This window comes from Balaenoptera musculus, chromosome 10 (assembly GCF_009873245.2).
Source record: "Balaenoptera musculus isolate JJ_BM4_2016_0621 chromosome 10, mBalMus1.pri.v3, whole genome shotgun sequence".
Taxonomy (NCBI): domain Eukaryota; kingdom Metazoa; phylum Chordata; class Mammalia; order Artiodactyla; family Balaenopteridae; genus Balaenoptera; species Balaenoptera musculus.
The window spans coordinates 27,961,631-28,105,809 of NC_045794.1; positions in this window are offsets into that span (position 1 = coordinate 27,961,631).

Consider the following 144,179-nt stretch of genomic DNA (forward strand, 5'->3'; position numbering starts at 1 on the left):
GCACAAGTAGAGAAAATATATAACACAATTAATTGTCAACTATTTGTAGCAGAAAACAATTAGATTGGTTGTGTAATTTGTTCTGGAGAATGGAATGTAAACAAGGGATTTATGTCACTTATGGGACAAAGTGGTTTGTTATTTGGATTCTGTCCTATACTCTCTCTCCCCTGTCCACGTGGTTGGGAAAGAAAGACTCTAAGATAATGAAACCCGGTGATTGAAGGAACCCTGATTTCTAGTCCGTAGTGGAGGAGAGCCATTAGTCTACACTCCAGAGACCCACTAGACCACATAGGACTTTGTGTGAATGAGAACCAAACTTTTGTTGTAAGCCTCTGAGATTTGGAGGTTATTTTTATAGCAGCTAAACAACTGACCAAAACAGAAATTGGTAGTAAGCAAGGGGGCCTCATAAGTATGCAGTATTGACTGCATATTCAGGTATTGGTTGCTCTACACTTGCACTAACACTTGATGTGGTCAGTCTTAAATTTTAGCCCTTTTAATAATGTTTTAGGAGTATTTCATTGTACTTTCATGCATTTCCCCAATAATTAATGACCCTAAGCATTATTGTATATGCTTATTTGACATCTTTATTTTTTTTTGGAGAAGATTCTGCTCAGATCTTTTGCCCATTTCTATCTTAACTGAGTTTTTTTCCCTTGGTATGAGAGTTCTTTATATATTTGGGGTACAAGCCTTTCCTTTATGAAATATATGATTTACAACATTTTCTCTCAGTCTGTAGCTTGTCTTTCCAATTTTTTAGAAGTATGTTTGAAGCTCTTAATTTTGATGAACTTCAATTTATTGTATTTATTATGGTGGTACTGTAATGGGTGTAATTTTCATGGGGTTGGGAGGGGTTGGTAAAATAGTTAAAGGGGGTCAAAAGTTAAAGTTTTCCAGTTATAAAATAAATAAGTCCTGGGAATATTATGTACATTATGGTGACTATAGTTAATAATGCTGTATTGCATATTTGAAAGTTGTGAAGAGAGTATATCTTAAAAGTTCTCATAACAACAAAAAAATGTTGTAACTATGTATGGTGATAGATGTTAACTAGACTTATTGTGATCATTTCACAATATATACAAATATTGAATCATGTTGTACACCTGAAACAAACATAATATTTTATGTCAATCATACCTCAGTTTTTCAAAAAGGGAGAGAAAAGAGAGTCTGGTAATTCAGGGCCTTCAAGGATTGAGAGCTAATTGTTTCTAGAACCCCCTAGTATGAGAAACAAAGACCTTGTAAACTTTTCTGTTGAATTAAGTGACTCAGTGCAAAGAGGAGTCAGAGGATGTGATAGATAGTCTCAAGTAGTCACAGTGAGATTGTTAGGAGAGATATGGAAGGAACCTGGGGGAGAAGAATAGACTAAATTAGGCTGAGAATTATATCCAAGATAAACTTTGCGTATGGCTACTGGCATATGGAACTACTAATTACAATCAGAGCTATGAAGCCTACTAGTTTTTTGGAGGAGTTATATTGTCAAAGAAACTCAGAACATGGAATAAAGAGGCTTTTTCTGTTCACAACTTAAAATTTCTTGTGTCCCCAACCTTCTATAAAGAGAAGGTAGCTTTGACAACTGTACTCCTCACAAGAAGACCATCAGAATAAGGGGACCTCCCAGAGGGTAGAGCCCTAGGATCATGGAGAAACACAGACACAGTAGTTCTTTGCAGAAGACAACAATACCAGAGTTTGCAAGATTCTTTTCTGCCATGGCAGAGAGACTTCACAGTGTCTTCCCCTCAGAATTCAGAATTACTATAGATGAGTGACTACTTTCAGTTTTCCATTCTTCTCTTTTCTGAAGGAGCATCCATTGCCAATGTCCTATCTCTGTACCACCATTTTATACTGAGTGTGTGCCAAGGGATATAACCTGAATTTTTGTTCATAGAAAACATCTGGAAGTATCACATCTGTATCTAATGGATAAGACTTGGAGACTGGATTCTCATAAAACCTCTTTAAGGTATGAACAAAGATTTTTCCAATTTTGCAGAGCAGAGAGTGGGTAAGTAACATGCCCAAAGCTAGTGGAAGAACACTGGAACTAAGCTCACTGGGTCTTTGAATTGGCTAACTGGGGAGGAGTGTTTTCTGTTAAGTAGGAAGGAGGGTTCAAATGGATATTTTGTTACTAAAGGGTAGATTGTGACAGAGGCTATTGACAATGCTGAGTAATGTCTATGTGTTGCACCTCCATTTTCTAGCCTCCTTTGGAATTAAGTTGGCCATCTGACTAGTTCTGGACAATGCAATATGATCCGAAGTGACATATTCCACTTCTGGGCTAAAGGGTCAAGTATCTGGCTCACCATCCCCAAGTATTCTCTCTCACTTTCATTTGTGTGTCTGGAAGAAAAGGGCTCTAGAATGGCTTGATCACATGGTAGAAGGAACACAGATCCTTGAATTTCAGCTGGAAGAGTGCTGCCCAGCCTTTGTCTGACTTCAAGTGGGTAAAAAAGAAATCTGTATTGTGTTAAGCCACTGAGATTTTGGGCCATTTATTGCCGTAACTAGAATTAACCACTTTGACCAATGCCATATTAGAAACCATTGTTGGATAAAGATGCTTCCCACATTCTCTGCACCTAGTCACTTTGAAGATAATGGTTGTGAAGCTATCAAGTCTTCACATTTCCCAAAGATATATGACTCAGTAATTTTGTGGTTTTAAAGGGAAGAAGATGACAAACAGCATTGATTTAAGATAATTTTTCTTTTGAAAACACAAAAGACTAGAATATCGTTATCTCTAGGTTAGCAAGTATGACATGGTAAGTCAGAGAAGAGCTATCTATAATTTGCAGCTTGGAGTTTCTTGATCAGATTTCTAAACAAAGGGCAAATAACTGAAGAGAAAGTCTGTGTCATTAAAAAACACAGGCTCTGAAGTCAGAGCCTCTGTTCATTCATTAGCTGTGTGGACCTTGGGCAAGTTACTTAACAACCCTCTGCCTTGTAAAATTGTGGAAGATAATTGTTCATACCTCAAAGGGTTGTTATGAGAATTAAATGAGTTAATATTGTATTATAAATAATTTAGCTGGCCTTTGATCCTGGTTCCTTGGAGTTTCCCTAGTGATAAGAATGTCTTTGTTATTCATGGTGGGACCTTTGGACCACACCTGAATTTATACTAACTATACTAACAAGGTAACTCATCCTGGATAGTTTCAGGATGGTGGTTGGTCATGCTGAAGACCAACTGTATGATTAGAGTGTTGGGGCTTTGAGCCATGTGATACTAGTACAACCTCCTAACCTCTAGGGAAGGAAGCTAGGAATTGAGCTCAATTATATGGTCAATGATTGAATCAATCATACTTATGTAATGAAACCCAATAAAAACACTGGACACCTGAAGTATGGGTGAACTTCCCTGGTTGGTATCATGTATTAATGTGGCAGGAGCATGATGTTTCCTGAGGACTCAGAAGCTTTATTTTTAAGACCCTCCTAGACTATGCCTTATGCATCTCTTCTTTTGGCTGGCCCTGATTTGTTTCCTTTATAATTAAAACTGCAATTGTAAGTAAGTATAGTGCTTTACTGAGTTCTGTGTGTTGTTTTAGAGAGTTATCAAACCTTAGGGGTTGTGGGAACCCTGAATTTATATCTAGTTGGTCAGAAGTGCAGGGTAGCTTGGAAACCTTCAAGCTTGTTGGAATGTGAAGTAAGAGCAGTATTATGGGGTACTGTGCCCTTCATCTGTGAAGTTTGTGTCAGAATTGTATTGTTAATATATATAAGGTTTTTAGAATAGTGCCTGGTCCAGAGCAACATATTCAGGGAAAGTTACACTATTAAGCTATAAAATATTATCTATACAGGAGCACTGACTATTTAAATGACCAATCTCTGGTAAACATAGGATTACTATATTTTAATACTGGAAGGAAACTTGCAAATTATAGTCTGAAGTGATTTTGACTTAGTTCAAAAATCTTGTTAGTGACAGAGCTAAGGCCAAAACCTGTCTTTTAAGACAAGACTGCTTTAGTTTTCACATCTTAAAATGGGGTTAATTCAACAGAACCTGTGTCCTAGTAGTAAAAACATTTGGGGTGATCTTTCTAGCACTTATCCCTTTTCTTTGATAACCTGGTGCCCCCAGGATGGGACCACCATAGCCACATTTGAATTACATGACTCTGAATCCTTGGTTATAGTCAACAGACTAGGATGGAAAACTATCAGGTTCTCAATTCTCAGAATTTGGAAGTTGATTTGAAAAGCACTAATTGGCCTTATGAACTGGAAATGAGGCAGCTGAGGTCCATGTGCAGGTTGACTCTGTGAAGTCAGGTATGAGAAGAGGGAGAGATAAAAGGAGTAGATGCACAGATGAAGGCCAAAAAAAAAGAGTGGTGACCAGGGTTACTGGTTTCCTTGCCCACTCCCTATCTTTTATGGAGCCAGGCCTCATCTCCTGCCCCTTGGTTTTGTGAGACACTAAATTTCCAATAAATTCCTCCTATTTGTTTATGCTTGTTGGAAGTGGATTCTGTTACTTGCAACTAATTGTCTTAAGTAACTCCTTGAGAAGGCTCTTAAAAGGATGAAATGAAACAAAAGGTTAAAACTACTGTTAACATGATTGTTACCATGAATATGGGGAAAGGGAGCGGGGTGGAGGGAGATAAAAAACTGCAGACTAAGGGGGGCCAAGGCCTTAGATTTAATAGGAATATTGAAACATGGCTCTCTTAAAAAGGATTTCTCAATATTCAATTGAAATATTTACATTAGGCTCCTTTGAATGTGGATGAAAGAATGGTAGAGATGTGGAAGAATAAGGTTAAGCAAGCAATTGACAATTCTGTCTTGTTCTAAACTGGGTTAAGCAATAACTGGTGTGCCAAGGTCATTATAAAATATAATGAAACTGTTGGTGACAAATAGAAAACACGACAGGACCATATCTTGGGTGATTGTACTGAATCAAAAATAGCATTTTTATAAACAATTTTGTTATCTTGAAGGAAAAAGTACAAAGCTCATGTTCCACTGCTTGTTTGAAAGAAAAAGATTTATCTCCTCAAGTGGCGGACTATCAGACTAAAATAACCACTGTAAACAATGGATCCAAGAATCAAATCTGAGAAGGTAGGTATTTACCAGGCTCCCTCTCTTCACTGCTGGAAAAGGGTCAGATCTTATTTTGTTTGGTGAAAAAGAGGTTCTAACAAAACACAAATCAAGTAACATTCATGAACAAAAGAACTGTTTTTCTAAGTACTTGGAATAGTAAAAGAAGGCAAGAACTCCTATCTTTTTCTTCATAGGATGAAAGGATCACCTTGGAAAAGGGTAGCTGAACAAGGTAGTTACACAATTGGAGGTTACCTTCCTTTCCCTTTCCTTCTTTATTCTTTTCTCTATTTTTCTTTCATTTTCCCCTTCCTCCACATTTTTTCTATTATGTAAGTGAAAAATATGTGGCCCCATCAATATGAAGATATCTTAAATAATGGCAAACTTTAAGGAGGGTATTTCTTTTTCATATGGAAATCAAATAAGGGACTAGAAATTTTGGGGATCTTAAGCTATGTAAATCATATAACTAGGCAGATCTTTTAAAGAATATTTTGTTCATTCTGCCTCATACAATCAGCTCTTAGAATGAAATAAATAGGACATATGGTTCCTATTTTCTTAAGGAATTCTTAAGGGATTCTATGGAAATTTTCTTAAAGGATTTAAGAATCCTCTTTCTTTAAGGAAAAAGGAAAGCTCAGCTTAGAGGGTCAGGAATTTTGCTTATCTAGTTCTCAGACATAGAATTTTCCCTTGCTTCATCCTCTGAGTGGTATACACAAAGCAGACGTTTCTCCCTGCATTTGTAGTTACATATCTTTCTTGGTTGGGAAGAAAGTTAATGCTTTAGTTTAAAATCTTCTTGTTCAGCTCTTGGGAAATTGGAAGGAAAAAATGAATAAAAAGAATCTTAATAGATGTACCCACAGCAGTCAGCAATTTAGAGTTGAAATATAATGGAAAAGAGCTACATATTATCTTTATATTGTTTGCTTTTTAGGCCATATAATGCCAAATTTTCTTGCCTTTCCTCATTGTTCCTAAACATGAAAGACTCAAACTGAACATGGTTTTTGAATGAGGATCGTGTCAGTATTAAGAATAAATGTACTTACCTTATAACTATAATGTATATAATCCTGCTAAATAAAAAAGCATCTTAAGACTTTTAGGATCTAGATTTTTGATATTTAAGCTGAAGAAGTCTTTCAAACATTATTTGTCTATATTTAACTTAACATTAAGTTAAACATATATTAAATATTTTAGAAGTTTTGGGCTGTTGTTCTTTTTTTCCACGATACCATTTATATTGTGAAGAACATGATTCTCACGGATTATGATTATTGAAGAGCTGGAAGAAATGACTTGGAGTGGATAGAAGTATATTTCATACTGTACTGAGTCTTATCTTCTTGCAAGTAAGTTATCCAGTTGCAAATATTATTTACAATAAATATTCTAGTAAATATTATTATATTTCTAGTAAATGTTACTGTAGTAAATAGTATTATGGTTTTTAGTAAGTATTACTATAGGTCTTTCACAGACAAAAAAAAAAGAGACTCAGAAGTGGAGGAGCTGCCTTTGTATATAACTAATAAGGATTGGGATTAGGATTCAAGCCCAGGTCTGTTTAATTGCAAAGTCAATGTTCTTTATACTGTGCTTCATGACCTTATGATTTAATTTGCAATGTCCTTTTACAATATTTTGGGTTGGTTTCCAGTCAGGAGAAAATTGCTGTCATGATACAATGAGCTGTGAACAGATTCCCAGAGACAGGTTCTAATCATCAGCAACACAAGTGAATGGGTACATGGATTCTTAATGTTTCTGTTAGGAAATTAGATTCTTGATAGTGACGTGGTGTGCTCACTCTGATTCTTTCTCTCTCTCCCTCTTTTTTGTTTTTTTTAATCTGGGTGGAGTGATAACTCTTGCCCCAAGTTTTTTCAGTTGGGTTCTTCTTTGGAAAGGAATTGTGATTATTGTTTCAGTTTCCTCCCTTTGCGTGTAGTCTATTCAGAGAATTGGAAAGGAGCATGACCAGTATTGAAGTGGGTAACTGACTTTTAGAAATTAGTAGAAGCTGACAGAATTAGTTTCCTAAACTTTTTATCTAGGGTTTTCTTTTTTCTTTTTTAAAGGGCTGCAAATCTCATTTCTTAAAATCATTTATTTCATTGTCTCTTATAGTCTGCTGTCTCATGTCTCCCTCTATCTACATTCAGTAAAGAATGGCATAGAAGGCAACAAATGACAAAACCATTGTTTTACACAAAGAAATATGGCATTAAGACCCACAATAACAAATGACTTCAATACAGTTGGCATTCCAAAGAAGTTAAAATCTTTCAATGAATTTTATTCAAATTAAAAAGAAAAGAGCCTTTTCTTATAATTATTGTCTGTAAAACTCCTTAATAAATATTCACTTAAAGTTTCCCTTAGTGTAAAATATAACATTTTATCCAACCAGACATGTATATGAAAATATTATATGTATATTTGAGTTTGAAAAATTTGTTACCTCAAGTATATGAATATTCTTTTGAGAAATAAAGATGGGATTTTGGGAGGAGGGTCTAGGAAAAATATCATAGTACTTTGAATATTATGGTAAGCTCAGAAATTGGTTCTAAACATCTTGCAATTGCAAATATGAAGGCAGGAATCTCATTTTGGAACTGAGGTCGATAGCTGATGCAAATATAGTCTATAGTAGTTGTTTTTTATTTTCAGGAATCTTAAGGAAATTCTCCAATAATCAAATGTCTTTTGAAGCACCAGCATTTATTTACTTTGGCAGTTTAATGGAAATCTCTTAAAAATGTAATTCTCAGATTTCTGTTTCTTTAATACATGTGGAAGCCTTAGCTCGATTTTTTGACAACTCAAGTTTGTCATTATAAAAGTCAGTTATTGTATCACATAGGTATACAGTAATATAATCAGGTACTCCTAAGGTCCATTGCCAGATTTCTATGCTTTGAGCATATTTATTATTTTGAGCATTTTAAGATTTTTCCATAACCTTTGTCACCCAGTCTTGGATCTTCAAACTTACTTCTTGCTGCTATCAGCGTAGCTGTTTGTAGTAATTCAATGGAAGCCCTTTTTGTTCAATATGATTGAGACAGTTGATCTTTAATTGAAAAGTTGGTAAAAGTAGGACCTATACAAATAATATACACATACAATAAATATTTTATTGAATAAAACATGTAAACATTCCTGGTGGCCAATATTTTCACATAGAAACAAAGCTTATTCCTTGTGTATGGGTTCTGTGATTGGAATTTTCTTACCATATTTCTCACATAAACCAGATGCATAATGTATCATCTGGCAATACCAGTTTGGTGATGCAGAATTTACATTGGCCAGGTATGGAACTGATTAAACTTGTTGTAATTGTGTTTAAAGTAAGGATTAGCATATCATAGGTAAAGCAGCATTATCATTAGGCATTATTGGTTAATATTGGAGTTCAAAGATCTAGATTCATTTTCTATTGCTATTATAACAATTTGCTGCAAACTTTGTAGCTGAAAACAACACAAATTTATTATACAGCTCTGTAGGTTAAAAGGCCAACATGCATCTTGTTGGACCAAAATCAAGGTTTCAGCAGGGTAGTATTGCTTTCTGGATGCTCTAGGGGATGTTTCCTTGCTTTTTCCAACCTCTAGAGTTTGTTCATGTTCCTTGGCTCATGACTCCTTTTCTCCATTGCATTTCTCTGACCATTTATCCATAGTGACATATGGGAGAGGTTTTCTGGTCTTATAGACACATGTGATTACATTGAACTGCTTTCTCCCTTAGTAATCCAGAATAATCTCTCAATCTCAAGCACAGGCTACAAAAGCAAAAATAAACAAGTGGGGTTATATCAAACTAAAAGGTTTCCACACAGCAAAGGAAATCATCAAGAAAATGAAAAGGCAACCTATAAAATGGAAGAAAATATTTGCAAACCACATGTCTGATAAGGGGTTAATATTCAAAATATACAAGTAGCTCATACAACTCTATAGCAAAAAAAAAAAAAAAAAAGGCAAAAAATGGGCCAAGGACCTGAAGGGCCATTTTTCAGAAGAAAACATACAAATAACCAATAGATATGTGGAGAGCTGCTCAACATCATTAATTATCACAGAAATGCAAATCAAAACCACACTTAGGTATCATCTCATATCTGTGAGGATAGTTATTTTTAAAAAAAACAAGAGATATTAAATGTTGGTTAGGGTATGGAGAAAAGGGAACCCTTGTACATTGTAGTTGAGAGTGTAAACTGATACAGCCATTATAGAAAATATTAGGAAGATTCCTCAGAAAAATAAAAATAGAACTACCTATGACTTAGCAATTCCAATTCTGCATATATATCTAAAGAAAATAAAATGAGTATCCCAAAGAGATATCTACACTCCCTTGTTCATTGCAACATTATTCACAATAGTCAAGATATAGAAATAGCTTAAGGGTCCATCAATGGATAAATGGATAAAGAAAATGTGGTATATATATTCAATGGAATATCATTAAGCCATAAAACAGAAGGAAATAAAGTTGACCCTTTCTTTTTTTTAAACTTGAATTACATTATTTAATCCCCACAACAATCCTTTGTGGATTTTTGTTTTTTATTTCAAAAATTTCTTTTAATATCTTTATTGAAGTATTATTGATTTACAATGGTGTCAGTTTCTGCTGTATAAAAAAGTGAATCAGCTATACATAAACATATATGTCCATATCTCCTCCCTCTTGTGTCTCCCTCTCACCCTCCCTATCCCACCCCTCTAGGTGATCACAAAGCACCGAGATGATCTCCCTGTGCTATGTGGCTGCTTCCCACTAGCTATTTTACATTTGGTAGTGTATATATGTCCATGCCACTCTCTCACTTTGTCCCAGCTTACACTTCCCCCTCCCCGTATCCTCAGGTCCATTCTCTAGTAGGTCTGCGTCTTTATTCCCATCTTGCCCCTAGGTTCTTCATGACCATTTTTTTGTTTTTTGTTTTTCTTTTCTTTTCTTTCTTTCTTTATTTATTTAAACATCTTTATTGGAGTATAATTGCTTTACAATGGTGTGTTAGTTTCTGCTTTATAACAAAGTGAATCAGTTATACATATACATATGTTCCCATATCTCTTCTCTCTTACGTCTCCATAGTGGCTGTATCAATTTACATTCCCACCAACAGTGCAAGAGTGTTCCCTTTTCTCCACACTTTCTCCAGCATTTATTGTTTGTAGATTTTTTGATGATGGCCATTCTGACTGGTGTGAGGTGATACCTCACTATAGTTTGATTTTCATTTCTCTAATGATTAGTGATGTTGAGCATCCTTTCATGTGTTTGTTGGTAACCTGTATATCTTCTTTGGAGAAATGTCTATTTAGGTCTTCTATCCATTTTTGGATTGGGTTGTTTGGTTTTCTGATATTGAGCTGCATGAGCTGCTTATAAATTTTGGAGATTAATCCTTTGTCAGTTGCTTCATTTGTAAATATTTTCTCCCATTCAGAGGGTCGTCCTTTCGACTGTTTTTGGTTTCCATTGCTGTGCAAGAGCTTTTAAGTTTCATTAGGTCTCATTTGTATATTTTTGTTTTTATTTCTATTTCTCTAACAGTGGGTCAAAAAGGATCTTGCTGTGATTTATGTCATAGAGTGTTCTGCCTATGTTTTCCTCTAAGAGTTTGATAGTGTCTGGCCTTACATTTAGGTATTTAATCCATTTTGAGTTTATTTTTGTGTATGGTGTTAGGGAGTGTTCTAAATTCAGTCTTTTACATGTAGCTGTCCAGTATTCCCAGCACCACTTATTGAAGAGTCTGTCTTTTCTCCATTGTATATTCTTGCCTCCTTTATCAAAGATAAGGTGACCATATGTGTGTGGGTTTATCTCTGGGCTTTCTATCCTGTTCCATTGATCTATATTTCTGTTTTTGTGCCAGTACCATACTGTCTTGATTACTGTAGCTTTGTAGTATAGTCTCAAGTCTGGGAGCCTGACTCCTCCAGCTCCGTTTTTCATTCTCAATGTTGCGTTGGCTATTCAGGGTCTTTTTTGTTTCCATACAAACTGTGAAATTTTTTGTTCTATTTCTGTGAAAAATGCCATTGGTAGTTTGATAGGGATTGCATTGAATCTGTAGATTGCTTTGGGTAGTAGAGTCATTTTCACAATGTGGATTCTTCCAATCCAAGAACATGGTATATCTCTCCATCTGTTTGTATCATCTTTAATTTCTTTCATCACTCTCTTATAATTTTCTGCATACAGGTATTTTTTCTCCTTAGGTAGGTTTATTCCTAGATATTTTATTCTTTTTGTTGCAATGGTAAGTGGGAGTGTTTCCTTAATTCCTCTTTCAGATTTTTCATGATTAGTGTAAGGGAATGCAAGAGATTTCTGTGCATTAATTTTGTATCCTGCTACTTTACCAAATTCATTGATTAGCTCTAGTAGGTTTTTGGTAACATCTTTAGGATTCTCTATGTATAGTATCATGTCATCTGCAAACAGTGACAGCTTTACTTCTTTTCTGATTTGGATTCCTTTTATTTCTTTTTCCTCTCTGATTGCTGTGGCTAAAACTTCCAAAACTATGTTGAATAATAGTGATGAGAGTGGACAACCTTACCTTGTTCCTGATCTTAGAGGAAATCGTTTCAGTTTTTCACCACTGAGAACGTTGTTGGCTGTGGGTTTGTCATATATGGCCTTCATTATGTCGAGGTAAGTTCCCTCTAGGCCTACTTTCTGGAGGGTTTTTATCATCAATGGGTGTTGAATTTTGTCAAAAGCTTTTTCTGCATCTATTGAGATGATCATATGGTTTTTCTCATTCAGTTTGTTAATGTTGTGTATCACATTGATTGATTTGTGTATATTGAAGAATCCTTGCATTCCTGAATAAACCTCTCTTGATCATGGTGTATGATCCTTTTAATGTGCTCTTGGATTCTATTTGCTAGTATTTGGTTGAGGGTTTTTGCACCTATGTTCATCTATGATACTGGCCTGTAGTTTTTTTCTTTGTGACATCTTTGTCTGGTTTTGCTATCAGGTTGATGGTGGCCTCATAGAATGAGTCTGAGACTGTTTCTCCCTCTGCTATATTTTGGAAGAGTTTGAGAAGGATAGGTGTTAGCTCTTTTCTAAATGTTTGATAGAATTCACCTGTGAAGCCATCTGGTCCTTGGCTTTTGTTTGTTGGAAGATTTTTAATCACAGTTTCAATTTCAGTGCTTGTGATTTTTCTGTTTATATTTTCTCTTTCTTCCTGGTTCAGTCTAGGAAGCTTGTTCTTCTCTAAGAATTTGTCTGTTTCTTCCAGGTTGTCCATTTTATTGGCATATAGTTGCTTGTAGTAATCTCTCATGATCTTTTGTATTTCTGCAGTGTCAGTTGTTACTTCTTTTTCGTTTCTAATTCTATTGATTTGAGTCTTCTCCCTCTTTTTCTTGATGAGTCTGGCTAATGGTTTATCAATTTTGTTTATCTTCTCAAAGAACCAGCTTTTAGTTTTATTGATCTTTGCTATTGTTTCTTCATTTCTTTTCCATTTATTTCTGATCTTATCTTTTGTTTTCTTTCCTTATGCTAACTTTGAGGTTTTTTTGTTCTTCTTTCTCTAATTGCTTTAGGTGTAAGGTTAGGTTGTTTATTTGAGATGTTTTTTGTTTCTTGAGGTAGGATTGTATTGCTATAAACTTCCCTCTTAGAACTGCTTTTGCTGCATTCCATAGGTTTTGGGTCGTTGTGTTTTCACTGTCATTTGTTTCTAGGTACTTTTTGATTTCCTATTTGAGTTCTTCAGTGATCTCTTGGTTATTTAGTAGTGTATTGTTTAGCCTCCATGTGTTTGTATTTTTTACAGTTTTTTCCTGTAATGGATATCTAGTCTCATAGCATTTTGGTCAGAAAAGATCCTTGATATGATTTCATTTTTCTTAAATTTACCAAGTCTTGATTTGTGTCCCAAGATATGATCTCTCCTGGAGAATGTTCCATGAGCACTTGAGAAGAACGTGTATTTTGTTGTTTTTGGATGGAATGTCCTATAAATATCAATTAAGTCCATCTTGTTTAGTGTATCATTTAAAGCTTGTGTTTCCTTATTTATTTTCACTTTGGATGATCTGTGCATTGGTGAAAGTGGGGTGTTAAAGTCCCCTACTATTACTATGTTACAGTCAATTTCCCCTTTTATGGTTGTTAGCATTTGCCTTATGTATTGAGGTGTTCCTATGTTGTGTGCATAAATATTTACAATTGTTATATCTTCTTCTTGGATTGATCCCTTGATCATTATGTAGTGTCCTTTGTCTCTTGTAATAGTCTTTATTTTAAAATCTATTTTGTGTGATATGAGAATTGGTACTCCAGCTTTCCATTGACTTCCATTTGCATGGAATATCTTTTTCCATCCCCTCACTTTCAGTCTGTATGTGTCCCTGGGTCTGGAGTGGATCTCTTGTAGACAGCATATATATGGGTCTTATTTTTGTATGTATTCAGTGAGTCTATTTTTTTTGGTTGGAGCATTTAATCCATTTACTTTTAAGGTAGTTATTGATATGTATGTTCCTATTACCATTTTCTTAATTGTTTTGGGTTTGTTATTGTAGGTCTTTTACTTCTCTTGTGTTTCCTGTCTAGTGAAATTCCTGTAGCATTTGTTGTACAGCTGGTTCATTGGTGCTGAATTCTCTTAGATTTTTGTTGTCCTTAAAGGTTTTAATTTCTCCGTCAAATCTGAATGAGATCCTAGCTGGGTAGAGTAATCTTGGTTGTAGGTTTTTCCCTTTCATCATTTTAAATATGTCCTGCCACTCCCTTCTGGCTTGCAGAGTTTCTGCTGAAAGATCAGCTGTTAACCTTTTGGGGATTCCCTTGTATGCTATTTGTTGTTTTTCCCTTGCTGCTTTTAATATTTTTTCTTTGTATTTAATTTTTGATGGTTTGATTAATATTTCTTGACATGTTTCTCCTTGGATTTATCGTGTATGGTACTCTCTGCACTTTCTGCACTTGATTGACCAATTCCTTTCCCATATTAGGGAAGTTTTCAACTATAATCTCTTCAAATACTTTCTCAGTTCCTTTCTTTTTCTCTTCTTCTTCTGGGACCCCTATAATTCGAATGTTTGTGCATTTAATGTTGTCCCAAAGGTCTCTGAGACTGTCCTCGATTCTTTTCATTCTTTTTTCTTTATTCTTCTCTGCAGTAGTTATTTCCACTACTTTTTCTTTCATGTCACTTATCCGTTCTTCTGCCTCAGCTATTCTGATATTGATTTATCCTAGAGAATTTTTAATTTCATATATTGTGTTGTTCATGATTGTTTGTTTGTTCTTTAGCTCTTCTAAGTCCTTGTTCAACGTTTCTTGTATTTTCTCTATTCTGTCTCCAAGATTTTGGATCATCTTTACTATCATTACTCTGAATTCTTTTTCGGGTAAACTGCTTATTTCCTCTTCATTTGTTTGGTCTGGTGGGTTTTTACCTTGATCCTTCATCTGCTGTGTGTTTCTCTGTCTTCTCATTTTGCTTAACTTACTGTGTTCGGGGCCTCCTTTACACACGCTGTAGGTTTGTAGTTCCCGTTGTTTTTGGTGTCTGCCCCCAGTGCCTAAGGTTGGTTAGGTGGGTTGTGTAAGCTTCCTGGTGGAGGGGACTGGTGCCTGTGTTCTGGTGCATGAGGCTGGATCTTGTCTTTCTTGTGGGCAGGACCACGTCTGGTGGTGTATTTTGGGGTGTCTGTGACCTTACTATGATTTTAGGCAGCCTCTCTGTTAATGGGTGGGGTTGTGTTCCTGTCTTCCTAGTTGTTTGGCATAGGGTGTTTAGCACTGTAGCTTGCTGGTCGTTGAGTGGAGCTGGGTATTAGCTTTGAGATGGAGATCTCTGGGAGAGCTTTCACTTTTTGATATTACTTGGAGCCAGTAGGTCTCTGGTGGACCAATGTCCTGAGCTCGGCTCTCCCACCTCAGAGGCACAGGCCTGACACCTGGCTGGAGCACCAAACCCCTGTCAGCCACACGGCTCCCAAGTCTACAGTTGCTCCCAAAGTCCACCCCTTAATTTTGGGATGATTCGTTGTCTATTCAGGTATTCCAGAGATGCAGCATACATCAAGTTGATTTTGGAGAATTAATCTGCTGCTCCTGAGACTGCTGGGAGAAATTTCCCTTTCTCTTCTTTGTTCTCACAGCTCCTGGGGTTCAACTTTGGATTTGGCCCTGTTTATGTGTGTAGGTCACCTGAGCGCGTCTGTTCTTCGCTCAGACAATATGGGGTTAAAGTAGCAGCTGATTCGGGGGCTCTGGCTCACTCAGGCCATGGGTAAGGAGGGGTATGGAACGCGGGGTGAGCCTGTGGTGGCAGAGACCAGCGTGATGTTGTAACACCCTGCGGCGCACCGTGTGTTCTCCTGGGGAAGTTGTCTCTGGATCAGAGGACCGTGGCAGTGGTGGGCTGCACAGGCTCCCAGGAGGGTAGGTGTGGATAGTGACTTGTGCTTGCACACAGGCTTCTTGGTGGCTGCAACAGCAGCCTTCGCATTTCATGCCCGTCTCTGGTGTCCACGCTGATAGCCGTGGCTTGCGCCCATCTCTGGAGCTTGTTTAGGTGGTGCTCTGAATCCCCTCTCCTCGTGCACCCTGAAACAATTGTCTCTTGTCTCTTAGGCAGGTCCCAACTTTTTCCCGTACTCCTTCCCTGCTATCTGTGACGCACTAGCCCCCTTTAGGCTGTGTTCATGCAGCCAACCCCTGTCCTCTCCCTGGGATCTGACCTCTGAAGCCCAAGCCTCAGCTTCTATCCCCCACTTGTTCCAGCTGGCAGGTGAGCAGACAAGCTTCTCGGGCTGGTGAGTCCTAGTCGGCACAGATCCTCTCTTTGGGAATCTGTCTGCTTTGCTCTCTGCACCCCTGTTGCTGCGCTGTCCTCTGTGGCTCCAAAGCTTCCCCCCCGCCACCCCCCATCTCTGCCAGTGAAGGGGCTTCCTAGAGTGTGGAAACTTTTCCTCCTTCACAGCTCCCACTCAGTGGTGCAGGTCCCATTCCTATTCTTTTGTCTCTGTTTTTTCTTTTGACCTACCCAGGTACGTGGGGAATTTCTTGTCTTTTGGGAAGTCTGAGGTCTTCTGCCAGCATTCAGTAGGTGTTCTGTAGGAGTTGTTCCACATGTAGATGTAGTTCTGATGTATTTGTGTGTAGGAAGGTGATCTCCATGTCTTACTCCTCTGCCATCTTGAAGGTCTGTCCCCTCAGTTGACCCTTGAGTAGTGAGGGACTTAGGGGTGAAGTCAAAAATCCATGTGTAACATTACAGTGGGCCCTCTGTATCCTCAGTTCAGCATGTGCAGATTCAGCCAAGTGTGGATCATGTAGTACTATAGTATGTATTCACTGAAAAAAAATCTGTTTATAAGTGGGCCTGTGCAGTTCAAACCCGTGTTTTTCAAGGGTCAACTATTATGCCATTTGTGACAACATGGATAAACTTGGAGAACATTATGCTAAATGAGGTAAGCCAAAGAAAGACAGACAAATACTGTATGATCTCATTTGTATGTGGAATCTAAAACGTCAAACTCATAGAAGCAGAGAATAGAATGGTGGATACAGGGGCTGTGGGGTAGGAGAAATGAGGAGATGTTGGTCAAAAGGTACAAAGTTTCAGTTATAAGATGAATAAGTTCTGAGGATCTAGTGAGTACAGTTAATAATACTGCATTGTATAACTGAAATTTGCTAAGAGAGTAAATCTTAAGTGTTCTTAACTATGTGATGTGATGGATGTGTTTATTAGCTTGATTGTGATAATTTTTTCCCAATGTACGGTTGACACTTGAGCAACTCCGGGGTTGAGAGTGCCAAACCACATGATTTTCGACTGAAAATCCATGTATAAATTTATAGCTGGCCTTCTTTATGTGTGGTTCCACATTTGCAGATTCAACCAATTGCAGATCATGTAATTCAGTACTGCACATTTATTGAAATAAATCTGCATATAAGTAGACATGCATAATTCAAACCTGTGTTTTTCAAGGGTCAGCTAGATACATATATCAAAATCATCACATTGTATGTCTTAAATATATAAAATTTTTATTTGCTAATTTTACCTCAGTGAAACTGGGGGGAAATGGCCTTTAACTTAATCACATCTGCAAAATCTCTTTTGCCATGTAACATATTCACAGGTTCAAAGGATTAGGACATGAGCATCTTTGGAGGGACCATTACTTTGCCTACCACATCCTGCCATATAACCCGCCAAATTTATGTCCATCTCACAAAATACATTTAACCCATCACAAGTTTCTCCTGAAATCTCAATTATAGTATAAACTCAAACTCTAAAATACCATCAGCTCAAAAGTCCAAATCTCATTATACAAATTTTCTAAATCCAGTATGAGTGAGGCTATTGGTATAGTCCATCCTGGGACATAATTCCTAACCATCTGTGTACCTGGGAAACTTAAGAAACAAGTTATCTGCTCCAAAATATGATGGTGAGATAGGCACAGGAGAACAGTTATAAACATTCCAGTTCAAAAGAGAACAGCAGCTTATCCTTTTATTCTTCCATTTGCTCCTCAAAGTTTTCCAGTATTCCAAGGCATTTACACATTTTCAGGTATTTGTTAGAGCAACACCTCACCAACTCTTATCCAATCCCTCCCTTTTCCTTACCCCATCCTACACAACCTATAGTTTTTATAATCATTTATTAGTTTTGCCATTTTAGAACATTATGTAAATGAAGTCATACTGTATCTACTCTTTGGCTTTTTTGGGGGGTCAGCATAACGTTTTGAATTTTCCTTGTTTTCGGTGTCAGTAGTTAATTTCTTTTTATACTAAGTAGTATTCTGCTGTATAAATGTGCTATATATGTTTATCTATTCTCCTGTTTATGGATATTTGGGATGTTTTCAGTTTTTGATTGGAATAAGTTGCTATGAACATTCTTTTAATAAGTCAACCTGTGGACATGTATTTTTGGTAAATACATAATATTGCAATTGTTGTGTCATAGTGTAGATGTATGTTTAACTTTTAAGAAATTGCTTGTATCATTTTACACTTGTGAAATAGTATAGTATAAACACCTTGGTTGCTCTATACATTCACCAACACTTGGGATGGTCAGTCTGCTTGGTTTTACATTTTCTAGTAGGTGTACCTCATTGTGGTTTAAATTTACTCTACACTGATGACTAATGATGTTGAGCATCTTTTATTTCCCTTCTCCTCCCAAACTACTTTTAAGACTTTCTTATTATCATAGGTTTTTATAAATTTGATTATATTTTACCTTGATGTAGTCGGGGTTTTTTTTTTGGTGTGTGTGCTTATGTTGCTTGGAGTACATTATGTTTTCTGGTTCTGTGGCTTAATAATATTTTAATATTATTAAAAAACAATCTCCTTTTCTTTTGGGGATTCCACTTACACATACGTTAGACCATTTGATATTGTCCTACAAATCTTGAGACTCTTTTTTTTTCTTTTCTCCTCTTTTCAGTTGTATTTTTTCTATTGCTTTATCTCCAAGTTCATTGATCTTTTCTTCTTCAGTACTTAATGTACCATTAATTCCATCTAATAATTTTTTTTGGAGTCAGATATATTGAAATATAATTTATATACAGTAAAATTAATTTCTTTTGGTGCTTTTCTATTTCAGTGAATTTTTTATTTCAGATACTGCATCTTCCATCTCAAGAAGTTCTAATTGGTCTTCTTTTTCTATTTTTTTCTCATTGTGTTTATGTTTTTCTTTACATTTTAAACATATTTTAATAGCCATTTTAAAAATCCTTTTCTGTTTGTCTATCATCTCAGTTTCAGTTGTCTGGTTGTTGAGTGTTTAGATTTTGTATCCATCCTTTAAAAGATCTTTGTTATGCAGTAATTTCTTTAAAAAACTGCTAGATTCTTCTGGGTTTTTTTTTTTTTTTTTTGAGATTTATTAGAATGTATCCAGAATTATCTTCACACTAGGGCTAGGTTAGCCTTACCCCTAAAGTGTGGCCTTTCTAGAGCCCCTCCTGAATGCCTCAGATGCTCAGTGAGCTTTCTCCCTCTGGCTGAATAAAATTTGGATATCTCTCAGCCTTGTATAAGCTCTGATGCTTGTTTTTTCCCAGTAGTTGCTCTTTACTTAGCCTCATATGTTTTACTCCTAACTTATGTGCAGCTTTGTAACCAGTCAAAGATTCAAGAGTATCTTATGCAGATTTTTGGAGTTCTCTTTTGCATGTTTTTTTCCTCTCAGGTACTCTGTTTTCTAAATTCTGGCTAACATTAGTCTTTGTTTCTCAGAACTTTTCTGTCTGTCTCTTCAATCCAGTGACACATCCATAGTCTGTTTGTGTTCTCCCTTTATATGCAGCAGTCCAGAATGTGTCTCCAGGCAAAAAGTCCAGGCAATTGTATGGCTAACTTTATTTGTTTCCTTTCTCTCAGAATTATGATCCCATGCTGTCTGTTGTCCAATATATAGAATATATATGAAATATGAAAACAATTGTTTCATATATTTACTCTACTATTCTTGTTTTTTACAATGAGAGGTCTAATCAAGTACCAGTTATTCTATTAGGGCAAGAGACCATGATTAATTTTTGAATGCATACATCAAGCTATCAGTAAATCAATCAAAAGCCATAGCATCCATTATGAACTTTTGTTTATTTGCTTTGAGAGTTAGATTTAGAGTCTAATTTTCCTCATAAATCTCTCCTAAAAGAAAGATATTAAAATTAAAATCACCATTAAATTAATTGCTGCATTATTTATAGAGGATGCATGATAAACTTTATATTCATTATCTTGATGACATCTGGGTTTCTCATCTAAATGAAGATATAAAATATTTGGTAGGATTCAAAGACAAGCCACTCAAATGCATGAGATTAAAGGACCTACTTGGCATATATGAAGATAGGTCAGGAGAACTGAGTTTATTTAACACTTGGACAAGCAACTTAGGAAAGAAAATAGTAGTCAACAAAATCAGAAATGATTATACTATAGAGGTTATAACCACGTGTTCTTGCACTCCATTAAGGATATAAATATATTTAAAGACTAGAGGGAAGGTCTACATAACATACAAAGTTCAATATACTCCAAAAGTTTCCTAAATAGTTTTAAATTGTTTGGGATGTTGTGAAATTTTTTTCTGCTTGAGACGTGGACAAACAGCAGGGCATCTTCTTTGCAAGATGATTTAGATGTGAGATTAGCAGTAAGTTAAATAAACTACCCAGGTTCTTTTTAGGCCTCTGATTCTAATAGTACTAAGGAGACTTTTCTTCTGCTTCCTGATTGCCGCTTTCCTAGATTTTATGGAATTGCTCCTCATTAATTTTTTTCAGTAGGAAGATGCTTTTCTGATATTCTCTTTTCAGTTGCCTGGGGTCTTTGTTAAGATAGAAAAACAAGAGTTCTTGGTTTCACTGTCTCTTTTTTTTAACAGGAAGTATTTTTTTTTTTTAAGATTTATTATTTATTTATTTTATTATTTATTTATTTTTGGCTGCATCGTGTCTTAGTTGAGGCATGTGGGATCTTTTGTTGTGGTGTGCCAGTTCCTCTCTAGTTGTGGCATGCTGGTTTTCTCTTCTCTAGTTGAGGCACATGAGCTCAGTAGTTGTGGCATGTGGGCTTAATTGCCCCATGGTATGTGGGATCTTAGTTCCCTGACCAGGGATTGAACCCATGGCCTCTGCATTGGAAGGCGTTTCTTTATCACTGGATCACCAGGGAAGTCCATACAGGAAGTATTGTTTACAAAATTAAATATCAGTACCTATATTTGCACTCAAAATCATTTTTTAATGTTTTTTTTTTTTTTTTTTTTTCTGCTTTGCCCTGTGGCATGCAGGATCTTAGTTCCCTGACCCAGGGATCAAACCCATTCCCCCTGCATTGGGAGTGTGGAGTCTTAACCACTGGAACACCAGGGAAGTCCCCAAAATCATTACTTATGGGGCTCATTGCAGCAGAATCCAGGACAAACGGCCTCTATATTTTAATTTAATTCTCAGGCAAAATTTTTGCTTAAAAGAAAGATGATGAATTGATGTGAATTTTTAAAAAATATTGAAACAAGGAAAAATTCCCAACTGCTGCAGAGTAGTAATTTCTTTAACTTTTTTTACAAGACATCTGCCTGTGGAAATCAATCACATTAGAAGAGAAACTGTCTTTTAGAGCCCCTTTTGAAAATTATTTATCCCTTTAGATTTTCTTTCTAAGATGTAACTTGAAAATTACATTGGTACATAATGTATTTTTTTCCACAGGAATAGAACTCAATAGTTGTTTTTTAGCCGAGGGAATGGTAATGTTCTTGACAATTGTTCTAAGGGAAAGGTCAAGTTCAAGTCCTTAGAAGATATATAATGTGGTATAATTTGGATTTACCAAGAAAAGGCTTTTAGCCAGGACAAAAAGACAGACAGAGCCCTTGACTTATTACTATCTTTTCTCTGGTTAGTATTTGTTCCATATTGTTATATGTTTTATGTACATGCTTATTGGGTGCTCTCTTATGTAATATAATATGAATAGATAGTGAAACTCCATGTCCCCTCAAGTATCTCCCTAATTAATTATTATTGCAACATAACCCCCTTATTTAATTCAAATAGTCCAATGATTTAAAAAAAAATTGGAAGTGGGTTAGATAACAGGCGGAATGGATTAGTTAATTGTTACTTAGCAAGTCATCTGTAAAAACTGAGCCTGAGAGGCTAATGTATATTTTTAAGGCAGGCTTATGTTGGGAGAAGTCCTGACATAAAAAGTACCCCCTATTGTGCTTCTTTTGTGCCCTCAGATGTTAGGAAGAATGATGATAGAACCTGGACAGGACTAGTAGAAGGAGGTGAGAGGACCATAAAATGACGTGGATTGTCTGGACTAATTTGACGAACCTGACATCTGTCTGACCGTGGTAACACCTCACAATTTTACCACTCTGTGCCTACCTCTCTTGCATGTCCAATCTATCTTTGTGTTTATTTATCTTGTATTGCATAGACTTACTTATAAAGAAAAACATTCCCAGACAGAAGGCAGAATGTTAATCATTATTATTATTATTTTGGGAACACAGAGCATACCTAGCAGAGTCTCTTCTGCTAGTACTGCTGAAAAAAATCCCGAATGACCATGGGCCGTGGCATGTGAGAGGAGGGTATGAAGTATATGTCAGCATTTGGTGTGTTGTTGCACATGAATCTCTACAGGACTAGGGTACTGAAAGCAAACTCAACTAGTTTTGGTTGAAGCAGTCTTTCCATATTATGCTTAGCTGACAATCATAAGTGAAGTCCTCAGGATCAGGATGTAGACAAGATATATTTAGGATAACTACTCTGATAGCAGCTCAAATATAACATTTTATTTGAATGTCTGTTGTAGAATTTATGGCATGCTGTCCTGTATTAGAGTTATTTAAGAGCTAGACTGTGAGCTGCTGGAAGGCAGGAATGGTGCGTTATTAATTACTGCATTCATGTAATGCTTATTCCAGTGCTTTATTACTAGAGGGAGCTCAAACAAGTTTTCTGAATTGAATTGAATACATTATAATGTCTTCTGACTCTTAGCTCCAAATAACTTATGTAAAATAAATAATAATGGTGTTTGGTGCATCCTATTACAATAGAATCCAAATCTAACAACAAAGGGTTACCCATGGGATGTATAGAATAAAGAGACTAGTTGAGTCTTTCCTAAAGATATAACAAGTGAGACTGAGAGAAGCTTCTCTTCAAAAGGCAAAACAAAACAAATCAAGAACTCTCTACTTTCTCCCTTGTGAATGTAAAAATGTGTGTAATATTCTGGTGAATAGAGAAAAAATTTGGTGTTGTTATTCCCCACTATTCCTTTTAATATAAAGTAAGTCAATGAATAAACTTTATATATTATATTCTGAAACTTAAAAAAAGATTTTTAAAAACTTTAATTTTTTAAAAAAGTCTCTCTCCTCCCAGCGTCCTCCCCAATTTATCTCATTAACTTTTCAAAAAGAAGACAGAGTCAGCCAGTCAGTCACCTCAAAACCAAAACATATTCTGTCTTTATAACAATTTTTTTGGAGAGTAAAGAAAGGAAATGAAATAATTAAAATAATTGGGAATGCTATTTACATTTTGAGTGAAAATAACAGTTATATATTTTATGAACAACACAGTATATCCTACACAATCATGTTTCAAGACTTCAAGCAATTCTTTAATATACAGAGATGAAAGCATATATTACAGGTATAACTATGTTCAAATGTAAATTTGACAAAATAGTCTTTATTTCCTTTTATATTGAATAGCTGGAAATATATACCAGAAAATTTGTTCACTTCTGATAGAGGAGAATTAAGTATTACTTGTTTGTTTCAATCTATTTATCTGTGCATTCTTTGTTTAGGGACTTCAGTAATAACTATTCCATATTTTTAGGTTTTCCTCAATTGAGAGAGAGCTCATATTATTTTTTTCCCTCATTCTCCTGATCAAATTAGATCACACCATAAGGTATACAGAAGTAGAAATGTAATGTTGTATATATGAACTTATATAATGTTATAAATCATTTTTTATGCTATCTCAATAAAAATAAATGAAAACAAAACAAAAATAAATAAATAAATTTGTTTATAAATAATGCACAAATAAACTGCAAAGAGGTCTGCACTTATTAGCTCTGTGGTCTTGGGCAAGTTATTTGACTTCTTTGAGCTTCAGTTTCATCAACTGTAACATGAAGGTAATATTTACTTTGCAGTATGGTTATATGGATTAAATAATATAACATTAGAAATACTTATCTTAGAGACTAGGAACATAATGATGCTTAATAAATGTTATAGCCCTTCAAATTTTACATCTTACTTATTTCAACATTTTTGTTATTTTTCTAACATAATTTGGCTTAACCAGCTGAAAAACACAATAGCAAATTGGGTGTGGTCTACTTTCTCTCTTAGAAGCATATCTTCAGAATCGAGAGGAATGATTTGGAGCAGCCATTCAATGACACTTCAAGGCACAGCACATTCTGTCAAGAGATACAAAGCTCAGGTAAGAATCCATCTGAGCAGAACAGAGAAAATGGAAGTCACTGTGTAAAATTTGCTTTTGGCTACCTCTCACTTATTACTGTTCCCCAGCTTTCTTTTCCCCATATCTCTTTTTTCTTTTCTTGAATTCTTACATTAAGAAAAAGCATGTGTCTTCAATATGGGGGGTTTTCATGAAAATGAACAGAAAGGAATTGAAGTTATAACATAAGGAGAAAGATGGAACTTATTTTTCTGAGATTGGTGGATAAGTTAAACATCAAACCAACTCTTCAATATTAGGCTAATATTAGAAAAGAGGTGGCATGGATAAAGAAATCCTCAAATATTCTATATTTTTAGTTAAGCATTTTCATCACATTCTTTACCAAAGATGTCCCCCAGAATTTGTGGCAAAGTCTCTCCTTTTTTTAAACATCTTAGTGGAATGGCTGTGGTGGCATTTAGAAGGAATGGGTGGTCTGACTATTACTTCACCCTCTTTTGTTATCTATGACATATTATTATATGACAAAGAAATAATAATAATAGCAAATATATATATATAGTACTTACAATGTACAAGATACCATTCAAAGTGCTTGATTTATATTATTTAATCACCAAAACAGTCTTATACTGTAGGTACAATTATTATCATGTCCATTTTACAGATGAACAAACTATGTCACAGCAGAGTTAAGTTACCCACCCAAGCTCAGCGTGCAAATGACAAAGCCTAGATTTTGGTGGAGGCCTTTTGGCTCCAGAATCTTGCCTCTTGCCTCTTAACTACTACCTTATTTTGCCTCAAGTTGGTTAGCAGATTAGAGCAAAGGAGAAAAGCATATGCAATATACATCAACTATGGGAAGCACATTGGCCTCTTTTAGGCTTCGGGTATTGTGTCTCTAAGGTAGACTAAATGGCAATCCAAACATTGGAACAGTGAAAGATATTTTCCCTGTTAGGGTAGAAGAGTCTTGGATAAGATGCACGTTTTGTAATCATGTGATCTTGAACAAATCACTTAATCTTCTTCTGTCTTATTCTTTTATTTTTCTGAATTAAATGCTTAATGGGCATTTTTTAATATCAAATATGAAAATACTCTAAAAGGTAGAACCTACATGCAAGTTGGGAAATTGATTTAATATAAAAAAGTTCAACAATAATGGTCTTACTTTTGTAACTCAAGTCCAGTTTATTTGTTTCCTTGTTTGTAAAAAGCAGAAAATAAAGATATCTAACTCATAGAATCAATAAGAGTATATATATATATAACTAGGCACTTTATGCTTTACTTTTTCATCATTAAAACTTATTTTATTTTATTTTTTATTAATATAATTTATATCAGGTGTACACTTTGAAAAAATAGTCTCTACTTTCTCTTCATTAAATCATACCTTAAAAAATTAGTGTCTGTGTTCATTTTCCAGTAGATACTATTGCTGTTCTCATCGAGGTCACCAATGTGCTCCTAATTGTCAGATTTTACAGGCATATTTCAGAAACGATTCTCTTTACCCACTGGCAGCAGAGTTAAAACTCTCTCTCACTGCTGTAGTACTTGGTATATCTCTGATATGGGTTTCCCTCTTTGTTGGGTCATTGTTTATTTATACATCTCATTCCTCTCACTAAATTATGAGCTCCTTGAGCGTAAGAGTTTTTACTTTTTACCTATCTTTGTAATCCTAACTTAATTCCTGGAATATAGTGAGCACTTGCTAAATAGGGACAGATGGTAGGTAGGAGGTAAGTTATGTGTCTGCTTCTTATTCGTAATCCATTTGCTAGGCATGACTAAATGACCTCTGGAAAGCATAGATGGCCTGCTATAAGCAGGATTTTTTTAGGATGAAGCTTGAAGTATATAGAACTGAAGCCAAGGAAAAATAGAGACAGTTCAGTCCATAATCAGTTTGAATCAATTGAATCTTGTGTCACATTAAAATTATGCTCGACCACATCTTCTTTATCCACTCCTCTGTTGATGGACATTTAGGTTGTTTCCATGTCCTGGCTATGGTAAATAGTGCTGCAATGAACATTGGGGTGATGTACCTTTTTGAATTATGGCTTTCTCCAGGTATATGCCCAGGAGTGGGATTGCTGGATCATATGATAGCTCTATTTTTAGTTTTTTAAGGAACTTCCATACTGTTCTCCATAGTGGCTGTATCAATTTACATTCCCACCAACAGTGTAAGAGGGTTACCTTTTCTCCATACCCTCTCCAGCATTTATTGTTTGTAGATTTTTTGATGATGGCCATTCTGACCGGTGTGAGGTGATACTTCACTGTAGTTTTGATTTGTATTTCTCTAATAATTAGTGATGTTGAACATCTTTTCATGTGCATGTTGGCTATCTGTATGTCTTCTTTAGAGGAATGTCTATTTAGGTCTTCCACCCATTTATTGATTGGGTTGTATATTTTTTTGTTATTGAGCTGCATGAGCTGTGTGTTACTCAGCCATAAAAAAGAATGAAATAATGCCATTTGCAGCAACGTGGATGGACCTAGAGATTTTCATACTTAGTGAAGTAAGTCAGACAGAGAAGGACAAATATTGTATGATATCACTTATATGTAGACTCTTAAAAAATGGTACAAATGAACTTATTTACAAAACAGAAATAGAGTTACAGATGTAGAAAACAATCCTATGGTTACCAGTGGGGAAAGAGGGGGAGGGATAAATCGGGAGATTGGGATTGACATATACACACTACTATATATAAAATAGATAACTAATAAAGACCTACTGTATAGCACAGGGAAGTCTACTCAATACTCTGTAATGACCTATATGGGCAAAGAACCTAAAAAAGAGTAGATATATGTATATGTATAACGGATTCATTTTGCTGTACAGCAGAAAGTAACACAACATTTTAAATTAACTATACTCCAATAAAATTTTTTAAAAAAATTATGCTTAACCAAGAAATCACAAATGCCTCCCCACATGTCTTTCACTCCCTCTCTTTGTATTGATTTATGAGTGTAGCTTACAGAGATCTGTTGCTAGGGGACAGATTTTCTCAGGTTTCCATTGAAGATATATTCACAAAGAAGCCATGCAGTTCGCAAGAACAGCCAACAAAAAATATCACATGGGCCTTGTTCCATTATGAAAAACAAAGAATATCATCAAAAATAGGAAGATTTGGTTTAATCATGCATTCAGTGGATGAGTGAGCTAAAACTGCCCTGAATTTAGGGCACAGGACAATGTGAGGAGCATCCTTGAAATTTCTGTGATTGTTTCAAGATTACCCATTCATTCATATAAACAAATAGTTATGGGAGCCCATTTTGAACAGGGAGGAAGCAGATAGTGATTAATTAGGAAGACCCACCCTAATGGAGTTTAGTGCCTGGTGACAGAGAAGACACCATTTTTGTAGGTCAACATCAAGCAAATAATGGCAATTTCGTTAGGTTCAATCTAATGCTACTAATACAGTGTGGTCTGCATAATGATAGAGATATCTGAGGGTATTGAGTAGAAAATAACTTGGAAGAGGTGAGTGATTAAGGAAGATAACCTGGAGATGTCTGAGCTGAGGCTTGGACAATGTATATAAATAAGATTAAAAAAAAAGTTGAGGAGGGAAACACCAGTATTCCAGACAGAGGAGGAAGAATGAGCAGAGACACTGAAGTGAGAGACAACGAAATATATGCAGGACACAGCACACTGTTTAATATTGTCGAGGCAGGGAGTGTGAGGCAGGGACTGACAAAAAGAAGAATCTGGAAAGATTAAGCAGTAGTCAGGCCATAGAAGAGCTTGTATTCCATGGTAAATGTTGTCACCACTACTGGACCCCCAAATTGGCATCATTCTGATCTTCTTGCACTTCAACCCACATTTCTCTTTTTTTTCCTCTTTAACATCCTAAACACATTTCCTTATATTTAAAACAACGGTTAGATGAAAATACACTGAAATAAGAGCAGAGGAGTCTTGTATTTTGTCCCTAGGCTGTTAATTATTTTAAATACAAGAATCTCAATTTTTCTACTTGTGAGACTAAAATTTTTAATGATATTTTGAAGATATGTGTGCCATGTGAATAAGATAAGTAATAGTACTTTCATTGATTTCCTAAACAAAAAATCCAAATTAGGAATTACCTATGCATATAGCTTTCAAAATTATCAATATCCTTAATCTCAGTTATTATTATTTTTTTTAAAGAATGTAGTCTTTTTTTTTTTTTTAAAGTATTTATTTATTTATTTATGGCTGTGCTGGGTCTTCGTCTCTGTGTGAGGGCTCAGTTATTTTTATAATATCATATATTCAAGTGTTCCTCCAGAGAAAAACCTAAATAAGATGAAATTGTTGAGTACTTCTATTAATAAATTAAACATAATACATCTGTATATGGTATATATACATATATGAACTTATTTTAGAAATGTACATATTCATGTGTACATGTACACATACAATAATGAAAATACAAGATTCAACACTTAAGGATTTCATCAAATACTTGAGAATTTTATAATGTCTTAAAAAATCTGGAAGTAGTCCCATAAATATAATACAAATTAAATAAAGAGTCACTATTCTGCAGTAAAACCCTATGATTCTAATCTTGTCATTTACTGAGTAATCTTTGTACCTTCAGCACCCATTACAGTGCTTCTCTTATGTGAGGAGCTAAAAAATATTTGTGGTATCAGTGGATAAGAGCTATTCTAATTTTCTCTCATTTCTCCTTCTTCTTGGTAGTGTTAGTCTTGTTTTAAAGTATCTCTTCCCTTTTCTGACTGCACATTTTGCATTTTTACTCTCATATTCTTTAGATGATAGCATGTCTTATTAAGTAACTGAGCTAATGTGGAAATATCTTAAGAGAGATTTATTCTCATGAATTCACTCTAAGGCTAATATTTTTGTAACTGGAGAAGCTTTGAAAATCTTTTGAAATAATAAGGATAAGCCTCACAGATACATCATGTGAAATCAATCTAACAGCCTACAAATTTTCCAGTCTTAAGACTTTTCTATCTTTACCAAAGTTTGTCTCACAATTGTGATGGCCAGTACCACCTACCACATTGTGATGTTTATTTATTTAGGGAGGTGACATGCTGGATGTACAAACAGTGTGATACCTGCTGTTGAGATTTTCAGAATAGGTTGCAGCTCCTAAAAAGGATGTTTGATATAAAAATACTCAGAATACATCATAGAAACCTAGACTTTCCTTCCACATATAGCGAATTATGCAATTTCTATCTTTCATCTAAATAATTAGACAGGAATTACTCTTCTTGTAAATAAAGTTAACTCTGAAGCTGTGGGTTATGTCTTGTTCACTGCTGTATCTCCCCAAGCCTAGAGAAGTGCTCAATAAATATTTGGTGAATGAGTCAACAAGTGAGAAAAAAATACACATTATAGAATCCTCTAGGTCCAGTGAAAAGGCAGAGAAAAAGCTGATCATTGTGCAAAAGGAGAGAAACTGTTTCTTGGTGATAAATATCTAAAGGTAGACATTCTGTAGATTTTGCTAAAGTCAAAGGAAGGATGTCCCATCCCCGATCTGCTTAAATTCTTTGCAGTTTCAAACATTGATAGCTAGAGATGTAGAAACACAGTCTGAAATCTTCCTCTTTTTAAAAATTGAAGTATAGTTGATTTACAACATTAGTTTCAGGTGTACAGCATAGTGAATTAATATTTTTATAGATTATACTACATTTAAAGTTATTACAAAATAGGGGTTATATTTCCTTGTGCTGTACAATATATCCTTGTTGCTTATTTATTTTATATATAGTAGTTTGTATGTCTTAATCCCCTTAAAAGCCTGAACTTTGGGTAGCTGTAGTTAGAAATATGATGAATTGTCTGCAATGAGTATTAAAAATCCTCAGACAATCAAGTGCCTATTCCAGTCTGGCATGGGACCTAAATGGGATGGAACATAAGAGATTATCCAACAATACAGAATCCATGTGAAGAAAGGAGAGAAATAGGGTAAGACCAGGCACAGTTTCCTTCTTTATATTTGATGAAGGGTGTCTGATTCCTTAGTGAGGAAGATTTAAAAACTAATAGCAGAATCCTATTATGTACAACTAAGGATTATTGTATGCATATTTATGCATAAATTCTCAATTTATTAAACTGTGTATAGTTAATAATATAGTTTCCCATATTGCTAATTATACTTTCATTGTCTTTATAATATATAGAAATATAAGAAATTGAATTTAGCCATTATTTTAGAAAGTCTCCATATAATTGTTTCAATCTTGTGTCCAAAATAGAGAGATGGAATATGTGGTGCCTCTTGCTGTGTGGTGCCTTAACAATGCTTTTTTCTGTCTGGGTGTGAGTTGTTCCATACAGAGAGCTCATGGGCTTGCACAGGACCTGTTAATATTTGTTTTGCTTAGTCTGTATATCAAAATTTTCTAGATGACAGGTTAGGTATGGGGGTTTGGATAGTGATAATGTTACTATTTAAAGTTACCATTTGTATTAACCCCTATGCTGAGCCCTTTACATGTATTATATAAGCTATCGCATTTTATTATTTTAAAAACCTTTCAATACTATTATTAATAATAGAAATATATCAAAGTGTGTGTTATATGTCAAAACATTTCAAAAATAGGTATAGGTTTACCTATTTTTATACATGCTACATCATTCATTTCTTAGAGTAAACTCATTATTTTCCCATTTTATAGATGGGAAAACTGAAGCAGAAATGTTAACTACTCATGGAAGGATACATAGATAGTAAATGGCACAACAAGGATTTGAATCTAAGCCATCCGGTTTTAGAGTCCAAATTGTGAATGTGCCTGTCATATTCTGTAAGGTGACTACCTTAAGAACTGCCTTGTTTTGTCGTCTCTTAAATCTTCTCCAGCTGATATTCTCAGATATCAAGATGAGCCTATCTATTTAAATTTAAGGTACAACAGGAAGTCAATTTTCTTACAAGTTTGCCTCAAGGAGCTGGGCAAATGAATGTAAAATTTTTAGTTGAAATATAAAATGTGAGCTGTTTTAAAGTTATGAATATAACTCTATGTTCATTGAAATCATGCACACATTCTGTCTTGAGATGGAGTATTGTTTAAAGTTTAAACTCTTGATTTCTGAAGAATAAGGGAATGGATTGATCTGTACGACTTAGTGTTAATACATCCACTTTCAAAACAATGCAATCCAAGCTGGCTAACTTTCCTTCCTGTATCAGTTTCATCAAAAGTTCAAAATAGAAAAGTAGTTATAAACCTTTGAAATAAAATTTTAATGCTATTAGATCTCTAAAAATTTAATTCTCCTGGCAAAATCGGATTTCACCCATGCATATTTGTTATCTTTTCTCCTTCAACCTCATCTTGCTTTTTGAATGTATTGCTTAAAAAGAAAATAAATATCCATGCAATATAGTGACACACAGTGACCCCCATGAAAAGACAGATTTCAGTGAAAATCATCCTCAGATTTTTACTTTTGTGGATCAAACATATGTGTTGTTAGTACGAGGACATCTTCTCTCATTGATGAATATTTATTTATTTAGTGTGCTTTGTTTTGAGCTTCCAGTTTTATTGAGACATAATTGACATACTGTACTGTGTAAGTTTGTATACAGCATAATGATTTGACTTATTATACATCATGAAGTGATTACCACAATAAGTTTACTGAACATCCATCATCTCATATAGATACAAAATTAAAGAAAAAGAAAAAACTTTTTCCTTGTGATGAGAGCTCTTAGAATTTACTCTCTTAACCGACTTTCATATATAACATACAGCAGTGTTAATTATATTAATCATGTTGTACATTATATCCCTAGTACTTATTTATCTTATAACTGAAAGTTACTTTTGACCTCCTTCATCCAATTACCCACCACCCCACGCCTGCATCTGGTAACCACAAATCTGATCTCTTTTTCTATGAGTTTGTTTGTTTGAAGTGTAATTGACCAACAACACTATGTTCATTTCTGTTACACAACATAGTGTTTCAAAATTTCTACACATTTCAAAATGATCAGCACAATAAGTCTAGTTACCAGATGTAGCCATACAAAGATATTACATAATTATTGACTATATTCCCCACACTCTACATTTTATACCCATGACATTTATTATGCAACTGGAAGTTTGTACCTCTTAATTTCCCTCACTTATTTCACTCATCCACCTACCCCGCTCCCCTCTGGCAAACACCTATTCGTTCTTGGTATCTATGACTCCATTTCTGTTGTTATGTTTGTTCATTTGTTTTGTTTTTAAGATTTCACGTGTAAGTGAATTCATATGGTATTTGTCTTTCTCTGACTTATTTCACTTAGAACAGTACCCTCTAAGTTCATCCATGTTGTCGTAAATGGCAAGATTTCTATATTTTTATGGCTGAATAATGTTCCATTGTGTATATATACACCAGATTTTCTTTATCCATTCATCTATTGATGGGCTTCCATATCCTGGTTATTATGAATAATGTTGCCATGAACATAAGGATGCATATATCTTTTTGAATTCATGTTTTTGTTTTCTTAATCCAATTTATTTCCCATATTCAATCCATACCAAAACTAAAAAGGAAAAAACTCAATAAAAATTCCGGTACATATGCAACTGGGGTCTTTTTGTGGAAAAACTACCTGGATATAGAAATTATCCAAGAAATTATATTTGAAAAAATCAATACCTGTATATAGTTTTTGGAGAAATGTCTATTTAGGTCTTCTGCCCATTTTTGGATTCGGTTGTTTGTTTCTTTAATATTGAGCTGAATGAGCTGTTTATATATTTTGGAGATTAATCCTTTGTCCGTTGATTAGTTTGCAAATATTTTCTCCCAGTCTGAGGGTTTTCTTCTGGTCTTGTTTATGGTTTCCTTTGCTGTGCAAAAGCTTTTAAGTTTCATTAGGTCCCATTTATTTATTTTTGCCTTTATTTCCATTACTCTAGGAAGTGGATCAAAAAAGATCTTGCTGTGATTGATGTCAAAGAGTGTTCTTCCTATGTTTTCCACTAAGAGTTTTATAGTGTCTAGTCTTACATTTAGGTCTCGAATCCATTTTGAGTTTATTTTTGTGTATGGTGTTAGGGAGTGTTCTAATTTCATTCTTTTACGTGTAGCTGTCCAGTTTTCCCAGCACCACTTCTTGAAGAGAATGTCCTTTCTCCATTGTATATCTTTGCTTCCTTTGTTATAGATTAGTTGACCATAGGTGCGTGGGTTTATCTCTGGGCTTTCTATCCTGTTCCACTGATCTATGTTTCTGTTTTTGTGCCAGTACCATATTGTCTTGATTACTGTAGCTTTGTAGTATAGTCTGAAGTCAGGGAGTCTGATTCCTCCAGCTCCGTTTTTTTCCCTCAAGACTGCTTTGGCTATTTGGGGTCTTTTGTGTCTCCATACAAATTTTAAGATGATTTGTTCTAGTTCCGTAAAAAAAGCCATTGGTAATTTGATAGGGATTGCATTGAATCTGTAGATTGCTTTGGGTAGTATACTCATTTTCACAATGTTGATTCTTTCAATCCAAGAACATGGTATATCTCTCCATCTGTTTGTATCATCTTTAATTTCTTTCATCAGTGTCTTATAGTTTTCTGCATACAGGTCTTTTGTCTCCCTAGGTAGGTTTATTCCTAGATATTTTATTCTTTTTGTTGCAATGGTAAATGGGAGTGTTTCCATAATTTCTCTTTCAGATTTTTCATCATTGGTGTATAAGAATGCAAGATATTTCTGTGCATTAATTTTGTATCCTGCAACTTTACCAAATTCATTGATTAGCTCTAGTAGTTTTCTGGTGGCATTTTTAGGATTCTCTATGTATAGTATCATGTCATCTGTAAACAGTGACAGTTTTACTTCTTCTTTTCTAATTTGTGTTCCTTTTATTTCTTTTTCTTCTCGATTGCCATGGCTAGGAGTTCCAAAACTATGTTGAATAATAGTGGTGAGAGTGGACATCCTTGTCTCATTCCTGATCTTAGAGGAAATGCTTCCAGTTTTTCACCATTGAGAATGATGTTTCCTGTGGGTTTGTCGTATATGGCCTTTATTATGTTGAGGAAAGTTCCCTCTATGCCCACTTTCTGGAGAGTTTTTATCATAAATGGGTGTTGAATTTTTTCAAAACCTTTTTCTGCGTCTATTGAGATGATCATATGGTTTTTATTCTTCAATTTGTTAATATGGTGTATCACATTGATTGATTTGCGTATATTGAAGTATCCTTGCATCCCTGGGATAAATCCCACTTGATCGTGGTGTATGATCCTTTTAGTGTGTTGTTGGATTCTGTTTGCCAGTATTTTGTTGAGAATTTTTGCATCTATATTCATCAGTGATATTGGTCTGTAATTTTCTTTTTTTTGTAGTATCTTTGTCTGATTTTGGTATCAGGGTGATGGTGGCCTCATAGAATGAGTTTGGGAGTGTTCCTTTCTCTGCAATTTTTTGGAAGAGTTTGAGAAGGATGGGTGTTAGCTGTTCTCTAAATGTTTGATAGAATTCACCTGTGAAGCCATCGGGTCCTGGACTTTGGTTTGTTGGAAGATTTTTAATCACAGTTTCAATTTCATTACTTGTGATTGGTCTGTTCATATTTTCTGTTTCTTCCTGGTTCAGTCTTGGAAGGTTATACCTTTCTAAGAATTTGTCCATTTCTTCCAGGTTGTCCATTTTATTGGCATAGAGTTGCTTGTATTAGTCTCTTAGGATGCTTTGTATTACTGTGGTGCCTGTTGTAACTTCTCCTTTTTCATTTCTAATTTTATTGATTTGAGTCCTCTCCTGCTTTTTCTTGATGAGTCTGGCTAATGGCTTATCAATTTTGTTTATCTTCTCAAAGAACCAGCTTTTAGTTGTATTGATCTTTGCTATTGTTTTCTTTGTTTCTATTTCATTTATTTCTGCTCTCATCCTTATGATTTCTTTCTTTCTGCTAACTTTGGGTTTTGTTTGTTCTTCTTTCTCTAGTTCCTTTAGGTGTAAGGTTAGATTGTTTACTTGAGATTTTTCTTGCTTCTTTAGGTAGGCTTGTATAGCTATAAACTTCCCTCTTAGAACTGCTTTTGCTGCATCCCGTAGGTTTTGGATCATCGTGTTTTCATTGTCATTTGTCTCTAGGTATTGTTTGATTTCCTCTTTGATTTCTTCAGTGATCTCTTGGTTATTTAGTAACGTATTGTTTAGCCTCCATGTGTTTGTGTTTTTTACGTTTTTTTCCCTGTACTTGATTTCTAATCTCATAGCGTTGTGGTCAGAAAAGATGCTTGATATGATTTCAATTTTCTTAAATTTACTGAGGCTTGATTTGTGACCCAAGATATGATCTATCCTGGAGAATGTTCCATGCACACTTGAGAAACAAGTGTAATCTGCTGTTTTTGGATGGAATGTCCTATAGATATCAATTAAATCTATCTGGTCTATTGTGTCATTTAAAGCTTCTGTTTCCTTATTTATTTTCATTTTGGATGATCTGTCCATTGGTGTAAGTGAGGTGTTAAAGTTCCCCACTATTATTGTGTTACTGTCGATTTCCTCTTTTATAGCTGTTAGCAGTTGCCTTATGTATTGAGGTGCTCCTATGTTGGGTGCATATATATTTATAATTGTTATATCTTCTTCTTGGATTAATCCCTTGATCATTATGTAGTGTTCTTCCTTGTCTCTTGTAACATTCTTTATTTTAAAGTCTATTTTATCTGATATGAGTATAGCTACTCCAGCTTTCTTTTGATTTCCATTTGCATGGAATATCTTTATCCATCCCCTCACTTTAAGTCTGTATGTGTCCCTAGGTCTGAAGTGGGTCTCTTGTAAACAGCATATATATGGGTCTTGTCTTTGTATCCATTCAGCAAGCCTGTGTCTTTTGGTTGGAGCATTTAATCCATTCACGTTTAAGGTAATTATCGATATGTGTGTTCCTATGACCATTTTCTTAAGTGTTTTGGGTTTGTTTTTGTAGGTCCTTTTCTTCTTTTGTGTTTCCTACTTAGAGAAGTTCCTTTAGCATTTGTTGTGGAGCTGGTTTGGTGGTGCTGAATTCTCTTAGCTTTTGCTTGTCTGTAAAGCTTTTGATTTTTCCATCAAATCTGAATGAGATCCTTGCTGGGTAGAGTAATCTTGGTTGTAGGTTCTTCCCTTTCATCACTTTAAGTATATCATGCCACTCCCTTCTGGCTTGTAGAGTTTCTGCTGAGAAATTAGCTGTTAACCTTATGGGAGTTCCCTTGTATGTTATTTGTCATTTTTCCCTTGCTGCTTTCAATAATTTTTCTTTGTCTTTAATTTTTGCCACTTTGATTACTATGTGTCTTGGCGTGTTTCTCCTTGGGTTTATCCTGTATGGGACTCTCTGCACTTCCTTGACTTGGGTGGCTATTTCCTTTCCCATGTTAGGGAAGTTTTCGACTATAATCTCTTCAAATATTTTCTCTGGTCCTTTCTCTCTCTCTTCTCCTTCTGGGACCCCTATAATGCGAATGTTGTTGCATTTAATGTTGTCCCAGAGGTCTCTTAGGCTGTCTTCATTTCTTTTCATTCTTTTTTCTTTAGTCTGTTCCACACCAGTGAATTCCACCATTCTGTCTTCCAGGTCATTTATCCGTTCTTTTTTTTTTTTTTTTTTTTTTTACTTATCCGTTCTTCTGCCTAGTTATTCTTCTATTGATTCCTTGTAGTGTAGTTTTCATTTCAGTTATTGTATTGTTTATCTCTGTTTGTTTGTTCTTTAATTCTTCTAGGTCTTTGTTAAACATTTCTTGCATCTTCTCAATCTTGTCCTCCATTCTTATTCCGAGGTCCTGGATCATCTTCACTATCATTATTCTGAATTCTTTTTCTGGAAGGTTGCCTATCTCCACTTCATTTAGTTGTTTTTCTGGGGTTTTATCTTGTTCCTTCATCTGGTATGTAGCCCTCTGCCTTTTCATCTTGTCTATCTTTCTGTGAATGTAGTTTTTGTTCCACAGGCTGCAGGATTATAGTTTTTCTTGCTTCTGCTGTCTGCCCTCTGGTGGTTGAGGGTATCTCTTCCACCCATTTTTTGATTGGGTTGTTTGTTTTTCTGATATTGAGCTGCATGAGCTGCTTGTATATTTTGGAGGTTAATTCTTTGTCAGTTTCTTTGTTTGCAAATATTTTCTCCCATTCTGAAGGTTGTCTTTTCATCTTGTTTATAGTTTCCTTTGTTTTTATAAAACCTTATGAATGAAAATAAACTAATATGAGAAATGTAAAATTCATAAATATAGTATTTTCAAAAATTTTGGGGTGGAGTTATGCTCCAAATTTACATTACTCTAATCTTATAGTCTTATCGCTAACCAGGATCCATATACACAATATAAATATTAGATTAAGGTTACAAAGAAGTAAGAACTTTAAGAAATCATAGAAATATAAATCTTTCCAAGCAAAGAGCTAGCACAAACTAAGGATTTTCATTACATGTGACCATTTCTTCAGACTTTGTAGATTATACTATCAATAAAAATTATATGTAAAGCCATGAAAAACGGTTCTTTGGAGATATGTCCTTTGCCAGAAATCAGTTTTGCCCAGCAGAATGTCTCTGACTGATGTGATAAAAGATAAAATCTTAGGTAGGAAGAGAATTTAGGAGTTCATCTATTTTACTAATCTGTCTCCTGATAGGACCACACCTAGTCCTGTTTTGAAATTTGATATTGTTTGCTTTTTTAAGACTCCCAGGAAAATAGGTAATAAAACATTTTCAGGTGCCCAATTAAGGTCAAGTTTTCTGCTAGGTAGGAAAACCTTTCCTTCTAGTTTCAATTGCCTCTTAGCAGAAATTCGGTGTCTTGCTTTCCTCCTCTTTCTCTCAATCTTACCCATTAGATGCCCTTTATATCTTTGAAGTAGATTCTTAAATTAATCCCTAACCTTTAATTTCCATCTTAAATAATCCTAATTTTTCTAATATTTTTCTAATATTTCCTCATAGATATTATTTTTCTGCTTTTTAAATATCTTTAATTAAAAATAAATTATTTCCAAGTCTCACACATCATTCATTAGCCATGATGCCCAGAAAAAGTATACTCTGGGGTTATATGTAAAGAGTTGGAGGATTTGGGACCTTTGCAGAGGAAGATAAAAAGGAAAACATATAGTTTTGCTGCCTTTCACTACAGTTTTATGCATTGAAGTCATATTAAAAAGAATGACAAAGGACAGTCATGGTAGGCAAAAACAAGGTGAAATGTTACAAATAAACATCACTTTCATGCAGAAGAGTGTGCAAGGAATTGGGTTGGGAAAAGGAGCACTAGGATTTTTCACATACCTTGTCTTGTCTGAGCATGATCATCAGGTACTAAATATGCTTCACTGAATTGGGTGGGTTTAGTAGAGAAAATGAAGAAAACTCCTCCTTCACGAAGCCTGCCTGCCACCTATCAGCATGATTATAAACTAATTAATTCTGTGTAATAAGAAACATATATCAAGGTCCCTACACTCCACTTCATGTTATGTGTTATGGTGTGCTTGTTTACAAGCCTTGTTATCTTTCTGTTTAAGGGTCATTCTATCATTTAAAGTCATGCTTGCAGGTCACCTAGCCTTCTCCACACAAGGTTTGTGTTTGTGGTTTTTCCTGTATGTATGTGCCACCATAACTCACATTGGTGAGGATAATAGTTAAATTGCACTGAACTTTTTCACACTGATGAATTCAGACATAACAAATAAATATGGGCACAGAGTAAATAACTTCTGAATGAATGAGTGAGTCAGAATGGGATAATGTTGAGGAGTTATTGCTGACAGAGTAGGGACAAGTTGATGGGGAAATGTTGGAAATAACCATAGAGCAAGTAACATTTGATTAATGAGAGAAAAGGAAAGACAAATGAACTAAATATAGAATAAAGAATTCCAAAGTAATGAGTAAAAGAAGAAGTATTATCCCAGTGAGTTTTGACAGGACAGTATTTGAAAAAATATTTACAGATTTTCATTCTCCACTTACCCTTATTTTGTTTGTCTTCTTTGGGCTTCCTGAGTTTAAAGGTGTTCTTCACTCTGTTGAAGGAAAATTAGTGAAGTAAACTTGGGATAGTGAAGTGCAGTGGTTCTGCACCTGGAAACAGCATCAGAACATAGAAACTTGTCCAGATGCTTCATCCTCAATCCAGACCTAATAAATCAGACTCTAGGGTTGTACCTAGCAATCTGTGTTTTAATAATCACCTCCAAGTGATTCTGATGCAGATAAAGTTTGAGACCTCATACAGTGGATGAAGCAGATCTCCCACTTTTGTACTGAGATCCTTATTACCTCAGCTGCTAGGACTATAACTTACCTGTGGCTCCAGGAGTTGCCATGACTAAAAAGAGCAGCCTCATCCATGGTTACATCCCTCTCTGGGACAGTATTTGTCCAGAGATTTGTTGGTGAGGGGGCATGAAGTTCAGCCTTTACTTCAAGTTGGGTCATCTTTGAAGAGTTGTACCTGCTTCTCCAAGCTCTCTGTCAGATCTATGTGGCCTCTGTCGCACCTGCATCCTGTTGAACTTCCCCATTTATTCAAACCTGCTTCCCTCTGTCCCTTATAGGCATTGTTTTCAAGAGCATTGTCTACATCTCCATCTTAGCATCTGTTGCCTGAGGAACCTGAAGCCTCCTGGTTTTCATGTACTTGGAAGGGGTCATTGAGAGGACGTGCCCACCAGCTGACCTATGAGTGGATCAATCAGAGGCTTCTTATACCCTCTCCTGTACATGGAATTTACATTCTGCCTACTATTCCCATACTAACAGCCACTTCAAGGATGCGGCCTTGAGAGAGTAAGGGGTTGTTGAAACTATCTGGACTATATATGTGACTGAGCCACATTAAGGCCTATATATAAACTTTTAAGATTCTGGCAGGTAGGTGTGGAGATCTATTCCTCTTGTGGCCACCCAAGGGAAGCCTCATATGTAAGTTCCTTGTCACCTATCAATCTGAAGTGGTCTGCCTCTTTCTTTGGTCTCTCATTTCCCTTCATGTATGGGGGCCAGTTTCAAATGTCACCTGGGGAACTCCTGAGGTTGCAAGCCAACATATGTTTCAAAAGGTCACACACCTGTGTGGGAGTGAGAAGGAGTTTGACAATTAAAAAAAAACAGCCCAAAGATTTGTGAAGAGCAACTTAGGATAGAGGAGCTTCTGTTAAGCTGGCAGAAAGAGGAGTGACCAAGAAGTGATAAGTGTATGGATATTGGTAGACCTGACTGAAAGGGACCCCACACTCATCTTGCTGGGAAGAGCCCTGGGGGTAGAGGTAGCAGAGTCATATCTGGGGAAATTGTTAGCCTTTCATAGATTCTAGGTCCTCAAGTATGTCACTGATGAAATAGAGAGAGCCAAATTCCTGAAGGGACCAAATAGATAGAATCAAGAGATGTGGCAGGGCAATATAAATAGATTGAATATCAAGGATGAGATGGGATGACATAAGTCTGTGTAGATATTCTTGGGGTCATGTGACATTTAAAATCAGATACAGACCTCTTTTCCCACCAAAGTCAGGCATCAAATTGATGAGGCCTATAAACACCCTCTTCTCACTGGACATTATATCTGTCACTTGACAGAAGGAGAAAAATTCTAATTTATGAAGACTATGTTTCTCTTCCAATGTCAGGATGTGACACAAAATGTTAAATAAATTGTAAAAAATAACTAAAGTTATAATTTTTTATACCTGATCATGAATTAAGATTTCTATCTCACAGCACGAAATGGAGGGTTTTTTGGTTGTTACATAAAGTATATTAAAAAAAAAAAAAAAAAACCAACCAAACAGAAAAAAATTCCATTTCCAAAGACTCAGAGAAAAGGGATTTGTAATGGGCAGCAACAGAGGAATCCATTTCATTTGATCATTGCTGAGACTCGTACAGAGGTTAAAAGGTTCAGAAATAGAATGACAGTTGAAGAAGACTGTTCTTTACAGAACTTTGAGCAATTGTGAAAACAGACTACTTTCAGAGTACTTAGACAATGGCATTTTTTTTAAAGAGACCAGTCTGAGGTGGACTGAAGTGGATTACAAGAATAAAGGTTGTGAAAATGGTAAATGCCCCTGATATGATCTAGAAAAGATATTGTCTTTTTATGGGCATAACAAATATTTTAGTGATGTGAGATAAGTTATTATCATAAGAGCATGTTCTCTTGATGAGGGTATATGATTATACTGAGAATAGTAACAACTACATTTATTGAGTACCTGTCATGTGCTGGGCACTGGTCCCAAGTTTAAAGAATGTACCAATCCTTTTTTTATTACCTCAATAAATTCAGTGAACATCCATCATCTCATATAGATACAAAATTAAAGAAATAGAAAAAAAGTTTCCTTATGATGAGAACTCTTAGGATTTTCTCTCTTAACAACTTTCACATACAACAGTGTTAAGTATAATTATCATGTTATATGCTACATCCCTAGTACTTATTTATATTATAACTGGAAGTTTGTACCTTTAAAAAATATATTTATTTATTTATTAATTATTTTTTCTTCCAGTCTTACTGAGACATAATTGACATACATCACTGTATAAGTTTAAGATGTACAGCATAATGATTTGACTTACACACATTATGAAATGTGGTAATCACCACAATAACTTTGGTGAACATCCATCAACTCATATAGATACAAAATTAAAGAAATAGAAAAAATTTTTTTTCCTTGCGAAGAGAAATCTTAGGACTTACTTCCTTAACAACTCTCATATGTAATATATAGCAGTGTTAATTATATTTATCAGCTTGTACAATACATCCTAGTACTTATTTATTGTATAACTGGAATTTTGTACATTTTGAATGTCTTCATCCAATTCCCTCTCCCCCAACCTCTCACCTCTGGTAACCACAAATCTGATCTCTTATTCTATGAGATTGTTTGTTTGTTTTCAAATTATTATTGAATTATAACACTATGTTAGCTCCTGGTACACAACATAGTCACTTGATATTTCTATACATTTCAAAATGATCACTATATAAGTCTAGCTACCATCTCTCAACCTACAAATATATTAATTATTGAATATATTTCCCAAACTGTACATTTCATATTCATTTATTTTGCAACTGGAAGTTTGTACCTCTTAATCTCCCTCATCTATTTCTCTCATGTTTTCACTTCGGCCCCTCTGGCAACCACCTGTTTGTTCTCTGTATCAATGATTCTGTTTCTGTTTTGTTTTTTAGATTCCACATTATAAGTGAAATTAAATGGTATCTGTCTTTCTCTGTTGGGCTAATTTCACTTCTTGATGAGTCTGAATAAAAGCTTATCAATTTTGTTTATATTTTCAAAAACCAAGCTCTTAGTTGCATTGAGTTTTCATTTTTTTAAGTCTTTATTTCATATATTTCTCCTTTGATCTTTATGACTTCTTTCCTTGTACTAAATTTGGGTTTAGTTTGTTCTTCCTTTTCTAGTTCCTTTAGGTGTAAGGATAGATTATCTAAACTAAGTTTGTATATTATAGATTTTTCTTGTTTCTTTTGGTAGGCTTGTACTACTATAAACTTTCCAATTAGAATGGAATTTTTTGTGTCCCCTAGTTTTTGGATTGCTGTGTTTTCAAATTCATTTCTTTTAGGTATGTTTTGATTTCCTCTTTTTTCTTCAGTGACCCATTTTTTTTTTCTTTAACATCTTTATTGGAGTATAACTGCTTTACAATGGTGCGTTAGTTTCTGCTTTATAACAAAGTGAATCAGCTAAACATATACATATATCCCCATATCTCCTCCCTCTTGCGTCTCCCTCTCATATTCCCTATCCCAGCACTCTAGGTGGTCACAAAGCACAAAGCGGATCTCCTTGTGCTATGCCGCTGCTTCCCACTAGCTCTCTGTTTTACATTTGGTAGTGTATATATGTCAGTGTTACTCTCTCACTTCATCCCAGCTTACCCTTCCCCCTCCCCGTGTCCTCAAGTCCATTCTCTACATCTGTGTCTTTTTTCCTGTCCTGCCACTAGGTTCATCAGAACCATTTTTTTTTTAGATTCCATACATATGTGTTAGCATATGGTATTTGCTTTTCTTTTTCTGACTTACTTCACTCTGTATGACAGACTCTAACTCCATCCACCTCACTACAGATAACTCCATTTCGTTTCTTTTAATGGCTGAGTAATATTCCATTGTATATATGTGCCACATCTTCTTTATCCATTCATCTCTTGATGGACACTTAGGTTGCTTCCACATTCTGGCTATTGTAAATAGAGCTGCAATGAACATTGTGGTACATGACTCTTTTTGAGTTATTGGTTTTCTCAGGGTATATGCCCAGTAGTGGGATTGCTGTGTCATATGGTAGTTCTATTTTCAGTTTTTTAAGGAAACTCCATACTATTCTCCGTAGTGGCTGTATAAATTTACATTCCGACCAACAGAGCAAGAGGGTTCCCTTTTCTCCACACTCTCTCCAGCATTTATTATTTGTAGATTTTTTGATGATGGCCATTTTGACCGGTGTGAGGTGATACCTCATTGTAGTTTTGATTTTCATTTCTCTAATGATTAGTGATGTTGAGCATCCTTTCATGTGTTTATTGGCAATCTGTATATCTTCTTTGGATAAATGTCTACTTAGGTCTTCTCTTCATTTTTAGATTGAGTTGTTTCTTTTTTTGATACTGAGGTGCATGAGCTGCTTGTATATTTTGGAGATTAATCCTTTGTCTGAGGCTTCATTTGCAAATATTTTCTCCCACTCTGAGAGTTGTCTTTTCGTCTTGTTTATGGTTTCCTTTGCTGTGCAAAACCTTTTAAGTTTCATTAGGTCCCATTTGTTTATTTGTGTTTTTAATTCCATTTCTCTAGGAGGTGGGTCAAAAAGGATCTTGCTGTGATTTATGTCACAGAGTGTTCTGCCTATGTTTTCCTCTAAGAGGTTTACAATGTCTGGCCTTACATTTAGGTCTTTAATATATTTTGAGTTTATTTTTGTGTATGGTGTTAGGAAGTGTTCTAAATCCAGTCTTTTACATGTAGCTGTCCAGTTTTCCCAGCACCATTTATTGAAGAGGCTGTCCTTCCTCAATTGTATACTCTTGCCTCCTTTATCAAAGATAAGGTGACCATATGTGCGTGGGTTTATCTCTCGGATTTCTATCCTGTTCCACTGATCTATATTTCTGTTTTTATGCCAGTACCATACTGTCTTGATTACTATAGCTTTGTAGTATAGTCTGAAGTCCAGGAGCCTGATTCCTCCAGCTCCGTTTTTCTTTCTCAAGATTGCTTTGGTTATTCAGGGTCTTTTGTGTGTCCATACAAATTGTGACATTTTTTGTTCTAGTACTGTGAAAAATGCCATTGGTAGTTTGATAGGGATTGCACTGAATCTGTAGATTGCTTTGGGTAGTATAGTCATTTTCACAATGTTGATTCTTCCAATCCAAGAACATGGTATATCTCTCCATCTGTTTGTATCATCTTTAATTTCTTTCATCAGTGTAATATAGTTTTCTGTATACAGGTCTCTTGTCTCCGTAGGTAGGTCTATTCCTAGGTATTTTATTCTTTTTGTTGCAATGGTAAATAGGAGAGTTTCCTTAATTTCTCTTTCAGATTTTTCATCATTAGTGTAAAGGAATGCAAAAGATTTCTGTACATTAATTTTGTATCCTGCTAATTTACCAAATTCATTGATTAGCTCTAGTAGTTTTTTGGTAGCATGTTTAGGATTCTCTATGTATAGTATCATGTCATCTGCAAACAGTGACAGCTTTAGTTCTTCTTTTCCAATTTGGATTCCTTTTGTGTCTTTTTCTTCTCTGATTGCTGTGGCTAAAACTTCCAAAACTATGTTGAATAATAGTGGTGAGAGTGAAAAACCCTGTCTTCTTCCTGATCTTAGAGGAAATGGTTTCTGTTTTTCACCATTGAGAACGATATTCGCTGTGTGTTTGTCATATATGGCCTTTATTATGTTGAGGAAAGTTCCCTCTATGCCTACTTTCTGCAGGGCTTTTATCATAAATGGGTGTTGAATTTTGTCAAAAGCTTTTTCTGCATCTATTGAGAGGATCATATGGTTTTTCTCATTCAGTTTATTAATATGGCATATCACATTGTTCGATTTGTGTATATTGAAGAACCCTTGCATTCCTGGGATAAACCCCACTTAATCATGGTGTATGATCCTTTTAATGTGCTGTTGGATTCTGTTTGCTAGTATTTCGTTGAGGATTTTTGCATCTATGCTCATCAGTGATATTGGCCTGTAGGTTTCTTTCTTTCTGACATCTTTGTCTGGTTTTGGTATCAAGGTGATGGTGGCCTCATAGAATGAGTTGGGGATTGTTCCTCCCTCTGCAATATTTTGGAAGAGTTTGAGAAGGATAGGTGTTAACTCTTCTTTAAATGTTTGATAGAATTCACCTGTGAAGCCATCTGGTCTTAGGTTTTTGTTTGTTGGAAGATTTTTAATCACAGTCTCAATTTCAGTGCTGTGATTGATATGTTTATATATTTTTTCTTCCTGGTTCAGTCTTGGAAGGTTGTGCTTCTGTAAGAATTTGTCCATTTCTCCCAGACTGTGCATTTTATTGGCATATAGTTGCTTGTAGTAGTCTCTCATGATCCTTTGTATTTCCTCAGGGTCAATTGTTACTTCTCCTTTTTCATTTGTATTTCTATTTCTATTGATTTGAGTCTTCCCCCTTTTTTACTTGATGAGACTGTCTAATGGTTTATCAATTTTGTTTACCTTCTCAAAGAACCAGCTTTTAGTTTTATTGATACTTGCTATTGTTTCCTTCATTTCTTTTTCATTTATTTCTGATCTTATCTTTATGATTTCTTTACTTATGCTAACGTTGGGGATTTATCTTCTTCTTTCTCTAATTGTTTTAGGTGTAAGATTAAGTTTTTTATTTGAGATGTTTCTTGTTTCTTGAGGTAAGATTGTAGTGCTATAAACTTCCCTCTTAGAACTGCTTTTGCTGGATCCCATAGGTTTTGGGTCATCGTGTTTTCATTGTCATTTGTTTCTAGGTATTTTTTGATTTCCTCTTTGATTTCTTCATTGATCTCTTGGTTATTTAATACTGTATTGTTTAGCTTCCATGTGTTTGTATTTTTTACAGATTTTTTCCTGTAATTGATATCTAGTCTTATAGCGTTGTGGTCGGAAAAGATACTTGATACAATTTCAATTTTCTTAAATTTACCAAGTCTTGATTTGTGTCCCAAGATATAATCTATCCTGGAGAATGTTCTATGAGCACTTGAGAAGGAAGTGTATTGTGTTGTTTTTGGATGGAATATCCTATAAATATCAATTAAGTCCATCTTTTTTTTTTTTTTGACTCTTTATCCCTTTTATTCCAAGAATACATTCTCACTTTTATTATTATTGCCTATTATTCTTAACATATTCAGCTCTAGATTTTCTGTTATGAATCTCACAGTGTGTATTTTAAAATTCAAATAACTGAGACTTTGATCATATCTACAACTTGTACATCAGAGCATTAAGGATGTTGGCTGATGTCTCTTCTCTTGGAGACCTCATATATATAATTTTTTTTTAACATCTTTATTGGAGTATAATTGCTTTACAATGGTGTGTTAGTTTCTGCTTTATAACAAAGTGAATCAGTTATACATATATACATGTTCCCATATCTCTTCCCTCTTGCATCTCCCTCCCTCCCACCCTCCCTATCCCACCCCTCTAGGTGGTTACAAAGCACCAAGCTGATTTCCCTGTGCTATGCGGCTGCTTCCCACCAGCTATCCAGTTTACATTTGGTAGTGTATATATGTCTATGCCACTCTCTCACCCTGTCACATCTTACCCCTCCCCCTCCCCATATCCTCAAGTCCATTCTCTAGTAGGTCTGTGTCTTTATTCCCGTCTTGCCACTAGGTTCTTCATGACATTTTTTTTTCCCCCTTAGATTCCATATATATGTGTTAGCATACTGTATTTGTTTTTCTCTTTCTGACTTACTTCACTCTGTATGATAGACTCTAACTCCATCCACCTCACTACAAATACCTCCATTTCATTTCTTTTTATGGTGGAGTAATATTCCATTGTATATATGTGACACATCTTCTTTATCCATTCATCCGATGATGGACACTTAGGTTGCTTCCATGTCCTGGTTATTGTAAATAGAGCTGCAATGAACATTTTGGTACATGACTCTTTTTGAATTATGGTTTTCTCAGGGTATATGCCCAGTAGTGGGATTGCTGGGTCGTATGGTAGTTCTATTTTTAGTTTCTTAAGCAACCTCCATACTGTTCTCCATAGTGGCTGTATCAATTTACATTCCCACCAACAGTGCAAGAGTGTTCCCTTTTCTCCACACCCTCTCCAGAATTTATTGTTTCTAGATTTTTTGATGATGGCCATTCTGACTGGTGTGAGATGATATCTCATTGTAGTTTTGATTTGCATTTCTCTAATGATTAAGGATGTTGAGCATTCTTTCATGTGTCTGTTGGCAATCTGTATATCTTCTTTGGAGAAATGTTTATTTAGGTCTTCTGCCCATTTTTGGATTGGGTTGTTTGTTTTTTTGTTATTGAGCTGCATGAGCTTCTTGTAAATCTTGGAGATTAATCCTTTGTCAGTTGCTTCAATTGCAAATATTTTCTCCCATTCTGAGTGTTGTCTTTTGGACTTGTTTATGGTTTCCTTTGCTGTGCAAAAGCTTTTAAGGTTCATTAGGTCCCATTTGTTTATTTTTGTTTTTATTTCCATTTCTCTAGGAGCTGGGTCAAAAAGGATCTTGCTGTGATTTATGTCATAGAGTGTTCTGCCTATGTTTTCCTCTAAGAGTTTGACAGTGTCTGGCTTTACACTTAGGTCTTTAATCCATTTTGAGTTTATTTTTGTGTATGGTGTCAAGGAGTGTTCTAATTTCATACTTTTACATGTACCTGTCCAACTTTCCCAGCACCACTTATTGGAGAGGCTGTCTTTTCTCCACTGTATATGCTTGCCTCCTTTATCAAAGATAAGGTGACCATATGTGCGTGGGTTTATCTCTGGGCTTTCTAGCCTGTTCCATTGATCTATATTTCTGTTTCTGTGCCAGTACCATACTGTCTTGATTACTGTAGCTTTGTAGTATAGTCTGAAGTCAGGGAGCCTGATTCCTCCAGCTCCGTTTTTCTTTCTCAAGATTGCTTTGGCTATTCGGGGTCTTTTGCGTTTCCATACAAATTGTGAAATTTTTTGTTCTAGTTCTGTGAAAAATGCCAGTGGTAGTTTGATAGGGATTGCATTGAATCTGTAGATTGCTTTGGGTAGTAGAGTCATTTTCACAATGTGGATTCTTCCAATCCAAGAACGTGGTATATCTCTCCATCTATTTGTATCATTTTTAATTTCTTTCATCAGTGTCTTATAATTTTCTGCATACAGGTCTTTTGTCTCCTTAGGTACGTTTATTCCTAGATATTTTATTCTTTTTGTTGCAATGGTAAACGGGAGTGTTTTCTTAATTTCACTTTCAGATTTTTCATCATTAGTATAAAGGAATGCAAGAGATTTCTGTGCATTAATTTTGTATCCTTCTACTTTACCAAATTCATTGATTAGCTCTAGTAGTTTTCTGGTAGCATCTTTAGGATTCTCTATGTATAGTATCATGTCATCTGCAAACATTGACAGGTTTACTTCTTCTTTTCCAATTTGGATTCCTTTTATTTCTTTTTCTTCTCTGATTACTGTGGCTAACACTTCCAAAACTATGTTGAATAATAGTGGTGAGAGTGGGCAACCTTGTCTTGTTCCTGATCTTAGTGGAAATGGTTTCAGTTTTTTACCATTGAGGACTCTGTGGGCTGTGGGTTTGTCATATATGGCCTTTATTATGTTGAGGAAAGTTCCCTCTATGCCTACTTTCTGCAGGGCTTTTATCATAAATGGGTGTTGAATTTTTTCAAAAGGTTTCTCTGCATCTATTGAGATCATCATATGGTTTTTCTCCTTCAATTTGTTAATATGTTGTATCACGTTGATTGATTTGCGTATATTGAAGAATCCTTGCATTCCTGGAATAAACCTTACTTTATCATGGTGTATGATCCTTTTAATGTGCTGTTGGATTCTGTTTGCTAGGATTTTGTTGAGGATTTTTGCATCTATATTCATCAGTGATATTGGCCTGTAGTTTTCTTTCTTTGTGACATCTTTTTCTGGTTTTGGTATCAGGGTGATGGTGGCCTCGTAGAATGAGTTTGGGAGTGTTCCTCCCTCTGCAATATTTTGGAAGAGATTGAGAAGGATAGGTGTTAGCTCTTTTCTAAATGTTTGATAGAATTCACCTGTGAAGCCATCTGGTCCTGGGCTTTTGTTTGTTGGAAGATTTTTAATCAGTTTCCATTTCAGTGCTTGTGATTGGTCTGTTCATATTTTCTATTTCTTCCTGGTTCAGTCTCGGCAGGTTGTGTATTTTTAAGAATTTGTCCATTTCTTCCAGGTGGTCCATTTTATTGGCATAGAGCTGCTTGTAGTAATCTCTCATGATCGTTTGTATTTCTGCAGTGTCAGTGGTTACCTCTCCTTCTTCATTTCTAATTCTATTGATTTGAGTCTTCTCCCTTTTTCTCTTGATGAGCCTGGCTAATGGTTTATCAATTTTAACTTCTCAAAGAACCAGCTTTGAGTTTTATTGATCTTTGCTATTGTGTCCTTCAAATTAAGTCCATCTTGTTTAATGTATCTTTTAAAGCTTGTGTTTCCTTACTCATTTTCATTTTGGACGATCTGTTCATTGGTGAATGTGGGGTGTTAAAACCACCTACTATGGTTGTGTTACTGTCGATTTCCCCTTTTATGGCTGTTAGCATTTGCCTTATGTATTGAGGTCCTCCTATATTGGGTGCATAAATATTTACATTTGTATATCTTCTTCTTGGATTGATCTCTTGATCATTACTTTGTCTTTTGTAATAGTCTTTATTTTTAAGTGTATTTGGTCTGTTATGAGAATTGTTACTCTGGCTTTCTTTTTATTTCCACTTGCATGGGATATCTTTTTCCATCCTCTTAGTTTCAGGCTGTATGTGTCCCTAGGTCTGAAGTGGGTCTTTGTAGACAGCATATATACAGGTCTTGTTTTTGTATCCATTCAGCCAGTCTATGTGCTTTGGTTGGAGCCTTTAATCCATTTATATTTAAGGTAATGGTCGATATGTATGTTCCTATTACCATTTTCTTAATTGTTTTGGGTTTGTTTTTGTAGGTCTTTTCCTTCTGTTGTGTTTCCTGCCTGGAGAAGTTCCTTTAGTATTTGTTGTAAAGCTGGTTTGGTGGTGCTGAATTCTCTTAACTTTTGCTTGTCTTTAAAGGTTTAATTTCTCCATTGAATCTGAATGTGATCCTGCTGGGTAGAGTAATCTTGGTTGTAGGTTTTTCCCTTTCATCACTTTAAATATGTCCTGCCACTCCTTTCTGACTTGTAGAGTTTCTGCTGAAACTTTTATCCTTATGGGGATTCTGTTGTATGTTATTTATTGTTTTTCCCTTGCTACTTTTAATATTTTTTGTTTGTATTATTTTTTGATAGTTTGGTTAATATGTGTCTTGGCATGTTTCTTCTTGGATTTATCTTGTATGGGACTCTCTGCACTTCTTGGACTTGATTGACTGTTTCCTTTCCCATATTAGGGAAGATTTCAACTATAATCTCTTCAAATATTTTCTCAGTGCCTTTTTTCTCTTCTTCTTCTGGGACCCATATATTTCGAATGTTGGTGCATTTAATGTTTTCCCAGAGGTATCTGAGACTGTCCTCAATTCTTTTCATTCTTTTTTCTTTATTCTGCTCTGCTGTAGTTATTTCCACTATTTCATCTTTCAGGTCACTTATCTGTTCCTCTGTTGCAGTTATTCGGCTATTGATTCCTTCTAGAGAATTTAAAATTTCATTTATTGTGCTGTTCAGCATTGTTTGTTTGCTCTTTAGTTCTTCTAGATCCTTGTGAAATGTTTCATATTTTTTCTCCATTCTATTTCCAAGATTTTGGATCATCTTTATTATCATTACTCTGAATTCTTTTTCAGGTAGACTGTCTATTTCCTCTTCATTTGCTTGGTCTGATGGATTTTTACCTTGGTCCTTCATCTGCTGTGTGTTTCTCTCTCTTCTAATTTTGCTTAACTAACTGTGTTTGGGGTCTTCTTTTCACAGGTGCAGGTTCGTAATTCCTGTTGTTTTTGGTGTCTGCCCCCAGTGGCTGAGATTGGTTCAGTGGGTTGTGTAGGCTTCCTGGTGGAAGGGACTGGTGCCTCTGTTCTGGTGGATGAGGCTGGATCTTGTCTTTTTGGTGGGCAGGACCATGTCCGGTGGTGTGTTTTGGGGTGCCTGTGACCTTATTATGATTTTATGCAGCCTCTCTGCTAATGGGTGGTGGTGTGTTCCTGTCTTGCTATTTGTTTGGCATAGGGTGTCCAGCACTCTTGCTTGCTGGTCTTTGAATGGAGCTGGGTCTTAACATTGAGATGGGGATCTCTGGGAGATCATTTGCGGTTTGATATTACGTGGAGCCGGGAGGTCTCTTGTGGACCAATGTCCTGAGCTCGGCTCACCCACCTCAGAGGCAGAGGACTGACCCCCGGCCGGAGCATCAATACCCTGTCAGCCTCATGGCTCAGAAGAAAAGGGAGAATAAGAGAAAGAAAGACAGAAAAAAATGAAATGAAATAAAATAAAAAGTTATTAAAATAAAAGCAAAGAATTTATTTAAAAAATTAAAAATTAATTTAAAAAAGAAAGAAAAAAAGAAAGAAAGAAGGGAGCAACCAAACCAAAAAACAAATCCACAAATGATAACAAGTGGTAAAAACGATAATAAAAAAACCCAAAAAACGGACAGACAGAAACCTATGACAAATTGTGAAAACAAAGCTATAAAGACAAAATCACACAAAGAAGCATACACTTAGACACTCACAAAAAGAGCAAAAGGCAAAAAAAAATATATCTATATATAAAAAAAAGAATAAAGGAAGAGAGCAACCAAATCATTAAACAAATCTACCAATGATAATAAATACTAAACCAAGATAAACATAAAATCAGAAACAAATTAGAGGAAGAAAGCAAACCCTAATTCTTCAGTTGCTCCCGAAGTTCACCGCCTCAATTTTGGGATGATCCATTGTCTATTCAGATATTCCAGAGATGCAGGGTACATCAAGTTGACTGTGGAGATTTAATCCACTGCTCCTGAAGCTACTGGGAGAAACTTCCCTTTTTCTTCTTTGTTCGCACAGCTCCTGGCGTTCAGCTTTGGATTTGGCCCTGCCTGTGCATGTAGGTCTCCTGAGGGCATCTGTTCTTTGCTCAGACAGGACGGGGTTAAACTAGCAGCTGATTAGGGGGCTCTGGCTCACTCAGAGCAGGGGGAAGGAGGGGTATGGAATACGGTGTGAGCCTGTGGCAGCAGAGGCCGGCATGACATTGCCACAGCCTGAGGCACACCATGTGTTCTCCCGGAGAAGTTGTCCCTGGATCACAGGACCCTGGTGGGCTGCACAAGCTCTTGGGAGGGGAGTTGTGGATAGTGACCTCTGCTTGCACACAGGCTTCTTGGTGGCTGCAGCAGCAGCCTTAGCATTTCATGCCCGTCTGTGGTGTCCGTGCTGATAGCCGCAGCTCGCGCCAGTCTCTGGAGCTTGTTCTGGTGGTGCTCTGAATTCCCTCTCCTCACACACCCCAAAACGATGGTCTCTTGCCTCTTAGGCAGTTCCAGACTTTTTCCTGGACTCTCTTCCAGCAAGCTTTGGTGCACAACCCCACTTCAGGCTCTGTCCATACAGCCAACCCCAGTCTTCTCCCTAGGATCTGACCTCCAAAGCCCCAGGTTCAGCTCCCAGCCCCAACCTGCCCCAGCGGTTGAGCAGACAAGTCTCTCAGGCTGGTGAGTGTTGGTTGGCATGATCCTCTGTACAGGAATTTCTCCGCTTTACTCTCTGCAGCCCTGTTGTTGTGTGCTTCTACGTGGCTCTGAAGCTTTCCCCTTCTCCGCCCACCCCCTGTCTCCACCAGTGAAGGGGCTTCCTAGTGTGTGGAAACTTTTCCTCCTTCACAGCTCCCTCCCAGAGGTGCTGGTCTCGTCTCTATTCTTTTTCTGTTTTTCCTTTTTTCTTTTGCCCCACCCAGGTACATGGGGAGTTTCTTGCCTTTTGGGCAGTCTGAGGTCTTCTGCCAGTGTTCAGTAGGTGTTCTGTGGGAATTGTTCCACATGTGGATATATTTCTGGTGTATTTGTGGGGAGGAAAGTGATCTCCATGTCTTACTCCTCCACCATCTTGAAGATCTCCCATCCAGTGACCCATTTGTTGTTTAGTAGTATATTGTTTAGCCTCCACACGTTTTTGTTTCCTGCAGTTTTGTTCCTGTAGTTGATTTCAAGTCTCTATTGTTGTGATTGAAAAAAAAGGTTGATATGATTTCAATCGAGTTAAATTTACAGAGGCTTCTTTTGTGGCATAATTTGTGATCTATTCTGGAGAAATTTCCATGTGCACTTCAAAGAGTATGTATTTTTCTGCTTTTGGATGGAATATTCTGTATAGATTTATTAAGTCCATGTCATCTAATATGTTTTTAAAGGCTAGTGTTTCCTTATAGATTTTCTGTCTGGATGATCTGGCCATTGATGTAAGTGGGCTGTCAAAGTCCCCTACTATTGTTCTTACTGTCAATTTCTCCTTTTATATCTGTTGATATTTGCTTTGCATATTTAGGTTTTCCTATATTGGGTGGCTATATTTTTACAATTGTCATATCTTTTTTTAAATGTTTTATTTTATATTGGAGTATGGTTGATTAACAATGTTGTGTTAATTTCAGGTTTCATGTGTACAGCAAAGTGATTCAGTTATACATACACATGTATCTATTCTTTTTCAAATTCTTTTTTTTGTATCTTCTTGTTGGAATTATCCCTCATCATTATGTAATGTCCTTCTTTGTCTCTTGTGACAATATTTGTTTCAAAGTCTTTTTTGTCTGGTAGAAGTATTGCTACCCCAGCTTTATTTTCATTTCCTTTTGCATGAGATATCTTTTCCATCCCTTCCTTTTCAGTCTGTATGTATCTTCAGATCTGAAATGAGCCTCTTGTAGGCAGCATATATATGAGTCTTATTTTCGTATCCATCCAGCCATTCTATAGCTTTTGATTGGAGCATTTAGCCCTCAGTCATTGTTAATAAAGATTCTTGGAATCATGTGGATCCACCTGTCTGATGTAAATACTATAATGCTGCCCCATATAAGTAGGCCTTTTAAGAATTTACTTTACAGAATAGAGCCGGAATATGTGTGGTGAATTCCTAATTCCTTAAAAAACTTCATTGGTCATAAAAATTTATGAATTATATAATCATAAAAATTCTTTTACAATGAAGAAAGAATTTAGAACCCAAAGCTTGCAATGATTTGCTATATTTATAAACGTTAATAAATGTAAATTTAACTCATAAGCATGTTAAAAATTAAAAGCTTATTGTATATCTATGAACCATTGTTTTTCTTATAATATTCTATGGAATCCATTTTCCAAATTTCAACTACTTAAGTTATTTCTACTTTTAAATTTTAATAAGATAATCTTTAAAGAAATATATAGTAGATTATTTGGCCATTGCTTAAATACTGAGAATCTGTTTTGAGTGTTATCCCATTCTTCTGCTTTAATAAGGACATTGAACATCTTATTAATCTCATTCAGAACCTTCAGAACCATGATCCCTAAAGTGAAAAATTTGTACTTTACTTTTTTGATGGTTAATAAGAGTTGAAGATAATGCTTTATTATTTTAAGTACTCCTAAGTTCCTTGTTATTTTTATTGATTTATTAATACTATTTTGTTTTTTTGCTTTGTTTTGGTGTTCATTTCTATAAACTACTTCCAGTTAGTAATCCTAACTAAAATGGATTCTAAAAGAAGATATTTTCCATTAATGTTTCTCATCTCCAATTTTAATAGGTTTTATATAAGGTTAAGTCAAACAATATCTTTTTTTATGACATTTTATTCTATTTGACTAAAGAGACTCCCGTAGCTTCTTTTTTTCACTTATGTAATAAATGCCCACTGACTATTGACTATATGCTATATAACTTGGGCAAATTATAGTTTGTGGCTGTAAATAAATTGTGCATAGGGACATGACTTTCTGATCTGCAAAGGCATTGTTTTGGTTAGATTTTATTTGTAAGTTAACCTATGTTAAATTATTTGGGACAAAAAATTAATTATTATTGTAATTAGGTTTGCTATTTGCCTACCAAAATCTTTTCTCCCTTGCTTTTCAGTTTCCCTGGCAGTGAGGTGTGGCCACATAAGGTTTTGCCAATAGGCAGAAATAATGGGGTCATTTCTGGGCCTATTCCCTCTTCATATACATGCCGTTTTTCAGCCTCTTCCAATCATATGAGGACTTTGTCTTAGGGAACCCCCAAGAACCAAGATGGAAGGAATTGGGCCTCTGAATAACGGCATGAACAGAGCCACCAGCCTGATCTTTCTGAAATGTAACAAAGAAATGAATTTCTTCATTTTTTCCTTGCCATTTTATTGTTGGATCTTCTTGACACAGTTTTAAGCTAATATTTTTCCATTGTTCCATATCTGGAAATAATATTTCCAGAACATTATTGTGACTTTTTGACTTGATTTTCTTATTGTTTCTATAAGACATATTAGGCATTTTCAAAGTTATATTCTTGCTTTAGGAGTCACAGGTAGCCAGTTAAATATACTGGGATAAAGTGAATCAATGACTCCACAAATATTCACTACTCTCCTTTTATGTACTTACCACTGTGTTAAATCTGGGGGCTATAAAAATCTACATGACATAATTTCTGCTTACTTTGATGGAAAATAAACATTTTCAATTGTGTTGTAAGCTTGTTTTATATATGTTTTAAGTAATAATTTTACTGAAAACATTAATTGAACTCATTAGATTCTAAGAGATGGTGTGGATAAAAATAAAAACACGTTTCTCAAAGAACTCACAGAAGAAAAATAATCGTATTTAAATATACTTCGCAATTTGCTTTTGATAAATGCTGACTTCTTTGAGCTGCATTGTAATTTAGGAAAATAGATTTATCATACCTTTTCGTACATGAAATGGAGACATATTAAATTTATAATAATGATCATGACAATGATAACAAACATACTTATTGATTACCTACTACAAGCTCCTGTGCTCTGCTTTCTTGAGTCAAACTGTGCTGAGAGCGGATTTAATAAATACAAAACCCTGGATGTTCTGCTGGGATCTGAGCGAGGCAAGGGCGTCTCATGCCTATTTTTTGATGGAGCCTGAGGAAACAGCAAGACCTGGGGGTCTTTTTTTTTTTAATTTATAAAACTTCCTGTGTCCCAATGAGGGGCAAGAATGGTAGAATAATTCCCAAGCAAAGAAGCTGGGTCCATAGGGGGTCCTGGGTGACACAGGAGCAAAAGACTCACTTCTATGTGCCACAGAGGAGTGTAAAACTGACACAGGGCATTAGCTCCCTAATTTCCCTTCTGCCAGTGTCATATGGGTAGCTTCATGTTGCTCCCCTGCACTTGAAGTAACAGACAAAGCTCAACCCTAGGGGACCATTTGGACAGGATTGAGACTTAATAATTTGCAATCTGTATGGTCTAACATCTGAGATCAGCAAGAATAGGGATCCATGCAGATACCAGAGTAGCTGGCTGCCTTCCTGGATCTGATACCTTCCTCTCTGAATGCTCTGGTACCACATGAGGCCAAATCTTCTTCCCACTGCAATTTAGCCACCACACCAGGATAAAAGGGGTTACCTCTGCATTGACTGGGATTAAGTTTCTACCACCCATTAGAATAGACTACAATGTGTAAAAGAGATAGCTTTTTCTTTCTCTCCACATGAAAGTATGGGGTTGGGGGCTTCTACCTTCCCTTGCAATTTTTGCTAACTCCTCCACATGCAAAGAGGAATGATTTCTATCTTGGTGAGATGGCAAGGATCATGTGTTCACTTTCCTCTGAGTGGGAATATGGAGTTAAACATATTTCTAACAATGTGTCCTGCCTTACTTCTCTCTCTGGAATTTTCTTTGCTCTCAATTTTCAGTTAATTTCTGTTCATTTTCTGGTTGTGGATATTAGGGGAGAATATTTCCTCTCTCATTCCTGAAATTTTCACCCAGTTTAAGGAACTCAGTGTTAATTTGGCAATGCTGGTTCCTCTCCATCCCTTTTACTCTGCTCCAGAACAAACTCATATACATTTGGGAAGGATCAACTGAGCACGTTCAGTTCACCTCCCTTTTCTTTTTTTCTTTCTTTTTTTTTTAACATCTTTATTGAAGTATAATTGCCTTACAATGGTGTGTTAGCTTCTGCTTTATAAAAAAGTGAATCAGTTATACACATACAATATGTTCCCATTTCTCTTCCCTCTTGCATCTCCCTCCCTCCCACCCTCCCCATCCCACCCCTCTAGGTGGTCACAAAGCACCGAGCTGATCTTCCTGTGCTATGCGGCTGCTTCCCACTAGCTATCTATTTTACATTTGGTAGTGTATATATGTCCATGACACTCTCTTACCCTGTCACATCTCACCCCACCCCCTCCCCATATCCTCAAGTCCATTCTCTAGTAGGTCTGTGTCTTTATTCCTGTCTTGGCACTAGGTTCTTCATGGCCTTTTTTTTTTTTTTTTCCTTAGATTCCGTATATATGTGTTAGCATACTGTATTTGTTTTTCTCTTTCTGACTTACTTCACTCTGTATGACAGACTCTAACTCCATCCACCTCATTACAAATACCTCCATTTCATTTCTTTTTATGGCTGAATAATATTCCATTGTATATATGTGCCACATCTTCTTTATCCATTCATCTGTCGATGGACATTTAGGTTGCTTCCATGTCCTGGCTATTGTAAATAGCGCTGCAATGAACATTGTGGTACATGACACTTTTTGACCTATGGTTTTCTCAGGGTATATGCCCAGTAGTGGGATTGCTGGGTCGTATGGTAGTTCTATTTGTAGTTTTTTAAGGAACCTCCATACTGTTCTCCATAGTGGCTGTATCAATTTACATTCCCACCAACAGTGCAAGAGGGTTCCCTTTCCTCCACACCCTCTCCAGCATTTATTGTTTCTAGATTTTTTGATGATGGCCATTCTGACCGGTGTGAGATGATATCTCATTGTAGTTTTGATTTGCATTTCTCTAATGATTAATGATGTTGAGCATTCTTTCATGTGTCTGTAGGCCATCTGTATATCTTCTTTGGAGAAATGTCTATTTAGGTCTTCTGCCCGTTTTTGGATTGGGTTGTTCATTTTTTTGTTATTGAGCTGCATGAGCTGCTTGTAAATCTTGGAGATTAATCCTTTGTCAGTTGCTTCATTTGCAAATATTTTCTCCCATTCTGATGGTTGTCTTTTTTTTTTTTTTTTTTTTACATGGTATGTACATATTTAATTTTATAAAGAAATTTACAATTATTATCCAAAGGATTACACCACTTTGCATTGCTTTCAGAAATGGATGAGAGTTTCAGCTGCTTCACCACATTCTTGGCAACAAGTGGTAAGGTCTTTTTTTTTTTTTTTTTTTTTTTTTTAAACATCTTTATTGAAGTATAATTGCCTTACAATAGTGTGTTAGCTTCTGCTTTATAACAAAGTGAATCAGTTATACATATACAATATGTTCCCATTTCTCTTCCCTCTTGCATCTCCCTCCCTCCCACCCTCCCCATCCCACCCCTCTAGGTGGTCACAAAGCACCGAGCTGATCTCCCTGTGCTATGTGGCTGCTTCCCACTAGCTATCTATTTTACATTTGGTAGTGTATATATGTCCATGACACTCTCTTACCCTGTCCCATCTCACCCCACCCCCTCCCCATATCCTCAAGTCCATTCTCTAGTAGGTCTGTGTCTTTATTCCCGTCTTGCCACTAGGTTCTTCATGGCCTTTTTTTTTTTTCCTTAGATTCCGTATATATGTGTTAGCATACTGTATTTGTTTTTCTCTTTCTGACTTACTTCACTCTGTATGACAGACTCTAACTCCATCCACCTCATTACAAATACCTCCATTTCATTTCTTTTTATGGCTGAGTAATATTCCATTGTATATATGTGCCACATCTTCTTTATCCATTCATCTGTCGATGGACATTTAGGTTGCTTCCAGGTCCTGGCTATTGTAAATAGAGCTGCAATGAACATTGTGGTACATGACACTTTTTGACCTATGGTTTTCTCAGGGTATATACCCAGTAGTGGGATTGCTGGGTCGTATGGTAGTTCTATTTGTAGTTTTTTAAGGAACCTCCATACTGTTCTCCATCGTGGCTGTATCAATTTACATTCCCACCAACAGTGCAAGAGTGTTCCCTTTCCTCCACACCCTCTCCAGCATTTATTGTTTCTAGATTTTTTGATGATGGCCATTCTGACCGGTGTGAGATGATATCTCATTGTAGTTTTGATTTGCATTTCTCTAATGATTAATGATGTTGAGCATTCTTTCATGTGTCTGTAGGCCATCTGTATATCTTCTTTGGAGAAATGTCTATTTAGGTCTTCTGCCCATTTTTGGATTGGGTTGTTCGTTTTTTTGTTATTGAGCTGCATGAGCTGCTTGTAAATCTTGGAGATTAATCCTTTGTCAGTTGCTTCATTTGCAAATATTTTCTCCCATTCTGATGGTTGTCTTTTGGTCTTGTTTATGGTTTCCTTTGCTGTGCAAAAGCTTTTAAGTTTCATTAGGTCCCATTTGTTTATTTGTGTTCTTATTTCCATTTCTCTGGGAGCTGGGTCAAAAAGAATCTTGCTGTGATGTATGTCATAGAGTGTTCTGCCTATGTTTTCCTCTAAGAGTTTGATAGTGTCTGGCCTTACACTTAGGTCTTTAATCCATTTGGAGTTTATTTTTGTGTATGGTGTCAGGGAGTGTTCTAATTTCATACTTTTACATGTAGCTGTCCAATTTTCCCAGCACCACTTATTGAAGAGGCTGTCTTTTCTCCACTGTATATGCTTGCCTCCTTTATCAAAGATAAGGTGACCATATGTGTGTGGGTTTATCTCTGGGCTTTCTATCCTGTTCCATTGATCTATATTTCTGTTTCTGTGCCAGTACCAAACTGTCTTGATTACTGAAGCTTTGTAATATAGTCTGAAGTCAGGGAGCCTGATTCCGCCAGCTCCATTCTTCGTTCTCAAGATTGCTTTGGCTATTCGGGGTCTTTTGTGTTTCCATACAAATTGTGAAATTTTTTGTTCTAGTTCTGTGAAAAATGCCAGTGGTAGTTTGATAGGGATTGCATTGAATCTGTAGATTGCTTTGGGTAGTAGAGTCATTTTCACAATGTTGATTCTTCCAATCCAAGAACATGGTATATCTCTCCATCTATTTGTATCATCTTTAATTTCTTTCATCAGCGTCTTATAATTTTCTGCGTACAGGTCTTTTGTCTCCTTAGGTAGGTTTATTCCTAGATATTTTATTCTTTTTGTTGCAATGGTAAATGGGAGTGTTTTCTTAATTTCACTTTCAGATTTTTCGTCATTAGTGTATAGAAATGCAAGAGATTTCTGTGCATTAATTTTGTATCCTGCTACTTTACCAAATTCATTGATTAGCTCTAGGAGTTTTCTGGTAGCATCTTTAGGATTCTCTATGTATAGTATCATGTCATCTGCAAATAGTGACAGCTTTATTCTTCTTTTCCGATTTGGATTCCTTTTATCTCTTTGTCTTCTCTGATTGCTGTGGCTAACACTTCCAAAACTATGTTGAATAATAGTGGTGAGAGTGGGCAACCTTGTCTTGTTCCTGATCTTAGTGGAAATGGTTTCAGTTTTTCACCATTGAGGACAATGTTGGCTGTGGGTTTGTCATATATGGCCTTTATTATGTTGAGGAAAGTTCCCTCTATGCCTACTTTCTGCAGGGCTTTTATCATAAATGGGTGTTGAATTTTGTCGAAAGCTTTCTCTGCATCTATTGAGATGATCATATGGTTTTTCTCCTTCAATTTGTTAATATGGTGTATCACATTGATTGATTTGCGTATGTTGAAGAATCCTTGCATTCCTGGGATAAACCCCACTTGATCATGGTGTATGATCCTTTTAATGTGCTGTTGGATTCTGTTTGCTAGTATTTTGTTGAGGATTTTTGCATCTATGTTCATCAGTGATATTGGCCTGTAGTTTTCTTTCTTTGTGACATCTTTGTCTGGTTTTGGTATCAGGGTGATGGTGGCCTCGTAGAATGAGTTTGGGAGTGTTCCTCCCTCTGCAATATTTTGGAAGAGTTTGAGAAGGATAGGTGTTAGCTCTTCTCTAAATGTTTGATAGAATTCACCTGTGAAGCCATCTGGTCCTGGGCTTTTGTTTGTTGGAAGGATTTTAATCACAGTTTCAATTTCAGTGCTTGTGATTGGTCTGTTCATATTTTCTATTTCTTCCTGGTTCAGTCTCGGCAGTTTGTGCATTTCTAAGAATCTGTCCATTTCTTCCAGGTTGTCCATTTTATTGGCATAGAGTTGCTTGTAGTAATCTCTCATGATCTTTTGTATTTCTGCAGTGTCAGTGGTTACTTCTCCTTTTTCATTTCTAATTCTATTGATCTGAGTCTTCTCCCTTTTTCTCTTGATGAGTCTGGATAATGGTTTATCAATTTTGTTTATCTTCTCAAAGAACCAGCTTTTAGTTTCATTGATTTTTGCTATTGTTTCCTTCATTTCTTTTTCATTTATTTCTGACCTGATCTTTATAATTTCTTTCCTTCTGCTGGCTTTGGGGTTTTTTTGTTCTTCTTTCTCTAATTGCTTTAGGTGCAAGGTTAGGTTGTTTATTCGAGATGTTTCCTGTTTCTTGAGGTAGGCTTGTATTGCTATAAACTTCCCTCTTAGCACTGCTTTTGCTGCGTCCCATAGGTTTTGGGTCGTCGTATCTCCATTGTCATTTGTTTCTAGGTATTTTTTGATTTCCCCTTTGATTTCTTCAGTGATCACTTCGTTATTAAGTAGTGTATTGTGTAGCCTCCATGTGTTTGTATTTTTTACAGATCTTTTCCTGTAATTGATATCTAGTCTCATAGCGTTGTGGTCGGAAAAGATACTTGATCAGATTTCAATTTTCTTAAATTTACCAAGGCTTGATTTGTGACCCAAGATATGATCTATCCTGGAGAATGTTCCATGAGCACTTGAGAAAAATGTGTATTCTGTTGTTTTTGGGTGGAATGTCCTATAAACATCAATTAAGTCCATCTTGTTTAAAGTATCATTTAAAGCTTGTGTTTCCTTATTTATTTTCATTTTGGATGATCTGTCCATTGGTGAAAGTGGGGTGTTAAAGTCCCCTACTATGATTGTGTTGCTGTCGATTTCCCCTTTTATGGCTGTTAGTATTTGCCTTATGTATTGAGGTGCTCCTATGTTGGGTGCATAAATATTTACAATTGTTATACCTTCCTCTTGGATCGATCCCTTGATCATTATATAGTGTCCTTCTTTGTCTCTTGTAATAGTCTTTATTTTAAAGTCTATTTTGTCTGATATGAGAATTGCTACTCCAGCTTTCTTTTGATTTCCATTTGCATGGAATATCTTTTTCCATCCCCTCACTTTCAGTCTGTATGTGTCTCTAGGTCTGAAGTGGGTCTCTTGTAGACAGCCTATATATGGCTCTTGTTTTTGTATCCATTCAGCCAGCCTGTGTCTTTTGGTGGGAGCATTTAATCCATTTACATTCAAGGTAATTATCGATATGTATGTTCCTATTCCCACTTTCTTAAATGTTTTGGGTTTGTTATTGTAGGTGTTTTCCTTCTCTTGTGTTTCTTGCCTAGAGAAGTTCCTTTAGCATTTGTTGTAAATCTGGTTTGGTGGTGCTGAACTCTCTCAGCTTTTGCTTGTCTGTAAAGGTTTTAATTTCTCCATCACATCTGAATGAGATCCTTGCTGGGTAGAGTAATCTTGGTTGTAGGTTCTTCTCCTTCATCACTTTAAGTATATCCTGCCACTCCCTTCTGGCTTGCAGAGTTTCTGCTGAAAGATCAGATGTTAACCTTATGGGGATTCCCTTGTGTGTTATTTGTTTTTTTTCCCTTGCTGCCTTTAATATGTTTTCCTTATATTTAATTTTTGACAGTTTGATTAATATGTGTCTTGGCGTGTTTCTCCTTGAGTTTATCCTGTATGGAACTCTCTGTTCTTCCAGGACTTGATTAACTATTTCCTTTCCCATATTAGGGAAGTTTTCAACTATAATCTCTTCAAATATTTTCTCAGTCCCTTTCTTTTTCTCTTCTTCTTCTGGGACCCCTATAATTCGAATGTTGGTGCGTTTAAAGTTGTCCCAGAAGTCTCTGAGACTGTCCTCAGTTCTTTTCATTCTTTTCTCTTTATCCTGCTCTGCAGTAGTTATTTCCACCATTTTATCTTCCAGGTCACTTATCCTTTCTTCTGCCTCAGTTATTCTGCTATTGATACCATCTAGAGTATTTTTAATTTCATTTATTGTGTTTTTCATCATTGCTTGGTTTCTCTTTAGTTCTTCTATGTCCTTGTTAAATGTTTCTTGCATTTTGTCTATTCTATTTCCAAGATTTTGGATCATCCTTACTATCATTATTCTGATTTCTTTTTCAGGTAGACTACCTATTTCCTCTTCATTTGTTAAGTCTGGCGTGTTTTGACCCTGCTCCTTCATCTGCTGTGTGTTTTTCTGTCGTCTCATTTTGCTTATCTTACTGTGTTTGGGGTCTCCTTATCACAGGTTGCAGGTTCGTAGTTCCCGTTGTTTTTGGTATCTGTCCCCAGTGGCTAAGGTTGGTTCAGTGGGTTGTGTAGGCTTCCTGGTGGAGGGAACTAGTGCCTGAGCTCTGGTGGATGAGGCTGGATGTTGTCTTTCTGGTGGGCACGTCCACGTCTGGTGGTGTATTTTGGGGTGTCTGTGGCCTTACTATGATTTTAGGCAGCCTCTCTGCTAATGGATGGGGCTGTGTTCCTGTTTTGCTAGTTGTTTGGCATAGGTTGTTCAGCACTGTAGCTTGCTGGTCATTGAGTGATGCTGGGTCTTGATGTTGAGATGGAGATCTCTGAGAGATTTTTGCCATTTGGTATTACGTGGAACTGGGAGGTCTCTTGTGGACCAGTGTCCTGAAGTTGGCTCTCCCACCTCTGAGGTACGGCCCTGATGCCTGGCTGAAGCACCAAGAGCCTTTCGTCCACATGGCTCAGAGTAAAAGGGAGAAAAAATAGAAAGAAAGAAAGAAAGAAAGAGGCTATAATATAGTGAAGTAAAATAAAGCTATTATAAAGCAAAGCTATACAGACAAAATCTCCCCCAGAAGCATATACATATACGCTCACAAAAAAAAAAGGAAAAGGGGAAAAATTAATATATCCTGCTCCCAAAGTCCACCTCCTGAATTTGGGGTGATTCGTTGTCTATTCAGGTATTCAACAGATGCAGGCACATCAAGTTGTTTGTGGAGTTTTAATCCGCTGCTTCTGAGGCTGCTGGGAGAGATTTCCCCTCCTCGTCTCTGTTCGCACAGCTCCTGGGGATCAGCTTTGGATTTGGACCCGCCTCTGCGTGTAGGTCGCCTGAGGGCGTCTGTTCCCCGCCCAGACAGGACGGGGTTAAAGGAGCAGCTGCTTCGGGGGCTCTGGCTCACCCAGGCCGCGGGAAGGGAGGGGTACAGAGGAGGCGGGGTGAGCCTGCGGCGTCAGAGGCTGGCGTGACGTCGCAGCAGCCCGAGGCGCGCCGTGTGTTCTCCCGGGGAGCTTGTCCCCTGATCACGGGACCCTGGCAGTGGCGGGCTGCACGGGCTCCCGGGAGGAGCGGTGTGGAGAGTGACCTGTGCTCACACACAGGCTTTTTGGAGGCGGCAGCAGCAGCCCCAGCGTCTCACGCCCGTCTCTGTGGTCCGCGCTGATAGCCGCGGCTCGCGCCCGTCTCTGGAGTTCGTTTAGGCGGCGCTCTGAATCCCCTCTCCTTGCGTGCCACGAAACAAAGAGGCAAGAAAAAGTCTCTTGCCTCTTCGGCAGCTGCAGACTTTTTCCCGGTCTCCCTCCCAGCCAGCTGTGGTGCGCCAACCCCTTCAGGCTGTGTTCACGCCGCCAACCCCAGTCCTCTCCCTGCGATCCGACCGAAGCCCGAACCTCCGCTCCCAGCCCCGCCCGCCCCAGCGGGTGAGCAGAGAAGCCTCTCGGGCTGGTGAGCGCTGCTCGGAGCCGAGCCTCTGTGCGGGAGTCTCTCCGTTTTTCCCTCTGCGCCCCTGTTGCTGTGGGATCCGCACTGCTAGCCGCGGCTCACGCCCGTCTCTGAAGATCGTTTAGGCGGCGCTCTGAATCCCCTCTCCTCGCGCACCAGGAAACAGGGAAGAAAAAGTCTCTTGCCTCTTCGGCAGCTGCAGGCTTTTTCCCGGACTCCCTCCCGGCTAGCTGTGGTGCACTAACCCCTTCAGGCTGTGTTCACGCCGCCAACCCCAGTCCTCTCCCTGCGATCAGACCGAAGCCTGAGCCTCAGCTCCCAGCCCCGCCCGCCCCGGCGGCTGAGCAGACAAGCCTCTCGGGCTGGTGAGTGCTGGTCAGCACCGAGCCTCCATTCGGGAAGTGCAGGAATCTCTCCGCTTTGCCCTCCACACCCCTGTGGCTGCGCTCTCCTCCGTGGCTCCGAAGCTTCCCCCCTCTGCCACCCGCAGTCTCTGCCCGCGAAGGGGCTTCCTAGTGAGTGGAAATCTTTCCTCCTTCACAGCTCCCTCCCACTGGTGCAGGTGCCGTCCCTATTCTTTTGTCTCTGTTATTTCTTTTTTTCTTTTGCCCTACCCAAGTACGTGGGGATTTTCTTGCCTTTTGGGAGGTCTGACGTTTTCTGCCAGCGTTCAGTGGGTGTTCTGTAGGAGCAGTTCCACGTGTAGATGTATTTCTACTGTATCTGTGGGAAGGAAGGTGATCTCCGCGTCTTACTCTTCCGCCATCTTCTCTCCTCCCCCCTCTTTCTTTTTCCACCTCCCTTTTCTTTTCTCTTGCAGTAGGCTGTCTTCATGGAGTGGTTCTCTTCAGCTCCTCTGTGGCTTAAGCTTTACCTGCTCCTGTCCAGCAATGCCTGGGAATGGATAGGTAAATCTGCCTAACAATGGGATAAGTTATTTATAGCTGGGATAAGTCAATTTAACTCTTATATTAAGCTGTGACCTTTGATATACTCTATATCAATTAAAAGATGATATTTTGATTTACTATGTATTTTACTCCTTTTATTTCTCCATATGTACTGGGCCACTTCAATGTTCTTACAGTGGAGAGATGATTTTTGGATTATGAGTGACCTAATTTGTGGATATTTGCATAAAGTAAAAATTATTTTTTTGGTATTCCTTAGCAACACTTAAGCATTATAAGCCAGATAGCTATGCATCATTAAAGGGATCTTTATTATCCCCTGGAAGGATGACAGGGCTGACAGGTTATTCTGAGGGGAAAATGGAATATTAAAGTGTAGTTAGAAAATCCAGAAAAATAAAAGTTGTTAATGTTTGATATTAGTTGTGTTTTTGACTATGTCCATCTAATTTTCTGTTTTGCCTAGCTCCTTCTTCACAGCTGAGCTTAGTGAAGCTTCAAACCTTAGTCCACAGGGAGGATCCTGGATGTTCTGGATGCTCTGGATGGAATAGCCTCTTTCTCACTCCTGGTGGCATTGATATCTCATGTGACCATTCCTCAGAATAAGCGGTACTGTTTATTAGGGTCTATTATGTTCTAAAACTTTAAATAAATTATTTCATTTTATCTTCATGACAATGCTATAAAATAGATTTTATTATCAATATTTTTAGTGAGGAAGAAATTGGGATCCAGAGAAGTTATGTGACCACAAGACAGAAGCAGGGCTTGAAATTAAGTCTCTCAGACTCTAGATTTACACTTGGTGATATATGGGAGAAAGTAACAAATGAATATTTATTATCTGACCTCTGCAGTTATGAGGTTATGTGGGGAAACAAAAACTGTTATGAGTGTTCACTAATGAACTGATAGAATTTGGCAGATTGGTGTCTAAAACTTCTTCCCTTCAAGCGTATAGATCTGGATTAAGACTTTTGGATCAATAGTATAATAAATTGTGCTGAGAAACTGTATCACCATAAATGTTGTCTAGGGGAAGGGCTTTGATTTTCTTTTCATTTAGTTTAAATCCTTTATGTTAAACACAATAATATCCAAAATATTTATTATATAACATAACAACACAGCGCTGTAAATATTTTAGTTTGATCACCTAAGGCAATCATAGTTGGGTATGGTGAACATTGATCTTAAAAATCTGAGCTGTCAAAGCAAATTCTTGAAAGTATAGTCACATGTTAGCAGTCATGATATGAAAAAAGATAAGACAGCATTCATTGTCAACACAATTACATTTTGTTCCTGAGGTTGAACTCTGCAAGCATATTTGCTTGCATGAAACTAAAAAAAATCATTTCATCCTTGAGGAATTTTTACCTTTTCTTAACCATCTTATCATTGTTTTGTTGTCTTAAGGTCAATCTTGAAGCTTTGTGTAGAACAAAGTTTCCTGCTTTATTGTACTCTGTACTTAGAGTAACAGAATAAACTTGATGTTCTGGATAGTGTTGGAGAGTGGTTTGAATGAATCTGCAGAGAGAAGTCAGACAAAGACAGCTGACACAAATAAACCTGGCAGTTGGACCCCTGTTGTATTTTAATTAATTAATTAATTAACAATTAGTTTCCTGAAACACAGCTCTAAGTCCCAGAGGCATTAGCTCTTGTTGATTAAGTCTCTGATAGTACAAAACAGAGATGGAAAGAAAGGATGTAGGTACTAGCTCCCATTTTTAACTTCATCAGAGATATTGGCTTCTAATACCGAGCACAGATCTGGCAGATGAAGTGCTCAAAAATATTTTGAATAAAGGTTATAACACTTTTGTAATCTTATTGAGTATTTATAGGATCCCAAGCCTATGCTAGACCTTTTGCAATTTAATAGTGTTTAAAATATGCATACATTTCAGCCAAAATTTCTTCTGTGTGGTGCTACCGCAAATGTTTATCTTCCTTTTTAAAATAAGTGAGTTTCTAAAATTTAAAGAATGTATTAAACACATAGTCCAGAACCTCAGTCTTCCCCCAAGCCTTGGCAAGTAAATGATGATGCTTTTATTCTGTCATTAAGGAAGTGGAGACTCAAATGAATTAAATAACTTGCCTAAGATCACAGGCTGGTAAGGATTCACCAGGATCTCTCGGACAACGAAGTTTTTCTGTACACTCACTGTACATAATTGTAGTTTTTATACAGCCAGCTATCTTTTTTAAATTTAATTTTAAAAATTAATTTTAAAAATTTATTTTCATTGAGGTACAGTTGAGGTACAATATTATGTAAGTTATGTGTGTATAATATAGTGATTCACAATTTTTAAAGGTTATACTCCATTTATAGCTATTATAAAATATTGCCTATATTCCCAATGTTGTACAGTGTATCATTGTAGCTTATTTTATACATATGAGTTTGTACCTCTTAATCTCCTACCTCTATATTGTCCCTCCCTCCTTTCCTCTCCCCACTAGTAACCACTAGCTTGCTCTCTATATCTGTGAGTCTGCTTCTTTTTTGTTATATTCACTAGTTTGTTGTATTTTTTAGATTCCACATATAAGTGATATCATGCAGTATTTGTTATTCTCTGTCTGACTTATTTCACTTAGCATAATACCCTCCAAGTCCATCAGTGTTGCTCCAAATGCATACAGCCATCTTTTAAATGAGTGGGAGAACTCCAAAGCAAGGATTTTTGCAGTAAAATACTGCTTTTAGGGAACACATTTAAAAATAGTGCACATTATGCTTCTATTTTTTGCTTTTGTACATTTGATATTTTGTATGTTAATTTAAAAAGTATTTCTATAACAGTACTATTAGTATGTATTATTAATATTATTTTAAAAATACTATAAAACCTTTGTAATATGTTTGGTGCCTTATGCATATTATTTCATTTAATTCTTATAACAATCATATAAAATAGGTATATTATCCTTACAGTTACAGATACAGTTGGGGAAGTAGATACAGTTGGGGAAAATAAAAGACTGTGAGCTTAAATTACTTGTCCAAGGATATATAGCTGAGAAACTGGAACACTGTGTATGATTCTTCCACCATCATTTTTTGTCTTTATGATGTTTTTTGAAAAAGCTGAACTGTAATATTCATTTTTGAAAAAAAATGTCAGTTATATCTCAAGTTAGTATAAATATCTGTGTTTGTACCAACAAAACCAAATTGGGCTAATTGTCAGTTCTGAAGATAATTTAGTACAATAGAGCTGATAGTTTTATGATTAGATAAAAATCACTAATATAAATATTGTAGAGTACAGAATAGCATGTACTGAGGATTCCTTTTTGTTTTAACCTTAATATTTTCTCAAATCTTCTTATTGGTTCCTAGGCAAATTATGGAAATTTCTAGAATGATATAAATATTACCTAACTAAAATTTGTCATAATAATTGCCATGTTTTATTTTAACATTAGGGGAAAATATCACATTGTTTTGATTATCTTTTTGTCCTTAAATATAACATTTAATGATTTTGATTTTTTCAGTAAAGAAACTTATTTTACATGAAACTTGCAACCTTTTTAGAAGATAGTGTCGATAGTTCTCTAGCTTTCTTCAGCCATTACAATTTAAGAGCCAAATAGAACAGATCACTTTCTCAGATGATGGAAATATAGGAACATATATAACATTATCATTGTGACTTGTTGCTGACTTGTTGAGGAAAAATATTTCTACTAATAAGTTTATACATGAATATTTACTTCTTTTACCAAATTCTTTACAATGAGCCTTGAAAGGTGGATGACTAATATTCTGATTTTTTTCAGCATATTATAATATTGTTCTGAGGATTGCTTGATACAGGAATTAAAATTATTGTTGTCCTTTGGATACATACCAGGTACAAAAGTAACTTTACCTCCTGTTACCTTGTCTGCTTAGTTATTTGATGTGTATCTGTAAGGCCTTGAAAGAAATAAAAGCTCACATGTAAAGACTGGTTTCTAGAGTACTTATACTGGAATTATCTGGGCATTTGCCTTAGTTCTTAACTTTAATTTCTTGGCAAAAATAGGTATTTGGTATCATGTTTAATTAATTATAAAATTTACAGAAAGTCAACTTGTGGAGTCAACAATCAGGATTTCAGAATTCATTTTTCTTTAAAATTTCTCTTATTATTTCAAAATATTAATAAAACATTATTTTTGTTTTAAAAAATAAAACAATGATGGAGTATATAAAATCAAAGCATAAACCTTCCCAAATCCTTCTACCCCCAAACCAATCACACTTTCCAGAGAAAATGACTTTATAGGATAAATAGATCTTTCAAGAAATTTTCCTATAACATTTTGGTTATTATTTTTTACTTTATATTTTTCCTATAAAAAGGGACCATAATATCATTCCATGGGATTGTATCACTTCAAAGCAATAGGAAAACAAAACAAAACAAAAAAATGACCTGTAAGTTTGGACAACTCTTGGCTCAGAATTCTTGGATATTAAGTTTATTAGTTAGGACATTTTGGCCGTGCAGACAGAAAATTCAATTTATATTGCTAAAAAGGGGATTTTCATTGACTTGCAAAACTGAGAAGTCCATGTGTAGATGTGGTTTCAGGTTCACCTAACCTTAAGGGCTCAAATGAAAGCACTGCATTTCTCCCATTTATGTGATCCTTCAGCACCACTTCCTCTTTGTTGATTATATTCTCTGACATTTCTAGCCTCATGGTGATAAGAGAGCTACAGCAGCCCACCTTGAATCACTCATCTTCAAATGCAGTAGTGAAAAATATTCATGTCTAGAAATGAATCTTATTGGCTCTGTTTGAACTGACTTGAGTCACATACCAATTTGTATTAGTTTTCTAGAGCTGAAGTAACAGACTGGGTGGCTTAAATAGCAGGTTTATTGTCTCACATTTTTGGAGACTAGAAGTTCAAGATCAATGTGTTAGCAGGCTTGATTTCTTCTGAGGTTTATTTCCTTGGCTTGCAGATGGCCACTTGTTCTCTCTGTCTTTACATGGTTGTCCTTCTGTCTATGTGTTTGTGTCCTAATCTCTTCTTATAAGGACACCAGTCATATTGGGTTGGGGACCATCCCAATGATGTCATTTTACCTTAATTCCTTAAGGTCCTATCTCCAAATACGAGTCACATTCTGAGTTACTAGAGGTTAGGACTTCAACATATGCATGGGGGGGTGGAGGGGATACAATTCAGCTCATAACACAATTTCTACATAGCCACTGTTACATTCCTACATAGCCACATGCCCATCCTAGGTGATACACCACCTGTGGATCCAGCAGAACAAAGGACTGAAAATAGGCAGTAGTAGACCCCCAAGTGAAAACTGACCATTGTCATCAACATGAGGGTGAATGGGTTCTGGCCAGTCAAAAACCAACAAATGTCAGACTGACTACTGTCCCCAGTGTCTTTCCACATTCTCCTTCTGCAGTGGCAGCAGCAGTGACACATGGCAACAGCAATTTGAGGCTGCAACCTGGGCAAGCCCCCCAAGGTGGTGCTTAACTGAAAGGGGGGTTCAGTGCTCCAAAGGGGTGTTTTTAGGGTAAGGGGGCCAGCAGGGACCAGCTGGTGGCCCTGGAAAAGGTCCCACACACCCACATCCGCACACCCATTTTGTGTTGCAGGCTGCCCCTCCAAGAGCAGAGGCAACAAGAAGACGTGTGTGCACAGGTCCACAAAGGGAAGAAGTAGGGACAGAGCTTGGCACTGCCTCTTGGTCCTCCCTCCAGGAAAAATGAGAAAACAAGGAACTAGCAAGGACTTGACAAATGTCCAGATTTGGACTGGAAGACCATTCACATGCCTTTCTTCATTCCTGGAAATTGCAGTACAGCTGTCTAATTAAGAAAAAAAATCTTAAAGAAAGAAAATGAAGATCAAAATACCCCAGAATACCTAAAGAACAGGCATAGAAGTTTCCCCACTGAGCATAAAGTTGGAGCAGCTCCAAGCCTGGGGGGGTTGAAGGGGACTTTATAAAAGCTCATTGAAAATAATGTCACATGAACGAGGAGATGGGCAAGAACAAGATGGCAAAATAGAAGGACCTGAGCTCACTTCCTCTCATGAAAACACCAAAATCACAACTAACTGCTGAACAACCATCAACAAAAAAGGACTGAAACCTACCAAAAAATATATTCTACTTTCAAAGTCAAAGAAGAAGGCACAAGGTATTAGGAGAGATATACTCCTGATACAATCAAATCCCATAGCCACGAGGTGGGCAACCCACAAAATGGAAAATAATTATATCACAGAGGTTCTCCTACAGGAGTGAGAGTTCTGGTCCGACATCAGGCTCTCCAGTCTGGGGTTCTGGCATCAGGAGGAGGAGCACCCAGAACATTTGGCTTTGAAGGCCAGTGGGGCTTGATCAGGAACTCCACAGGATTGGGGGAAACAGAAACACTAGTCATGGAGGGCACACACAAGATCTCATGCACACCAGGACCTAGGGGAAAAATCAGTGACTTCACAGGACCCTGGACTAGACCTACCTGCTGGTCTTGAAGGGTCTCCTGGGGAGGCAGGGGGCGATAGTGACTCACCGCAGGGACAAGGATGCAGCTGGCGGAGGTACTGAGAATCACTCATTGGCATGAGCTGTCCTGGAGGCCACCATTTTGACACCAAAACCTGGCCTCACTGAACAGTGCTTCAGTGCTGGGACGCCTCAGGCCAAACCACCAACAGGGTGGGAAGACAGACCCACCTATCAGCTGACAGGCTGCTTAAAGTCTTCCTGAGCCCAGAACCAACTCTAAACACACTCCTTGGCACAACCTTGCCCACCAGAGGGACAAAAACCCAGCTCCACCCACCAGTGGGTAGGCATAAGTCCCTCCCACAAGGAAGCCTACACAAACCTCTTAGACAAGCCTCACACACCAGGGGACAGACACCAGAAGTCAGAGGAACTACAATCCTGCAGCCCGTGGGACCACAAACACAGAAAGTTAGACAAAATGAGATGGCAGAAGAATATGTTCTAGATGAATAAACAAGATAAAATCCCAGAAGAACAACTAAGTGAAGTGGAGATAGGCAATCTACCTGAAAAAGAATTCAGAATAATAATAGTAAAGATGATGCAAAATCTCTGAAAAAGAATGGAGGTACGGACTGAGAAGATACAGGAAATATTTAACAGAGTTAGAAGATTTAAAGAACAATCAGATGGAGATGAATGATACAATAACTGAAATGAAAAATACACTAGAAGGAATCAAAGGCAGAATAAATGAGGCAAAGAACGGATAAATGAGCTGGAAGATAGAATGGTGGAAATCACTGCTGTGGAACAGAATACAGAAAAAAAGAATGAAAAGAAATGAGGACAGTATAAGAGACCTCTGGAACAACATTAAATACACCAACATTCAAATCAGAGGGGTCCCAGAAGGAGAAGAGAGAGAGATAGGGCCTGAGAAAATATGTGAAGAGATAATAGCTGAAAACTTCCCTAAGTGCAGAGAGTCCCATACAGGATAAATCTAAGGAGGAACACGCCAAGACACGTATTAATCAAATTCACAAAAATTAAAGACAAAGAGAAAATATTAAAAGCAACAAGGGAAAAGCAATAAATAACACACAAGGGAACCACATAATGTTATCAGCCGTTTCTTCAGCAGAAACTCTGCAGGCCATAAGGGAGTGATACAATATATTTAAAGTGATGAAAGGGGAAAACCTACAACCAAGAGTACTCTACCCAGCAATGCTCTCATTTAGATTCGACAAGGAAATCAAAAGCTTTACAGATGAGCAAAAGCTAAACCAGCACCATTAAACCAGCATTACAACAGATGCTAAAGGAAATTCTCTAGGTGGAAATGAGAAGGTCATAATTAGAAACCAGAAGATTATGAATGGGAAAGCTCACCAATAAAGACAAACATACAGTAAATGTAGGAAATCATCCACACACAAATATGATATCAAAACCAGCAATCATAAGAGGAGAGTACAAATGCAGATTATTGGAAATGCATTTGAAATTAAGAGACCAGCAACTTAAAACCATCTCGTATATACTTAGACTGCTATATCAAAACTCCAAGTTAACCACAAACAAAAAATCTACATTAGATGCACACACAAAAATAAAAAGGAACCAAACACAATACTAAAGATAGTCATAAAATCACAAGAGAAGAGAACAAAAGAGGAAGGGAAGAAAAAAGACCTACAAAAACAAACCCAAAGCAGGTGACAAAATGGTAATAAGAACATACATACTAGGGGGAACTTCAAGATGGTGGAGGAGTAAGACGTGGAGATCACCCTCCTCCCCATAAATACATCAAAGGTACATCTGCACATGGAACAACTCCTACCGAACACCTACTGAACACTGGCAGAAGACCTCAGACTTCCCAAAAGGCAAGAAAACCCCCACGTACCTGGGTAGGGCAAAATAAAAAAGAAAAAGCAGAGATAATAGAATAGGGATGGGACCTGCACCTCTGGGAGGGAGCTGTGAAGGAAGAAACGTTTCCACACACTAGGAAGACGCTTCACTGGTGGAAACTGGGTAGGTGGGGGGAAGCTTCAGAGCCACAGAGGAGAGCACAGCAACAGGGGTGCAGAGGGCAAAGCAGAGAGATTCCCTCACAGAGGATCAGTCCCGACCAGCACTCACCACACTGAGAGGCTTGTTGGCTCACACGCTGGGGCGAGTGAGGGCTGGGAGCTGAAGCTTGGGCTTTGGAGCTCAGATCCCAGGGGGAAGACTGGGGTTGGCTGCATGAACACAGCCTGAAGGGGGTTAGTGTGCCAGAGCTAGCTGGGAGGGACTCCAGGAAAAAGTCTGGACCTGCCTAAGAGTCAAGAGACCATTGTTTCAGGGTGCGCAAGGAGAGGGGGTTTCTTCCTTCCATGTGTGCCCACAGAAGGCAAAGCACCACCTAAATGAGCTCCAGAAATGGATGCAAGCTGTGGCTATCAGCTCGGACCCCAGAGACGGGTATGAAACACTAATGCTGCTGCTGCAGCCACCAAAAATCCTGTGTGCAAGCACAGGTCATTATCCACACCCCTTCCGGAACCTGTGCAGCATGCCACTGCCAGGGTCCCGTGTTACAGGGACAACTTCCCTGGGAGAACACAGGGTGCACCTCAGGCTGTTGCTACGTCATGCCAGCCTCTGCCACTGCAGGGTTGCCCCAAAACACATAACCGGATGTGGCTCTGCCCATCCGAATAACAAGATCCAGCCCTACCCACCAGAACACAGACACCAGTCCCCTCCACCAGGAAGCCTACACAAGCCACAGAACTAACCTCACTCACTGGGGGCAGACACCAAAAACAATGGGAACAACAAACCTGCAGCCTGCAAACAGGAGACCTCAAACACAGTAAGTTAAACAAAATTAGAAGACAGAGAAACACGCAGCAGATGAAGGAGCAAGGTAAAAACCCATCAAACCAAACAAATGAAGAGGAAATAGGCAGCCTACCTGAAAAAGAATTCAGAGTAATGATAGTAAAGATGAATAAAAAATTGGAAACAGAATGGAGAAACTACAAGAAACGTTTAACAAGGATCTAGAAGAATTAAAGAGCAAACAAACAATCATGAGCAACACAATAAACGAAATTACAATTTCTCTAGAAAGGATCAATAGCACAATAACTGAGGCAGAAGAATGGATAAGTGACCTGGAAGATAAAAGAGTGGGAAAAAATACCACAGAGCAGGGCTTCCCTGGTGGCACAGTGGTTAAGAATCTGCCTGCCAATGCAGGGGACATGGGTTCCATCCCTGGACTGGGAAGATCCCACATGCCACAGAGAAACTAAGTCCATGTGCCACAATTACTGAGCCTGAGATCTAGAGTGCGTGAGCCACAACTACTGAGCCCATGTGCCACAACCATTGAAGCCCGTGTGCCAGAAACCCGTGCTCTGCAACAAGAGAAGCCATGGCAATGAGAAGCCTACACACCACAACGAAGAGTAGCCCCTGCTCACCACAACTAGAGAAAGTCCGTGCACAGCAGCAAAGACCCAATACAGGCAAAAAACCCCCACAAAAAACCAAACCAAAACAAAAAAATACCACAGAGCGGAATAAAGAAAAAAGAATGAAGAAGTCTCAGAAACTACTGGGACAACATTAAATGCACCAACATTAGAATTATAGGGGTCCCAGAAGAAGAAGAGAAAAAGAAAGGGACAGAAAATATTTGAAGAAATTATAGTTGAAAACTTCCCTAACATGGGAAAGGAAATAGTCAATCAAGTCCAGGAAGCACAGAGAGTCCCAACAGGATCAATCCAAGGAGAAACACGCCAAGACACATATTAATCAAACTATCAATAATTAAATAAAAGAAAAAATATTAAAAGCAGCAAGGGAAAAGCAACAAATAACAAAGAAGGGAAATCCCATAATGTTAATAGCTGATCTTTCAGCAGAAAATCTGCAAGGCAGAAGGGAGTGGCAGGACATATTTAAAGTGATGAAAGGGAAAAACCTACAACCAAGTACCCAACCCAACAAGGTTCTCATTCAGATTTGATGGAGAAATTAAAACCTTAACAGACAAGCAAAAATTAAGAGGATTCAGCACCACAAAACAAGCTTTACAACAAATACTAAAGGAACATCTCTAGGCAAGAAACACAAGAGAAAGAAAAGACCTACAAAAACAAACCCAAAACATTTAAGAAAATGGGAATAGGAACATACATATTGATAATTACCTTAAATGTAAATGGATTAAAGGCTCCCATCAAAATACATAGACTGGTTGAATGGATACAAAAACAAGACCCATATATATGCTGTCTACAAGAGACACACTACAGGCCTAGGGACACATACAGCCTGAAAGTGAGGTGAAGGAAACAGATATTACATGCAAACGGAAATCAAAAGAAAGCTGGAGTAACAATTCTCATATCAGAAAAAATAGACTTTAAAATGAAGACTATTACAAGAGACAAAGAAGAAAATTACATAATGATCAAGGGATCAATCCAAGAAGAAGATATAACAATTGTAAATATTTATGCATCCAACATAGGAACACCTCAATACATAAGGCAAATGCTAACAGCCATAAAAGGGGAAATTGACAGCAACACAATCATAGTAGGGGACTTTAACGACCTACTTTCACAGATCATTTATTTACTTTCACAGATCATCTAAAATGAAAATAAATAAGAAAACACTAGCTTTAAATGACACGTTAGACAAGGTGGACTTAACTGATATTTATAGAACATTCCATCCAAAAAGAACAGAATACACTTTCATCTCAAGTGCTCCTGGAACATTCTCCAGGATAGATCATATCTTGGGTCACAAGTCAAGCCTTGGTAAATTTAAGAAAATTGAAATCGTATCAAGTATCTTTTCTGACCACAATGCTATGAGACTAGGTATCAATTACAGGAAAAAATCTGGAAAAAATACAAACACATGGAGGCTAAACAATACTCTATTAAATAACTGAGAGATTACTGAGGAAATCAAAAAATACCTAAAAACAAATGACAATGAAAACACGACGACCCAAAACCTATGGGATGCAGCAAAAGCAGTTCTAAAAGGGAAGTTTATAGCAATGCAATCCTGCCTCAAGAAAGAAGAAAAATCTCAAATAAACAACTTAACGTTACACCTAAAGCAATTAGAGAAAGAAGAACAAATAAACCCTAAAGTTAGCAGAAGGAAAGAAATCGTAAAGATAAGATCAGAAGTAAATGAAAAAGAAATGAAGGAAACAGTATCAAAGACCAATAAAACTAAAAGCTGGTTCTTTGAGAAGGTAAACAAAATTGATAAACCACTAGCCAAACTCATCAAGAAAAAAAGGGAGAAGACTCAAATCAACAGAATTAGAAAGGAAAAAGGGGAAGTAACAACTGACATGGCAGAACTACAAAGACTCATGAGGGATTGCTACAAGCAAGTATACGCCAATAAAATGCACAGCGTGGAAGAAATGGACAAATTCTAGAAATGCACTACCTTCCAAGACTGTACCAGGAAGAAATAGAAAATATAAATGACCAATCACAAGCACTGAAATTGAAATTGTGATTTAAAAACCTTCCAACAAACAAAAGCCCAGGACCAGATGTCTTCATAGGCGAATTCTATCAAACATTTAGAGAAGAGCTAACACCTATCCTTAAGAAACTCTTCCAAAATATAGCAGAGGGAGGAACACTCCCAAACACATTTTACAAGGCAACCATCGCCCTGAAACTAAAACCAAAGATGTCACAAAAAAGAAAAAAAGAAAACTACAGACCAATATCACTGATGAACATAGATGCAAAAATCCTCAACAAAATACTAGCAAACAGAATCCAACAGCACATTAAAAGGATCATACACCATGATCAAGAGGAGTTTATCCCAGGAATGCAAGGATTACTTCAATATACTCAAGTGAATCAATGTGATACACCTTATTAACAAACTGAAGGATAAAAACCATATGATCATCTCAATAGATGCAGAAAAAGTTTTTGACAAAATTCAACACCCATTTATGATAAAAACTCTCCAAAAAGTAGGCTTAGAGGGAACTTTCCTCCACATAATAAAGGCCATATATGACAAACCCACAGCCAACATTGTTCTCAATGGTGAAAAACTGAAACAATTTCCACTAAGATCAGGAACAAGACAAGGATGCCTACTCTCACTGCTATTATTCAACATAGTTTTGGAAGTTTTAGCTACAAAGATCAGAGAAGAAAAAGAAAGAAAAATAATCCAAATCAGAAAAGAAGTAAAACTGTGACTGTTTGCAGATGACGTAATACTATACATAGAGAATCCTAAAGATGCTACCAGAAAACTACCAGAGCTAATCAATGAATTTGGTAAAGTAGCAGGATACAAAATTAATGCACAGAAATCCCTTACATTCCTAAACACTAATGATGGAAATTCTGAAAGAGAAATTAAGGAAACACTCCCATTTACCACTGCAACAAAAAGAATAAAATACCTAGGAATAAACGTACCTAAGGAGACAAAAGACCTGTATACAGAAAACTATAAGACACTGATGAAAGAAATTAAAGACAATACAAACAGATGGAGAGATATACCATGTTTTTGGATTGGAAGAATCAACATTGTGAAAATGATTATACTACCCAAAACAATCTACAGATTCAATGCCATCCCTATCAAACTACCAATGGCATTTTTCACAGAACTAGAACAAAATATTTCACAATTTGTATGAAAACACAAAAGACCCCGAATAGCCAAAGCAATCTTGAGAAAGAGAAACGTTGCTGGAGCAATCAGGCTCCTTGACTTCAAACTATGCTACAATGCTACAGTAATCAAGACTGTATGGTACTGGCTCCAAAACAGATATAGAGATCAATGGAACAGGATAGAAAGGGCAGAGATAAACCCATGCACCTATCGTTACTTAAATTTTGACAACAGGAGGCATAATATACAATGGAGAAAAAACAGCCTCTTCAATAAGTGGTGCTGGGAAAACTGGACAGCTACATGCAAAAGAATGAAATTAGAACACTCCCTAACACCATACATGAAAATAAATTTAAAATGGATTAAAGGCCTAAATGTAAGGCCAGACACTATAAAACTTTTACAGGAAAATATAGGCAGAATACTCTATGAGAAAAATCACAGCAAGATCCTTTTTGACCCACCTCTTAAATAAAGGGAAATAAAAACAAAACTAAACAAATTGGACCTAATGAAACTTAAAAGCTTTAGCACAGCAAAGGAAACCATAAACAAGATGAAAAAACAACCCTCATAATGGGAGAAAATATTTGCAAATGAGGCAACTGACAAAGGATTATCTCCAAAATATACAAGCAGCCCAATATCACAAAACCAAACCACCCAATCCAAAAATGGGTGGAAGACCTAGATAGACATTTCTGCAAAGAAGATATACAGATTGCTAACAAACACATGAAACGATGTTCAACATCACCAATCATTAGAGAAATGCAAATCAAAACCACAATGAGGTATCACCTCACACCGTTCAGAATGGCCATCATCAAAATATCTACAAACAATAAATGCTGGAGAGGGTATGGAGAAAAGGGAACCCTCTTGCACTGTTGGTGGGAATGTAAATTGATACAGTTACTATGGAGAACAGTATGGAGGTTCCTTAAAAAACTAAAAATAGAATTACTGTATGACCCAGCAATTCCACTACTGGGCATACACCCTGAGAAAACCGTAATTCAAAAAGAGACATGTACCACAATGTTCATTGCAGCACTATTTACAATAGCCAGGACATGGAAGCAACCTAAGTGCCCATCGACAGATGAATGGATAAAGATATGGCTCATATATACAATGGAATATTACTCAGCCATAAAAATAAATGAAATTGAATTATTTGTAGTGAGGTGGATGGACCTAGATTCTGTCATACAGAGTGAGGTAAGTCAGAAAGAGAAAAACAAATACCATATGCTAACACATATATATGGAATCTAAGAAAATAAAAAGGTTCTGATGAACCTAGGGGCAGGACAAGAATAAAGACGCAGACGTAGAGAATGGACTTGAGGACATGGGGCAGGGGAAGGGTAAGCTGGGACGAATTGAGAGAGTGGCACTGACATATATACACTACCAAATGTAAAATAGATAGCTAGTGGGAATCAGCCGCATAGCACAGGGAGATCAGCTCAGTGCTTTGTGACCACCTAGAAGGTTGGGATAGGGCGGGTGGGATGGAGACACAAGAAGGAGGGGATATGGGGATATATGTATACGTATAGATGATTCACTTTATTATACAGCAGAAACTAACACAACATTGTAAAACAATTATACTCCAATAAAGATATTAAAAAAAAAGAAAGCACATAATGTCAAGTTGTCCCTCTAGAGGTGTGACTTGAATATTTTATTAAAGTGATGACCACCAGAATTTTCCATTGTAAAGGTATATTTTTCCTTTGTGATACCTAAGAATACATAGAATATTGACATAGATGATTGAGGGTTTGAAAGGACCTATTAAATATCATACCCATGTTGCATCCTAGTTCTGTGCTAATGGTAAATGGCCCAAGGAGAACCATATTCAACTGTTGTGTTTTACCTGTTCAATAACAGTCAGACTGATTCTACCCTATGTCTTGGACTATAAAACCCCTGGAACTCCAAAGGAAGTTTGCTAGGTCTCTTACCTACTGGCACTTGTCACAAATGTCTACATGAATAGATTCTACCAATGTGATGGGTTCCCATGATATATGGAAAGCTACAGAGGGATGGAGACAGTACCGATTGACAAACGAACAGATATGAGTGTTTGCAGTGGAATACCTCACTTTCCACAGTCTATTCAGTCACTTGGAGGGAGTAGGGCTCTTGTGGGCCACAGAGGCAGAAGCCCCACAACAGCACTGCATAATCTTTGAATTACAGGTTTGGTGGATTTACCTTGAAGCTGAAAATCCAATGGAAGCCCTCTGAATTCCACTCCTCCAGTGCATCTAAATGTTTCTGTAGGCCCTAATTTCCTGCATTTGCCTATGCTTGAAATTTTTCAGAAAACATTCCTCATTGGACCCTGTCTGACAGAGGTACAAATATATAGAAATTTAAAAGAAACACTTCAAACAAAATTTGTGCCACAGTAGTCCCAAACATTTTATAGAGAGCTAAATTTTTCTGGCATTTCAATAAATGGACATTATGTAGAAATATGCAAATTAGAATACAGATGTGATATAATGTTAGTAATGGTACTGCTCCTAAGCTCTTTAGTCAGTTAGGACTCCTCATTGAGAAAAAGTGGCCCTTCATCCAAATTCAATAAGCTAAATGTCATGCTTTTCCTTTTAAAATAATCTGTAAATTTTCTTGACATTATACTTTAGAGTTCACCACAAATGAGTGAACACACCCATGAGTGGTGTTACTCACCTTTTCTCTAATATAAACAGGTCTCTCATGGGGAAAACAGTGTGTTAGCTTTTCTACAAATCATGGCCCCTTGAGTTAAGCAAAATAATGCTGGACAGATTTCCAATTCAGCTGCTTTAGAAACATTCTGTGAAAGTTATCAAAAAATCCTTTCCCATGGTGCTCACTTGTCTAAATGGAAGCATCTGGTCTGAATATTAGTGCACACTGGAAAAGCTCAAGGGGAAATATGCCACTTTTCTTTTATAAAACCCAAGTATTAACTCCCTGCATGTTCCCAAGTCCTCCAACATTTTAGGGTCGTGACTTCCTCCTTTAACAACTCAATAAGACCTCTTTCTTACACTAAGGAGTCTGGAGGGCTGAAGAGCCCCAAATTTTTCTTAGAGGATTGTTAAGGAATTACATTTTTCCCACATGCCTCTCATCTTTGTTTCCTACTTTATCCAAAGTTCTACTACCCTTTCATAATTATTTGCCTCCCATGGAACCTATTCACCTACTGCGCAGCTTATCCCAGACTAGACATTTGCCTTCTCTTTAGTTACCCCCAGGAGAATAGAGAATTTTACTGAAATTATCAGGTTAACAAAAGGAAATTTAAGCATAGAAAAAGCAACAGTGCAAAATTTAATATTAACCTATTTGTTTCTGAAGCCCCTCTTCATTGCTCTCTATAGGGAATTTTCTTTTTTCTTTATTTGGGGGCAAGGTTGCCCTCCTAGTCATGGTCCAGGCTGCCATCATGTTGCCTTAGAATCCTTCTCCATGGTTGGCCTTTCTCTATATCTCCTCTTCTTTTTTATTCTCTAGTGTCCCCATACATCCTCTTCTCACTCCCAAACTCCTGGTGTTTTATTATTTATGACATAAAGCAATTGTTTTTGCCCTGATCCATCAATATGAGACCTGTGGCCTCACTTTCCCTTATCAAAAGACAGTTAAAGTGTTCTCCAAGACTTCAAAGTCATCTTCTCTCTTCTCTAATGACACTAAGAGATTATCAGTTAGGAATAGATTTTTCGTCATGAATAGCAGTGTTATAATCACACTGATGGGGAAGAGCAACATTTTCCCGCAAAATGGGAAATGTAAGTGTGATAATACGGCTCCAAAAAGTCATCAGTGACTACTCTAAGTTTTAGCAACATAGCACTTTAGGCCTGTGTCCCTTTCCTTTATGGTCATAATATGGATGTTCCACTTTCAGGCAGGAAGAAGAGCAAATGCTTAAAAAAATAAGAGAGTGAGAGAAGAAGTTAAAGGGACAAGCCAGGCCAATTTTCTCCTTTTAAAAGAACTTCCTGGAAGCTCCATCCAAAGTTATCTACTTCATTGATGAGCTCTAGTAGTTTTTTGGTATCGTCTTTAGGATTTTCTATGTATAGTATCATGTCATCTGCAAACAGTGACAGTTTAACTTCTTTCCCAGTTTGGATTTCTTTTATTTCTTTTTCTTCTCTGACTGTCATAGCTAGGACTTCCAAAACTATGTTGAATAAAAGTGGAGAGAGTGGACATCCTTGTTCCTGATCTTAGAGGAAATGCTTTCAGCTTTTCACAGTTGAGTATGATGTTAGCTGTAGTTTTGCCGTATATGGCCTTTATTATGTTGAGGTATGTTCCCTCTATGCCCACTTTCTGTAGAGTTTTTTTTTTTACCATAAATGGGTGCTGAATTTTGTCAAAAGCTTTTTCTGCATCTATTGAGATGATCATATTGTTTTTATTCTTTAATTTGCTGATGTGATATATCACACTGATTGATTTGCAGATATTGAAAAATCCTTGCATCCTGGGATAAATCCCACTTGATCATGGCGTATGATACTTTTAATGTATTGTTGGATTTGGATTGCTAGTGCTAGACCTGTATTATACAACCACCACTCTACAAGGGTGTGTACGAAGTTATGACTCTGTTAGTAAAAAAGAAGCGAATGACTATTTGGTAGGCCACCAAAAATGTCCATGAGCTGAGCTAACAGACATCTTACAAATAGGAGATCCTATTACTAAGTAGCAAGCTTACTATATACAGCCAAGCATTCAAGCTAACAAATGGCTTTGAGAAAACAGAGAGGGGGTTGAGATGTCAAGAGCAGATCCCCAGGTTATTCCCACCAGATATTCACCCTGGTCCAGAATAGATGCGCTCTCTATGTGAGATTCACAGAAGCACTTCACGCTGGTTAATTTTCCCCACCAGGCTGCTTTCATTCCTTCCTACCAGTCTGCAACCAGTTTTTTCCCTTTTTGTTGAGATGAGGAGATGAAACCATTTTCTTTTAGTCTTGATTTTTTTAAATTAGGTAGGATAATGTTCTTAGGCCAGATCTTTTATGTGAAAGGGGTGGATAAAATATGTATTCTCTCCATCTTGAGAATGCTCCTCCAGAGTCTTGAGATATTTTTTTCTTCCTTTATATCTACAAAGTCAGTCAACAAATTTACGGAGTCTGCTAACTGCCATTTATTGTGCAAGGTATTGGGAATCTCAAAATGGATGAGAACTCATCTTTGCCCTGTAGAAGCTCACAGTTTTAGAGGTAAGATAGGTTCATAAACAGACCGTCACAGTGCAATGCAGAAAATTCTACAATAGTGGTATTCAGAGAGTGCTGAATTGGGCAAGTAACACAGCCAGAAAATAAAGGGAATTAGTGATGCTTCACAAAGGAGTACTCATTTACTGAATCTTTAAAGGCAAGTGGGGACGGGGACCTATGAAGCAGAGGTAAAACATGAACAGAAGGGAAGAAACATGTGCAGAGAACAAGAAGGCAATTTGTGGTTATTAGAACACAAAGTGTGAGGCAGATAGTGCTTGGAGAGGGCTTAGGCCAGATCATGGAGGACCTCATATACCACCTTAAAACCTTTAGCTTAATCCTGCAATTGATGGTGAATTTTTGAAAAATTTCAGAGTAAAGACTGACAAGATCTGAAATACATTTTAGATCTGGCTTTAGATTGAAAGAGGGGAAAATAAATAGTAAGTACTATTTATTTAAATACTAAATAGTATTTAGTAAGTAGTAAATACTAAATAGTATATACTAAATACTGACTCCCTATGCCTAACAGTATGGCTTTTTCAGGCTTTTAAAGGATAGTAGTTATCCATTGGTCTTAGGAGCCAGAAAATTGGTGCAACTCCAAATAAAAGTAATAAACCTATCTTCCTCTTTTGCTCTGGTCACACTTCTAATACTAATCATCCCAGTTATAAAAACTAACATAGATTTCTACAAAAGTGACAAATATCCATCATATGTAAAAAATACCGTCTCGTGCTTTTATTACCAGCCTAGTTCCAACAATAATATTCCTCCACACAGGTCAAGAAATAATTATTTCAAACTGACATTGAATCACTGTCCAAACCCTTCACTTAACACTTAGCTTCAAAATAGATTACTTCTCAATAATATTCGTACCAGTAGCATTATTTGTTACATGGTCCATTATGGAGTCCTCAAGATGGTACATACACCTAGACTCTTACATTAATCGGTTCTTCAAGTACCTACTCCTCTTCCCCATCACCATGCTAATCCTTGTTACTGTCAATAACCTCTTCCAGCTTTTTATTGGATGGGAGGGGGTTGGAATTATATCCTTCCTACTCAGTGGGTATGGTACGGACGAGCAGACGCAAACACAGCTGCTCTCCAAGCAATCTTATATAACCGCATTGGGGATGTCAGGTTCATTATGTCAATTGCATGATTCCTGTTTAACTCAAACACACAAGACCTGCAACAAATTTTTATACTCGACCTAAATCCCTCAAACCTCCCCTTACAGGACTCGTACTAGCTGCAGCCAGAAAATCAGCCCAATTTGGACTTCACCCCTGACTCCCCTCAGCAATAGAGGGCCCCTGTATCAGCCTTACTCCACTCAAGCACAATAGTTGTGGCAGGGATCTTCCTACTTATTCGATTTTACTCCTTAACAGAAAACAACAAACTTATTCAAACAATAGTGCTATGCTTAGGAGCCCTCACCACCCTATTCACAGCTATACGCGCTCTTAACCAAAATGACATTAAAAAACTTGTCGCTTTCTCCACTTCAAGCCAATTAGGCCTAATAAGGGTAAAAATCGGCATCAACCAACCCTATCTAGCATTCTTACACATCTGCACACATGCTCTTTTTAAAGGCATACTATTCATATGCTCCGGATCCATTATTCTCAGCTTGAACGATGAACAAGATATTCAAAAAATAGGAGGCCTATTCAAGGCTTTAATTTTCACCACAACAGCCCTTGTTATCGGGTGTCTGGCATTGACAGGAATGCCTTTCCTCACCGGCTTCTATTCTAAAGACTCGATCATTGAAGCTGCTAACATATCTTATACCAATGCTTGAGCCCTGTTAATAACTCTAATTGCCACCTCCCTCACAGCTATCTGTAGTACCTGCATTATCTTCTTTGCCCAACTAGGACAACCTCGCTTCTCTCCCCTAACCTCCATCAATGACAACAACCCCCTCTTAATTAACTCCATCAAATGCCTACTAATTGGAAGTGTCTTTGCTGGATTCATTATCTCCAACAACATACCCCCAACAACAGTCCCCCTAATAACCATACCCTTACATCTAGAATTAACTGCTCTTGCAGTAACCATCCTAGGCTTTGTATTTGCACTCAAAATTAACCTTAGCACACAAAACTTAAAATTCATCTACCCCTTAAATATCCTTAAATTCTTTAGTCTCTTAGGATATTTCCCCACCATGATGCACTGTCTACTTCCTTACCTAAACCTATTACTAAGCCAAAAATCAGCATCGTCCCTTTTGGACTTAATCTGATTAGAAAACATTTTACCAAAAACCACATCCCTTATCCAACTAAAGTTCTCCACATTAATCTCAAGCCAAAAAGGCCTTATCAAACGATACCTCCTATCATTCCTTATTACTCTCACCCTTAGCATGTTTTTATTTAATTACCACAAGTAATCTCCATAATAACCACAACACCAATAAGCAGCGACCAACCAGTAACAATCACCAACCAGGTACCATAACTATACAATGCCGCAATCCCTATAGCCTCCTCACTAAAAAAGCCAAAGTCACCAGTATCATAAATAACTCAATCTCCCAACCCATTGAACTTAAACACAACTTCAACCTCCTCATCCTTTAAAATATAAAATACCATAAAAAATTCTATTATCAGCCCTGAAAGAAACGTCCCCAAGACAGTCTTATTAGAAACCCAAACCTCAGGATACTGCTCAGTGGCCATAGCCATCGTATAGCCAAACACAACTAATATCCGCCCTAAATAAATAAAATACACTATCAAACCTAAAAATGAACTACCAAAGTTCAACATGATTCCGCACCCAACACCACCACTCACAATCAACCCAAAGTCCGCATAAATAGCTGAAGGTTTTGAAGAAACCCCCACAAAACTGATCACAAAAATAACACTTAAAATAAATACAATATATGTCATTATCATTCTCACATGGGTTCCAACCATGACCAATGACATGAAAAATAATCATTATCATTCAACTATAAGAACACCAATGACTGAAAAACACACCCACTAATAAAAATCATCAACAATACACTTATTGACCTCCCAACCCCATCAAACATTTCATCATGATGGAATTTTGGCTCTCTACTAGGCATTTGCCTGACCCTACAAATCCTAACAAATAGGCTTATTCCTAGCAATACACTACACACCAGACACAACAACTGCCTTCTCATCAGTAGCAGACATCTGTTGAGGCGTTAACTATGGACAAATCATTCGATATATACATGCAAACAGTGTTTCCATATTCTTTATCTGCCTTCACATTCACGTAGGACATGGCCTATATTATGGGTCCTATACCTTTCTAGAAACATGAAACATCGGAATTATTCTACTGCTTACAGTTATAGCTACTGCATTTATAGGCTATATACTACCATGAGGACAAATGTCATTCTGAGGGGCAGCAGTCATTACAAACCTGCTCTCAGCAATCTCATACATTGGCACCACTCTTGTTGAATGGATCTGAGGCGGCTTTTCCGTAGGCAAAGCAACACACGCAATTCTTTGCTTTTCATTTTATTCTCCCCTTTGTCATTACAGTGCTAGTAGCTGTCCACCTACTATTCCTCCACGAAACAGGATCCAACAACCCCACAGGAATCCCATCTGACACAGACAAAATTCCATTCCACCCCTATTACACAATCAAAGACATCCTAGGTGCTCTACTACTAATCCTAGCCTCACTAATACTAGTTCTATTTTCACCCGACTTGCTAGGAGACCTCGATAACTACACCCCAGCAAACCCACTCAACACACCACCGCATATTACACCGGAGTGATATTTTCTATTCGCATATGCAATTCTACGATCAATCCCCAACAAACTAGGAGGAGTCTTAGCCTTATTACACTCAATCCTAATTCTAGCATTTATTCCAATACTCCACACATCCAAACTACGAAACATAACATTCCGACCACTTAGCCAGTTCTTATTCTGAGTGCTAGTGGCAGACCTACTAACACTAACATGGATTGGAGGACAACCTGTAGAACACCCCTTCATCATTATTGGACAACTCACATCTACTTTATACTTTCTTTTAATTCTAGTGCTAATACCAGTAACTAGCGTCATTGAAAACAATCTCCTGAAATGAAGAGTCTTTGTAGTATATCACATTACCATAGTCTTGTAAACCAGAAGAGGAGAACAACACACCTCCCTAAGACTCAAGGAAGAATCCCTAAGCAACGCTGCCAGAACCCAAAGCTGAAATTCTACTTAAATTATTCCCTGAAATTATATTATAAGATATTTACAAAATTATTAAGTACTATATCAGTACCAAAACAGTCCATTTTATCACAAACTACTATGTACATTGTGCATACTTGTATTACCACATTAATAAGTACATATACTGTATACGTACATATTACATTATATGTATAATTGTACATTACATTATCTACCCCATGCTTATATGCATGTACACCTTATTATTAGTATTACATTGTACATATAGATTATTAATCGTACATAGTACATTAAGTCAAATCAATTCTGGTCAACATGCTTATCCTGTCCATTAGACCACGAGCTTAATCACCAAGCCACGTGAAACCATCAACCCGCTCGGCAGGTGTCCCACTTCTCGCTCTGGACCCATAATTTGTGGGGGTTTCTATTGATGAACTTTATCAGACATCTGGTTCTTACTTCAGGGTCATCTCACCTAAAATCGCCCACTCTTTCCCCTTAAATAAGACATCTCTATGGACTAATGACTAATCAGCCCATGTGCACACATAACTGTGATTTCATGCATTTGGTATTTTTTAATTTTTAGGGGGGATGCTTAGACTCAACTATGATCTTAAAAGGTCCTAATACAGTCAAGCAAACTGTACCTGGACTTCAATTGAAAATTATTTACCAGCATCAGTAATTCATAGTGTGCAATTCAGTCAATGGTTACAGGACATAACAATATTTTATGTATATACATGTACAATAGACATAGCATTCCATTCTCCCCCCCTCTGTCTAAAACAAACACCCATCAAAACAGATTAGCCTCAAAAACACCCCCATCATACCAATAAACTACTTAGATATTCACCACCCATATAGACAGACATTCCCCTAGATTCATCAGCCATTTTATCAAAAATTTAATATTAAATATGACACATGCCTATTAGTTAGGCATGGGGGAAATAGGGATAAGACTACAGTCAAGGAAACTGGATTGAAGGCTGCTATGATAACACAGACAAAAGATGATCAGAACCTAAATGAAACACATGATATAAGGAGGAAATAATATTAGAGAAATGGTGTGTTTATTCATTTAATGAATATTTATTGAGCATCCACTATGTTGCAGGCACTATTATGGGCAAAGGAATATAACAAAACAAACAAAAATTCCCCATAGAATATACAAAACATTGTTAAAATTCTTTCAGATCTGTGGATTAATATATACTGATTTACTTATGTAACCAAAGGCTGATCTTCACAAACCTTTGGGCTCAGCCTTAAAATATTGTCTTTTTCAAAAGAGAAAAGAGAAGCAGCACAGGTCCTCATTCACATGGTGCCCTGAATCTTAAAGGACCTGATTCTTGTAGAATATCAACTAAATGAACCCACCTGATCAGTGCACTTCTGTGATGAAAGTAAATAACTGCCACAGACCTCTGCAGTACCTTTAACATTTTCATCATTTGGAAATACAGCTGTTACCTCCCAGCTTGCTTTTTCTCAGCAGCTTTGATGGAGTGGTAATGTCAGGATGTGACATTAATGCTTACCCAGGCTGTGCACTGATGATTCCATTTTTTTCATAACAGTGAGGCCCTTAGTAATCTTTAGAGACCACTTTGAAATTCTTATACATCTGAAAAAACTTTGCAATTTGTGATACATCTGTTACCCTAGGCTCTAGGTTTGAAGGCAATCTCCTCAGAACACACTTTTACTAAGGAAGTTTTAAAAATAGTTTTACAAATTTGCTTCCTTACTCTGATTTGAGCAAAGTGTATATGTAAGCGGCAAGAACCTGAAAGCACTCTATATTGTTAACTAAGGCTAAAGTACTTATTGGCATAAAGTCTGAGAATTACATATAATAGCATCCAACACCTAGCAAAGGAACCTTTTCTTACCTTTTCTATTCTGGTGAGGTAATCATTTTTTTCTAGTGCTTGTTCTACCACTAGCTTGCTGGATAAAGAAAACTGATTGATAAAGAAAATCGTATCACCTCTATGAATATATTTCCTAACTTGGAGATGGAGGAAATTGAATGACAAGATTCCCTCTAGCAAGGTGATTGTGGATTTTGTAATTAATAAGAACAATTTAAAACCAGACATTGAATTCCATATAGACAAGAGGATATTAACCAAAATAAATACATGTTTTAAACCAATTAAAATATCTAAACCAGACAAAATACATCCCAGAGTAATGAGATGACTAGATGTAATTTTTCAGTATTATGGATAATAAATATTACTGCCAGAGCACTGTAGACATGCAAAGTCCTTGTTTTTAAAAATAGTAGATGGAGATAAAGGTAATGGTTCTTTGACAACTGTCTAATTTCCTTCATGATTTTTGGGTGTTTATATTTTTCTTTCCCTTTAGGAGTTAATTTGGGGAACATATATCTTGGAAAATCATCCATTCAAGGAGCATTTCATATTTACTAGCATAGAATTTTGAAAACTTTTTTTGTAGCTCTATCATTTCTGTATTGGTGGATCATTCCTTGTTGTCACACTTAAATTTATGTTTTTGTGCTTTCATCTTTTCCCATCTGCCCCCTTGATGAAGCCAAGTGGAAAGTTACCTATTTGAAAAGATATTTGTTACTATTGTTTAAATCTAGCTACATCAATTCTACTGTTTTTCTATTTCTAATTTATTAATTTATGTTTTTATCTTATTAGTTCATTTTTTTTTTTACTTTCCTAAGACATATTTGTTCAATATTTTATACTGAATGCTAAATTATTTTTATCTTCTTTTACTTAGGTTTTTACCTGTAGTGTCCTCAATCTTATTTTCAAAATATTCTGTAATTTCAGTTTTTATTTTCTTTATACTTGACTCAATAGTTGGTTAAATTAAAGTTATTGTTTTATTTGTGGTTACTTTTGCTAGATATATCTGGTTTTACTGAATTGTATTCAGAGATTATGCTTTTCTACTTTCAAGAATTTATTGAGATTTTCTTTGTGAGTTCACAGAGACTTAAAAAAAGGTAGAGCTTCTATGGTGTATAAATTTTTATAGCAACTCTATTAATTATATTAAATATTATAATTAGAAATATTACTTCCTTATTGAATTTTGGGTTTCTCAATCTATCCAGGATAAGAAGTAAAGAAGTATTAAAATTGCTGGTTATAGTTGTATTTCTTTTGATTTCTTATTTTCTGAAGTTTTAAAAATATACTTAGATTCTATGTTATATCATCTATAAATGATGAAAAAATTATATAATTTTACCACCTCTCCCTCTTGTTATTTTCCAGTTTTAGTGACAAGTCTGGGACATTTTCCCTGGTATATTCTAACTGAATTATTAATAATTATTAATTATTTCATTATATAGCTTTGCTCATGAGTTATAATCATAAAAGTTAGTTTTGTAACTATGATTTAAATGTTTAAACTACAGTAATTATGTTTTTAAAAGTTAGCTCCAGGATTTTCTTCCCACAGTTTCAGTCTTTCACTTGATAGATTATGTATTCAAGTAGATTTTTCATGTAGAGTACACAGGACATATAGTTGAAGAGTCTTTGTATATTTTGAAATACCTTTCTGTTGCCTTAACATGTTAATGACAATTTGGTTGGATGTACCCTCTAGGGGTGAAATCTATTCTCCCTCCAAATTCTGGAGATATTGCTCTCCTGTTCTTTTGCATATAAAGTTTTTAAAATTAATTTCCCTTACTTGATGAATTGTTTCTTCTGTTTGTATATTTATATGATTCCTACATTAACACTGAAATTCAATTTCACTAGGTGTGCCTTAGTCTTCAATAATCTTTATTCTGCTTCTAGTGAATATAATGGATGACTATTGTTCCATGTCCAAGAACTATCTCCCCTTTTGCTGAGAATAAAATTAATTCACTTTTTCTTCACACTTAATTCATATAGTTTATGTGGAACTCAAACTCAAACCCAGGGGGTAGAGCATATAAACAAGGCTTAGGTCAAGCACAGAGATTGGTTGATTCAGGGTAGTGCTAACTTCCCTGTATGATCTCTCCTTGACTCCAGCTTCCCCTGTCATAATATATTAAAGAACATGCACTGAATGGGATGTTTCCTATACTTTCCATTGATTCTTCATCCTACAAGGTAGGGAGTAACAAAGTCATCCAGAGTTTTTCCACTCAAAGTCTGCAGTAGTCAGGAGCTGGAGATGTGGGACTTGGTTCCTGGTATCACCTTTAATTTGGTTGCAAAAATATTGTCCTTCTCGCCATGATATATGGATATTATAAAATTTAGCTCCTTCCTAATTTCAGCACAAACAAACACTGCTGTTGCATTTGGTTCCTTTCTCTGAGTATTGTGGAGATTTTGCTTGTTTTGTTTTGTAAGTGAAGGATTGGAAAATTTCTTGTTCATGGAGGAAAAAAATCACTATTTCAGGAAATTAGCAAATTGAGATAAACCAGGCCATATCCCATTATAGAAAGCCCCATATTAGTCGTTACTTTTTTCTTAGTCAAAAATGTTGAATTACTCAGAGCTCAAAAAGATAAGAGAACTGACATCATATTCTCAGGTTATATATATATTTTTTCTTGTAGAAAGTACTATTGCTGAATATACTTTTTGTAGAAAGTGTTTTTAATACATCACTTTCTTTTCTTAAGGAGGATAAGGGTTTTCTTTTCCCTGAAGTAAAAAGTAAAGTTTAACTTAAGAATTGGTTTCTGGAGCTTCAAGATGGTGGAAGAGTAAGATGTGGAGATCACCTTCCTCCCCACAAATATATCAGAAATACATCTACATGTGGAACAACTCCTACAGAACACCTACTGAACACTGGCAGAAGACCTCAGACCTCCCAAAAGGCAAGAAACTCCCCACGTACCTGGGTAGGGCAAAAGAAAAAAGAAAAAGCAGAGACAAAGGAATAGGGATGGGACCTGCACCAGTGGGAGAGAGCTGTGAAGGAGGAAAGGTTTCCACACACTAGGAAGCTCCTTCGCAGGTGGAGACTGTGGGTGGCGGAGGGGGGAAGTTTTGGAGCCACGGAGGAGAACACAGCAACAGGAGTGAGGAGGGGAAAGGGGACAGATTCCCGCACAGAGGATCAGTGCCGACCAGCATGCACCAGCCCGAGAGGCTTGTCTACTCAACCACCGGGGCGGGCGGGGGCTGGGAGCTGAGGCTTGGGCTTCGGTCGGATCCCAGGAAGAGGACTGGGGTTGGCTGCGTGAACACAGCCTGAAGGGGGCTAGTGTTCCACGGCTAGCCGGGAGGGAGTCCAGGAAAAAGTCTGGAGCTGCTGAAGAGACAAGAGATTTTTTTCTTGCCTCTTTGTTTCCTGGTGCGCGAGGAGAGGGGATTAAGAGTGCCGCTTAAAGGAGCTCCAGAGACGGGCATGAGCCGTGGCTATCAGCGTGGACCCCAGAGACGGGCATGAGACGCTAAAGATGCTGCTGCCACCACCAAGAAGTCTGTGTGCAAGAACAGGTCACTATCCACACCGCCCCTCCCGGGAGCCTGTGCAGCCTGCCACTGCCAGGGTCCCATGATCCAGGGACAACTTCCCTGGGAGAACGCACAGCATGCCTCAGGCAGGTGCAACGTCACGCCGGCCTCTGCCACCGCAGGCTCGCCCAGCATCCGTACACCTCCCTCCCCCCAGCCTGAGTGAGCCAGAGCCCCCGAATCAGCTGCTCCTTTAACCCCATCCTGTCTGAGGGAAGAACACACGCCCTCAGGTGACCTACACACAGAGGCAGGGCCAAATCCAAAGCTGAATCCCAGGAGCTGTGAGAACAAAGAAGAGAAAGGGAAATTTCTCTGTGTAGCCTCAGGAGCAGTGAATCAAATCTCCACAATCAACTTGATGTACCTGCATCTGTGGAATACCTGAATAGACAACAAATCATCCCAAATTGAGGAGATGGACTTTGGGAGCAATGATATATATATATTTTCCCCTTTTTCTCTTTTTGTGAGTGTGTATGTGTCTGCTTCTGTGTGTGATTTTGTCTGAATAGCTTTGTTTTTACCATTTGTCCTAGGGTTCTGTCTGTCTTTTTTTTTTATTAATTAAAAAAAATTCTTTTTCCTTAATAATTATTTTTTAATTTTTATTTTAATAACTTTATTTTATTTTACTTTTTTAAATTTTATTTTATTTTATCTTCTTTCTTTCTTTCTTTCTTTTCTCCCTTTTATTCTGAGCTGTGTGGAGGACAGGCTCTTGGTGCTCCAGCCAGGCGTCAGGTCTGTGCCACTGAGGTGGGAGAGCCAAGTTCAGGACACTGGTCCACAAGACACCTCCCTGTTCCACGTAATATCAAACGACAAAAATCTCCCAGACATCTCCATCTCAACTCTAAGACCCAGCTCCACTCAACCATCAGCAAGCTATAGTGAAGGACACCCTATGCCAAACAACTAGCAAGACAGGCACACAACACCATCCATTAGCAGAGAGGCTGCCTAAAATCATAATAAGGCCACAGACACCCCCAAACACACCACCAGACGTGGAACTGCCCAACAGAAAGACAAGATTCAGCCTCATCCACCAGAACACAGGCACTAGTCCCCTCCACCAGGAAGCTTACACAACCCACTAAACCAAACTTAGCCACTTGGGACAGACAACAAAAACAATGGAAACTACGAACCTGCAGAATGTGAAAAGGAGACCCCAAACACAGTAAGTTAAGCAAAATGAGAAGACAGAGAAACACACAGCAGATGAAGGAACAAGGCAAAAACCCACCATACCTAACAAATGAAGAGGAAATAGGCAGTCTGCCTGAAAAAGACTTCACAATAATGATAGTAAAGATGAACCAAAATCTTGGAAATAGAATGGAGAAAATACAAGAAACGTTTAAAAGGACTTAGAATCACTAAAGAGCAAACAAAGAGTGATGAACAACACAATAAATGAAATTAAAAATTCTCCAGAAGGAATCAATAGCGGAATAACTGAGGCAGAAGAACGGATAAATGACCTGGAATATAAAATAGTGGAAATAAGTACTGCAGAGCAGAATAAAGAAAAAAGAATGAAAAGAATTGAGGACAGTTTCAGAGACCTCTGGGACAACATTAAATGCACCAACATTCTAATTATAGGGGTCCCAGAAGAAGAAGAGAAAAAGAAAGGGACTGAGAAAATATTTGAAGAGATTATAGTTGAAATCGTCCCTAATATGGGAAAAGAAATAGTTAATAAAGTTCAGGAAACACAGATAGGCCCATACAGGATAAATACAAGGAGAAACATGCCAAGACACATATTAATCAAACTATCAAAAATTAAATTCAAAGAAAACATATTAAAAGCAGCAAGGGAAAAACAACAAATAACACATAAGAGAATCCCCATAAGGTTAACAGCAGATGTTTCAGCAGAAACTCTGCAAGCCAGAAGGGAGTAGCAGGACATATTTAAAGTGATGAAGGGAAAAAAAATACAACCAAGATTACTCTACCCAGCAAGGATCTCATTCAGATTTGACAGAGAAATTAATACCTTCACAGACAAGCAAAAGCTGAGAGAGTTCAGCACCACCAAACCAGATTTACAACAAATGCTAAACGAACAAATGCTAGGCAGGAAACACAAGAGAAGGAAAAGACCTACAATAATAAACACAAAACAATTAAGAAAATGGGAATAGGAACATACATATCTATAATTACCTTAAATGTAAATGGATTAAATGCACCAACCAAAAGACATAGACTGTCTGAATGGATACAAAAATAAGACCCATATATATGCTGTCTACAAGAGACCCACTTCAGACCTAGGGACACATACAGAGTTAAAATGAGGGGATGGAAAAAGATATTCCAAGCAAATGGAAATCAAAAGAAAGCTGGAGTAGCAATTCTCATATCAGACAAAATAGACTCTAAAACAAAGACTATTACAAGAGACTAAAAAGGACAGTACATAATGATCAAGTGATCAATCTAAGAAGAAGATAGAACAATTGTAAATATTTATGCACCCAACATAGGAGTGCTGCAATACATAAGGCAGATACCAACAGCCATAAAAGGGGAAATTGACAGTGACACAATCATAGTAGGGGACTTTAACACTCCACTTTCACCAATGGACAGATCATCCGAAATGAAAATAAATAAGGAAACACAAGCTTTAAATGATACATTAAACAAGATGGACTTAATTGATATTTATAGGACATTCCATCCAAATACAAAAGAATACACATTCTTCTCTAGTGCTCATGGAACATTCTCCAGGATAGATCATATCTTGGGTCACAAATCAAGCCTTGGTAAATATAAGAAAATTGAAATTGTATCAAGTATCTTTTCCGACCACAATGCTATGAGATTAGATATCAATTACAGGAAAAAATCTGTAAGAAATACAAACACATGGAGACTAAACAATGCACTACTTAATAACCAAGAGATCACTGAAGAAATCAAAGAAGAAATAAAAAAATACCTAGGAAAAATGACAATGAAAACACAACGACCCAAAACCTATGGGATGCAGTGAAAACATTTCTAAGAGGGAAGATTATAGCAATACAATCCTACCTCAAGAGACAAGAAACATCTGAAATAAATAGCCTAATGTTAAACCTAAAGCAATTAGAGAAAGAAGAACAAAAAACCCCCAGAGTTAGCAGAAGGAAAGAAATCATAAAGATCAGATCAGAAATAAATTAAAAACAAATGAAGGAAATGATAACAAAGATCAATAAAACTAAAAGCTGGTTCTTTGAGAAGATAAACAAAATTGATAAACCATTAGTGAGACTCATCAATAAAAAAAGGGAGAAGACTCAAATCAGTAGAATTAGAAATGAAAAAGGAGAAGTAGCAACTGACACTGCAGAAATACAAAGGATCATGAGAGATTACTACAAGCAACTCTACGCCAATAAAATGGACAACCTGGAAGAAATGTACAAATTCTTAGAAATGCACAATGTTCCGAGACTGAACCAGGAAGAAATAGAAAATATAAACAAACCAATCACAAGCACTGAAATTGAAACTGTGATTAAAAATCCTCCAACAAACAGAAGTCCAGGACCAGATGGATTCACAGGTGAATACTATCAAACATTTACAGAAGAACAAACACCTATCCTTCTCAAACTCTTCCAAAATATAGCAGAGGGAAGAACACTCTCAAACTCATTCTACAAGGCCACCATCACTCTGATACCAAAACCAGACAAAGATGTCACAAAGAAAGAAAACTACAGGCCAATATCACTGATGAACATAGATGCCAAAATCCTCAACAAAATACTAGCAAACAGAATCCAACAGCACATTAAAAGGATCATACACCATGATCAAGTGGGGTTTATTCCAAGAATGCAAGGATTCTTCAATATACGCAAATCAATCAATGTGATACACCATAGTAAAAAATTGAAGGAGAAAAACCATATGATCATCTCAATAGATGCAGAGAAAGCTTTCAACAAAATTCAACACCTGTTTATGATAAAAATGCTCCAGAAAGTAGGCATAGAGGGAACTTTCTTCCACATAATAAAGGCCATATATGAGAAACGCTTAGCCAACGTCATTCTCAATGGTGAAAAACTGAAACCATTTCCACTAAGATCAGGAACAAGAAAAGGTTGTCCACTCTCATCACTATTATTCAACATAATTTTGGAAGTTTTAGCCACAGTGATCAGAGAAGAAAAAGAAATAAAAGGAATCTATACTGGAAAAGAAGAAGTAAAGCTGTCACTGTTTGCAGATGACATGATACTACACATAGAGAATCCTAAAGATGCTACCAGAAAACTACTAGACCTAATCAATGAATTTGGTAAAGTAGCAGGATACAAAATTAATGCACAGAAATCTCTCGCATTCCTATACACTAATGATGAAAAATCTGAAAGAGAAGTTAAGGAAACACTCCCATTTACCATTGCAACAAAAAGAATAAAATGCCTAGGAATAAACCTACCTAAGGAGACAAAAGACCTGTATGCAGAAAACTATAAAACACTGATGAAAGAAATTAAAGATGATACAAATAGATGGAGAGACATACCATGTTCTTGGCTTGGAAGAATCAACATTGTGAAAATGACTCTACTACCCAAAGCAATCTACAGATTCAATGCAATCCATATCAAACTACCACTGGCAATTTTCACAGAACTAGAACAAAAAATTTCACAATTTGTATAGAAACACAAAAGACTCCGAATAGCCAAAGCAATCTTGAGAAAGAAAATGGAGCTGGAGGAATCAGGCTCCCTGACTTCAGACTATATTACAAAGCTACAGTAATCAAGACAGTATGGTACTGGCACAAAAACAGAAATATAGATCAATGGAACGGGATAGAAAACCCAGAGATAAACCCACGCACATATGGTCACCTTATCTTTGATAAAGGAGGCAAACATATACAGTGGAGAAAAGACAGCCTCTTCAATAAGTGGTGCTCGGAAAACTGGACAGGTACATGTAAAAGTATGAAATTAGAACACTCCCTGACACCATGCACAAAAATAAACTCAAAATGGATTAAAGACCTAAGTGTAAGGCCAGACACTATCAAACTCTTAGAGGAAAACATAAGCAGAACACTCTATGACATACATCACAGCAAGATTCTTTTTGACCCAGCTCCTAGAGAAATGGAAATAAGAACACAAATAAACAAATGGGACCTAATGAAACTTAAAAGCTTTTGCACAGCAAAGGAAACCATAAACAAGACCAAAAGACAACCATCAGAATGGGAGAAAATATTTGCAAATGAAGCAACTGACAAAGGATTAATCTCCAAGATTTACAAGCAGCTCACACAGCTCAATAACAAAAAAACGAACAATCCAATCCAAAAATGGGCGGAAGACCTAAATAGACATTTCTCCAAAGAAGATATACAGATTGCCAACAGACACATGAAAGAATGCTCAACATCATTAATCATTAGAGAAATGCAAATCAAAACTACAATGAGATATCATCTCACACTGGTCAGAATGGCCATCATCAAAAAATCTAGAAACAATAAATGCTGGAGAGGGTGTGGAGGAAAGGGAACACTCTTGAACTGTTGGTGGGAATGTAAATTGATACAGCCACTATGGAGAACAGTATGGAGGTTCCTTAAAAAACTAAAAATAGAACTACCATACGACCCAGCAATCCCACTACTGGGCATATACCCTGAGAAAACCATAGTTCAAAAAGAGTCATGTACCAAAATGTTCATTGCAGCTATATTTACAATAGCCAGGACATGGAAGCAACCTAAATGTCCATCGACAGATGAATGGATAAAGAAGATGTGGCACATATATACAATAGAATATTACTGAGCCATAAAAAGAAATGAAATGGAGGTATTTGTAATGAGGTGGATGGAGTTAGAGTCTGTCATAAAGAGTGAAGTAAGTCAGAAAGAGAAAAACAAATACAGTATGCTAACACATATATATGGAATCTAAGGAAAAAAAAAAAAGGCCATGAAGAACCTAGTGGCAAGACGGGAATAAAGACACAGACCTACTACAGAATGGACTTGAGGATATGGGAAGGGGGAGGGGTGAGATGTGACAGTGTGAGAGAGTGTCATGGACATATATACACTACCAAATGTAAAATAGATAGCTAGTGGGAGGCAGCTGCATAGCACAGGGAGGTCAGCTTGGTGCTTTGTGACCACCTAGATGGGTGGGATAGGGAGGGTGGGAGTGAGGGAGATGCAAGAGGGAAGAGATATGGGAACATATGTATATGTATAACTGATTCACTTTGTTATAAAGCAGAAACTAACACACCATTGTAAAGCAATTATACTCCAATAAAGATGTTTAAAAAAAAAAGAAAAAGAAAAAGAAATAAAAAAAGAATTGGTTTCTACCTTTACTATTTAATGTTTCATCATTAATTTAGTACCAAAAGTAACTGCTACTGGTTTTATAATTGTAATATGTATTTTTTTAGTAAAATGGACATTCATTTTTTTTTTGGTGCATAGTACTTTTTAATGATTTGAAATTTAAATGCAAACAATTATCAGATGAAAGCATATAACATATAAATGAGCATATTATTTCTAAATGGGTCAGGAAGATTCTAGTGATTATATTGAATGGCCCCATGTATATTTGATGTGACAGCTTTTCTTTTTTTTAATCTTTATTTTATATTGCAGTATAGTTCATTTACAATGTTGTGCTAGTTGCAGGTGTACAGCAAAATGATTGTTTTATATATATATATATATATATATATATATATATATATATATATACATATATCTATTCTTTTTCTGATTCTTTTCCCATATAGGTTATTAAAGAGTACTGATTAGAGTTCCCTGTGCTATACAATAGGACCTAGTTGATTATCTATTTTATATGTAGTAGTGTGTATATGTTAGTCCCAAACTCCTAATTTATCCCTCCCCCACCACCTGTCCCCTTTGGTAACCATAAATTTGTTTTCTATGTCTCTGAGTCTGTTTCTGTTTTGTAAATAAGTTCATTTGTATCATTTTTTTAGATTCTTCATATAAGTGATATCATATGATATTTGTCTTTCTCTGGCTGACTTACTTCACTTAGTATGATAATCTCTAGGTCCATCCATGTTGCTGCGAATGGCATAATTTCATTCTTTTTAAAGGCTGAGTAATATTCCATTGTATATATGTACCACATCTTTATCCATTCATCTGTCAGTGAACATTTAGGTTGTTTTCATGTTTTGGCAATTGTAAATAGTGCTGCAATGAACGTTGAGGTGCAGGTATCTGTTTGAAGTATGGTTTCCTCTGGGTATATGCCGTGGAGTGGGATTGCTGGATCATATGGTTGCTCTATTTTTAGTTTTTAAAGGAACCTTTATACTGTTCTCCATAGTGGTTGCAGTAATTTACATTCCCACCGACAGTGTAGGAGTATTCCCTTTTCTCCACACCCTCTTCAGCATTTATTTTTTGTAGACTTTGTGATGATGGCCTTTCTAACTGATGTGAGGTGATACTTCATTGGAGTTGTTCTGATTTGCATTTCTCTAGTAATTAGAAATGTTGAGCATCTTTTCATGTGTGTGTTGGCCATCTTATGTCTTCACTGGAGAAATGTCTATTTAGATCTCCTGCCCATGTTCTGATTGGGTTATTTGTTTGCTTTTTATGATATTGAGCTTCATGAGCTGTTTGTATATTTTGGAGATTAATCCCTTGTCAGTAGCATCACTTGCAAATATTTTCTCCCATTCTGTGAGTTGTGTTTTTGTTTTGTTTTTTGTTTCCTTTGCTGTGCAAAAGCGTTTGAGTTTAATTAAGTCCCATTTGTTTATTTTTGTTTTTATTTTCATTATTCTAGGAGGTGGATCCAAAAGATATTGCTGCAAATTATGTCAAAGAGTTTTCTGCCTATATTTTCCTCTGAGTTTTATAGTAACTGGTCTTACATTTAGTTCTTTAATCCATTTTGAGTTTATTTTTGTGTATGGTGTTGGAGAATGTTCTAATTTCATTCTTTTACATATAGCTGTCCAGTTTCCCCAGCACCACTTATTGAAGAGATTGTCTTTTCTCCATTATATATTCTTGCCTCCTTTGTTGTAGATTAATTGACCATAGGTGCATGGGTTTGTTTCTGGGCTTTCTATTGTGTTCCATTGATCTGTAAGTCTGGTTTTGTGCCATTACCATACTGTTTTGATTGCTTTAGCTTTATAGTATAGTCTGAATTCAGGAAGCCTGATTATTCCAGCTTTGTTTTTCTTTCTCAATATTACTTTGCTATTTGGGGTCTTTTGAGTTTCCATATAAATTTTAAGACTTTTTTTCTAGATCTGCAAGAAAGGTCATTAGTAATTTGATAGGGATTGCACTGAATCTGTAGATTATGTTGGGTAGTACAGTCATTTTGACAGTATTGATTCTTCTAATCCAAGAACATGGTATATCTTTCCATCTGTTTGTGTTATCTTTGATTTCTTTCATCAATGACATAGTTTTCAGAGTACAGGTCTTTTGCCTCCTTAGGTAGGTTTATTCGTATGTATTTTATTCTTTTTGTTGCAATTGTGAATGGGATTGTTTCCTTAATTTTTCCTTCTGATCTTTTGTTGTTAGTGTATTGGAATACAGGAGATTTCTGTGCACTAAATTTGTATCCTGCAACTATACCAAATTCGTTGATTAGCTCTGGAAGTTTTCTGGTGGCATCTTTAGGATTATCTATTTATAGTATCATGTCATCTACAAACAGTGATAGTTTTACTTCTTCTTTTCCAATTTGGATTCCTTTTATTTATTTTCTTCTCTGATTGCTGTGGCTAGAAATTCTAAAACTATATTGAATAAAAGTGGTGACAGTGGATATTCTTTTCTGGTTCCTGCTCTTAGAGGAAATGCTTTCAACTTTTCACCATTGAATATGATGCTAACTGTGGGTTTGTCATATATGGCCTTTATCATGTTGACATATGTTCCTTCTATGCACACTTTCTGCAGAGTTGTTATTATAAATGGGTGTTGAATTTTTCGAAAAGCTTTTTCTGCATCTATTGAGATGATCATACGATTTTAAAAAACATCTTTATTGGAGTATAATTGCTTTACAATGGTGTGTTAGTTTCTGCTTTATAACAAAGTGAATCAGCTATACATATACCTATATCCCCATATCTCCTCCCGCTTGTGTCTCTCTCCCACCCTCCCTATCCCACCCCTCTAGGTGGTCACAAAGCACTGAGCTGATCTCCCTGTGCTAGATCATATGACTTTTATTCTTCACTTTGTTAATATCGTGTATCACACTGAGTGATTTGCAGATATTGAAAAATCCTTGCATCCCTGGGATAAATGCCACGTGATCATGGTGTATGATCCTTTTAATTTACTGTTGGATTTGGTTTGTTAGTATTTTGTTGAGGATTTTTGCACTTATGTTAATCAGTGATAGTGGCCTGTAATTTTCTTTTTTTGTGGTATCTTTTTCTGGTTTTGGTATCAGCATGATTGTAGCCTCACAGAATGGGTTTGGGAGTATTCCTTCCTCTGCAATTTTTTTGGAATAATTTCAGAAGGATAGGTGTTAACTCTTCTCTAAATGGTTGATAGAATTTGCCTGTGAAGTCACTTGGTCCTGGACTTTGTTTATTGGTAGTTTTTAAATCACAGTTTCAATCTCAGTGCTTGTGACTGGTCTGTTCATATTTCCTATTTCTTCCTGGTTCAATTTTGGGAGATTATACCATTCTAGGAATTTGTCCGTTTCTTCTAGGTTGTCCAGTTTATTGGCATATAGTCTCTTATGATCCTTTGTAGTTCTGTTGTGTCCACTGTAACTTCTGCTTTTTCATTTCTAATTTTATTGATTTGAGCCCTCTCCCTTTTTTTCTTGATGAGTCTGGCTAAAGATTTATCAATTTTGTTTATTCTTTTCAAAGAACCAGCTTTTAGTTTCATTGATCTTTTCTATTGTTTTCTTCATCTCTATTTCATTTATTTCTGTTCTGATCTTTATGATTTCTTTCCTTCTGCTAAGTTTGGGTTTTGTTTGTTCTTCTTTCTCTAGTCACTTTAGGTGTAAGGTTAGGTTGTTTATTTGAGATTTTTCTTGTTTCCTGAGGTAAGCTTGTATTGCTATAAACTTCCTTCTTAGAACTGCTTTAGCTGCATCGCATAGGTTTTGGATTGTCATGTTTTTGTTGTCATTTTTCTCCAGGTATTTTTTGATGTCCTCATTGATTTCTTCACTGAACCATTGGTTGTTTAGTAGCATATTGTTTAGCCTCCACGTGTTTGTGTTGTTTACATTTTTTTCTTGTAGTTGATTTCTAATCTCATAGCATTGTGATCTGAAAAGATGCTTAATGTGATTTCAGTTTTCTTAAGTTTACCAAGGCTTTTTTTATGGCTCAGCATGTGATTTATCCTGAAGAATGTTCCATGCGTTCTTGAAAAGAATGTGTATTCTTCTGCTTTCAGATGGAATGCTCTTTAAATATCAGTTAAGTCTATCTGGTCTACTGTGTTTCCTTATTGATTTTCTGTCTGGATGATCTGTCCATTGATGTAAGTAGGGTGTTAAATCCCCCCACTATTATTGTGTTATTGTCAATTTCTCCTTTTATGGCCTTATATATTGAGGTGCTCCTATTTTGTGTGCCTATATACTTACAATTGTTATATCTTCTTCTTGGATTGATCCTTTGATCATAGAATTCAGTCTTAATGGATGAGTAGAGCCTATCCTGTGGGCAATTTGGAATTACCATATCAGAAAGACAAATTAGCAGGAGCAGAGGCATAATTATATAGGAGAACTTGGGGATGTTACAGGAATGTGAGTGATTAAATGTGGGTAGACTACAAGTATATTTTGAGGGAGTAATAAACAATGAGGCTGGAATAATAAGGAGGGCTCATATTATGCTTAACTCTTATTTATTTTCTCATAATAATTTATTGTACCTTTACTGTATGCCAGGTATATGTATAAAAGACACAGAATGTCTTGTTCATGCTGCAGGGATAGTTTGACCCTAAATTATTATTTTTTAAAAAATTTGTGCTCTTGAAGGAGAATCAGGTCATGTATAGGTTCATTAAAATTTTATTTCAGTCTTTCAAATATTTGCATGATTTGAGAAAAAACACTTAAACAATTCAGAGATTGTTATGCTATATTTCCAAGAAAAAATATCCAGAAAGTCTGAGATTTACATTTATTTTTCAAAAGAAGAATACAATTCTATGTCCTAAACACATTCTGATCAGCTAAAGAGATTTTATTACAACTCTAAACAACTACAATAATTAAATATTTTGTTCAGGTACCATTTGCTATTTTTGTTGTCTTTCCAATTATCTCTGTTTTGCTTTTCAGATTATTAAAATCACTTGCATCTGTTATGATCTCACGCCATGATTCTTTTTATAGCTGACATTTAAAATTATTTGTAATTTCATTTGCTGTTTTACGTGCATTTTGCTTTTTTAATTGTCTAACTGCCCATTTTTTAATTTACAAGTCTAGAGCCTCCTTTCTACTACTAAGAGATAGTTTGCACTTTTATGTCCCTAAGACAGAGAACTACTAAAAATAAAAAATATTTAAAGATGACTTGAGTTCACTTTCTCTGTGCTTTTGAGTTAGTATCTTGTCAACTCCAGGAGGCTTTGGAGTTAAAAGGCAGCTCTGTAAACAAGGGAAGGTGGTTTTGCTGACTTTTTATTCTTGAGGGAAACTTCATGGTACAGTCATTTAGAATGAGGTTCTGAATAGCATATTTGATGAAGTATTTTCTCCTTTTTGGAATTTCTCTCTGTATCTGAAATAATTTGAGGATGTCAGCAGGCATTTAATAAGTACTGGGTAATTAAATAATTGGCATACACAAATATTTTTCCACTATTTACCTACTAACTTCCTCTGTGAGTTCAAACTCCTCACAAATTTAAGAAGCCTATCCTAAATTGGATTGTTTTCTACCTAAAATATAACCAGACTCTCTCAGTTTTCTTCTAATTCAGTATGGTACATTTACAGTAACAACATCTGGGGAGTTTTCTTCTATTCCTATTTTTTACTGCTTTTTTCTAGGGTGGTGGATTGAAGGTAACACTAAGGAAATCAAGACATGATTCCTTCTTTAAGGAACTTCAAATCAACTAGAAAGCCATAAGATAAGTAAAGATGAAAGTGAATAATACAAATCAAGTCCCAAAATATAGGTTGGGTTTCAAGCGAGAAAAAGATCACTTTTTAAAAAAGGAATCGGGAAAAATGTGGGATTTTTAGCTATAGATTGTGTGGGTTGTGTCTTCCTATGCATAGAAAATGAAAAAATAATAAAATCAAGGAAGCATAGGGACTCCTAGGAAAGACAGAATTAATTTGGCTGGGACATTTAATTAACTGAGGTTAATTGTAGAAAATAAACCTGGAAGGATAGTTTGGGGCCATATTGTGGGGAATTTAGAAAGCCAGGCTTAGAGGTTAAGACTTAATATGCTAGGACAAGTAAAGGAATTTGAACAGAGGAGTTGCATGGACAAATAGCTGTACTAAAAACAATTGGCAGCAATGTGTCAGCAGACTGGGGTAGGAGAGACTTCCAAATTGAAGGGCCAGCTAGAAGGTGTTTCTGTCAGTAGGAACTAATGAAGCTGTGAATCAGAATAATGGAAATGCATTCTGAAGACAGTGGTTAGTGGGGTGCTGGGGAGGAAGAAATTTTCCTCTACCCTTCTAGGTTCTTCTGGCTGCTCTAGAATTAAATTGGCATTGTAACCAAAAATTTGGTCCCTGTTTCCAATGCCAAATGAGAATAATAAGGAATAGATTCTGAGGATAAAGAAAAGAGAAATTTATTATTTTGCCAGCAAATGAGGAGGGTAGCAGACTAATGTCTTGAAAACTACTGTCCTATTGAAAAAGGGCAGGTCTATTTAAGGAGAATTTTGAGGGAGGGAATTGCAGGACTAATGTGACTGAGACCTCACTGGGCTGGCACTGTTTGTTTTGATATTTTTGTGATTCATGGCCATTTTAGTTGTCTGCCTCTGGTCAAGATGTTCTGTTTTTCTGCTGACCGCTTGATCCTATGCACCTGTGACTTGAGATAAGAAGAACTAGCCAAACAGGATAGAAATTATCGGCATAATTAGCAGAGAAAAACAGCATGTGTATGTTATTTGATTTAACGCATGAGTTCAAAGAGAAGTTTAGTTGTTAAATTTTTACCTCTATGTTCGGCTACATATACCCTACTGTCAGTTATAACCTTCCATATTGATGGAAGTGAGGGCGATGAAGTCATCTGGCTACTTCCTCCTGAAAAGGGATGATATTAAAATTGGGGAGGATTAGAGGAAAGTTCTGGACTTTCATTTTGAGAATTCTCTTGTCCCAAAATGCGCTCTAGAATTCTGCAGCTTAAGCAAAGAGGCTTTTTTGTTTTTCTTTCCAGCCTGACGTCACCTCTTGCTGTAATAACACCTTGAGGCCATAAATTTGCAGTTGCCAGTCAGGTTCTCAGTAGTAAAGAAATGTGTCTGAAAGCATATCTGTAATGGCCATCCAATTTATTTTGGATGCCTGAACCACAGTTACTCAACTTTGATTTTTTTTTAACATCTTTATTGGAGTATAATTGCTTTACAAAGGTGTGTTAGTTTCTGATTTATAACAAAGTGAATCAGTTATACATATACATATGTTCCCATATCTCTTCCCTCTTGCATCTCCCTCCCTCCCACCCTCCCTATCCCACCCCTCTAGGTGGTCACAAAGCACCGAGCTGATCTCCCTGTGCTATGCGGCTGCTTCCCACTAGCTATCTATTTTACATTTGGTAGTGCATATATGTCTATGCCACTCTCTCACCCTGTCACATCTTACCCCTCCCCCTCCCCATATCCTCAAGTCCATTCTGTAGTAGGTCTGTGTCTTTATTCCCGTCTTGCCACTAGGTTCTTCATGACCTTTATTTTCCCTTAGATTCCATATATATGTGTTAGCATATTGTATTTGTTTTTCTCTTTCTGACTTACTTCACTCTGTATGACAGACTCTAACTCCATCCACCTCACTACAAATACCTCCATTTCATTTCTTTTTATGGCGGAGTAATATTCCATTGTATATATGTGTCACATCTTCTTTATCCATTCATCCGATGATGGACACTTAGGTTGCTTCCATATCCTGGTTATTGTAAATAGAGCTGAAATGAACATTTTGGTACATGACTCTTTTTGAATTATGGTTTTCTCAGGGTATATGCCCAGTAGTGGGATTGCTGGGTCGTATGGTAGTTCTACTTTTAGTTTCTTAAGCAACCTCCATACTGTTCTCCATAGTGGCTGTATCAATTTACATTCCCACCAACAGTGCAAGAGTGTTCCCTTTTCTCCACACCCTCTCCAGCATTTATTGTTTCTAGATATTTTGATGATGGCCATTCTGACCAGAGTGAGATGATATCTCACTGTAGTTTTGATTTGCATTTCTCTAATGATTAAGGATGTTGAGCATTCTTTCATGTGTCTGTTGGCAATCTGTATATCTTCTTTGGAGAAATGTCTATTTAGGTCTTCTGCCCATTTTTGGATTGGGTTGTTTGCTTTTTGTTATTGAGCTGCATGAGCTTCTTGTAAATCTTGGAGATTAATCCTTTGTCAGCTGCTTCAATTGCAAATATTTTCTCCCATTCCGAGGGTTGTCTTTTGGTCTTGTTTATGGTTTCCTTTGCTGTGCAAAAGCTTTTAAGTTTCATTAGGTCGCATTTGTTTATTTGTGTTTTTATTTCCATTTCTCTAGGAGCTGGGTCAAAAAGGATCTTGTTGTGATTTATGTCATAGAGTGTTCTGCTTATGTTTTCCTCTAAGAGTTTGATAGTGTCTGGCCTTACACTTAGGTCTTTAATCCATTTTGAGTTTATTTTTGTGTATGGTGTTAGGGAGTGTTCTAATTTCATACTTTTACATGTACCTGTCCAGTTTTCCCAGCACCACTTATTGAAGAGGCTGTCTTTTCTCCACTGTATATGCTTGCCTCCTTTATCAAAGATAAGGTGACCATATGTGTGTGGGTTTATCTCTGGGCTTTCTATCCTGTTCCATTGATCTATATTTCTGTTTTTGTGCCAATACCAAACTGTCTTGATTACTGTAGCTTTGTAATATCGTCTGAAGTCAGGGAGCCTGATTCCTCCAGCTCCATTTTTCGTTCTCAAGATTGTTTTGGCTCTTCGGGGTCTTTTGTGTTTCCATACAAATTGTGAAATTTTTTGTTCTAGTTCTGTGAAAAATGCTATTGGTAGTTTGATACGGATTGCATTGAATCTGTAGATTGCTTTGGGTAGTAGAGTCATTTTCACAATGTTGATTCTTCCAATCCAAGAACATGGTATATCTCTCCATCTATTTGTATCATCTTTAATTTCTTTCATCAGTGTCTTATAATTTTCTGCATACAGGTCTCTTGTCTCCTTAGGTAGGTATATTCCTAGATATTTTATTCTTTTTGTTGCAATGGTAAATGGGAGTGTTTTCTTAATTTCACTTTCAGATTTTTCATCATTAGTGTATAGGAATGCAAGAGATTTCTGTGCATTAATTTTGTTTCCTGCTACTTTACCAAATTCATTGATTAGGTCTAGTAGTTTTCTGGTAGCATCTTTAGGATTCTCTATGTATAGTATCATATCATCTGCAAACAGTGACAGCTTTACTTCTTCTTTTCCAATCTGGATTCCTTTTATTTCTCTTTCTTCTCTGATTGCTGTGGCTAGGACTTCCAGAACTATGTTGAATAATAGTGATGAGAGTGGACAACCTTGTCATGTTCCTGATCTTAGTGGAAATGGTTTCAGTTTTTCACCATTGAGGACTCTGTGGGCTGTGGGTTTGTCATATATGACCTTTATTATGTGGAGAAAAGTTCCCTCTATGCCTACTTTCTACAGGGCTTTTATCACAAATGGGTGTTGAATTTTGTTGAAAGCTTTCTCTGCATCTATTGAGATGATCATATGGTTTTTCTCCTTCAATTTGTTAATATGTTGTATCACGTTGATTGATTTGCATATATTGAAGAATCCTTGCATTCCTGGGATAAACCCCACTTGATCATGGTGTATGATCCTTTTAATATGCTGTTGGATTCTGTTTGTTAGTATTTTGTTGAGGATTTTTGCACCTATGTTCATCTATGATATTGGCCTGTAGTTTTCTTTCTTTGTGACATCTTTGTCTGGTTTTGGTATCAGGGTGATGGTGGCCTCATAGAATGAGTTTGGGAGTGTTCCTCCCTCTGCAATATTTTGGAAGAGTTTGAGAAGGATAGGTGTTAGCTCTTCTCTAAATGTTTGATAGAATTCGCCTGTGAAGCCATCTGGTCCTGGGCTTTTGTTTGTTGGAAGATTTTTAATCACAGTTTCAATTTCAGTGCTTGTGATTGGTCTGTTCATATTTTCTATTTCTTCCTAGTTCAGTCTCAGCAGTTTGTGCACTTCTAAGAATCTGTCCATTTCTTCCAGGTTGTCCATTTTATTGGCGTAGAGTTGCTTGTAGTAATCTCTCATGATCGTTTGTATTTCTGCAGTGTCAGTAATTACTTCTCCTTTTTCATTTCTAATTCTATTGGTTTGAATCTTCTCCCTTTTTCTCTTGATGAGTCTGGCTAATGGTTTATCAATTTTGTTTATCTTCGCAAAGAAGCAGCTTTTAGTTTTATTGATCTTCACTATTGTCTCCTTCATTTCTTTTACATTTATTTCTGATCTGATCTTTATGATTTCTTTCCTTCTGTAGCTTTGGGTTTTTTTTGTTCTTCTTTCTCTAATTGCTTTAGGTGCAAGGTTAGGTTGTTTTTTCGAGATGTTTCCTGTTTCTTGAGGTACGCTTGTATTGCTATAAACTTCCCTCTTAGCACTGCTTTTGCTGCATCCCATAGGTTTTGGGTCGTCATGTCTCCATTGTCATTTGTTTCTAGGTATTTTTTGATTTCCCCTTTGATTTCTTCAGTGATCACTTCGTTATTAAGTAGTGTATTGTGTAGCCTCCATGTGTTTGTATTTTTTACAGATCTTTTCCTGTAATTGATATCTTGTCTCACAGCGTTGTGGTCAGAAAAGATACTTGATCAGATTTCAATTTTCTTAAATTTACCAAGGCTTGATTTGTGACCCAAGATATGATCTATCCTGGAGAATGTTCCATGAGCACTTGAGAAAAATGTATAATTCGAATGTTGGTGCATTTAATGTTGTCCCAGAGGTCTCTGAGACTGTCCTAAGTTCTTTTCATTCTTTTTTCTTTATTCTGCTCTGCAGTACTTATTTTCACTATTTTATTTTCCAGGTCACTTATCCATTCTTCTTCCTCAGTTATTCTGCTTTTGATCCCTTCTATAGTATTTTTAATTTCATTTATTGTGTTCCTCATCATTGCTTGGTTGCTCTTTAGTTCTTCTAGGTCCTTGTTAAATGTTTCTTGCATTTTGTCTATTGTGTTCCAAGATTTTGGATCATCCTTACTATCATTATTCTGAATTCTTTTTCAGGTAGACTACCTATTTCCTCTTCATTTGTTAGGTCTGGTGTGTTTTGACCCTGCTCCTTCATCTGTTGTGTGTTTTTCTGTCTTCTCATTTTGCTTATCTTACTGTGTTTGGGGTCTCCTTTTCACAGGCTGCAGGTTCGTAGTTCCCGTTGTTTTTGGTATCTGTCCCCAGTGGCTAAGGTTGGTTCAGTGGGTTGTGTAGTCTTCCTGGTGGAGGGGACTAGTGCCTGTGTTCTGGTGGATGAGGCTGGATCTTGTCTTTCTGGTGGGCACGTCCACATCTGGTGGTGTGTTTTGGGGTGTCTGTGGCCTTATTATGATTTTAGGCAGCCTCTCTGCTAACGGATGGGGCTGTGTTCCTGTCTTGCTAGTTGTTTGGCATAGGGTGTCCAGCACTGTAGCTTGCTGGTCGTTGAGTGAAGCTGGGTCTTGATGTTGAGATGGAGATCTCTGGGAGATTTTCGCCACTTGGTATTACGTGGACCTGGGAGGTCTCTTGTGGACCAGTGTCCTGAAGTTGGCTCTCCCACCTCAGAGGCTCAGCCCTGATGCCTGGCTGGAGCACCAAGAGCCTTTCATCCACACAGCTCAGAGTAAAAGGGAGAAAAAATAGAAAGAAAGAAAGAAAGAGGATAAAATAAAATAAAATAAAGCTATTATAAAGCAAAGCTATATAGACAAAATCTCACCCAGAAGCATACACATATACACTCACAGAAAAAGGAAAAGGGGAAAAATTAATATATCCTGCTCCCAAAGTCCACCTCCTGAATTTGGGGTGATTCGTTGTTTATTGAGGTATTCCACAGATGCAGGCACATCAAGTTGTTTGTGGAGTTTTAATCCGCTGCTTCTGAGGCTGCTGGGAGAGATTTCCCTTTCTCTTCTTTGTTCACACAGCTCCCGGGGTTCAGCTTTGGATTTGGACCCGCCTCTGTGTGTAGGTCGCCTGAGGGCGTCTGTTCCCCGCCCAGACAGAATGGGGTTAAAGGAGCAGCTGCTTCAGGGGCTCTGGCTCACTCGGGCGTGGGGGAGGGAAGGATACGGATGCGGGGCGAGCCTGCAGTGGTAGAGGCCGGCGTTACATTGCAGCAGCCTGAGGTGCGCCGTGCGTTCTCCTGGGGAAGTTGTCCCTGGATCACAGGAGCCTGGCCATGGCGGGCTGCACCGGCTCCCGGGAGGGGTGGTGTGGAGAGTGACCTGTGCTCGTACACAGGCTTTTTGGTGGCGGCAGCAGCAGCCTTAGCGTCTCATGCCCGTCTCTGGGGTCCGTGCTGATAGCTGCGGCTGGCGCCCATCTCTGGAGTTCATTTAGGCGGCGCTCTGAATCCCCTCTCCTTGCGCACCACGAAACAAAGACGCAAGAAAAAGTCTGTTGCCTCTTTGGCAGCTGCAGACTTTTTCCCGGATTCCCTCCCGGCTAGCTGTGGTGCGCTAACTCCTTCAGGCTGTGTTCATGCCGCCAACCCCAGTCCTCTCCCTGCGATCTGACCTCCGAAGCCTGAGCCTCAGCTCCCAGCCCCCGCCCACCCCAGCGGGTGAGCAGACAAGCCTCTTGGGCTGGTGAGTGCTGCTCGGCACTGATCCTCTGTGCGGGAGTCTCTCTGCTTTCTTCCGCACCCCTGTGGCTGCTCTCTCCTCCGTGGCTCCGAAGCTTCCCCCTTCTGCCACCCGCAGTCTACGCCTGCGAAGGGGCTTCCTAGTGTGTAGAAACCTTTCCTCCTTCATGGCTCCCTCCCACTGGTGCAGGTCCCATCCCTATTCTTTGGTCTCTGTTTTTTCTTTTTTCTTTTGCCCTACCCAAGTACGTGGGGATTTTCTGGCGTTTTGGGAGGTCTGACGTTTTCTGCCAGCGTTCAGTGGGTGTTCTGTAGGAGCAGTTCCACACGTAGATGTATTTCTAATGTATCTGTGGGAAGGAAGGTGATCTCCGTGTCTTAGTCTTCCACCATCTTGCCCCGAGCCCCCCTAGCTATCTATTTTACTTTTGGTAGTGTATATATGTCCATGCCACTCTGTCACTTTGTCACAGCTTAGCCTTCCCCTCCCCATATCCTCAAGTCCATTCTCTAGTAGGTCTGTGTCTTTATTCCCGGCTTGCCCCTAGGTTCTTCAAGACTTTTTTTTTTCTTCTTAGATTCCATATATATGTGTTAACATATGGTATTTGTTTTTCTCTTTCTGACTTACTTCACTCTGTATGACAGACACTAGGTCCATCCACCTCACTACAAATGACTTAATTTCGTTTCTTTTTATGGCTGAGTAATATTCCATTGTATATATGTGCCACATCTTCTTTATCCATTCAACTGTTGACAGACACTTAAGTTGCTTCCATGTCCTGGCTACTGTAAATAGAGCTGCAATGAATATTTTGGTACATAACTCTTTTTGAATTATGGTTTTCTCAGGGTATATGCCCAGTAGTGAGATTGCTAGGTCGTATGGTAGTTCTATTTTTAGTTTTTTAAGGAACCTCTATACTGCTCACCATAGTGGCTGTATCAATTTACATTCCCACCAACAGAGCAAGAGGGTTCCCTTATCTTCACACCCTCTCCAGCATTTATTGTTTGTAGATTTTTTGAGGATGGCCATTCTGACTGGTGTGAGATAATATGTCATTGTAGTTTTGAATTGCATTTCTCTAATGATTAATTATGTTGAGCATTCTTTCATGTCTTTGTTGGCAATCTGTATATCTTCTTTGGAGAAATGTCTATTAGGTCTTCTGCTCATTTTTGGATTGCGTTCTTTGTTTTTTTGATATTGAAATGCATGAGCTGCTTGTAATTTGGAGATTAATCCATTGTCAGTTGCTTCATTTGCAAATATTTTCTCCCATTCTGAGGGTTGTCTTTTGGTCTTGTTTATGGTTTCCTTTGCTGTGCAAAGGCTTTTACGTTTCATTAGGTCCCATTTGCTTATTTTTGTTTTTATTTCCATTTCTCTAGGAGCTGGGTCAAAAAGGATCTTGCTGTGATTTATGTCATAGAGTGTTCTGCTTATGTTTTCCTCTAAGAGTTTGATAGTGTCTGGCCTTACATTTAGGTCTTTAATCCATTTTGAGTTTATTTTTGTGTATAGTGTTAGGGAGTGTTCTAATTTCATACTTTTACATGTACCTGTCCAGTTTTCCCAGCACCACTTATTGAAGAGGCTGTCTTTTCTCCACTGTATATGATTGCCTCCTTTATCAAAGATAAGGTGACCATATGTGCGTGGGGTTATCTCTGGGTTTTCTATCCTGTTCCATTGATCTATTTCTATTTTTGTGCCAATACCATACTGTCTTGATTACTGTAGCTTTGTAATATCGTCTGAAGTCAGGGAGCCTGATTCCTCCAGCTCCATTTTTCCTTCTCAAGATTGCTTTTGCTATTCGGGGTCTTTTTTGTTTCCATAAAAATTGTGAAATTTTTTGTTCTAGTTCTGTGAAAAATGCCAGTGTTAGTTTGATATGGATTGCATTGAATTTGTAGATTGCTTTGGGTAGTAGAGTCATTTTCACAATGTTGATTCTTCCAATCCAAGAACATGGTATATCTCTCCATCTATTTGTATCATCTTTAATTTCTTTCATCAGTGTCTTATAATTTTCTGCGTACAGGTCTCTTGTCTCCTTAGGTAGGTGTATTTCTAGATATTTTATTCTTTTTGTTGCAATGGTAAATGGGAGTGTTTTCTTAATTTCACTTTCAGATTTTTCATCATTAGTGTATAGGAATGCAAGAGATTTCTGTGCATTAATTTTGTTTCCTGCTAATTTACCAAATTCATTGATTAGGTCTAGTAGTTTTCTGGTAGCATCTTTAGGATTCTCTATGTATAGTATCATGTCATCTGCAAACAGTGACAGCTTTATTCTTCTTTTCTGGTTTGGATTCCTTTTATTTCTATTTCTTTTCTGATTGCTGTGGCTAAAACTTCCAAAACTATGTTGAATAATATTGGTGAGAGTGGACAACCTTGTCTTGTTCCTGATCTTAGTGGAAATGGTTTCAGTTTTTCACCATTGAGGACCACGTTGGCTGTGGGTTTGTCTTATATGGCCTTTATTATGTTGAGGAAAGTTTCCTCTATGCCTACTTTCTGGAGAGTTTTTATCATAAATGGGTGTTGAATTTTTTCAAAAGCTTTATCTGCATCGATTGAGATGATCATATACTTTTTCTCCTTCAATATGTTAATATGGTGTATCACATTCATTGATTTGCGTATATTGAAGAATCCTTGCATTCCTGGGATATACCCCATTTGATCATAATATATGATCCTTTTAATATGCTGTTGGATTCTGTTTGCTAGTATTTTGTTGAGGATTTTTGTATCTATGTTCATCAGTGATATTGGCCTGTAGTGTTCTTTCATTGTGATATCTTTGTTTGGTTTTGGTATGAGAGTGATGGTGGCCTTTTAGAATCAGTTTGGGAGTGTTCCTCCCTCTGCTATATTTTGGAAGAGTGAGAAGAATAGGTGTTAGCTCTTCTCTAACTGTTTGATAGAATTCACCTGTGAAGCCATCTGGTCCTGGGCTTTTGTTTGTTGGAAGATTTTTAATCATAGTTTCAATTTCAGTGCTTGTGATTGGTCTGTTCAGATTTTCTATTTCTTCCTGGTTCAGTCTCAGAACATTGTGCATTTCTAAGAATTTGTCCATTTCTCCCAGGTTGTCCATTTTGTAGGCATAGAGTTGCTTGTAGTAATCTCTCATGATCCTTTGTATTTCTGCAGTGTCAGTAGTTACTTCTCCATTTTCATTTCTAATTCTATTCATTTGAGTCTTCTCCCTTTTTTTCTTGAGGAGTCTCGCTATTGGTTTATCAATTTTGTTTATCTTCTCAAAGAACCAGCTTTTAGTTTTATTGATCTTTGCTATCGTTTCCTTCATTTCTTTTTCATTCATTTCTGATCTGATCTTTATGATTTCTTTCCTTCTGCTAACTTTCAGGTTTTTTTGTTCTTCTTTCTCTAATTGCTTTAGGTGTAAGGTTAGGTTGTTCATTTGAGATGTTTCTTGTTTCTTAAGGTAGGATTTTATTGCTCTAAACTTCCCTCTTAGAGCTGCTTTGCTGCATTCCTTAGATTTCGGGTCATTGTGTTTTCATTGTCATTTGTTTCTAGGTATTTTTTGATTTCCTCTTTGATTTCTTCAGTGATCTTTTGGTTATTTAATACTGTATTGTTTAGCCTCCGTGTGTTTCTATTTTTCACCGATTTTCTCCTGTAATTGATATCTAGTCTCATAGCATTGTGTTCAGAAAAGATACTTGATATGATTTCAATTTTCTTAAATTTACCAAGGCTTGATTTTTGACCCAAGATATGATCTATCCTGGAGAATGTTCCAGGAGCACATGAGAAGAAAGCGTATTCTGTTGTTTTTGGATGGAATGTCCTATAAATATCAATTAAGTCCATCTTGTTTAATGTATCATTTAAAGCTTGTGTTTCCTTATTTATTTTCATTTTGGATGATCTGTCCATTGGTGAAAGTGGGGTGTTAAAGTCCCCTACTATGATTATCTTAATGTCAATTTCCCCTTTTATGGCTGTTAGTATTTGCCTTATGTATTGAGGTGCTCCTATGTTGGGTGCATAAATATTTACAATTGTTATATCTTCTTCTTGGATCGATCCCTTGATCATTATGTAGTGTCCTTCTTTGTCTCTTGTAATAGTCTTTATTTTAAAGTCTATTTTGTCTGATATGAGAATTGTTACTCCAGTTTTCTTTTGATTTCCATTTGCATGAAATATCTTTTTCCATCACCTCACTTTCAGTCTGTATGTGTTTCTAGGTCTGAAGTGGATCTCTTGTAGACAACATATATATGGGTCTTGTTTTTGTATCCATTCAGCCAGTCTATGTCCTTTGGTTGGAGCATTTAATCGATTTACATTTAAGGTAATTATCAATATGTATGTTCCTATTTCCATTTTCTTAAATGTTTGGGTTTGTTATTGTAGGTCTTTTCCTTCTCTTGTGTTTCCTGCCTAGAGAAGTTCCTTTAACATTTGTTGTAAAGCTGGTTTGGTGGTCCTGAATTCTCTTAGCTTTTGCCTGTCTATAAAGTTTTTAATTTCTCCATCAAATCTGAATGAGATCCTTGCTGGGTAGAGTAATCTTTGTTGTAGGTTTTTCTCCTTCATCACTTTAAATATGTCCTACCACTCCCTTCTGGCTTGCAGAGTTTCTGCTGAGAGATCAGCTGCTAACCTTATGGGGATTCCGCTGTGCGTCATTTGCTATTTGTCCTTTGTTGCTTTTAATACATTTTCTTTGTTTTTAATTTTTGATAGTTTGATTAATATGTGCTGGGTGTGTTTCTCCTTGGATTTATCCTGTATGGGACTCTCTGTGCTTCCTGGACTTGATTAACTATTTCTTTTCCCATATTAGGGAAGTTTTCAACTATAATCTCTTCAAATATTTTCTCATTCCCTTTCTTTTTCTCTTCTTCTTCTGGGACCCCTATAGTTCGAATGTTGGTGCATTTAATGTTGTCCCAGAGGTCTCTGAGACTGTCCTAAGTTCTTTTCATTGTTTCTTCTTTTTTCTGCTCTGCAGTATTTATTTCCACTATTTTACCTTCCATGTCATTTATCCGTTATTCTGCCTCAGTTATTGTGCTATTGATTCCTTCTAGAGAATTTTTAATTTCATTTATTGTGTTGTTCATCATTGTTTGTTTGCTCTTTAGTTCTTCTAGGTCCTTGTTAAACGTTTCTTTTATTTTCTCTATTGTATTTCCAAGATTTTGGATCATCTTTACTATCATTATTCTGAATTCTTTGTCAGGTAGACTGCCTATTTCCTTTTCATTTGTTAGGTCTGGTGGGTTTTTACCTTGCTCCTTCATCTGCTGTGTTTTTCTCTCTTTTCATTTTGCTTAACTTACTGTGTTTTGGGTCTCCTTTTCGCAGGCTGCAGGTTCGTTGTTCCCGTTGTTTTTGTTGTCTGTCCCAAGTGGCTAAGGTTGGTTCAGTGGGTTGTGTAGGCTTCCTGGTGGAGGGGACTGGTGCCTGTGTTCTGGTGGATGAGGCTGGATCTTGTCTTTCTGGTGGGCACGTCCACATCTGGTGGTGTGTTTTGGGGTGTCTCTGGCCTTATTATGATTTTAGGCAGCCTCTCTGCTAATGGATGAGGGTGTTTTCCTGTCTTTCTCGTAGTTTGGCATAGGTTGTTCAGCACTGTAGATTGCTGGTCGTTGAGTGAAGCTGGGTCTTGATGTTGAGATGGAGATCTCTGGGAGATTTTCGCCATTGGATATTATGTGGAGCTGGGAGGTCTCTTGTGGACCAGTGTCCTGAAGTTGGCTCTCCCACCTCAGAGGCACAGCCCTGATGCCTGGCTGGAGCACCAAGAGCCTTTCATCCACATGGGTCAGAATAAAAGGGAGAAAAAAATAGAAAGAAAGAAAGAAAGACAATAAAATTAAATAAAGTAAAATAAAAGAAGATAAATTTATTAAAAGAAAAAATAATTATTAAGAAAAAAAATTTTTAAAGTAAAAATAAACAAACAAACAAAAAACGGATGGACAGAACCCTAGGATAAATGGCAAAAGCAAAGCTATACAGACAAAATCACACACAGAAGCATACACATAGACACTCACAAAAAGTGCAAAAGGGGAATAAAAAATATATCTTTGCTCCCAAAGTCCACCTCCTCAATTTGGAATGATTTGTTGTCTATTCAGGTATTCCACAGATGCAGGTACATCAAGTTGGTTGTGGAGCTTTAATCCGCTGCTCCTGAGGCTGCTATGAGAAATTTCCCTTTCTCTTCTTTGTTCGCACAGCTCCCGGGGTTCTGCTTTGGATTTGGACCCACCTCTGCGTGTAGGTTGCCTGAGGGCATCTGTTCTTCGCTCAGACAGGACGGGGTTAAAGGAGCAGCTGATTTGGGGGCTCTGGCTCACTCAGGTCAGGGGGAGGGAGGGGTACGGAATGCGGAGTGAGCCTGCAGTGGCAGAGGCTGGCGTGATGTTGCACCAACCTGAGGCGTGTCATCCGTTCTCCCATGGAAGTTGTCCCTGGATCACGGGACCCTGGCAGTGGTGGGCTGCACAGGCTCCCAGGAGGGGCGGTGTGGAGAGTGACCTGTGCTTGCACACAGGTTTCTTGGTGGTGGCAGCAGCAGCCTTAGCATCTAATGCCCGTCTCTGGGGTCCACGCTGATAACCACTGCTCATGCCCATCTCTGGTGCTCCTTTAAGTGGCGCTCTTAATCCCCTCTTCTCGCGCACCAGGAAACAAAGAGGCAAGAAAAAGTCTCTTGTCTCTTTGGCAGTTCCAGACTTTTTCCTGGACTCCCTCCCAGCTATCTGTGGCACAGTAGCCCCATTTAGGCTGTGTTCACGCTGCCAACCCCAGTCCTCTCCCTGGGATCTGACCTCCGAATCCCGAGCCTCAGCTCCCAGCCCCCACCCGCCCTGGCGGGTGAGCAGACAAGCCTCTCGGGCTGGTGAGTGCTGCTCGGCACTGATCCTCTGTGCGGGAATCTCTCTGCTTTGCCCTCTGCACACCTGTGGCTGCGCTCTCTTCTGTGGCTCTGAAGCTTCCCCCCTCTGCCACCTGCAGTCTCTGCCCATGAAGGGGCTTCCTAGTCTGTGAAAACTTTTCCTCCTTCACAGCTCCTTCCCACTGGTGCAGGTCCCATCCCTATTCTTTTGTCTCTGTTTTTTCTTTTTCCTTTTGCCCTACCCAGGTACGTGGGGAGTTTCTTGCCTTTTGGGAAGTCTGAGGTCTTCTGCCGGCATTCAGTAGGTGTTCTGTAGGAGTTGTTCCACATGTAGATGTATTTCTGATGTATCTGTGGGAAGGAAGGTGATATCCCCATCTTACTCTTCCGCCATCTTGAAGCTCCTCCTCAACTTTGATTTTTAAATGTATTTTTTTGAATGGTTAAAGCAGATATACAAAGTATGTTTAATAGGCCAAAAACAGGCTGTTTTGGTTAGCCTAAATTTCAAAATAATGTATAAGCCAGAAAGACGTCCCCATACCTCAATATGTGAAAATTTCCTCCATCATTTTCCCCTTTTAGATGCAAATCACTCCTTAGAAAGTATTGATAATCAATATACTTTTCCATTGTTGTTAGAGTGGTTGAGCTGCCTACTCCAAGTCCATTCATGTCCCTAGGTGCTAGGCTTACTTTTTCTTTATACCTTTGCCTAGTTCTCCACATTGGGGGAAAACTAATCAGATATGAGAAGCAAGTACAGGGAGGTATGGTGACAGGAAAACACTTTATAGGCTATACATTTTATCGATTATACCAAATTGTCTTTCAAACACTGTACGTGTGCTTTTAGCAGTATACTCAAAGTAAGCAGTGATGCATGTCATGAATAGTTATACTTTGACAATTTCACTAGAGAATTTTCTTTTCATCCTGAACATTGGGGTTAAAAATATGGTTAGAAGTAAAGCAATAGCTTTCCATTTTGATAGGAAGACAAACATTTTGTGAACAGTTCAACTAAATTAGTTGGATGGTTCTTACAGTCCAGGTCCAGATTCTTGGGTCAGTTGCCTACCCGTGCTGTTGTCTTCTCATCCTGGTGTGAGTGTCATTTGGTGTCAGCAGTCTTTTTTTATAGACAGTCCAATGCAGAGCCCCTTCTTAAGTGGCAAATATATATTTAAGAGTTAATTCCCCTCAGTTTCTTTGTGCTTGAGGCACTTAAGAACACCTGATAAGAAGTCTTTCACTTAGGTTGGAGACAGTCCTTTAAATGATATTTTTTCCAGTATGTATAATCCCTTGGTTATAGATCAAGGGGCACCTAATTTTCATTAAAAGATAGATTACACTGATCAGCGTCAGAAACAAGCTTAGAATATCTTCTTAATAACTCAAACTTTACAATAATGTAACATAGGAACAAAATGCTATTTGGGAAGTGAGTTTTAGACAGTAAACACTGACCTTAATTAACAAAACTAGAATTAATATCTATTGAAACATAATCTTTTCTCTCTAAAATTATCCTTATTTTTACCAAATATAGTCAAATTAAGATCGTAGAAAGTATACCCTAAGTGGAAAACACATTTTCTAACCCTTTTTGTTTTTTTCATTGTGAGGGCATCAGTCTTACAGCAAGGGATGGCTTTAACACATCAAATAAAAAATGGGGTTTACCAGGGAGCCAGGAAGAACCAAATGGCCATCTTGGATTTCCCATAGCCCTGACTGTTTAACTCACAGCTATTGTTTACCCATCTTAATTTCTCTGATTTAGGATCAGACTGTTGCCATGCTACAAAGACATCAGGATGGCAAAGGTCTGAAAATGAGGTGTTAAATTTTTGTAGAAGCAGAATGGACTTTATTTATGTGTGCCATAACCTCTACAGATTCTGTTGTTGTTGGCTTTGCATGAAAGTCAGTTAGGACATTTCCCTAATACTCAGGTTCAGTGTGAGCCTCAGTTTTGATTACAGATAACATTTTATGTCGGGTCATATAAGATTTCCGGGAACTTGATGTAATTTCTGTAACACCCATAATATATATATACAGAGACATAACATTAAGAAGGCTTAATGTTATCTTTTATTTGACAATGCTTCCCTTGTAATTTAACCTACCAAATAATCCTAGTTAGTTTAATAGTTTTTCTGAGGTGCCTCAGGGGTCCTCTGAAGCACCTCAATGTTAGCTGGAGGTCAGAAAGACCTTAATTAGAATTTGACATTTGGGAAGTTTGTCAAAAATATCAAAAAGTTTCAAAACATTTGGTCAATAGAATCATAGGTCATTTTGAAACAATAGTTATTTTCTCAACCAAAGTAATAAAAGATTTCAAAAGCAAATAAGTATCACTTAAAGGCAAAGAGATTTACAAAATCTGTTATCAAAAGCAGCATCCCAAGAAACCTTTGTTTTATTAACACAGAGAGAAAACCAAATTCTAGTCTTGTATCAGCTTACTGTTAATAACAAAATTCATTAATTTAATTAAATTCAATCTAATCTTAATCAATCCTGACCATATAAAATTCCTTTTTTCAAGGTTCTTTTCTGTAAACCTTTTATAACTTTATGTATCCATATTAACTTGTTCCTTATTTTTTATCCATAAACTACCAGCTCCAGGACAAAATTATTCTCCTTTTTTCCCCCCAACAAATATATTTCCAGTCTTCATATCTTCTATTACTGACAACACATATGCTACTTTCTTTACACACTGAAATGTTTCCCTTATTATTTTAGTAGCTTTAGTTACATATAATAATTTTTTAATCCTTAGAAACCTTAACAAAACCAAGAAACAAGTAACTTAACTAGTTGTGATATCAGCATTTCCTGATTAGTAAACTTAAGAATATATTTCATAATCTCCAAAAACATACATTTTTCTCATAGCATAATTTCTCTAGTATGTGGTACAAAATGCATGGTTAATAAACCCAAACATCTTTAGTTTCCCTCTTGTAAGAAGAAAAAAGTAGGTAAATTTAGATTTATTCAGCAATCAGTGTTCCAGTATTTTATCTTAAAAATGATTTAGACATTCAATGAGGTTTCATCAGTTAACCAAATTTAACAAAACTCTAAAATTTCGAGTTACCAAAAATCTGGAAAAACTATTTTTAAGTAGACATTTCTAAAACACAATTATTTCCAAAGTGTTCACTCAAAGTTTTTATCCCATACCAAGTTAATTTTCTTGCTGGCAAATATTGCAACAGAGATAGTATGAACTTATTGACTTTCGGTAAACCCAGGTACAATAAAATTACTATATTTAATGTTGATGTTTCTAAAGATATGCCTGTATTAATTAACATATTTAAACAAACTTAAACTGACTTTAATACTAGGTATTAATTTAATACTGAATATTCCCCAGATCACGTGAACCTGAAATTTAGTTATCTTAGTTTCTCTTGTGTTTAGAAATGTTTGATTTGTAAGCACTTACTTTTCTTTAAGCCAAATAAATAGAGCTTATTTACAAATTAACCTCAGCAATATTATCCAAAGACAAAGGCATACTGAGACATAATAACCTCTTTGTCCTTTTCTCCCCCTTGGCTTGAAGTTCTACTTATTAACCCAAGGGTGACATCTCAGGTAAGGTGGGCTGTGTGTGTATTTCAATGACATGATAAGAGTTAATTTCAAGCTTTTCCTAGGCATATTTTTCTTCTTACAGGATCAGAATTCTGAAAAAAATGTATTTTATCAAGCCAGCTTTCTCTAACTCCATATGCAAAAAGAAACAGTTTTGGAATGAAAAACTTCATCTTGGCCATTTTTCTCTGGAGTCTAAAGAACATTGTGACCATGCAGTATTTTAAAAAATCTTTCTTTCTCTTTCTAGGAGCATACTAAAAATCTCCCATTTGTGTAAAGTACACCCTAAGAAACAACTACAAAATGGAATAGAGCTCTAATTTCACATTTTCCTTTTAGACATAGGCTTATAGCTATAAGTTGGTCATTTGGCCAGAATTCTTCCCAAGAGACTTTCAGATGGAATTGAAATGTTGTCTCCCATGTTTAAAAGTAGACAAATGACAAAAGAGCAACAACAAAGGAACCAAACCCCAAATATATCAAAACCAAGGCTAGCTAAACAAATGGGAACCTTTCAAAACTCAAAAAAGAACAAAAGAGAAAGACTTCCCTGGATTCCTTAGTCCCACTCAACTATGACGTCCACACCAACAGTGTCACAAGTGCCCTGTAAGGGGCTGGAAGGTTCACAACCTTCCCTAAAAGTGTGGAATTAAGGGTCTCAGTGTGCACACTGGGGGACTTACCCAAATGGCCAAGATGTCACGACTCTTCCAAAATCTGTTTCCTTTTCCTCAAAGAAGGTTCAAGCTGCAGGAGACAGTGCCCTATTTAGGGAGAGAGACAGAAGTTCCATGGAGCTACATGGGGCCTACCTGACCCTCAATCTCTCCCTGGGAGGTAGCACTCCTGCTGGCAAGGGTTCAAAGCGCAACCTGACATGGCCCCTCCCTGCTCCAACGTTGGAGGTCGGTAGAGGGACGCACACCACTGCAGTGCCGAGGTGTCTCCTGGCTGACTCACTAATTTGTAACTGAAAATTCATTCCGTGTCCCTGATGCCAGATGAGAATAATGAGAACAAGGTTATGAGGGTAAAGGAAAGAAATTTATTAATTTTCCAGCAAATGAGGAGGGTAGCAGACTAATGTCTTGAAAAGTACCATCCTACTCTCTGAAAGAGGGCAGGTCTATTTAAGGACAATTTTGAGAGTGTGGGTTGCAGGACTGAGACCTCGCTGGGATGGTGCCACTTGTTTTGATATTTTCATGATTCATGGCCATTGTGGCTGTCTGCCTCTTGTCAAGATGTTCTAGTTGTTTTTCTGCTGACCACTTGATCCTATGCACCTGTGACTCAAGAAGAACTAGCAAAATGGGATAGAACTTATTGGCATAGTTAGCAGAGAGGAACAGCATGTGTACATTATTCGATTTAATGCATGAGTTAAAAGAGAAGGTTAGTTGCTAAATTTTTAACTTTATATTCAGCTATAACATGAAACAGATTAACAGGAGATAATCCAGCAAAAGTTTAATAACATGTATACATGGGAGAGACCTAGGAAAGCTAACACACCAAAATGGCCATAGACCTCACCTTAAATATCTTCAGCTAAAGACAAAAGAGGATGTTGGGGTAGTGGTTTGGGACTTCAAAAGGGAGGAAGGCAATTCACAAGGAGATGGAAAAGCAAATGTTTGGTAAGTAAATATTTGTAGGGCCATGCAGAGACAGTGGGACAGAGTCCACTCTGATCTCTAGGCCCTGCTGAGTTTCCCCCATCACACCTAGCCCATATTCTTCGCAGTATCTCTAGTGATAGCTCTATTCCAGGAACAGGCCCTTTGTCTAAATTTTTTTAGGCAGTTAGTAGGAAGATCAAAGTTTCTTCCTGAGTCTTTTGGGTCTTGCTTGTTTTCAGCTTGCAATAATCCTTATGCCAAAGAGACATTTTGCGGTGGCAAATTTTGCTTCCCTACAGGGCCTATATTTAGTCTGGATGGTATAGGGAAAGGAAGAACCAAAAATGAATTTAAGATTTCCTTCATAACCAAGAGAACAGTGAGGCTATTAAAAAAAAAACGAGGAGTCAGGAGGAGGAGTAGGTTTTGAAAGGGTAGGATGATAATTTTAGTTTTGTGCACTTTAAAGTGGAGAATTCTAGCAGGTTTTAGGTATATATTTATAATCTATATGCATAGATAGTTGAAAGCATAGGAAATTATAATATTCCTCAGAGACAGAAAGTAAGCAAGTAAAAAAAAAAAAAAAAAGGAGTTTCAAGGAAAAAAAAGGAACATATCCTTGGAACTGAAATACATTGTGGTAAGAAATACCAAAAAGGTAAAAGAGTGTGCCATAGACATATATCAGGGTCTTTCAGGGTCAGGGAAAACTTCCCAAAGGAAGGAAAGGCTAGGTTGATACCTGAAGCATAATTAGGGGTTTGCCAGAAGGAGACTGGGGTGAGAGAGAGATTGCATTGTGGAGTCAGGGAAGTGGACTCAACCAGTCCTAGGAAGGCTCAGTGTCCTGGGAAGTTCCTCCCTTGCAATCTGGTAACAAGGCCTACATGTACCTTTACAACTTCAGGCTAAATTTTATTCCTCAAAGAAGCTCCCTGACTTATAAAATAATGTTGTTCTAGAAGGTCTTGTACAACTCTGATTTTGCTTAATTCAAAACTGTATATCTAAGTTGCCTTACTAAGGCTTTTACATTTATCTGGATTTTTTGGATAATAAGCAAACAGGGTTTTTAGTTAAAAATTCCCACTATGTTTGCTATAGTGAAAATTTAAACCTATGTTTTACAGCCTTAAATCTTGTTTTTAAAAAAAACCTTTTCTTGAAATATATAATCTATCTGAAATTTTCCTCATGTCCATACAGTTTTTTCCCCTTTGGAACATTTGCTGTGCTCTTCGAAAATTTTCTTCTGTAATTTTTCCTAACATATTAAGATGCATATCTGCTTTTATTTTTTTATTCGTTTTTGTAACATCACTGGAGGCTTTCATATTTTGAAAATTAGCAAGAGATTTTAAATTCTATGCGTCAGGGAAGGAAAACTTTCCCCTTCTACTCTTCTTGAGTTCTTGTGGTTGGACTAATATTAAATTAACACAAGACAGATTAACAGGAGAAAAAGGCACAAATTTTAGTTCTTATAGAAATGGGACCTAAGGAGTGGCCAAAACAGGTAGCTTTTATACTTTTTAGACAAAGAAACAGTGAATTTGTGAGGAATTGACAAGGACAAAGAAACTTAGGTTTTGGGTGCTCAATTAGTGAAGAATCTAAACAGAATTTGGACTTGGGGTAGTAAATTAAAGTAACAAGATTTGTTTATACAGGATTTTCCACCTGAATTTCCTATCTTTTATGGTAAGGGTGTCCTTCTACCTCCAGATACAGGGAATGCAGGCTTCGCATGGGAGATTTATTTCCTGCTTTCAGGGAGACAGAAAGGAGGGCCAGAGTGTCCCTCTTGTGTTGGCTCTTTCTCCAGTAAATTTAATTCAAAATAATCAATATGCCATTGTGGCATATTTTGGAGTGATCTGCACTGAGCCCCAACATATAAATAGTTATAAACACTGCTTAGGATTATTGTAAGAATATAGTAATAGTAATAGTAATTCAAGTACTACTACAATAATTAACACTAATAAATATTTGTTGAGTGTTAACTACATCCTAGATCTGCCTTGTTCAATACAGTAGTCACTAGTCACATGTGGCTATTGAGTACTGAAATGGGGCAAAACTAAACTGAGATGTACTCAAATATAAAAAATTCATCAGATATAAAAGATATTGTAGGAAAAAATATAAAATATTTCATTAATAACTTTTATATTGATTGCTAAAATGATAATATTTTGGATATATTAGATTAATAAAATATATAATTAAAATTAATTTCCTTTTAATCGTTTAAAAAATGTAGGTACTAGAATATTTACTATTACTTATGTGGTTTGCATTTATAGCTAACATTATATTTCTATTGGACAGTCCTTGTTTCTAGGGCATGCTAATAAACGTTTTATACAAATTGTCCTTCTTTAAACTCTACAAACTACTCCTGTGGGGTAGATATTCTTATTATTTCCATGTTATAGATGAGGAAACAGGTCCCATTATAGCTAATCAGTGGTAGAGAAGAGATCTATTCACATTTGGCTTAAACAGAAGCCTGGTTATCAAACAGAAGATTAGAAGTTGTTGTTAGGCTAAGGAGGATACAGTTGAGAATTTCGTTCCCCGTGCTTTGATAGTAACTTTCCCATTTCATATATGACACCTGAAGTTGGATTTGTTATCACTGTCAGTTTTAAAAGTACAGAACTTTTCACATAGGTGTGTACTATCCAAGTGTATTATGTATACCAAAATGTATACTGTACTCCACAGTGTGTAATATATATAAAACTAGGTTCAAATTTAAGGCTAAATAACTTACCTGGATTTGGAAGATGTTACAGACACTAAATAAAAGGACCTCTTTTAGATTCTGCTCCAGCTATATGCTTCATTGTTAGAATCTAGGTCCTGTGTGTAGGCAAGTATATTGCTAATATCCTTGTAATCCATTGGGATAAAACTTGATACCAATTGGGTTTCTAGCCTCTTCTAGTTTCTAACTGGAGCTCAGAGTTCTCATTGCCCGTTAGACCCCTAGGAGGTGTTTCTTTTTAATGAATTATAGAGAGCTCCTTTGGGTCTAACTTTGACAGTGATTCTGCCCCTGCATTCCATGAATGAGGCTCAGAGAAATCACACTTCAATTTTTTATAAAACCACTTCTTTAATCTCTTCTTTACTCAAATGTTATCATGCCTATAGCTGTCCCTTAAGATGGAAGAATTTGGAGAATACTCTCTGAAGAATATTGATTCCTTTCTGCTTTTTCACCCTCAGGCTCCTAGTATAACAGCTATTATATCCAGAGCCTGAGAGACTTTGTGTCATCTTTTTGCTTGTCCCACATTTACTTTGAGTTTCAAGAGTGCCCAGTTATTTGGTAAAATTATGAACCTACTTATGTATTAATAATATCAATATATATATGCTATTGCACATTGTGTACTGGCTCTGTACTAATACGTGGTAGTCAGAATGAACCAGTTTTTTTAATATTTCAGACTTAGTAAGAGGTGTTTTGCAACTTCTCTTGGGAAGTGTTCTACTGATGTTAGTTCTATTCTGAAGCACATTTGTTTTAAATGTTAATATTACAACACAAAAGAGACAATGATGCTTTATTTAAATATTATTTGAAGGATTTTAGGAAGTATTAAATAATATTTACCATTTTTTTCTTGGAATACTTGTATTTTTCTCAGTTAAACATGCACAGATTTATATATATATATATATGCAAAATACATAAAATGTAAATTTTATTCTGCAAATTACAAAGGATATTTACCAACTTATACATAACAGGTATATGTTATGTGTATACAAGTATCTGACAAGTATATGACAGGTAAATACGAGTATATGACTCAGCACAAGCTTTATATATGACTCATAATGAAGTTGGTAGTAAATTCTTTACTTTTTTGTGTGTGTTTGTATGTGTGTTACTTTTCTAATAGCATATAAGGATATTAAAAAAGTGAAAGTTGTTACAGAAAAAGAAAGTGGAGTAATAGCGATTAAGAGGTAGTGAATAAGGGGTAAATATGTACATTTGTAAACAGATACGTCTATCGACAAATTATTAATTTACTGAAGAAAAGTTAGCCTTACATTTTTATCATAATTTTTTAATGAATCATTTCCAGTGTTGTTGAATATTTCAATTACTTAAACTTAAAGAATAAAGAACAATATTTCTTTACTTTGAAGCTCACCTAATATTCTATACACTTAAGTTGGTATTATGTACCTTTACAGATTTTTGCACGATATGTTACATATATGAGACAAAAATTAAACTACTAGACTCTTTCCAAACACTCTATTTCTCTCTCTCTCTTTTTAAATTAAAGTATATTGATTTACAGTATTATATTTGTTTCAGGTGTACAACATAGTTGATTTGCTATTTCTATACACTACAAAATAATCACCATGATAAGTCTAGCTATCATCTGTTGTACACTATTATAATTAAACTTCTTGGTAATTCTCAAGTTTTAACAACTATTTGTAATATTTTTTAGGACAATTTATGTAAGAAGCACATATGTAGTAGCATTTTCTGTATGCCAGGTACCATTCTAAGTGCAATAAAAAATTTAGCTTATTAGTGCTGTGATTAAAATATGTAAATATGTATATCCTGGTGATTTGTATGAATTATTAAAAACTAAGCACATTCTTGGGTATAGAATATACTTTTAATTATTTTAGTAATAATTAATATTTTTGTTGATTAAAACATGTAGAAAAGCATAATACAGCACTAACATTGACTATATTTGAGGATCTATCTATTTATTTCTGAAACCATTTGCCTATCCATTTATTCATCTGTCCATTTACTTATCGATTAATAACTTAGAATGCTTTTAACTTCAAAAGCATTTTTAATGGTTTGTGGTGTTTGAATATGTAAAAGAATAAATGACTTAATCAAATGTCAAGTATGATCAGAAATAATTTAGAAGAAGAAAAATATTTCTTCTGGGATCTATGGGGAGATAGTCATAACAACAACTGAACCCTCCATTTATCTGTTCTCTCACTACAAAAGGGAAGAAACATGAGATGAATCATAATTTTTGTATATTAAAAGTCAAATCTGAATTTGTCTGGAAAGACTTTTTTTCTTGGTGCTAAATTCTAGGACAAAAATTTTTTATGGTTTCTTACATAAGGGATGCCAAGTAAAAACATGTTTTCTCTGTGAGAATTAGAATCTTCAAATGACATTACATGTTAACTCTACAAACATCTTTCTGCTAGTAACCATGCTAACATAATCCAGGCAAACTGTTTCACTAGGTGTAGTTTAATAAATAGAAAGCTCACAGAACACCTTAAAAATAACCAGGGCACAAATCCCAGAGGTGCTCACACACTTAAACTTCTCCACTTTCAGCTGAACTTCAATGCACCCTTGAGAGAAGTTAGTTTAAAGTAGTGCTTTCTTGCTGGTGATTATACTTTGTTCCATTATTTAGGAGGAATTCTATATTTGATAGGTAATTAATATGTATTCTGCAACACTGAAGGATGCTGTGATATCCATCCATACCATTCGTGGCTCAGCAAGGGTTAGTACTTCTAAGATTCTATTCTCCCTGACTTCAAGAGATGTCTCTCTATGTGTTCCTCAGTACCATAAACAAATTTTATCATAACACTTACTGTATTATGGAGGGCATTTTAATCTTAATTTAATTTTATTTCATATTTTGGTCTGACTTCTCTGGTCTCTGAGCAACTTGAGAGCAGGAACTCTCTTATTCATCAGTGTATCTCTAACACCAGAACAAACATGACACAGAGAAAGTTCTCAATACACATTTGGTAAATAAATGAAAGAATGCATGCATTAATTTATCACTGATTAGTATTTTTATCCAGACAAAGGACCATTCTCAGCAGAGACCTATAGGGATACAAATAGCAATGTTCTGTGATATATTTTTGAGTTCTATGATGATTTTATGCAGCTACTTTAAAATTTTTCTGGAATTATAGGTAAAGTCATATCAGCCAGGGGGCTGTTCAGTCATGTTGTACTTTGACTGAGGCTTTGTGCCTCAGTCTTCCAGCACCAGACAACTGATTGGTCATGATTTTATCTAGGAGGGTTCAGTTTCATTTTGGTCAAATTCACAAAAGATAAATTCGTAAATCAAAATGCCAGTTTATTGATATATAAGGGAGAGATCTTTAACCTCTCTTAATCATAATTATTGGTGACATGGTGATATATAAATATATATATATATATATGCAAAATATAAATTGCAAAGTTAGAAATTTGCATGGTCAACAAAGGGATAAAATGATTTTGGGTTCTCATGAAGGTAGGTCTATCTGGGCTGTGGTAGCCAAATGGATTTCCTGATTTTACTTTAAAGGCATTTTTGCCAAAGGAGCTGTCCCAGTCCATTGGTCAATTGATGTTTCTGGTGAAAGGGAACATGGAACACTGAGTAGATTATAACAGGTGGACTGTGAAAGTAGTGAAAAAAATCTGAAAAAAAGTAAACAATGAACTTCTCTTGGAGGTTCACAATTGGCAGTAGGAATCCTTCCATAAAGAAATTTGTTTCACTTGCTTTTACCTAGGTTTCATCTAATGAATTTAACCTTGGAACAATTTTTATTGACACATTTATAAACATTTCTTCAAAAAAATTTATGGAGCAATAATTGCAAGGTACCCAGGGATACATCTGTGAATTAGACCAACATGTCTTGGGATTTCTCAGCACAAACAACGTAGTCAGATGGAGGTGAGGTGGGGTGGATAGTCAACAGAGAAGGATGGCCAAAAAAATTCAGACCCCCCCCAAAAGTGTCTGAAAAAGGTCACTTCGGGGGAAAAATAGTTTCTTCATCACCTCTTGCTTCTAAATAAGGGTACAAGGGATTCCTTTCTAGATGCCCCTTAGGAGAATTTGTCCTAGCTTTTGTGCTCATTTTTGCCTAGATATGTATCTCCCCCAAGTGCAGGATTCTCCCCTGGATTGTGGTCACTGGGTGAATACACTCTAATTTTGGAGTATAAGTTTCAATTTCTCTCTAATCCTCGTGCCCCAAATGTGATTTCCCCCCTCTAGTAGTGTCCAAACTAATTTGCTTTTTTTTTTTGCCCCAATGTTAGTAGCAATGCAACCTTCTTATATGAATGCTAGTAACATGATACAATTCAGTTATAGTCAAATGACATTTGATATTTGACCACAAGTGATAACCTGTGGTAATAATAGTCCACACGTTTTTTCCTGTGCATTCACCCTTGGGTCAGGTTTTCCTTTCATCCTGGAACGCAGTCCAAAGGACCTTGCTGGTTGAATGGAATGTGGTCTATTCTCCCCAAATTACTTTGAAAACTTTAATGCTTCAGTTTTACAGTTCATTGTAAACACCTCATTACCCCAAAGAAAATATTCTCATCTTTTATCAACGCTCACAGCTTTTTCAGTCACTGGCAAGCAAGAACCACTCAACTGATCTTCTGCTGTCCAAAGTTCAAGCCACATCAGAAATGATAAAGGCTGTGGATGGCTGTAGCATCCATTTTGAAGACTTTAGAAAGGGGGAAAAGGAGGGAGAGCAGACTATATAACAAAAATCTATAGGTGTGCCTTTAGGTCAAGTTCATTTCTGCTACTGTAAAAGGTCTCAGAGCAAAGGGGGTCTAGATGTGAAGAGAAAGCTCTAGGGAAGCAAAATTAACATTGTTGGGAGAGAAAAGGCTTCCCTCCCATAGACAAAAAATCTTTTCTTGCATATAGAAAACACTCTTACTCTGGTGATATGGACTGAAATCAGCAAATTTAGTTATAATATATTAATATACTAAGATAAAAGTCAGTTTTTTCAACACCAACCTTAAAACTGGTTCAGTTGTTAAGAATATGGACATCTTGTTTTTCATAAAGACATTAGAATTTGTTTGCAATTATCATAAAAATAATGTTATTATTTTTATTACTTATAAAAGTAAAATTAAATAATTCAACTCAGAATATATACGTGTGTGCGTGCACACACACACACACGAAAGTAAGATACACTTATAATTTTAACTGCTATCTTCTCTAACACCTTTGAAATACTAATGAGCAGGAGAAATGGCCTGAATTATTTGAAAAGAATAGATATGGTAAAATTATAGAGAAGAGTTATTATCAAAGAGTAAGCAAATATGTATGTAAAGCAAATAAGTATCAAGGAAAACTTTAAACTATAGGACTTTAATGTTTTATCTTAATTTATAAATTGTTTCATTTATGTATTCTTCTGAGGTACGAGGTCTCTAATAAGGAAACCAGGGTTTTCAAGCTCTTGGGAACATTTACATGTGCTTCTAACTAAGTCAGTGCATGCTGTTTGTCTTGTTTAGTCTATGATATGCAATTTCCTTAACATGTTTATTGCACCAAATTCTTTTATCTTTTTAGTGTTGTTAAACTAAAATTGAGAACATTTAGATTATTCATGTTTGGCTAATTGCAATTAATAAGCTATCACTCTCCACCATTCATGTTTTCCAAAAAAATATTAGCATGAAAATATCCAAGATATTTAAGAAATCAATTTTTCTATTGTAAAAGAAAAAAAATCTTTGCATTTAAAAAGTCCTCTGAATGTTACTGCATTTGAATTGTTTTCAGCAACTATGTTAACACTAGGTCCTTAACCTCCATTAATGCGCATTGTTCTGAGGCCAAAAGAAATAAGATATAGGTGAGAGTGAAATTCAATCCATAGTTTCATCAAAGTGAGGGATACTCTATTAATGTTCTTATATTCCTCTTGAAACTGTTGCGAAGGGGAAATTTTCTCTTCCCCCTTCCCTTCTTTCTGGTTCTTTTGCTGGTCAAAACATTAAAATGACATAAACAGATTAATAGAAGAGAATCAAATTTAATTTCATATGTATGGGAACCCCACGTACATGAGAGGATCAGTGATCCCACATACACGAGAGGTTCAGAGACAGAAAGGTAAAATGAGGTATATATGGCCATCCTAAGCTATGGAATGTGATAGGTATCCAGGGCTTCCAAGGACAGAAGGGTCATCCACAGGACAATAAGAAGAACTGACATTTGGTGATTAGATATTTGCCCTGTCATATAGATGGGGTCAGCTTAGATAAAATTTATCTCTGAAAATAATTATCTCTTATTCTGGGAAAAAATCCCCAATTTAAATTCTTTTAGGTAGTTAAGAGAGGAGCAGTAGTTTCTCTTGAGCCTATAGGGTTTCCATTGTCTTTAGCTCAAAATAATCCACGTGCCAAAGTGGGACATGTCTTGGACAAGCATGTTCTGAACACCTGCATAATTTTTCTGCAGAAAGGTGTTAAATGACCTTACATGCACTTGGTAATAATGTTTCATTTATACATCTTTCTCTGAGAAGATGAAATGATTATATTGAAAAGTATTTTAAAATGGACTCAAATCACCTAAAAGCAAATTCTTAGTCAATTATGATAAATATAATGACAACTTGCTATGACAATAGCTGTGTTTATAGTTCATATAAAATAACAATTAACTTCTACAAGTTGAGGAAATTCTTTTCATAAGAAGATTCAAAATTGAATTATCAATGCCATAAAGCATGGTCTTTAACATTTTTCTATCTTAGGCAGTAAAAATAAATTTGAGCATTTTAATTTCAAGTTCTAAACCAAGTAAATTGAAATTAAATGTAAAGGAAATAAGAAATGATAGAAATTTAGAGTAACTCAAAGAGTATGTGGCTTATCGAAAAACTAATGTTGGATTTGTGAAGATTAATGACAGGGAGGCATGAGAATGTTTGTGTAATAGAAATCTCTATTATCTTGAATACAGCATTAAAACATTGTTTTCTCTGTTTCATTAGAACTGATAACTGGGAGAAAGTGGTTTATTTGGGGGGGTAAGAGGTTACCTTGTATTACCAAAAGTCACTCTGATTTTAACTTTATTTGTGTTATATTTTAAAGGCAGAAAGCTCTTTCATATTTATGACATTTGGTTTTCACATCACTGATTTGAAATATGCACGACATCTGCTTGTGTTCTTATTTTACAAATGAGGAATTTGAACAGTGACAAGTACACATAGCTAGTATATGGTAGAGCCAAGCATTGAAACTATGCCTTTGGATTCCAAATTCAATTCTCTTTTCAGGCAATATAAAGTCCTTGCCCAATAGTAGATCCAAAAGCAGTCCATTATTAGCTCAGATTGGGCTCCAACCCAGGTCTTTTGACAAAAATATAAATTCTAAATTTCTTTTTTCCACTCTCCTACACTTATTCTGTCATCCTCATATAATACTAACACCTTAGTTGTGTGATTTAGAATAAGTTAATATGCCTCTCTTTGTAGTCTTAACTTTTCCTTGGGTCAAATCAAGACAATGGGACTTTTGATTTTTTAAGTTTCTTCCAGTGATCTAGTATAAAGTGCAGTTGAATAAAAGACCATCTATACCTGGGAAAACATATATTGGTAACCTAAGTATCATATATGATTAATGTGAAAAGAAACATAAAGAGCAGTTTACAAATAAATAAGAAAAAATGTGCACAATGAAAGTGTATAAAGGATACAAATAGGCAATTCATAGAATTATAAAAATGACCAATAAATATATGAAAAGACACACAACCTCTTTGGCAATCAATAATAAGATTTTTTCCCAATAGATGAACAAATATTAAAAATTGTTGTTAATATTAAGTATCGACAAAGATATAGAGGAAACAGATTCTCCTTATACAGTTAGTAGAAACATAAAATGGTCAGTCAATTTAAACGGTAATTGGCAGGACTTATAAAAAAATCAAAATGTCATCTTTCAAGTTTTTCATTCCTAGGTACCCATTCATAGAAATATTTGTACATGTTCATGAAGGTACATGTAAAAGAGTGCTTTTACAGCATTGTTTGGAATAATAAAAAGTTGGAAGCAATCTAGGTGTCCATCAATTTAAGAATTGTTAAATAAATAATGCTTCATAAATACCATGGAGTATTCATCATCAGATAAAAAAATGAGCTATCTGTGAGCTCTCATGAAAAGCATTGTAAAGTATATTAAGTGAATAAAGTGAACTATAAGATAAAATATGCAGTTTTATTGTGTTTATACAACTTTACCCCTCACCCAACAATAAAACAACCCAAATACAGATCTTACTTGACTTATCACGGAGTTATGTCCTGATAAATCCATCATAAGTCAAAAATGCACTTAGTACATCTAATCTATTGAACATTATAGCTTAGCCTAGCCTACCTTAAATGTGCTCAGAACACTTACATTAGCTTACAGTGGGGAAAAATCTAACACAAAGCCTATATTATTATAAAGTGTTGAATATCTCTTATGGTTAATTGACTACTGTACGGGTACAGAATGGTTGTAAATGTATGGATTGCTTACCTTCGTGATCATGTGGCTGACTGGGAGCTGTGGCTGGCTGCCTGGCTGCTGCTGCCCAGCATTATGAGAGATTATTGTACCATGTATTGCTAGCCCAGGAAAAAAATTAAAATTCAAAATTAGAAGTATGGCTTCTGTTGAATGCATATCGCTTCACACCATTGTAAAGTTGAAAAATTATAAGTTGAACCACTGAAAGTCAGGGACTGTCTGTATACATTTTATACATATGTAAACTCACAGAAAGAGATGTTAGGAATATCCACAAAAACATTAACAGCACTTTCCTTTGAGGAAAAACTTGGGGGCTGAGATGATAGTATGACAGGAAGTTTATTTTTACTCTGTATACTTCTTTATTTTAAAAAAGCATAATCAAGAATATATTTCTATTTTATATCAGATATATTGACTTCAAAATTTGGGTTTATTATTCTCCATTCATTACATGAAGAGAAACATTATGTCCGTTTGTCCCATTACTAGTGATTTTAATTTGATCACTTGGTTAAGATGGTGTCTATGGTATTCCTGTCAAATATACATAACCTAAGTATAATTATGAGGAAACGTCAGACATACCCAATTGTTGGAGGAGATCATTGAGCAAATGGGCCTGCTGGTTGACTCCAGAGCTGGACCTGGCAATCAAAGCCTCTTCATTTCCTCCTCTCTCCTTGGAATGTATATTCCACCCATCATTCCCACACTAGGAGCTGTTTCAAGAGCATAATCTTGAAAGAGTAAGGTGTCGTCGAGACCATCTAAACAGTATATGTAACTGAATTCAGTTAAGGTCTCTATATAAACTTTTAAGATTCTGGTGTGTGGGGACAGAGACCTACTTGTCTTGCAGCTGCCCACATGTAAGTTTTCTTGCTTATTAAACCTGTCACCTACCAATCTGGAGCCATCTGTCTTTTTCTTCCATCTCTCCTCGCCCTTCATGAATAGGGGTCAGTTTTTGAACCAACAGCAATTTAGAGAATTTTTCTTAAAAAAAGGCAATATGAAGAAATACAAAAACAAAGGAAAAAAAAAAGATGGTGGTACTGTTCCAGATTAAAGGAAACTAAAGATTCGTGACAATAAAATACATTTGACTCTTGAATAACGTGGGGATTAGGGGTGCCAACTTTCTATGCAGTTGAAAATTTCAGAATAATTTATAGTTAGCCTTCAGTATCCATGGTTCCTCTGTATCCACTGTTCCTTCGTATACATGATTCCACATCTACAAATTCTACCAACCGAGACTGTGTAGTACTATAGTATTTACTATTAAAAAAAATCCACAGAAAACTGGACCCACACAATTCAAACCTGTGTTCAAAGGACAACTGTACAGTACATGATCTGGGATTTTCTTTTGCAATTAAAAAAATATATTGGAATGTCCAAGTAAGGTCTGTGGATTAACTATACTAATAATTAATACTTGTCTAGGTATAAAATTCTAGGGTCATCCTTTCTTCCTTTTAAAATTTGATTATATTATTACACTATCATCTAGCAAGAATGCTTCTATAGATAGCCTGAGGTCAACCTAGCATGTGGATTTTTGTTTTACTTGGATATCTGTATGATTTTTCCTGTGTCCTTGTAGTTCAATAACATCCTGAGGTTATGTCTCAGTGCTGATCTTACTGCACTGATTTTTCCTGGAACATGACACACTTCTTTGATCTGCAAACTAAAGCCATCATTTCAAGATGGTTTTCTTCTATTTTGGATTTGAATAATTTTTCTATTTGTTCAGTTCTTTTTTTAAGAAAAACATACCACTGATGCATAGGAACTGCAAAATCCTATTTACTATGTTCCTGAATGTGTGTTTTCAATTGTGTGTGTGTGTGTGTGTGTGTTTGGACACTAATCTAGCGTTTATCTCAATTGTGCTATTTTTCTCTTCCCTTTTCTGTTCTGAGCTCCTAAGCTCCCAAGCTCCCTTTTCACCTCTTCTTTGAACCTGCTCATTGCCCTCTTTTTTTTTTTTTTTAAAGAATGAGTTCAGAGCTGTAATTTCTTTGTGAGAATAGAAATTCTTTGCCTGACTTTTCACATGTTTCAATGGGTAAATTTCCATTTGGTTTGTGTTCCTCATTTGCCTCTTTTCATTTCTCCCCAGAATTTGTGCATATTTTGTATTGGTTTCTTTCTAATTATAAACCATCCTCAAATGGAATTGCTTACTGGAAGAATGGAATGAGAGCAAGAGACGAGATATGAGGAGGGAGGAGATCTATGACTATATGCAGTTACCATTTGTGTCCTTGAAGAGCCTTTCATCAAATCTGTCATTTTATTACTTTTTTACCTGGGGTATATCAGTTTTTCTAGGAAGTTGGTATGTCTCAGAACAAAGTCCCTAAGGGCACAAGCTTGCTGTATTGTAATCTGCTAAATTTTACCCTTTCTTTCTCCTAATCACTAATTCACTTCTGGTGATTTTTGCTCTACTGGTGTCTAGGGGGTAAATAATAGATATAATGTAACAGCATGATTTGACCCTTGACATTTAATGGTGTATGAATATTTTAAAAAATTAAATCTTTATAAGATCACCATCTTTTCTCCTGCTGCCCATCTATCATATAGATTTTGATGTTCTAATCAGAGTCATAGATTAAACTTTTCTAGACTGAGGTACTCACTTGGGGGGAAATTCTGTACCAGCTAGAGCCACAGTAGGCACAGTTCATCTTAACACGTGTCCTCTTCCTGGTCTAGATTTCATGGTGTTTGGCTGGTGAACTTCATTCTATGAGCTTTGGAATTGAAAGAGTTAATTTATTGATATGGATTATTTTCTCTGTCTTTCATTATTTTTGTTGTGTTTGGTGAGGTTTTTGTTGTTTTGTGGGAAGGACATAGGAACAAATAAAAATGACTTTTTAAAAAAATTATTTGTGAGGTAAACTGTTATTTTCTGTATCCTTATCTTTTTAAAATTTAATGGAATCTATGATATATTATGGAAAGCAGAATGTGACTTATAACAAATAAAATTTAAAAGAATTTGATATCTTGGAGGAGATAAAAATAGATCTTCTATGTGCACTTTATAATCTCATTTGGGTTTATGTGCAATATACTGTATGCTTATGAATATGTATTAACTACAATACAGAATTTGCTTGAAATTTTAAACTTCTATTTTGTAGCATCAGACAGCCTAAATCTGTAATTATGTTACCATTTTTGTGTAAAATTCCACTTGATGCTAATTATACTTAATGATTATAGTCCTTAACAGTAATTATACTAGAAAATCTGAAGCAGAATATTCTTTACTCACTTGCTAAGCTGGGTTTTTAGTAAGAAGAAGAGGTTTAAAACTTTAGCAATATGGATGTCCCAGCCACAAATTATATTTGGCATCTTATTAATAACCAGACAAAATCATTTAGTGTTACATTTGAATTATATTGGACTTCACTGTGAGTTCTATATGCCTTCCCTATCAATATTATTTTATTTTATAAGGTAATGATGAAAGGCGAGTAACTTTTACAGCTCTAAAATTAAAAGAAAATTAAAGGCTTAACTTGAATTCTAACTTTAGTAGTGACAGCTTGCACAATTCAGACCATTCATCTGCCAAAGGAAACAAATAAGTCTGGGGAAATTAATTATTTAGAAACTATGTAGACTTAGACATATGACCTGATATTGTAAAACTCCTAGAAGAAAACATGTAAGAAACTCCTTGATATTAGTCCTGGCAATGATTTTTTGGATATGATACCAAAAAGCACAAACAACAAAAGCAAAAATCAACAAGCAGGACTAGATCAAACTTAAGAGCCACTTCATAGCAAGAGAAACAATCAACAAAGTGAAAAGGCAACCTACAGAATGGGAGAAAATATTTCCAAACAGCATATTTAAGAAGGGATTAATATCCGAAATATATAAAAAACTCAAACAACTCAATAGCAATAAAAACCTCAAACAATCCAATTTACAGATGGGCAGAGGAGCTAACTAGACTTTTTTCCAAAGAAGACAAACAGATAGCCAACAAGTATATGAAAATGTGCTCACCATCACTTATCATCAGGGAAATGCAAATCAAAACCACACTGAAATTAGAAGTTTGGGATTAACATATATATATAACACTACTATATATAAAACAGATAACCAACAAAGACCTACTGTATAGCACAAGGAACTATATTTAATATTTTGTAATTACCTATAAGGGGAAAGAATCTGAAAAAAGAATATATATATTATTTTTAATATAAATATATGTGTATATATATAAATTAACCGAACCCCTTTGCTGTACACCTGAAACTAACACAACATTGTAAATCAACTACACTTAAATTAAAACAAAACCCACAATGAGATATCACCTCACAACTGTTAGAATGACTATTATCAAGAAGACAAAGGATAATAAGTGTTGGAAAGGACATAGAGAAAAGGGAACCCTTGTACACTGTTTGTGGAAATGTAAACTGGTAGAACTATTATAAAAAACAGTATAGAGTTTCCTCAAGAAATAGAAATAGAACTACCATATGATCCAGCAATCCTACTTCTGGGTATATATCCAAAGGTAATGAAAACAGGATATTGAAGAGATGTATGTACTCCGATGTTTGTTGCAGCATTATTCACAATAACAAGGATATGGAAACAACCTAAGTGCCTGTTAATGGATGAATGGATAAAGAAGATACACTCACACACACACACACACACACACACACACACACACGAGTATTATTCAGCCATGGTAAAGAAGGAAATCCTGTCATCTGTGACAGCAGAGATGGACCTTGAGGACATTATACTAAGTGAGATAAGTCAGACAGAGAAAGACAAATACTGTATAATATTGCTTATATGTGGAATCTAAGAAAGCCAAACTTGTAAAAACAGAGAATAGAATTGTGGTTACTAGGGGCCGGGTTGTGGGGGAATAGGAGAGAGGTAGTTTAAGGGTGCAAACTTGCAACTAATAGATAAATAAGTCCTGGAGATCTAATGCACAGTATAGTGATTATAGACAACAATATTGTATTATAAACATCAAACTTGCTAAGAGAGTAAATCTTTAATATTCCAAACCCCCAAATAAATAATAATTATGTGACTGATAGAGCTGTTAGTTAACACTACAATGGCAATCATACTGCAACATGTAAATGTATCAAATTAACATATGTACAACTTAAACTTATGCAATGTTATATGACAAATGCATTTCAATAAAAAACCTATTTAAAGCCTTTGGAAAACAAACAGAATAGCACAGAATGAATGGGCTAGAAACAGAGGACAGAAAACCAAAAGGTGAGACGAGCATTTGTAGTTCCTTTTCCTCTGGGTCCTTTGTAGACTCTGCAGGAGGTGGATGAAAGACCTATAGGCTGTGACAGTCTCACTGAGCTGGATGGCCTGCAACTGGTGTTCAGGGCCCCTGGGGACCTTGCAAAACTCCTTGCTTTGAATGGCCTCAGTAAAGATAAACAAGAAGTAGCCATGGTTCTCTCAGATGGCTCAGTTTAGATTTATCTCAATTCTGGGGAACTGGATTGAGGAGACCTTAGTTTGCTTGTGGCCCAGGTGCCTGGCAGAAGCAAACATAAATCCTCCTTAGAAGAAAATTACATCATCTTAGTCCTCAAAATGTTATTTTCACAAACAATTTTGCAAATAAAACCTGTTCACAATAAAGCTTAATTTAGAAAGTAAAATAAGACAGCACAAAAGAAAATAAGCAGAAATGGTGAACAATAGAAGAAGACCAATAAAGTCTGATTTTAGACCTATCAAATGAAGAATAAAATACTGAATATTTAAAAACATTGGCTAAATTCCAGGACATAAAGCCAAAGTCAAAAAATTAAAACCATATTTATTATTAATTGCCACATTGCCATTATGCTAGAAGTTAGTAACAAAAAGATTATTAAAAAGTCTCCATGTTTCTAAAATAAGAAATACATTTCCAAATAATTTGTTGGACAAAGAAAGAATCATAATAGAAACCAGGTAACATTTTAAGCTAAATGACAATAAAATAATACCTAATAAAACTTGCAGGATATAGCTAATGCCCTGCTTAGAGGGAAAAATGTAACTTTAAAATAATATGTTCAAAAGAAGGAAGGTTGAACTAAAGAAGAAAAAAAAGCATGAAAAATTAAATCAAAGACTGTAAGAGCAGAAAATAATGAAGAGTAGAAATTAATTAAACAAAAATTAACACACAACAAAGAGTATTAACAAATCTGAAAGTGGTATGATTGTTCCAAGACAGAGAGAGAGAGAGAGGAGAAGGAGAAAGAAAGCATAAATAACTGATGTCAGGAATGTGAAAGAAAATATCACTAAAGATCCTGCAGACATTAAAAAGAGCAAAAGAGGATATTAAAATCAGAACTTCATAGCAGTACATTTGAAAATTTTGATTATATATATAAATTCCTAAAAATTTATGCTAACAATACTGATAAAAGAAGAAATTTAAAAATCTAAATAGTATCATAATGTTAAAGAAATTAAATCTATAATATAATCCATAGTTATTAAACACAATTCCCACAGCTTTATACTGATAAAGCTTAAAAAATGAAATCTACCAAATATTTAAAGTCTTGCACAATCTCTTCTAAAGAATAGAAAAAAAGGAAATATTCCCCAATGCATTTTATATAACCAGAATAATCTTGATATTAGAGTCTGACAAGAATATAAAAGAAGGAAAATTGCAGAACTATCTCACGCAAGAAAGT